Here is a 111471-nt window from a genome sequence, read left to right on the forward strand (position 1 = left end):
GTAGTAAGGGTTACTCTCCGCAGACGAAAACAACGTAGTTATCTCAGTCGGCTTATTTATTGCAATAGTAACGTTATTACAATTAAACTGATACGTATCGAAGCTAATGTAACCTCAGTAGGCGTTTCGACAGAGACACCGCACTGTTATTACAATAGTTCGCAGGATTAATGTTGGAAGGTGTTCAATGACTTGAATGCATCCAACCAAGCACTATTCCGCTCCTAGCGTTTGACATCGATCGGTAATTTGCATCTCGGAGGTCATGATTCTACGACGACACATCGTTAGCGCGTTCTATCTCGGAGGTGGCGCCATCTCTTGACGAGTTTGGGTACTACATTCCCCCCCATTTGTTTCCGAGATGCCCCAGCGAGGGTAACTCACTGTTTCTTCGGTCGGCCACGACCCCGTGTGGGACGATCTTGCTGGGTTGCCTTGCGTGGTCGTCCTCGTTTCCTCAAAGGTTGAGCGGGAGTAGGTAAGTCATTGGCTGGGCCCGTGTAGGGTGTCAGCGCATTCTCCGCACTCACTTTATCCGCTAACATCTTCTCGATTTCAGCTTTCAAAATTTGCTTCCTTTGTTCGGACAGCCTATCTGGAGGGACAGATATGGGCAAATGATTAGGCGTATCGATTGTGTGTTCCACATCATTCACTGGATTGCCATTTGATTCTAATATGTCTTTGAACTCTTGAAGCAAACCGTCGGGTTGTGCTGCTTGTACTTCATCCATAGTGGTAGATACATCTATAGCGCATAGGCCCACATCATAAAAGAGCGTGGCCGTGTGCGGAGATAAGTTGTATTCAGCTTCCTCAATATTCTTTATGGCATCTCGCATCATGTATTCCATTCTTGGTGAATATCCATCGAAAAGAAGTTTATCTTCAGAGCAGTTAATTTTCGAAGGCAATGCGGCTTCTCCAGCCTTTGTAGACACTGCTTCGTCAGCAGCAATTGCTTGCCTTAACTGTCTCTTTCCTCGTTCCATATCAACAGGAGCAACTGCGATTTTAGGAGCATCTGTGATTTTGGAAGAAAATGCGATTTTAGGAGCAACTGTAGCTTTAGGAGCAGTCGCGTCTGGTTGCGTGAACATGATAAATCTCTCTTGGTATAGTTCAAACTCCTGGTGCGGTTGGTCTATGTAGCTCCACGTGAACTGTGCGATATTCAAAATCATGCCAGCCTTTTGCATAAGGTCGATTCCTAACAACGTACGGTTGTCATGGGACTGTTGTAGGACGATGAAAGGGGCGTGTAAACGACGACCACCAAGGTCAACTTCAGCCTCAAAAACTAGTACTCTTTGCAGTCTTGGAAGCCCATCCGCCAAGGTCACTGTAGCCATTTCTTCATAGAAAATCTGTCCACGCGCTTTTAGTAATCCATATAGTTCCAATGATGCAACGCTAATCTTAGCTCCAGTATCTACGTAGGCTTTACCTTTAACGCCATTGACCTCCAGAAACACCATTGGACGAGACCGCATCTCTAACTGTATATTTATAGCACAAAATCCTAAAGTGCCCTTCTTCTCAAGCGAATCACTGGGCTTGTTAGAGCATATCTTGCAGTTACTGCGATAGACCCCTGGTGCACCGCACCCATAACAGGAAAACTTCACATCGCTTGATGTTGGCAGAACAGTATCCGCTTGTCCATTACCCGCTTCCATTGTCTTTTTGCGTTTTCTACACTCTTCTATGACGTGGCCTAGCTTCTTGCAGAAATTACATCGAGATGCTTTCTTCGCACGTGTCGAGACCGAAGTGTCTGATTTGGAGGCTTCAGCAGTTTTATCGCTGGTTTCTTTCTTCCCTTCCCCCAGTGCTTTCTCTTTCAGTAAAGCTTCAGCGCTGCGTGCCTGCTTGAGAAGGTCATCAAAGTCTTTAACTTTCTCTATAGGGACTTTCTCCCTAATTTTAAGATTTAACAGCCCATAAGTTATGTTAAGCTGCTGCTTCTGATTAAGGGCTTCATCGCTGGGAAGTTCGGAGAACAGCATTCTCTTTTTTGTGACGAAATCATCGGTAGAGACTCCTGGGCCTTGCTTGGTCCCGCAAGCTTCCAAATAAATTTCATATACGGGTTTCTTTGGAGCGAACGTGTTTCTTAGTGCTTCTTCAAATTTAGCCCATGTAGTGATGATGTTCTTGGTACCTTGCCACCATACTGCAGCCTCGTCTCGCAGGATTAAAGGTAGACCAGCTAGTGCGTCGCTGTCGGTTATATTTTCAAGCTTCTTGAAAACTTGCACCGCCGTAAGAAAAGCTTCAACTGTCTCTCTGTCCTTTTTACCGTTATAAGTAGCTTTGCATGACGTCATACTGCCTTTCCGATTACTTCCTATGCTGGCCAATAATTGCTGGAATTGCTCCTGAGTTAGGTTGACAGACATCTTGTCTTCAATTTTCCCTCGGAGAGCTTTCACTGGATAAGTTGTTTTCCTTCCGAGTCGTGTAACCACGTATCTGGGTTCGTTCGAGCCCGAGTTGGACGCCACTGTAGTAAGGGTTACTCTCCGCAGACGAAAACAACGTAGTTATCTCAGTCGGCTTATTTATTGCAATAGTAACGTTATTACAATTAAACTGATACGTATCGAAGCTAATGTAACCTCAGTAGGCGTTTCGACAGAGACACCGCACTGTTATTACAATAGTTCGCAGGATTAATGTTGGAAGGTGTTCAATGACTTGAATGCAGCCAACCAAGCACTATTCCGCTCCTAGCGTTTGACATCGATCGGTAATTTGCATCTCGGAGGTCATGATTCTACGACGACACATCGTTAGCGCGTTCTATCTCGGAGGTGGCGCCATCTCTTGACGAGTTTGGGTACTACACATATTTAAATATTATTGCATACTCCTCCAAAAATAAACTATCATTTGCAAGGCGGAATAATCCTGAAGATCAATATTATGAAAGCTGCATGTTCTCAATACTAGGCCGGCGCCGGCGCGACCTTGCTTCTTTTATTTACACGATTTATCGCACTTTTATGCGCGCGCGCTGAAAATATAATGGCAAGTAATATTGCAGCCGGACTTGCTAGAAAACCAAACAAATATTTTCTTGTGGCTATATTATGACAGCTAAGATCAAATTTATTCAAAGCGAACATACATAATTACATATACAAGTACAAGGTATACATACACAATGAATACAAGTATGGTGGTGGACATCAAAAAAGTTAACAGACTTTAGGTAAAGCAAAATTTTCGTACTTTATCCATATGAACATGTAAAAACCTATTTCTTAAAATTTGTGTGGTAAAAATCTTGGAAAAAGGTAACAGAATTTTCATTGAATAGACCCCGGTTTCCCCGAACGTTTTCACCCAGTTATGCGTAATAGCAACAAATATCCAAATACAAATATACAAATACTATACAAAGTATAGGAGGATAAACAAAAAGTTAGTTAACTATTGTAGGTAATTTTATGTACCTGTTTGCTAAATCTATGATGTCATAAGTCAGGTTAGTTATAATTAGGTACCGTAAAACGGGGTGAGTAGGTTTCGCGGGGAGAGGTGGGTTATGAATGGGGAGAGAAAGTTTGAGAGGGGGGTGAGAAGGGATTTTAAGGCTACTGATACAAAAATAATGTATTCCAATTTAAAATGGAGCTATAGTAATACGCATAATAAAAAAAAATCGATCCAACAATCTACCAAAATCACCTTTGTATGAAAACCCCTCTCACCCCAAATACGAGGCACTACGGGGTGAGGTGGGTTTTCCTCTTTATCGTCAAAGTTATGAAATGAAACTACCCAAAATAAAATAAAAATTAGAATACAAACGTCCGGAACCCTTATTATATACACCATTCAGTTTTCATATGTAAAAATAAAATTTCAGTTTTGACCCTACTCACCCCATTTTACGGTACGCAGGTCACTCTTACAAACTTCGTAAAAAACAAATTACCAATAATTAAAATTATTTAATTATTTTTTGAGCAATATTTCTTCTTCTTCCTATTGTTGTCCCGGCTTATTGCCTTTTTGCGGCCCTTTTTGAAGCAATACACGAAACGCAATATACAGGCGGGGCGTAAGCACTCTCAGTTAGGTTTAAAGTGGTAACATTACACCATAATGTACTCGGCTCGTAGCGTCGTAGCGTACGCGTAGCAGGCATATCGGTATATACCGCTACGTATAACCTGCGACCTCTCTGCTACGGATGCTAGCACAATGTTTGGAGCGAAAAATGTACAAAGTTTTTCAGGTAGTTCGCTTTCGCTATTGTTTTTTGTATGGAAAGCGAACCACCTTAAGTAAGCAACCTTTTCAAAATTCTAAAATTCCATATACAGTGGAACCTCGCTAACTCGCACCACGATAAGACGAAATCCTAGTTAACACGAAATAAAATGCTATTCCCTTCAGAGCCCAATACCTCCATAACGAAAAATGAAATTTGACCTGTACAACTCGAAGAAATAGTATTGTTTTACCACCTCTATAACTCAAAATTATTTACTAACAATCCTCTGTAACTCGAAACAGACAATAAAGACTGTACTTTCTGCGTTTCTATAATTACCTCTATAACACGAATTTTTCAAGCGTTTTACCTCTGTAACTCGAAACCTCTTTAAGACGAACAAAAACCTACAAGAACTTCCCTAAGTCGATGCCCTCGATAACACGAAACCTCGTTAACACAAAGTTTTTGGCGTTTCACTTGAGATCCGTGCTATCGAGGTTCCAATGTATTTTTAATTTGGGTACTTTTAACGAATTTGTTTGGTCAGATTATACGTGCATTATGAACACTTAAGTCCTTTAACCTGGTTCCCAACATCCCCTAAGTAAAATATAATAAAACCTGCGTGCGGGGTATATTTATGGAGAAGGATTAACTTTCAGTAATATGTGTTAGATAGGTAAGTGTCAGTCCGTATATTTTGTCGCTGACTTATACGAACTTCACAGGTATGTAATTGATCACACTGAATCCGCTCAACGCGTGAAATTCACTGATTGTTCTATTAGATTAATTAATTAGCAGCTAATTGTAAGCCTTTATTAGGCTGCTCTCTAACTAACTAACCAATAATACACGCATGTTCATGGAGGCACATTCAGAATTAAAGTATAATAACATTTCAACCTGCGTGCAAGAAAGAGGCGCTGAAATATATTACTTATCATATTTTATAATCATACCCTGGATTTTTGTGTGCAGGAATGTTTTACACTAGCCAAAAAATAGGTTTAAACTGTAAAAACAGAAACTATTTTAATATTTCTAAGTACATTTGCAGCTAACTACTTATTTTTAATTCATTTTACAATAAACAAAGTTATAAATACTCAAATTTATTTCCACACAAAAAAAAACCGTGGTATGTTTATAATCTGTATGTCCCTTGCGCTCAGAAGAATAAAAAGAATACTTGAAGATTTTTTATATGACTTTCTCGTAAGTGACATCAACGAAAAATGTATTTTATAGGGAACGCAAGGATATTAATAACGGAAGGAAGTTTGTATGTCAGCGCAGAAATATAAAGTAAAATATAACATAAAACGCACGTAAAAACAGTACTTTCTCTTACTGTTTATTATATGCTTCAACAAAAGTAGCAACATTGTTCGTGTCAATAAACAAACTCTTAAGTTAAACAATTTTTAACAAACACTTTGAAAGTAATAAAGCATCATGGTCCCGATGTCTCCAGACTCCGCGGATTCCCCTCTCAGCAATATCTTAAGTGTGTCACCATCTCATATACATAGGCCGTTCTATACCAGCCCGGCAGAGTTGACTATAAAACCGCCAAGTTTCATTAAAGTCGGATTAGGCGATTTACGTCGACTCGAAAGTTTATACAATGTTTCCTCATTTGCCCGTGATCTTCGTAGACAAATAGAGCATTCGTGTTTAATATAAGACTACGCTTCGAGTGTGGGGTAGAATTTAATTCTGTTTTAACCGGGAGATGCGTTATGAAGCGTGCTGCGATGTGGCATTAACTGGGGAGACGGGAGTAAGCTTTCTCCCACACATATTTAGCACTTTCATTAACGAGCAGTGCATCTTGTGCTATGTTGTTCCCCGTAGTAGTGTTTTACGCTAGGAAGAATAAAACGCATAATTATAGACTTTGGCCGCTCCAGCGAATCAATGTTAATCTGAAAATTATAGTAGATGATATTGTAGTAGAGATGTTTGAATATCTGATTGATTATTCTGTACAGTTTTTCCCGAAATAGAATAATTGACCACCAATGCACCAATGGTTGGTAAAAGAATAGCTTTTTGACGTAAACCATCCTAGTGTTAGATAGACTAATTCCAATAATTAACGCCTGTTTTTCAAATGTAAATTAATCGAATCAATAAGAAGTCAGGTAAGAATATTAACGTTAATATTAACCTTTATTTATTGTTGAAAAACTAAATAAAAACATCTTAAAAAATTAAAACCAATAGCCGCGCTAATCTGTTTCCCCAGCAGCGCCGCATCTTACAAACCTGGCTGTATTTTACCCGCGCGCGTAGCTTTATGCTAGACAAAATTGTTGAGATATTTGCCTATCCTCTGCTTAAGCCAGGTTACTATGCTGCAGGCGTCTTGCAACGTTGAAAATTTCATAAAATTCCTCTCGAGTTTACTTTATACACTTTTCGGAAAGCATAACTTAAGCAGTTCTATTATTTTCAATTTCTTTGGGACACTCGCTTATTTACCTTCAGTAGGGTAGGTACTGAGCAGCACAGACAAGACATCCTCTAGACTGAGCATAGTAACGCTACCCATTCTGCCACTTATACGGTAGTTTTACTCCATCTTCGAGTCAATTCCGTGCCGTGATTGGTCCGTGTCTATGAAATAATTGCTCTAAACTCCGTCTAGAGGATTCCTAGTCTATGCTAAGCAGTTACTCTCATTCAATTGTTTATACAAAGTGCCACTTTGAAGGGTCTTTCTCTGAGAATATGTCTACGGTTACGTCTAATAGGCTACATGACTAATTTTCATTTATGGTATCAATCGATCGGGTTTGTTTTTAGGATCAAATGTCTATATGGGACCCATTGCATTAAAGTAACACAAAAGTCAGAAATTGTAGTCAAAGGCCGACAGTCGCACTCCACTCGCGAAACGCCCTAAACAAAACGACAAGGGAACGTGACGTCAAGGTCTCTGGGAGCAGTGGGAGCCCATCTTGTAGTATGGACAAAACAAGAAAATAGCGTTTTTGTCGGTGAAATATTGCGTTTATGTATATAGTTGCTATACAATATTTTATTGGATGAAATGTAAGGAATCGAATGGTACCCTTACTTTTATCGTTTTTGGAAGTTAAAAAAAACTTAAATTTTGAAACTTTCAGGTCCTGTATTTTTGTAATTTTTCAATATTTTATTTTAATATCCACATTATTGTGATAAATTGCTCGTTTGCTATCTATTTTACTAGATTTTGTTATAAAATTCAACATGTGTCATCATCCCTATTGCCACGACTCTTTCCATATATTTTGTATGGGTCACGGCAATTAGACTGCAGACATATTTTCTGTATTTTGAGCCTAATAAAACCGTTGATGTTCTACAGCAAATATTGAGCAGCAAATCCCTCGAGCAGAACGGCTCTAAGGTAAAATTTTAATAGGTAGGTACTGAGCTCGTTTTCAAATACTTAATTACTTACTGCTGTGGGAAGACGACCCGAAGTGAGCCATGCTTTTCTCTGTCCAAAGCCGTTGTATGTATGTATGTATGTATGTCACTTTATTGCACATAAACAAGTTTACATAAAACGGACAAAACAAAACAAAAATAAAAATGTTATGTACAAAGGCGAACTTATCCCTAAAAGGGATCTCTTAATTCCAGCTAACTTTTGAGAAAATGCGAAAGGATCAAACTCTAACAGGTGAAAGACAATTTAATATGGACAAAATCCGCTTCTATACAATCGATGGCGCCGAGTTCGCTAAAGGTACACGTATAAGGACCTTACTTTACTCACAGTGTGAGACACACATGGTATAATAATATACATATCATTATAAAGGTGTGGAAAGTTTTGATGTTGAATGCAGTAGCAGTAATGTCGAATGCAGTTGCAGTTGACATCCGAACGTCACCTTAATGCTGGTTTCAGGTAACTCGTTAAAACCTAATTGCACTAGTCATACCTACCTGCCACTAAAACTTGTATCAGCAGTAAAACGACGGAAACATAAAATGATATCTCTCACAAAGACGGTTGTTTCGCTGGCGCTAATAAAATACTTTAATAACAGATTCTACCTGTATATCTTTGGCTGTACATTTTTGAATAGAAATTACTCGCAGCCGCAACTACAAGTATTTATTTAAGCAAGGGCAGTATTTATAAAAATGCCATTTCAAATATCATGAAAAGCTATTTCAAACGAAACGATACGAACAGAAATACCATTTTAATATGCATACGCCTCCATAAATTTCATTTCACATTCAAACGGTACGGAAGACTTTATACTAGGTACCCTAAAACCATCATCAGCATCATTATTGGCCTCTAACATCAACCTACTTATGATGAATTAAGCAGCGAATAAGAAAGAAGCAGCCTTAACCTTTAGCCGCCCAGAGACCTATAAAAAGGTCTCCTGTTCCATTCTAATTTGAACTTTGTGTCGACAAAATAAAATTTAATTTTGCTTGGCAAGGTTTGACGTATGGGCGGCTTGAGGATAAGAGTGCAGCACGTAGGCAAATGACTAATGCAAGAGCGGCCACCTAACTATATTCCAATGGTAAAACTAAGGTTTATAATTTCAATACGTAATAAAATATGAATAACAATGTCCTTTATCTAAATATTTTGCCTGATAACTGCGTTACCTATTCAAATATAATTATTTGAATATCTTCCAGATAGTTTTGGACAATAGTTGGTTGGGAGATTTAGGAGTACAGTTGGGTGGCTTACGATACGTCAGTGGTAAACAAGCCTGCGGCCCGTTGGATGAAAAAACGGCAGCCGTTGCAAGTTGTTTTAATTTATATTTGTCAACGTAGGGTAACGGCACCAGTGGCCAGCCGGGTACCAGTGGTCAGCCTTTTGAGCCGTTTATTGGTCATAAATATCTGGTATATTCGTTTAAACAAATCGCGAGTACTCAAATAGGAGCTTTGATTCCTTATTGGTTAATACGTCACACGACAAGTGCGGTGAGGGAACGGGGGGAAGAAATATACTCGTTCATACAGGTGCTGTTTGTCGACGAGTGCAATAGTGTCATGTCGGCCATATTTTTTACTGCACGTGGGGTTCTCTTAACAGGCAAGAAAAACTATGTTTTAATGTTAAAAGTTATTGTTTTTGTTAATGATTGGTTTATTTATTAGTTTATCTATTAAATTGCATTATATTTGAATGAAAATATCAATATTTCACTTATAAATTGAGGGGGCTGGCCACTGGATAACACTTTTTTCCAGAAAATCCAGTGCCCAGCCCCCCACGGCTGACCTTTGGGTTATTCGTTTATTTTATTATTTTCCAGCCAATGCGACCGTTAGGACCGTTAAATTTACATTTTCAAATTTAGTTAGGCATGCCCTAGTCAATTTAAAGTAAAACCCAGTAGTCAGCCGCATTTGAAATAACGTTTTAATGCGGCTGAGCACTGGGTTTCGCGGATCCAGTACTCAGCCATTGACCTTGCTTGGTACGTCGTCGCCAAAAATATGTCCACATTTTTAAACCCTATCTCATTGAAATAAGGTTCAAAAGTGTATACATATTTTTGACGTTACTATACATAACTATCATTTTGCTGTTTCCTGGTCGGTATATGACTTTGTTTATTAATGATAATTAGATCTGCATAGACTCGATTAATTATTTTTTACCGAATACCTACTAGGAACATAATTATATATTACCTGATTTACCTCATTAATTTTTGACGGATTAATTATTAGAAAATAAATATTGCGATTCTTAGTTTGCAAGAATAATGTTAGTTAATTAAGTACCTATGGCCAACAAATTTCGTGTCATAAGAATTGTATGTACCTATAAGATTTTTTATTTATTAAATAAGTAAACAAGTAGGTAAATAATACATATGTATATGCAAAAAAATTATAAACTAAAATTAAAAACTACAACTACAATAACAATAACTAAAATAGTTCTACATGACATAAAAGCTCTCCAAGGGGACTCTACGTGTTGAATCTGTGTCCCCACGCAAACCTATCAAAAAACCGGGATTATAGGCCCGTGATATCCAAGGAGATACAAATAAACTAAAATAGTAATAAAAAATAGATATTTGTATAACATCGTTGATTTTGATATATGCAAAAAATTATAAACTAAAATTAAAAACTACAACTAACTACAATAACGATAACAAAAATTATAAAGAAAAAATAAATATTATAATATCGTTGATTTTGATATAAATATTAGTGATTTTGACCTAATTATTATGAATAGTTTATATAGGCTGAGTACTGGGTACACAGAGGCTGCTTACTGGATTTTGGAGGCTGACTACTGGAGAAAAGTGCCATTTTTTGTTTAAACTTAATTAGAGATATTATAAAGAGGATTGTTATTTTTTTAAATATTTTGTTTTAAAACTATGATAAACAATTGATCTAACCATGTCATTTGTTTAATTATCCGACTAATCCTGTAGAAATGCCGAACGTTCAAACTTAAAAAAGTCGTTATAAGGCTGACTACTGGTGCCTTTACCCTATGGGAGTTAAGTAATGACGATGTGCATTATGAGATTGGTTTCACTCTACGCAAAATTGACATTAAAATGAACATGCGAATATTGAAACTCAAATACGAGTAAACTACAAGTACCATAAAAATGATAAATGACAAACACTGCGTCTTAAAATTCAAAAGAACCGCAGTATTTTAATGCCCTTAATAAATCACCACTAACAGATAGCGGTGAATAGAAATATTGCATTAAATTGTTTTATAGTTTCGCTGTGGTGTCGAAAATACCAACAAAGCAATTTTAATAGTAAAATAAACGTGGAAGATTGCGCGGTTTGTGTGATTGAATTGCTATTCACAGCCATATTCGAACTTTAAGATACGTCAAATATTAGATATAGAAACGATATGGAGCGGATATGTCAGTGTCAAACAAGTGTCAAAAGTGACGTTTTTGTTTAAAGAAAATATATCATATCCATATCGTTTCTATATCTAATATTTGACGTATCTTAAAGTTCGAATATGGGTGTTAATCGCAATATTGCAACTCGTTAAAGTGTCATATCGATATCTAATGTTTTTATTTTTCCTCGTGTTAGGGTCGGTTGCACCAAACCGTCGGTCACCATTAAAGCGTTCGCTAAATTTTATTGTATGGGAAATTTCATAGATCTCTGCTGCGTGACGTTGATCAGTCTGTTAAATGTGGTTGGTGCAACTGGCTCTTAGTCGCGCTGTGACGACGACGCCGACGATCTATCAGCGTCTTCATCAAGGTCGGTTGTGGCACGACAACTCGACACTAAAATGTGTTAAAACGTCATTCTATTAACGACCGTAACGCATCTAAGATAAAACTCAATTCCGCGTTAACGGCGCTTAGCATCGCGCTCTTTTGTTTCAAACGAGCGACGTATTTTCGGCGCCGATTACGTAACCGATGCTCTTTTTCGAAATTCGAATTGTTTTGTTTTTTCATCTAATTAGCAACAAGTTTCCGTCTGTGTTGCCAGTGTCCGGAAGAGGAACATTGGTCGTCCATTTCGACTGACGGGAACAGTTGGCTCGTGTTTGTCGTACTTTCTGATTGTTTAAAATGAATACTTGCGTAAGAAACTTATAGCGGAAATATATAGCGAAGTTGTCGGTTTTCGTAAAACATGGCTATCATTTGGCACCTAGTCGCTCCATGCATGACTGTGGCACTGCCCTTGTGGGCGTGGGACGTATTGTTAATTTGACAGTTGGCAGCTGCCAAATAGTATGAAGATGTCGTCCCATGAAAGTTCATATTTTCACCACTTCTTTCGTTAGCCTCGCTTGTATTGCCCCCATCACCAACTTCGCACATAGCCAAGAGCGGCCGCTCCACTCGCTCTACCCTAGGGCCCGCCCTACCTGTGTATAGCTGGTCAACCAAATCTTGTCAGTAAATAAAGGCGCGAAGGCGACGATATCCCTTCGCGCCTACATTTTTCAAATTTGCCGCCTTTTTCTACTGTCAAGATCTGGTTGACCAAGTATATATGTAGGTTTCAATTGACTTTTTCTATACATGAAGCTCGTGCCCCGGGAGTATAAAGAATAAGAATATTGTAAAAAATATTAAGAAAATATATTTGACTGTTTGACATTGTCTCTAGAGGAACTGTGTAACACGCAATGACGTACAATTAACGGCATGTTCTCGTTCGCCCACAACTTTATAGTGTATTCCCGGTCTACATAGTTGCGTCGTGAAAAATAGCTGTTGCGATTCTTATCTAGGTTACAGCTTTATCAATATATTATACGCTTCATGGCTTATAAAAAAAAACAAGCGCAGTTTTACGCTTAATTTATTTATCCGAGGACTAGAGAATATAATTTTTACTGAGCCCCGGCCTCCGCTTGGCCACCTAATGCGGCCAAGTGTTGCTCCGACAAATTTATGCAATTTAACCTTTGCAAGAGCTTTGGTTTGTAGTCGGTTGTCTTATTCCAAGATTTTCCAAGGTTTTTAAACATGCCACGCTTTGTCAGCCATGTAACATTTCTTCTTGCTGTTTATTGTCACCTAAAAGCTGTAAGGTATGGTGGTAGGTATCTTATCATAATATTATATTTCATATAATACATGTAGTGAGCATGAAAAGAAGAACGAGTAGTACTAGTAGTAGTACGCACGATTTCCAGATTTCCCGTCAATATACCAATCGTAAAAGAACGACGATGTTTCTACCGGGAATATTTTTATTACTCTCTGTTTCTCTTTCCCATCTATTTTTTAATGTAATCTCATAAAGTCGCATCAAATAATTTGTTGCACCTTACAGTAAGGTTGCAGAAACGACAACACAACCAAATTTCATGCTAGCGAAGCGCCAGCAAGATGTAATTATTCTGCTTCTTTCCACAACTTTGTTTGCATAAAATTTACATGCCAATATTTACAAATACGCAAGGATTTTCTCCTAAATTAAAAAAAAATCCGGCCAAGTGCGAGTCGGACTCGCGCACGGAGGGTTCCGCACCATCAAAAAAATAGATCAAAAAAATCGTGTTTGTTGTATGGGAGCCCTCCTTAAATATTTATTTTAATTTATGCGGCAACAGAGATACATCACTATCGCGGTTCATGAGATACAGCCTGGTGACAGACGGATGGACGGACGGACGGACGGACAGACGGACGGACAGCGAAGTCTTAGTAATAGGGTCCCGTTTTTTACCCTTTGGGTACGGAACCCTAAAAAAATTGAAAATCGTAACGATTTGTGGGAATTTGATGGTAGTGAATTTCTTTGCCAATAGGCTATTATAAACTTAAATCAAATAAGAAGTATCTATTCGTAACAACGTTTAGAGTCTAAATATTCGGAAAGAGAAGAGTTGTGGAATGTATTGGGCCCACATTCCATGACTCTTCTCTTTCCGCACAAACTCTATCAGAAACTCACTATCGATACGAGACAACTCATGTCTAAAATTGGCACACCTGAAACTTTCTGCTGCCGTTATAAACCAAGCAAGTAACTTTAACAACTACCAAACTTGCTTAATGCACTGCCACTTATCTGTTCCTTGAGCGTTCTTGTCAGTCAGTCGTTAAATCGAGCACATAACTTTTTTATTAGTGTTCAAAGTTTTGCGGTTCTTAACTTCACGAAGTTTAAATAACACTTAAAAAATTGTCCGAACAACAGGGCAAACTGCAAACTACTTGACGATACTAAGTTGTGCATAATATTACTAATAGCACTGGAGCCCTATTCAGATTAACTCACATTTATACACATACACACACACATTAATACATTTTTCGTCGGGTAGCTGCACAAATCTCTGTTTTGAAATTTTGCTGGGACATCAGTTAGCCGCGACCACGACCAATGAAACCTGTGTCGAAACGTCGGTAAATAAAGGTAATAAAATAAATTTCGCGATAGACCCGTCTATGAATGTGAGTTAATATGTGTTCAAACCGCGAAAGTTTTAAATATTCTATTCAGATTAAACAATCTATTATGGTTTTGTACGGGTTCTGATACGACCTTGACAATCGTCTTGATTGGCACGTATCTCACGTAGGTAGGACTTGCTCTTCATTTCGCATTCACCAATCAGCGTGAGCAATATTCAAGGTGGTATCAAAACCAGTTCAAAACCATGACAAATTACTAAATCTGAATCGGGCAACAGGAGTTTAATTTCTCATACTTAAAAGGTGAGTCCTATTTTCGATTAGATTTTCTAATGAACATGTAGCAGCATGTTTTTTAAATAGCTCTACGGTTGTTGCTAGTAAAGCGGACAAACTGGTGATCAAAAGAACCGAGGCCAGGGCTGTTATTCAAAATGCTTACAGCTCACGGTCGCACATATTATAAGATTGAGCTTTCATCTCCAAAATAAATTATTAACTAAGTAATACCTAACTAAAACTTACGCTAAAAATATAATAAACACATCACGCAAACGCCGCTCCATGTCTCTGACCAACTTTTTTGTTTTTTTGCAACCGTTTCTACGGCGCCCGGAACAAAGTCATTTAAGCTGGTTGCAGGTTGGCGTATTTTGAGTGCTTGAACCTTGTGGCATTTTCAGCGGCCGCGCCTTTTTGGGCTGCTGGCTGGCCCATGGATCCAGTCAGGCTGTCCGGGCACTCGCTGTCTGCGTTCGCCGAAACCATATTAGGAAGTATTAATTCATTGATCGCATGGTGTCGTGAGAACGGCCCCTCAGACTGTAGCAGCTCAGGTTGTGATGCCCATTCGCTTTTCCACATATACAGCGATGGCGCTTTCATCACTCAGATAATAAATATTACCAATCTCAAGCGCCCGCTTAGACGAAGTTCAGAGACGATGCGCACGGATAGCGATGTGAATGTGTAGAACGGGTTTAAAGATCGGGGAAATACGATCATCCGAGCTTTTGTTATATATGGGTATATTCATATATCTAGAATAAGTGGGTAGGCAGTCGCGGAATAAATACTTGCCAAGCAACACGTCTTTTATTTAACAGTGGCGGCGAATGGTAAAATTATTGTGTAATTAAGTGTTTGATCGGTAAAAATGGCTGGCAAAGGTAAATTTTCGGAGTTTGATGTGAAAACGGGGAATTGGACCTTATATTGCGATAGGTTGGACATGTACTTTTTAGCTAATGGCGTTACGGACGATTTGAAACTACCAACCTTGATTGCGAACGTAGGTGAAAGTGCATATGAATTGATAGTGAATTTATGTAGTCCGGACAAACCATCTACATTAACGTACACTAAAGTGGTGAAATTAGTGAAAGATCACTTGGAACCCGTGCCATCGGCGTTAGCAGAACGTTATAAGTTTCGGCAATGCAGACAACAAACTGGGCAATCCATTGCCGAGTACGTGGCCACGTTAAAACAAATGGCGAGGTTTTGTGACTTCGGTAGCGTGACTAACGGGCTAGAAGAGAACCTCCGGGATCAACTAGTATGCGGGATTACCAGTGACGCAATTCGACAGAGGTTATTTGCAGATAAAAAAATCGACTACAGTAAAGCGGTACTGATAGCGACTACAATGGAGTCGGCGGAGAAAGATTCTAGTGCGGTGGAATCTACGGCGATAGGAATGCACTACAATGCCAGCCAAAGTGGAAAAAAACAATGTACAGCGTGCGGCGACACTAGACATGAGCGTTCCGCGTGCAAATTTAAGGATTACGTGTGCGACACGTGTTCACGTGTCGGTCATTTACGGCGTGTGTGTCCCGAAAAGGAGGGGCACGGAGCTAGGGCAAGACCGGGAGCGACAAAGAGTTGGGGAACCGCTCAGGAGTACGCAAGTGGCTTCGGAGGCCGCGGCTATAACGAGAGGGCAATGACCGGCCGGGGAGGCAGCACGGCCGGCAGGAGGCGGCGAGGCGCGCGCTCGGGCGCGGCGCCCGCGCGCCAGCACTGCATCCGGGAGCACCCCGGGCCGGCCGAGGAGGCGAGCTGGCGGGGCATCGGCGGCGACGGCGCGGGCCCTAGCCAACGCACGGACAGCGACGACGAATGGCCGATATATCAAATGGGACTGAGTCAATACCCACCGGTATGTATGGAGATACTTGTACAAAATATGCCATTAATTATGGAAATTGATACCGGATCTCCCCTTTCGTGTATAAATAATGACACTTACAAGAACAATTTCAGTCAACTAGAATTAAAGGCGTGCCGTATACGATTATTTGCTTATAATGGTTCCCGCATTTATCCGTTAGGCTACGTTGAAGTGAAAGTGTCGTATAACAACTGTGTTAAGACGTTAGATTTATATGTGATAGATAATGGAACCACTAATATATTAGGACGGCAATGGCTTGCCGAGTTAGATATTCAGGTTCCGCGATTAAAGGTATCAAGTGTCAATAAACTGGAGAAGGATTATGGAAACCCGTCTCTTACTATGAATGATATCCTTTCCAGGTTTAAAGATGTGTTCGACGGAACCCTGGGTTGCTTCACCGGCGGGCGGGCCACGCTGCAGCTGCGCGAGGGGGCGGTGCCTGTGTATTGCCGGGCGCGACCTTTGCCCTACGCGCTACGTCAGCGCGTGGACGCCGAATTGGACGCCATGCTGACGGCGGGCGTCATCACACCGGTCGACCACTCGGACTGGGCTACACCGCTGGTGGTGGCGCACAAGGCGGACGGCGCCATCAGACTGTGTGCGGACTACAAGGTTACGCTAAACAAGGTACTAATGGTAGATAGATATCCCGTGCCCAGGATTGATGACCTGTTAAGTAATATTAGTGGCTACAAATATTTTTCCAAGCTTGATCTATCACAGGCCTATAACCAGATTCTTTTGGATGATACGGCAAGATATACGGTGGTCAACACACATAGAGGTTTATTTCAATATAACCGTCTCGTTTATGGTTTGTCCTCGAGTCCCGGCATATTTCAGAGGATCATGTTAAATTTGTTCAAAAATATGCCCCATGTTATTGTCTTTCTTGACGATATATTGATCACTAGTAAAACGATACAAGAACATAATGAACAGATACAGGAGGTCTTGCAAATATTGCAAGGTAACGGGTTAAAAGTAAGAAAGGATAAATGCGAGTTTTTTGTAGATGAGGTTAAATATTTAGGGTTTATTATAAACAAAGACGGCGTGAGGGTTGACACGGATAAGGTGGCACCTATTATTAAAATGTCGCCTCCCACCAATGTTTCCGAATTAAGGTCATTTTTGGGTATGGTTAACTTTTACGGGAAATTTATTAAGCATTTGAGCGATATTCTGGCTCCTCTATACGAGTTACTTCGGAAAGGTAAACATTGGGTGTGGGGTGGCAGGCAGAACGACAGTTTTATCAAAGTTAAGAAGGCCTTGTGCAGTGTGGAGGCCCTGGTACATTATGATATGCGCTTGCCTTGCCTGGTGACATGTGATGCGAGTGGACACGGCATTGCAGCGGTGCTGGCTCAAAGCGGCGGCGACGGTGTTGAGCGCGCCGTGGCGTATGCATCGCGCGCGTTGACGGCAGCGGAAATGCATTATAGTCAGGTGCATAAGGAGGCGCTGGCCATAGTCTTTGCCATAAAAAAATTCCACCAGTATTTATACGGCCGTAAATTTGTTCTTCGCACCGATCACAAACCACTGGTTACGATTTTTGGACCAAACTGTGGTGTTCCAACAGCCGCCGCGAGTCGATTACAACGGTGGGCTATACTATTATCAGCATATGATTTTACTATTGAATATGTTCGTACTGATCAAAATACCGCGGATGCCTTATCTCGCATGATACAGGGCCATCGCGACAACGGCGTTCAGGAGCGCGACGAGGTCCCTGAACAGACGTATTTACATTTTGCATCTGACGCGATGTTGTTAGATTATAAGCTGCTACGTAACGAAACCTCGAAAGACATATTACTTAGTCGGGTGTTAAACTATTTAAAAGATGGTTGGCCGTTAGATGTGGAGGTTAGAGAGTTAAAACCGTTTTTAAATCGCAAAAGTGAACTATATGAAGAACTCGGGTGTATTATGTGGGGTCACCGGGTAGTTATACCAGAGGCATGTAAAGAAAAAGTGTTGCGAGAACTACATGAGCCACATATGGGTATGGTCAAGACTAAGGCTTTAGCCAGAAGCTACGTGTGGTGGCCCGGCATCGATGAGGCGGTGGAACGCGTTTGCCGCGCGTGCGCCGTATGTGCCGCGGTGGCGGACGCGCCGCCGGCTCACGAACCGCGCCTCTGGCCGTGGCCTGAACGTCCTTGGGTACGGTTGCATGCAGATTTCCTCGGTCCATTGGCAGGTACTAAATATTTAATAGTAGTAGATCCACATTCAAAATGGATAGAGGCAATTAAAATGTCAGGTACATCAGCGAGTTATGTAATAGACGTGTTTAGAGAAATGTGGGCGCGTTTCGGTTTACCAAAACAGCTGGTGACGGATAACGGTCCCCCATTTACGAGTACTGAATTTCAAGGTTTTCTAGCCAGTAATGGAGTGGAACATATTTTTACCGCACCCTACCACCCAGCATCGAACGGGGCTTGTGAGTCAGCGGTAAAGATATGTAAAAAGGTAATGAAAAAAAGTATGGAACAAGGGACTAATATGCATACGGCGTTATGTAGATTTTTGTTGAACTACCGGAACACACCCCATTACGCCACGGGTTACCCTCCAGCCAAACTGTTGCTAGGTAGGTCACTTCGAGCCAGATTAGACTGCTTAAAACCGGAGCTGGCGTCACGGGCGCACGAGCATCAGGATCGCATTAGGAAGCAGGTGAGGGGTGTACAAAGAAGTTTTCAAGTAGGGGATTTAATTTGGTATAGGAAATTCGGTACTAATAAAACTAAATGGTGCCCGGGGTGCATTGTAGAATGTCTTGGCGGTACAAACTATTCGGTTAAGGATGAATCTGGAACGGAGACGGTACATAGGCACGTGGATCAAATCAGGTCGAGAGTGATAGATCAAGCTGGGCAAAATAATCCGTTTAAAAATCCAAACGAGACACCACAACATCGAAGTTTAGCGTATCCTTTGCCCTCGCCCGGTCCGGCAGTGAATGATGATGATGATGACGCCGCGGCTGGCGACAATGGCAACACACAGGCAGCGCCGATTGAGACGCAGCCGAATATTACTATGAACCCGCCCGCGGCAGGTCAAGCAACTCCGGAGTTACTGGTGGCTAACCGCCCAAAAAGAACGCGATTCCCACCAATGAGATATGGACTCGAAATTGATTGAGTACCTTGTTTATGTAATGGCCTCTGTCGTTATTCATAATAGTCGGTCAAGGAGCACGTACCAGGAATAATCGCTTGTCCTTCCTAGTCAGTTTTTTTTAAGTGTACTCGACGGAAACAAAATAAACAGGCTTTATGAATAACGGACATGGCTCTCAGGACAGATTACCTAATATTGTATTAATTTTAAGTTACTATGTTTTTTTTTTTTTAAACGACTTCAGTAATATTTAAACGAAAAGAACATTCTGTTATATATGAGTTTAATAAACAAAAGTATAAAAACATAAAAAAAACATGATGGCCCTTCAGGCGAATACTAAACCTACCTAGGCTAGGTACCTACCTAATGGACCTATTAATACATGATCACTGATCAATATATCGTGATAATAAATAAATCTATAATAACTAATTTGTAAGAACAAATGTAATAAACTGGGCGAACAGGTAAACCTGTAGTTATGTACATAATGTAATCTTGGTCTAATCAGACCTACTCACAACATAAGTATGTACCCGTGTATCAGTCAATAAGACTAAATAGACGATTAATGATTGATTGCATCTTTTTGTAACTATCTTTAAAATCAACAATTGCATATTGTACTGGTTACGTTATTCCCAAGGAAATTATGGTAGTTTTAGGGTGAAGGTAATAGGTAAAATCATTTTCATAAATGTATACCTACTTATTTATAGTTTACTTTCTTTTTTAATTTACATTGTGCCTTAGGTAATCTTTTGAACACAATTATTGAATTATACCTAGCACATAAATGTAGCACACTATACTCAACTTTGAGGATTGTTTTAGAATAAGGGTGAAGGTGTTATATATGGGTATATTCATATATCTAGAATAAGTGGGTAGGCAGTCGCGGAATAAATACTTGCCAAGCAACACGTCTTTTATTTAACAAATAGCGTTTGTGGACGAAAAATCTCGGGTCGTTTATAAAATATGACAAGACAATTTTTATAAAACTTCTGTAAATACTAGGACTCACAGATATTTACAAAAAAAATCTACTGTACCTACCGCAAAGACTTAATTTTATAACTCGTAAATTGAAAACTTTACAACTACCCACCGATTTATTTCAGCAAAATTGTTTACCACCAAATTACTTTCGTTAAACAAACCAATTAACACAAGAGGCTTATATATTTCAATTTGAGCAACAGAAGCCATTCCTTAATAGACTTTATTATAATGTGCTAAGGGTAAAATTTTGCTTGATCAGGAGTATTGACTGTTCGACTTGATTGACCCGAACTGTGGTACAATCGTATCAGTGTGATTGTCTTTGCATCGATTCCAATTTTCTATTTGATCCTGTTGGCTATTGTGTCAAGTATTAACTGAAAGGGCGTAACTATGTATGCAGAATTGCAGATACAATGAAATACCTATTCCTCAGCCTTTTCACTGCCGAGCGTTTTCATTGCGAGCCGAATTATTTTGTATGGTTTATTTTAATTGTACCTATTTCTAACCAATTTCTTTCTGAATATACTTCTTAAGTCCAATGCTAACCATTGCACCGTTTAAATGTTCGTCAGTATTCGATTTACACACGATATACAGTGTGGAAAGATAAGTCGGGCCCTGGAGGGAAACTACCTTAAATCCTTAAGCTGGCTCATTTTACTTAATGGAGACATTCCTTTATTTTTAAAAAGAAACAAAACTGCATTCAAAGTATTTTTCTTTTTTTCTTCAATTTGGCTTGTCTAAAAAAATCTTGAGTACTAAATATTACATTTTATGGATTTTTTGTACGACAGACGAGTTTAAGACCTAATGTTTCTTGGAGAAATGTTATCATTAACATTAACTGTATCGACTAGTAGAATAAAATTGGGAGTTTTTATTTTTTGGAATTTTTAGTCGGTTCGAGTCCCAGGCGAGGCAAGCGAGTTTTAGAAAATCTTTGAATGCAGTTTTGTTTCTTTTTAAAAATAAAGGAATGTCTCCTTTCAGTAAAATGAGCCAGCTTAAGGATTTAAGGTAGTTTCCCTCCAGAGCCCGGCAGGGCGGCCGGGCAGGGCAGGGTGTATATTGTAGCATTAAGCTTTAGAGAACATAAAAATGCATTAAAACATCCCTTTTAATCTTATTGAAACTAGAAAAAAACCGGACAAACGCGAGTCGGACTCGCCCACCGAGGGCCTCACTTTTGAGTAAGTATTTATTGTTATAGCGGCAACAGAAATACATCATCTGTGAAAATGTCAACTGTCTAGCTATCACGGTTCATGAGACTGGTGACAGACAGACAGACGGACGGACAGACAGACGGACAGACGGACGGACAGCGGAGTCTTAGTAATAGGGTCCCGTTTTTACCCTTTGGGTACGGAACCCTAAAAACAAACTGTTTTAAAATATGACTTGCTGCATAAGTTACAAGTTTCGAACGTGTTTATGACAGATGTTCCAAAACAGTTGTCAACTAAAACGTCATCAATATCTCGTTGCTTTATAAATGTGTCCATTCATAATAAATCAGGCAGTTTAAAAAAAAAACCAACCATATTTCAACGCCATAAGATCTACTTTAGATTGACCAGGGAATGTTAAATTTAAAAGTTTGGAAATCGTCCGGAACTCAGTAATAAACAAGTGACGATTGGAAACTAAAATAAAATTACGAAGTGTGAAACCGGGACGTAATTGTGGCCTTGGATCTACAAATAGTTTAATACTTTGTGATGGGTATTTAGATATTACGCACAGACCATAGATGTTGTAAATGTAGCATAACTGTTTTAACTTTGTTTTGGCAACAACGGAGCACGATGAAGTCGTGTGTAATGCATTAATGCATTTTTAGTGCATTTTGGTACTGCGTCTAATTTAATATTTTACACCATCACCCATATTATATAGGCTACATGACTAATTTTCATTTAATATGGTATCAATCGATCGGGTTTGTTTTTAGGATCAAATGTCTATATGGGACCCATTGCGTTAAAGTAACACAAGAGTCAGAAATTGTAGTCAAAGGCCGACAGTCTCACTTCACTCGCGAAACGCCCTATACAAAACGGTAAGGAAGGAAGTTTTGGAAGTTAAAAAAAACTTAAATTTTGAAACTTTCAGGTCCTGTATTTTTGTTATTTTTCAATATTTTATTTTAATATCCACAATATTGTGATAAATTGCTCATTTGCAATCTATTTTACTAGATACACATACATCGCCGCATAAGATAAGGTTATAGGTTATTCATGGTAGGGTGATCTCATCTAATTGGGTGATAAAATTGAAATTTGAATAAAAGTCCATGTTATTATCAATCAATGTCTTTACTTTTAATAGGAACTGCAGACAGTCTTACTATTGGCATAATCAGACATTTAAATCTTAATTATAACAAATAATACTGTGCATAATCATCTTATTTTTATGCTGCCTGAACATCGCTAATTTGGTGACAATAACCTTAAGTCGGTGATACGTACTACTCTAATTAGACTATAACCAAATTACACAAGTTTTTATTTTTTTTTATCACATAATTAGGGATAATGAAATTTTATTAATATATATTTAGAAAACAATATTAATTATAAGGTATTAAAATAAATTGCTCGTTTAGATAAAACTTCTTGAGAATACAATCCACTACAAGAATGACACCTCCAGTCATCTTCAGGCTTTTCCTTCATTTTCTGCTTTTTTTTGTTTTTTTCTGCATTCGATCACTATTTGAGCTTTTTCTTCCTTTTTTTGGATCTGATGTTCTGAGAAATAAAAAATTACAATAATAAGTTAAAAAAAAAATAACTCATGTAATTTGGTGATACAGACCCCCAAAATAATATGCTAACGTTGCTTATGTATCGCAAATTTATTAATTATGGACTATTCAGTACAATACATGCATTAAATAATTAAAATACCGCATTGTAACTACATTTCACTCATTTATTTATTTCACACTTAACTTACCTTGTTTTATTCGGTGATACCGTTGCGGCGTCAAACGTTTGAAAATGATAAATTTTTGACCGGCTTTCACAACATACTGTGAAAAACCTATGCAAGTTGTGTTAAAAATAATAATGGATATACCAAAAATAATATCCTTTTACTACTCTGTCCACTTTTTGTACAAATTAAGGCACTTTTAGTATTTAAAAACGAATTATAAACGGAGAACCAGTTTGTACAGGTCCGCGCGGCGCCGAAATGAGGTCTAGCGCGAGAAATTTGGAAATATTAACTATCTCGCTCTCTCAATTTGACCCACAAGAATGCAAACGGAATTCTACCTTAATACTTTGCCGTAAGGTCGCATTTAAAAAGCCCTAAATCACTAGCTTTACTGGGTGTCATGCTTCAAAACTTGTATCACCGAATTAGGCGTGTCACCAAATAATGCGAGTTTACCCTACTTCTTACAATATTTCCTTCATTTCGAAAACATTACTTCACCTTTGATTATCCGTTTAATTAATCCCCGCAAGTTCTCGTTAATTTTAAAAATGATCTATACCACCTATACTAAAACAAATATATTTTACATTATTTGTAATATTAGTTTCGCGACATCAATCAAACTGTACACTGCACGTTACACAAACACATTATTGTTGTTCCGTTAATAGACTATACCTCTATTGTTCTGTCAGATGAAACCCCCAAAAGCCTTCAACAAAGTGCCCAAAATATCGTCACCTATAGTCGGTCCGTTAATTAACAATTTCATGAGTGAATGGCCCGGGATTATGAGACGGACAGTCAATGCGCTATTACCTGTATTTATGATAGCCTATTATACTATATAGTTACTCGTGAAATCAATAATTAGATTATTTCTGTACAAAAGAGGTCTAACTATTAGTTAAATTATTATTTTTTCATGGCACTATATAGAAATATACGCACACTAGCGCGAGCGAGATGCGAACCTAATGACACGACTCTGATTGCAAAAATTGTCCTTTACAAATTGTTACCATAAATCTAATAACTTTAAACTTATAAAATTCTTGTATATTTATTTATATGTGTATGTATATATTTTGGCGATCTCGAGAACGACTCTAACGATTTCGATGAAATTTGCTATTCGGGGGCAAAAATCGATCTATAGCTAGGTTTTATCACTGGGAAAACGCGCATTTTTGAGTTTTTATATGTATTCCGAGCAAAGCTCGGTCTCCCAGATTTTAAGAAATTATGACGTAATTTCGCCTTAAATATCATATAATTTAAAGATGCTTTTATATAGGTAGGTGCCTAGACGTTTATAGTGTCTTTATACCTTACTGCAACCTTACTGTATTATGTCATGTCATAGACAATTCAATAAATCCTTTTCATTTCTTTCAAATACAATGAAAATATTAATAGCCTTGGACAGTTTTTCTAGAAAACTTTGTTTTAGACCTAAAATAAAGAAACTCAGCAGAATGAAATAAAAAGAAATCGCCCACAGAATACAAATGAAGTATAACGAATTCATTGTCCTTATTAATGGCGTAATAAAACAAACACAGGGGTTCATTAAGCAAAATACGTGGCTACTTAAACGTAATGGCTTCGTTTGTGCTAATTAATTGAAAACAACGAACGAGTACTAAATAATATGATTGAGAATAAATGAATTAGGCCATGCGTTGTACTTATAAAAAGTATCGTTATTGTAAAGTAGATAGTTTATATACTTTAAGGCAATAATAAAGGGTCAGCACTTTGTGTAGATTTTTTCATATTAACAGTTATTGCGATATGAACAAAATCATCAAAATAACTTAAAATCCACGTATCAAAATCTTGAACACGAACTGTAACCTCGCGATTTTCACACGTTTCAAAAAAGTGTTAAAAACAAAGATACCTAATACAGAATACGAATAAATAATGTTGGTAAGTAAAAGTTTTATATTTAATTTAAGTATATAATCACACTATTTCACCGGGCTTTTAAGTACCAAGGAGGTGGAAAATGACAATTTTCATCCCGAGCTCATAAAACTGAACATTAACGTCTCGCATGAAGCCGTAAAGTGGTCCAGATCATAAAGTAGTTTTGGTCTTATAAGACGTAAGAATAAAACTGCTGCTTTTTATTCCCTGTTATATAAATAAAAGACTACTTAGGATATGGTGGGATTATTCGCTGTCAAAGGGTTACATTCTGTGGCTCAGTTGGTAGAGTGGTGGGCTGGTAACACACAGTCGCGAGTTCGAGTATCGCCCTAGACAGTGAATTTTTCCTTTAACTCAAAACATTACTTATAATAAAATAAGCTCAGTGTTTTTCAAAGCCTGTAATGTCAGGTGAGGTAGAAAAAACCCTAGTAGGGAAAATAAACAGTTACATAAAAATAATGTAGATTAAGGTACGACGAGCAGGTTACGTTTTAAAATGAGAGCATTACTTCGATTGTATGTGAGCGGCTTTTTGGTGGCGGATTCGTGTGACTTTTAAACGCGTCGAGACATTTAATACCTACGTGAGGGTGGATGGACATATGCTGCTGTTGTACAGTCGCCATCAGATATATCGGAGCGGTCAAGGTGTTCACAATATCTGAACACGCCTCTAACGCTCTGACAATAGAGGCGTGTTCAGATATTTGTGAGCGCCTTAGCCGCGCCGATATATCTGATGGCGACTGTACATAGTAGTTACGGGTCTCAAGATACACTGGTTTCCAAAGATCTCAACTCTCGCGCAACCAAAGCGGCCAATAGGAATCCAAGGCCAGATATCGTGGACCTACGTCAACGTCGACGGATGTTGACGCCTGTTAATGGACCAAGTGTTTGTCTGTTTGGATATCCATGGCCAAGCCTTGATGACTCTAATTTAATCAGTTTTCATTTCTGTCACCCCTATAAGTAATCGACATGACAACAATAATGAAATAATATAAGTACCACAAATCCTGTAAAATAGATATTTAAACATTGAAGAAAAAGTTTTGTAGCAGTATCGTTTATTTAACACGTCGAAGCCATAAAAGACGAATAGGAAATTTCAACTTTTAACGCGCTTAGCGGTAGAAATTCTACGGGTATCAGTATCAGTAAAATATCAAAAATACTTACTCAAAATGTTAACTTAAATATTTCATGATTTGTGCCGTTACGACAGACTTTATTTTCATCTAAAATAAAATAAAATAATAATGATTAATCCAATCTAAATCCGCACCTTGATAATTAACGCTCTTCGGCCAATGATCTCATAACCATTACTCAAAATCAGACGTAAACTAGGAAATCAACCAAGCATTCCGCTAATTTTCCATCTAATTTGATAATTCAAGAATAACTCATAAACAAACTTAGGAATGTAAAGGACGCGCATGCTTCTGGCATAGACAACATCTGACAAAATCAGTCTAACACGAGTAGGAGAGGATTCAGAATCGTAATATAAGAAAAAATATGATATTTTGATTTTAATAATAGGATGTTCGCGATTGACACACGCGTATGACAACATAATAGTGTGATTATCATTTTAGTTACAACCTCCATATCGTCCGGATGTTCAATTGTACACACAAACTGTATGTTTTATCTGAAAACTACCAATCTACCTATTTGTATTTTGTCCCACCTGTCATCACTCTGCCTGGCCACATGTCCCACCCAACTCCAATTTAATATGCTATTGGTGTGTATGTCGTAGTCAGATCGTATAATCCGCCGTAATACATTACGGCTAGCCGTTTTACAAAACAGGGGGTTTTACTTTGGTGTAGCATAGGATCTCGACATATGATGAGCGCGCTTCATGCCTTTATGTGTGCTACTTGTATTTTATACTAAGCCTCTTTAGCGACTGTGTATAGTCCTGGGGGCCAAGTCAAATTGACAATCGTACGTATTTTTTATTCGGAAATACTTCCCTTAAGTACTTTAAGACCACATGAGGCCTGCAAGTACTTAGCGGTGTGGGGACACGGACTAAGTCGTGGTCAGAAACTAGGTTTATAAACTTTATACAGGGTGGAACGCCACGAAAGACCTTCCCGGAAATATAGCGTCGTTTAAGTGATATAGAATCGATTAGTAAGGGCCAGAATAATTAATTAAATAAAAATTTAAAATAACAAATTCACTACTTTTTAACTGTGGTGATAACCCTATACCATAGTGTGGTTAAAGGAATCGCTGTCGGGAAAACTCGGCGATTATCAAAGTTTATTTCCGAGCGTTGACGTAATCACACTAATGCATGAATGACGCATAAATATGTCAAATACTTAAATTCATGAAATAAGTGCGAAAATATTAATATCAAATTAAGATCTTTATTCGTTTTAACCATATCTAACACTATGTTCACATTCACATACGGCGTTCAAATGTTCCTCCACCTCTTACAATGCATGATGCAGCCCGTGCCCGAGTATGAGATAGTGTATGCATTAACCTTTGGATTCCGTTCGAAATAGGTACCGCATTCGTTCTTCTAGTCTATCCGCCAGTTGATCAACACATCATCCACGTTCGTTGGTCATTCCGAGCTTGTTTGTAGTAGGTACAATGGGCTGATTGTCAGCAATCGAAATGTCGACCAAAAGCACGTAAAATCGTCCTACGCCCAGTCCGATGCATCCTACGCCCAGATATGTTTCTCTATTTATAAGAATCAGCCGCATTATAGTTGCATGTCGCGTATGATAAAAGCAAATTTAAACAATCAACAAAGGCATTTTTATTTAACGAATATGACATTAGGTAAGGTTAATGACAATTCCATTCTAACCATAGTGTTGATTTTCAACCACGCAAAGAGGTTCGTTAATTATAAGAAATACAATTATTATTAAGTATTTATTTCATATTTCTCATGCACATTTTAAACCAAAATAATAATCAAACTCAATTATTACATGAAAAAAAATCTTGTTCAACCTGGGTACGGTTTCAATTTATTCGAAAACAATTTTGTGAAACATGTCATACCTTTTTATTACTCCAGGTAAACATAGGGGTTTATGGTAAAAGAGGTTACGATGTCATTTTTTATTGTTTATGACGATTGAGTACTTTTGAGTGATTGTCAATGTCACCATTTGCACTGTTTATTGTCGTTAGTACTATTTAATATTGAGAAATTAGCTTAGAATCGCTTACATAAATCCTGCGATGATTCTTACCGAGTAGCCAGAAGACCTAAGAAAGGGTACCTACCTAAGGGGATAAATTTAACATACCTGTCGTCTAACGATTGTTTACAAGTAAGTTCATTGACCCTGTCACCTGTTAGGGTTAGAACAAAGTAGTTTTTTGCATGGATGTTTAAAAGGACATAATTTAGAAACGGTTGCCCATATTAACATAGTTTCTATGGAGAAAATATAGAGCTAAGGCTAAACTATCTCCCATTTCTGGAAAGGTCCGTCGTCAAATTCCACGCTGTATAATCAAGGCAAACAAGATTTTGAAAAAAACATTCAGTTGATATGTCGTGTGGCTTCTGACGTAGCAAAGTGCTTTTAGACAGTTTATTAGTTCGATATTTTTATAGTGTTCATTGAACTGACATTCCTTAGATTTGGCTTATGTTCTATAAACAATAAAGAATTTCGGGACGTCCTTTGACATCGTCAGCTAAAGCCGTTTAATTCTATTAATGTATCCGCTTTTTAACGATCTTGTACTAGAAAGAACTTTGTCAAGGTAACTTTGGTGAATAAACAAACAACGTGATAAAACCGCTGGGATGATTATAATGCATTGTATTTTATTACGTGCGTTATTTTATTGGCATATGCGCAGACAAGACGATAGTATAAAAATGATTTAATCTGATTATGAACATTAACTTTAGTTTTTATTCTATTTGTCCTTCGGGAACCATTATTAACTTTGAATTATATAGTCATGTTAGAAAACATGTTTTCCTAAATGATAAATTAGAAAATAGGCCAGATTATAAGCTTTCGAATTAAATTTACACTTTACAAAGCTTTAATAATGTGTTGATTCGAGACGTTCCTTACAAATTCTTTTAGCGACAATCATTTGGCAAATCTTCGAATGCAAATTGCCATGGAGATATACTTCGTAAACTAGCACATATCTGATTATGTAAAATGTTATTTGTTACACCGAAGATCAAGTTCGGAAAAACAATAGCATTAGGTATTATTGAAGCCAAGTTTTCGTTGGCAGTATTCCTGATTTCCTGCACAAACTTTAGATTTTGCATCTGATCTTGTAACTGCACTTTGTCATTGTGACTTGTAAAATTATTGATAAATGTTAGATTTTTCTCGGGCTTCGTAAGAAGGCAAAAATTGCTGAATGTATTAAGTTGAACTTACATGGACTGAAGCGCATTAATTGTCAAACGGTAGGTATAATAATAGGTATGACTTATATTATGGCTATTGAGAGTCCGCAAACCTACAATAGCAACATTTTAATATATTGTGAATAAATACTATCTTATCCGAAGAAGTTTAGATACAAAACGGAACCAATAACCAATACAACTAAAATAAATGTAAAATAACAAAACTAGAAATACAGAAGTAATCGGGAGACGATGGTGGCGTCACGGTCGCGTCGATGCCTATTTATTCTCCAGGCAACCGCTGCCAGGATGTGATTTCAGATTTATCGGCCGCTGCAAACGACTTTATTCACGTAATTTTACAAGTTTCTTTACATTTTATATTATTTTAATGTAGCTACATAGTACAGTCAAAGAATGTAATTTCCTACCCATTTTGTACTTTATGACAAGGTACGAAAGTGGTAGGAAATTAAATTCTTTGACTGTACATACTGTTAGGACGTTACCGGGTTGATGATGAGAACTAATCGTTTACCAGTATTTTAATTTTATATTCATTTGTTACAAACGTATAATAAGAAGCTGAAGCTTAAGTCTTCACAACAACTTGTCCATACTCGAATCGCCTGACCGTAGAGCTGTGTACCCGGCTTTTAAAGACAATTCAAAATGGCGGGAACTAGTGAAAAGTAAGAGTCAATTGATACTCTTTTATAAGATAAATAAAAGTATGTTTATAAAATTATAGTTTTTATAATAAATATTTCCACGCTTATAATCAAGGGCAAATATCATGAAAAAGTTCACGCGGAAAGTAGACTATATTTTGCGAGGGCAGACTCCAATCAAAACCTTAAAAGTTTAAAATTGGCTCGATAAAAAAAAATCACTAAAATATATCTAATTTTCATTTATTTTTAATCGTATATCGTGTTGGGCTGTAACGCATGCGGGGTGGTAACTTAAGACGTTGACGGGGAGTGGCAAAAGCCGGTGGTAAGGTAGAGACTCTTACGATTGTATTTTTGCCGCTTCTCTCTTTAATTATAATCCATTGTCTTGTAGCAAGTCGGACCATTAATCCAACGAGCCGACAAACATCCTTCCCACTACGTCGTAGGTCCGTCGCTTTATAGATCCGTAAATAAATCTCGCGCACTGTGTAATTAATGTGCTGTCGCGCATGTGAGGGTCGTGCGCGTGCCCATCGGTAAGAGAAATTACACAATAACTCTAAATTTAAGAGGGGGCTAAAAATACATAGGTATATGTATTCGTCTGGGATATACATCTGTCTGGGTTCATGATTATTTAATTACACTAAATAGCGCCATCTAGCGTGCTAGTACTAGTAGTCATTATACCAAGGAAAATCTTAATAGCATGATTCAGGATTTTTAGAACGTAGAACAGCGCCATCTGGCTTGTAATTCGTAAACTAACAATGTTTCATTATGGACATTATTCAGAATGTTTAGTACCTATACTGAATTGTGTAAGCTGTAAGTACATACTATGTACAAGCAAAACGGGATTTAGCAAAGGTCTTGTACCTTGCTAATTTAACTTTAGAAATACTGCATGAAAAAGTTGATGCAAATAAGTCCTATAAAAAGTAATATATATTCACCACACCAGCTCGTAAAGGCTCTCTTCATTCTGCAATAACTGATGAGAAAGTTGCATCTTATCTACAAGAGTGACAAAGTATTTAGTTTTATGCAAATTTGGAGTTGTTACCTCTTGTTGGCTAGAATTAACTTTTGTGATTATTTTCCTCGTTGATTTGGTAAATAAATTTTGTGTTTTACATTACGTTACGCAAGCAAATTTTGTTTTCTCCTTGTGCCTTGAAACCTTCGCAACGCTCTAGATTTTACTTTTAGATCTTTCTCTTGCTTGATTCTGTTGAAGATCCTTGGGTCTTATAAGCAGTGCGTCTGTACCGCGTGACACAGAGATGGGAGCGAGGGGCCGGCTGAAGGCGTTGGAATGATAACTCACGTTGAATTGAAGCGGTCCATTTATTACTTAGAATAACGTACAGCTTGCAATCGTCAAATGATAATAATATATATCAGAAAACTAATAAATCTAAAATTAGATCCTATCGCTATGGCTGACAGAAAGAGAGTTAAACCATAGACTACATGCATAGACAAAAAATGTACAGGCATAGTGTAAGGGCTCTACACATGATGCTACCAAATTATATGAGGACAATACCTACATTCTAACAGATTCCAGTTTTAGAATCTGTCTCCTGCTCAAGTATCAATATTAGCACGAGGGGTTAAACAACAACTTTGCACCCTTGTAAACCAAGTAACTATTACTCGTGACGTAGGTATCAAATAATAAAAGACCAATACATTTTTACCATTTTATTATGAATCAATTCGTATTGTCAGATAATTTAAATAAAGTATTAATTAAGCTAATTTAAATTATTCTAAATTATACTTATTACGCATATAAATATATTTAATACGTAAATACTTATATAAGATCACACTGACTAGAATGCCACACCCCTTGTCTGCTTTAAGATTTGGTTAATTTTCAAAACTTCTATCATTATGCTGATCGATATATTATTTCAAAGAACTTTCCCAAATATGTTAATTATTTTCGTACGAAACCGTTGTACAACAATTAAAATGCGGAAACAGCTATTTTGTACATGTTTGAATATCGATCAGTCTCTACATTGATAAAAAGCTTCCACCTTTATTTAAAAAGTTTCAGCCAAACGCCAAATTACCGTTTTATGCATCAGTATTTTTTTTGGCGAAGCTTTAATAATAAAAGCAAAATTCTTGTTAATCATTATGTGTCAATGTAACAAAACATGCGTTGGAATTTACGGAATTACTTTCGTTATTGTTGCATAGATCGAAAGCGTGTCAGTTAGTTATGAATAGATACATATATAAATAATATAATATGAAAAACAGATATAAAATATACAATAAAGCATACACACTAGGTATATAAATAAATAGGTACATATAACATTAATAAGCCAATATTATAAATACACACAATATGATATACGCAGCATAAATAAATAAACAAATAGGTACTAAATATAGTTTTATAATATTTTAGTATGATATGTGTAGGTATATAAATTGGCGGTTTCTTATGGTTAGTCGATATTAGAAAATTGTAACAACAAATACTATCTAATGGCTAATGGTAACTTACACCGACATATTTAATTATTTGACTATCTATATTTTTTAAGTATGATAATATTAATATATTATATAAGTGCATATTTATAATTTTAAGAATTATTTTATCATAGAAATGACTTTGTCAAGATTAAGTTACATATTTTCTCGTTTTTATTATGAGAATATCATTATAATGTACTTATTTAATTTGAAGCGAAAACCATTTATCTACTAATAAATAAACTTAACCATAAATAATAATACATATTTATTAAAATATTCTTTGGTAAGCTAGCCGTAGGCATTTTCACGAGCATAAGTAAAATCACATTAAAAGCTTTACATTTACATTAGATTTTTCGGCTTATTTACAATAAGAGTTACGAGGGGTGTTCAAAATATTCTCGGTATGAGAATGAAAACAAACAAGTACGAAAAGTTTGATATTTTTATTTTTCAATATACTCCCCCCCTATGTTCATACACTTAAAAGATCGATCAATTATTTTTTTTAATCCCTCGTAAAAATATTTTTTATCTTTCGTGTAAAAATGCTCCTCCACTGCCGCCTTCAATGCTTCATCGTCAGAAAATTAATTTCCACGCAGATCCTTTTTAAGATTGGGGAGCAAAAAGAAGTCGCTGGGGGCTAAGTCCGGACTATACGGTGGGTGAGTAACAGTTTTAAACCCACATTCAACAGTAGCTGCCTTGGCAATATGAGCAGTATGGACGGGGGCGTTGTCATGCAGAAGCAGAATACCTTTGGTTAACTTTCCTCGCCTCTTTTCTGTAATTACATCCTTTAATTGACGTAGAATGTTAGCGTAGTACTGTCCTGTGATATTTACACCTTTTTCTTTATAATCGATTAGTAATACTCCTTCACAATCCCAAAATATCGTGGCCATGACCTTGCCAGCTGAAGGGATGACCTTGAACTTCTTGGGATGAGCTGAACCCTTAATGTGCCACTGCATGGACTCTTGTTTACTCTCTGGGTCATAATGATGAACCCAGGTTTCATCTCCAGTAACTATTCTTTGCAGCACCTCATCAGGATTTTCACCGCACAGGTCAATAAAATCGGAACAACAAGCTACACGCATGTCTTTTTGAAGCCGAGTCAGCATTCGCGGAACCCATCTTGCACTTACTTTTGACATATTAAGATGGTCATGTATAATATCATGTACGGTACCAATAGAGAGATTGGTTACTTGTGCTATAGATTTTACCTTCACTCGACCATCTTCCAATATAAGTTTTTCCACTTTATCAATATTTTCTTGTGAAGTAGCTACTACAGGCCGGCCAGGTCTAGGGTCATCTTCAATACTCTCCCTTCCGCGTTTAAACTCGCTTGACCACTTTTGAATGGTAGATAAAGAAGGAGCAGACTCACGGTAAACACAATCCATTTCCTCTTTTATGGTTTTTGATTTTTACCCTGTTTTGTCAATAGTTTTATCACGCATCGATGTTCTAATTTAGTTAACATTGTCAATTCGCACAGGATGTTCATGTTTGTTCAGCAATTGCAGAAAAACAAAAGACTATCTCGGTTCGAATTATACTTTTTTTAATGTCAATGAATAAACCTTAGCGGCCAGTAACGAAAGAAATTTTAGAAGAGGTCGTAAGATATCAATACCGAGAATATTTTGAACGCCCCTCGTACGTTACAAAATAAATTATTAAAATATATTATATTTCCAGTTTCATACTTAGTCTAGTTTAACGAACCGTGCTTACATCATTTAGTAAGAATTACGTGTCTCAAATATTTATAAGGTATTAAAATTAAAGTAATGTTATGTAACAATTCCACAAGCAACATTTAATTATATATAAAATATAATAATAAGTATGCACAGACATGCGCAAATAGATTGGGCGCCCGAGCGACTAAATAAATAATATTTGTATATACGAGTATGCTAATATTATTGTATATACATTAAAACTATTTACGCGTGTTTGTGGAAAAGTAGAAAGCCTCTCAAATATTTAGTTTATATACAAATATAATTGTGTAACTTTACCATACTTAGGTATTAAATTAATAATGCAGTACTTATTCAATGGATACCTATTTTCACTTGTGTCGGTAAAAGAGAGGAAAATCACTGTGGGTAAATATGATGCGTTTTGGATTAAGGTCGATCCCCACATATTTGTTTATTATTTTATTTTACGTATTTCAGTTATATTTGTATAATTATAAATTAATGCATAATAGGTATTAAACGTGATTTCCAAAATATAACAGATATAAAAATATTGAAAACATTTTATAAATAAATTGGACCGTGAGGATCGGCCTTAAGCTTACATGGCTAGAGGTCAGTGAACCCGTGCCGGTTTTCCATGGTCTGTATGTGGTCGGAGTCCTCGGTGCCCGTGATCACCTGGAGCACCCGGAACGCCTTGGACTGCCGAGGAGGCGCCTCCTGCGTGAACTTGTGGTAGAACACCCTGGAATCACGGGGAACTTTGACATTGACACAACTTTAAGAAGTACGTAATGAAGTAGATCATCATCAGTAACGAGGTAAAAGTTAAAGCTATTTTTTGAGGGATTAAGGATGACTCACGTTAGACCGGGCCGACCGGGCCGTGTCCGGGCCGGAGCTTCCGGCGCTTACTTTTCTATGACAGATGACAGGTGATCACGTGACGCTTTCCATAGAAAACAGCTCCGGAAGCTCCGGCCCGGACACGGCCTGGTCTAACGTGAGTCATCCTTTATCATCTTATTTGAACAGGGGTCGGCAAACCGCATCTCGCGGCTCTGTGGACCTACAATTCAACGGCTTCCTAGCTTGGTCGGTAGTGATCCTGAGTCCGAAGCCGGAGGTCTCAGGTTTGAATCCTGGTATAATATTTGTTCCTGAGTTATGGATATTGTTTCTATGTATTTAAGTATTTACCTATCTATAAATAAATATTTATCTATTATAGGTATATAAATCACCGTCTAGTAAGTTACTAGTAGTAACCCACATAACTGTGGGACTAGGTCGATATGTGTAAGATTGTCGTGGTTGGCAATTCTCTTCAAAAATTTGCCGAGTTTTGTGCTTGATGATTGGGCTCCAGAATTGAATTTGATTTAATAAAAACACTTAAACACTTAAGAAGTTACTTGAACAATTTTATTCCGCAATACGAGGTTAATTAGATTTTGTATATGACCTGACTACGGTGACTGAAATAAATAACAACCAATTAAATTGTGTTTGCCAATATTGAACCGCTTAAACATATATTTAATATAAGACTTATATTTAGAAAAAATGGTAGGTACTTTGTTTTTTTTTTTTTCATTTTTCATGCTCTGAAAGAGGGTCATTGTTGTTCTAAGAAAAGGTGTGCAGAGAAGTGATAAGTAAGTTTTTTTTAAGATTAACATTTAAAATTTTGTTTTAAATGGATTTGTTATACAACTTCCATTCTGATTTTTAACTCCTCATTGCATAAATAACGATCCTTTTACTTAAATTGTTAATTGAAAGTACCCTCGAGAAACAGTATAAAAAATATACTTAGTCATGTTTTTTAAAATCACATGCATTTTACTTTTCTCGTATTAGAAATGAAAAGTAGAGTGTTTAACCCGGGTAAAAGGCATAATTTCAGCCTCGGACTATTGGCGCTCTCACTGCGTTCGAGCACCAAACTACTTCGGCAGCCCCTTGGTTAACAATATCTACTATTTTTATTGTTTTGCAGAAAAACACGGTTCTTTACATCGGCTACCGTATTCACTTAGTGGCTCTCAGTATTAACCTACTTTTCGTTTTTGTTAAAATTTAGTCTCCTCTTAATTCAAATAATGGGGCATAAAGCACTTAGGTACCTATAAAAAAATAAAAATCACAAAAACACCACATGTATAATGATTTGTTAAAATATGTTATATGAATTATATAATAATGTCAGCCCTAGTAGCACGGTCGAATTTTTATCGTTTATCACCATGCCTGTCACGTTCTAACAAGTATGTAAGTGCGAAAGTGACGGCCATAGTGATAGTCGATAAAAATGGAACCGTGCTGAGCCCGCAGATCTGTTTAAAAGACTGTAAAAGAGAAGGCGATACAAAATGTTTTTTTTTTTGTTTTTTTTTTATTATGTCACACCTTATATGGAAAAAAAGTAATGTAAATCTTATCTAATACACAAATGAAAGTAATGTAAAACTGTAAGAAGTACCAACAGTGTGTAATCGATAATTAGAACAAGCTATCAGCAGTTACAGCCAATTACGCGCCCAAGGAGAAACTTCATTAGTCCAGTAATTTTACAAAATTAGAGTTCGCAAGCGAGATGCTAAATATAAAGCAAGCGTAACACTGATTCATTGTACAGACGGAGTCATATACAGGATGCTTCCTGTAACAGGAGCAATAAATTAAACTAAAGGCTGTACTCCTCAAACCGACCAACATTTGTTCAGCAACTTTTAAAAATTATGAATCCTTTACACTTCCTCTTTTTTATACAATATAAATATTGCCTTCAATGTACGCTGACATCAGTGTGTTTGACGTTGCTTGTCACGCTTTAAACATAACAAAGTTTGCAATACATTGCGTCTTAGAATAAACTTAAAAGTGTAATAAAAATCAAACATGAGTTATTTTCAAAAGTTGCAGAACAAATGTTAGGGTCTCCCCAAACTTATCGACGCGGAATCGGCAATGCCAATAGAAATGAAACTTTATGTCCACGCAATAAGAGCGAAAAAGACGCCGACGCGTCGGCCGTCGACGGCCGAACGGAGCCGAACCGAACCTTACCTGTTTATGCTGTTTACTATCGGCTTTCGCCGAATCCGCGTCGATAAGTATGGGGAGACCCTTAGTCAGTTTGAGGAGTACAGCCTACAGTTTAATTTATTGCTCCTGTTACAGGAAGCACCCTGTATATCAAAGCTAGCAAGGACTGCCAAATGTCTATAAATATTTATAAAAAAAATAGAAGAAAACTTTGTACCTACCTATTTAAGTTAGGTATTCAAGAATAACATTTTTAAATTGAATATCAACCCTTTTAAATATTTCAAGTATCGCGTATTATTTTTGTCTCATTACTGAAGGATATCAAAAGATCTTTATTGAATTGCCTTTTCAAGTGGCATCTCATTATCATTTAAGATCTGAATCACAGGTTCGAAATTTTCAAATTGGACTAAACAACTAAGTTCATTGATTCCTACATTCAATACTACATAATACATAAGTATAGACATTTTAGCAGCCGCCCTCTATATACCCAATATAAGATCCCGACTGTACACAAGCGGTGCATAAAAATATTCCGTTTACTTTGGACGCGTGCAAACAGCTCTTCAGTACCGCCCACCGAAGCTGAAAAATGAGCACATAAATATTCTATAGCCGGAAAATATGTTCCTACTCACTTATGCTAAATTATAATACAGAAAGGAAAACTTGGAGAAATAACTTGACGTTAAAGTCAATATCTCGGCGAATGAGCGCATATGATTATCTTTGAAAACGGCTGAGCAAATTTCATGAGTATAAAATTTTAAATGTTATGTTTCCTGGTGTTCTCAAATGCAAGGGATAAGGATGCACAATGCTCAAGAATCAAGACTTTTTTGTTTAGCAAGTCAAAATCGGGTCAGGACAAAGAAATTGTTAAATTATTGCATTTAACAGTGATACTAAAAAGTCGGTTTCACTTCAAAATAGATGCGTTGGTTAACCAGAATGTTCAGGTAAAGGTTCACCAGTAAGTAAACAAATAAAATAATACCCATTCTGATTGAGTAAACTTACCTTTTGTTAGCTCCATTACTGCCACCTTCAATTTGAATGGGGATTATCCGCGTTTTCGGCTGGTCTTGATTGCTCGTCAAGTTCCGGCTTAGAGTCGGCAGTTCATGCTGTCCAGACTGTCCTTCGTCCATCCTCACCAGCTGCGGTGACAGGACTCGCATGATGCGCTGAGTGGGCTGCGAGAACGGCGCTGACTGCGGCTGGGCATTGGGACCATTCGGATTCATACCGATAGTGATCCTCAAGTGCGGAGCCTGACCCTGCCTCCCTTGGTCCCTTGTATCTGTACTTGATACCTCCATTTGAATCGGAATAACCTTGCTACCAGGGGATCCAGGTGAGTCCCTAGGCACGCTTTTTCTATTGTCTGACGGACGAGTCGACCACGACGGCTGCGCGGTCTGCTGGTATTTAGGCGGACTGATTACATCGCGGATACCTCTCTGCATTTCGTTGCTCTTTTTCACCCATTCTGGTTCCTGATTTGTTGTTTCCCTTGGTGGTGTCACCAAGTCCCTAGTTACGCTTCTTCTGTTGTCCAGCGGGCGCTGAACCCATTCGGGCGGAGGGGTTTTCGTCTTTTCTTTCTGTGTTTTGACCCAAGGTGGTATGGACTTCGGACTCTCTGGGCAGAAGTACACAGGCTCTTGGTTAACATACACGACTTCTTTTTGCGGGGGAGTGTTGTTGTAGTCTGCTGGGGGATTTTGCCGCCTTTGTGTCACAGGGATGGACACTGACGTCTGATAACGGGGTTGTTCTTGGGGTTGGGCAGGTTTTGGTGGAGATTGTACGGCTCTGTTGTTGTTATTGTCTGAAGACCTCAAGGGAGTTTTGTAGTTTTCTTGTACTCCATTGTTGTTAGAATCTTGTGGCGTGACCCATGGCGGTGTGTACTGCTGTTGATTCGCATTTTGATTCCGTGCCTGAAGCCACGGAGGAGTGTATGCGCTTTCATTGTTATTCGGTTCATTACTCTTCCATGGAGGACTGTGAGCCTGTTGATTTGCATTTTGGTTATTGTTATAAACATTTTTCTGGCTCTCTGGCTCTCTTGGATGTCTGTTAAGCGTATTGGTTCGCCATGGTGTGGCATCAGAATCGGCGTTTGAATGTTGGTATTGGTTGTTCTGTATATTGTTAACCTCTTGGTTCTTTTGGCCGACTCTAGGAAGAGTGTGATAAACGGGACTAGAATTAACTGGGGGACTTTGGTTTTGAAAATTAGGAGAGTATTGCTGATTTGGTGTGAAGGGACTGCGGTTTATATGTGGAGACTGGGGGCTGTTGCTCGCATTTTGTGCTGGAGATTCTCTTCTCTCCGGTTGCCTCCAATTATTATTAGGGCTAGGAGAATACGGAGAACCATTGCTAACAGGCGATTGTCCTCCGAAGGGTTGTGGGCTCTTATTAAACTGAGAATCCTGTCTTTGTAACAGTTCTATTGTAGGAGTTTTTACAATTGGAGAATTTGATTTCTGGTGAGCATACAATGCTTCTGGCCTGTGAAGCGGGCTTTCTGGTTGCTTGTTCTGGTTGTTGTATGAATAGTTTGTATTTTGAGATGGTGGCGTATACTGAGGTGCTTGGTTGGAGAACGAAGACGGAGGCATATTTACCGTCAAAGGGCTCGGGACCTTTTCTACAAACTTCGGCACGGGACCCATTCGCAGTTCATCTGCTTTTTCTGATTCCCAATGATACGGGCTGTTAGTTTTCCTAAGCATCCCAATTGGGTTTTCAGGGATAACGATTTCGGGACGTTCTCCTAATGGTACTGGTTTTGGGGATTTTGCGTTTGGTACTGCGATGACTAGAGGGGGAGGTGGGGGTGGAGCGGGGATACCGGGTGGTGGGGGAGGAGGAGCCTTCGGGGTCCCTTGAGGTTGGTAGCCACCGCCACCGCCGTTCGTTTGAGGGGCGTAGTTTTGCTGAGCGTAGGCCTGTTCGTGCTCCTCTTGTGACCGTTGCCTCGCCAGCCTTCTGGCCATGCTCGGAGTGCGTATCTGGGACAGGTCCAAGCCTCCTGGCGTGTACGTGAACGGCTTCTTATCTTTCGTCATCATCGCGTTCTGTATGCAGGCTGGGGGCTCAATGCTGCCCATGGGCTGAAATTGCGAAATAAGATAGTCAGTCCATTGAACGTAATTATTCAAACAGTTGTTCGTTACTTTATTAATATTTTTTATTTTTTATTCTCAAGAAATAAAATCAAGACACATTCCTCAGAGTAGTCACAATGTTGTAGGGTAGTGCAACTACAGACACACTGATTAAGTTCGTACCTTTGTGACATGTTTAACTACTTATTTATGTAGGTATACAAATTGTGTTTTTTAAAGATATTTATTTTATGTCAAATATGTACTGCTTTAATAATATTCTACTATAACTAACATCTAATGAATTCATCGACAAACAAAAAACGAACTAAGTAGGAACTTGTCCGTTTGAGAGATTGACCGAAAACAAGAGAGGTATCACTTACATTGACCTGAGTTTTCCCGAAGTTCGGTATCCTGCCGACGTGGCCGGCCATCGGTCCGTACCTGGAACACCGCCAGACGTTATTTATACCATGGACAGTGGGCAGCGCCGCTAGGACAATGTTCACATTCATGTTTATACAATAACCCTATTATTCAATCATTTTAAAATTTACATGTGTATTTAACTTAAAAGGCCTAATTTCTCCTCTGGGTTGGAAGGTCAGATGGCAGTCGCTTTCGTAAAAACTAGTGCCAACGTCAAATCATGGGATTAGTAACTTGTCAAGCGGACCCCAGGCTCCCATGAGCCGTGGCAAAAATGCCGGGATAACGCGAGAAAGAAGAGAGACATGTGTAACTGTAACTTAACATTTGATTTTCTGATACTTTGTAATTTAATATTTTTATCATCCGATATACAAAATCATAAATTGTAATGTTTGCATGCTTGCTTGCCGCTTGCTTTGTACTGTATGCCTATCATAAGGTAGAATAAGGACTACTTTTTATTTTAAGCCCTGTGATTGTATCAATCAAACACTATGTTCTCGCAATAAAGATATTTCATTTCATTTCATTAATTTTATTTCATAAAATGCACATAACAGTAGTTTATAGGTACGACTGCATAGATGTATAGACCTAGCCGCATTTTACTACCTACCTATTTCTGACGACTCCTATGAAATCTTAACGATTTTTTATAGAATCCAATGTTAGATAAACTCACGAAAAACAAAGAATAGAGATATACCAGCAACTTAAATAGAAAATAAACCAAAGTGAAGATAAATAGAAGAGATTAGTCTTACCCGTTCTCAGACATTTTGAGTCAGTTGTTTACCATGCAGTCACGGCACGGCTCAGACTTGAGATCACAGCGTATTCTTGCACTTCGGATCCGTGCGATGCTCAGCAAGGTGGCCTGCAAACATCGGTCATGGCAATAAGTTTATGGTCACATATGATATTACAAGATAATTTTTTGTAGACTTTTCGCTAAATTAGCAAGGATTTTAATCTATACGGGGTGTAATCGTTTAGGGGTCGTCCAAAAGATAGGTCGTTTATACATATACCTACTGTCTACTGTCACACATGGCATGAATGTTAACACAGAATTTGTTTCGCTTTTGTAATGTTAAGGGTCAAATGCCAAGTTTAAATATAATTTGCTCTTTTAAATTTGTATGAAACTTTCTTTTTATATCTAAAACTCGAATTGAATTTGTACGCGGAATGTGTTTATAAGTACGCGGGAACTTACGAGGTTATAATAACATTTACAGCCAAGTCCAGTTTACGCAGTCGCTGTGGCCGAAATCGGCTAGGACATCATCATCAGTAAATTGACAGATTTTGACCACGTGTAAGTCTCATCAGAAATTCAGGGCATGTTACTATCGCTGATTACAGGTATCTTGATATCTATCTAATACGATCTAAGTAGGTACACAACTGCATGTGTAATACTCATGACTTAGTCACTCGGACTAAATAGCAGCATGCCAGAGAAGGGATATATGGTACGGTAATAGATATTTGGCACTGGCAGTATAATAATATCCCATGGCCGGTCGCCAGGTATAATTTTAACACTAACTGCGACTTACCATTTCAGAGAGACATTATCCCACTTAGTTTTGGTCATAAATCGTTATGACAAACAATAAGGCTAGAGACGTAAGCTGGAATTAGGAGCTAGTTAAGCTATGTTTGGATACCTGCTTTTAGTTATTGCGCATTCTTAAGGGATTATTAGGAACGGCTTATTGTGTTTTAGTTTAGAATTTGTTCGAATAAAAAGTTAGCAAAAAAGTTCGTATTTGTAGTAAAAACCGGACAAGTGCGAGTCAGACTCGCCCACCGAGGGTTCCGTACTTACTTCCGTTGTTATAGCGGCAACAGAAATACATCATCTGTGAAAATTTCAACTGTCTAGCTGCATACAGCCTGGTGACAGACAGACGGACAGTTTAGTCTTAGTAATAGGGTCCCGTTTTTACCCTTTGGTACGGAACCCTAAAAAGTGTAGTCATCAAAATGGCCCACCCAAAGAATTTTCCAAAAATAATTGTTAAGCTAAAACAATATCACCAACTGTACCACGCAAAAAAAACAGTATTGTGTTATAAAATATTCAGCGTCCAAACCCTGGTCTGCAATCTGCATGTACAGAGAACTGCAAAATTTAATGTACACATTATCAATGAATTTATTCTTAAAGTGTCCATGTAATTTTGCAGCTGGATGTAGATCACATACACACATACATACATACACACCGCCGGTATACATGATGCCCATACTGCATACTACAATCCACACCTGATCGAAATTGGGTCAAGATCACTTAAGCAGCTTCGTTTCAAGTAGTAATTAATATCTTTCATCGAAGATTTATATATAGATTTAAGTTTACGCGGCCTATTTATTTCAGTAGGTGCTCCTATGTATTGCATTTAATAAGGATTTTTTTCTTCAATAAGTTTTTCTGCTTTATCTATCGTCAAATTATATAATAAACAGAACACTAGGGTCAAAATTCTGCAATTCCTTACGCATTTAATTACGTATTATCTTACACATAACACAAAGGGTTAACTTTCATGTAAATTGTTTCGTGCAACAATAGCCACTCATTTTGTATTCCATTTAGCACTGTAAAAGTAAACAACGCATTACAAATACTCGTGCTTCTAATCTTACATACATCTACCTATGTGTTACGGTATATATGTGTAACACTTTATTTTATTTGTCACACAAAGAAAGTTATGTCTCAGCCATCATACACGCCCGTAAAATATGAGGTGTGCAAGACGCTGGGCCACCGGGCGTGCGATCAATCCGCCCACGGCCACGTCTCCACACCTGCACCTGAGAAATGGGACGTAACGTAAACTATTTGCTCACGGCGCAACGCAACTAATACCTTGCTCGTAGGTACGCATGGGGTAAACAGGCGACTCGGCTTAAAGCGGGTTGAAGCCGTAGGATATTAAAATAGGGTCCAAAATGAAGATTTACTTTTTGCATTAGAGTATAAAACCCTACATCTGGAACATCGCCTTATACGCCTGCGAAACGTGGACACTGACATAAAGAGATAGAGAAAGATTGGAAAGCTTCGAAATGTGGTGTTGGCGGAGAATGGAAGGGATTAGTTGGACAGAAAAAAATGTCAAATGTTAGGGTTCTCGATACAATTAAAGAGAAAAGAAATATAATAAAAACAATAAAAAATAGAAGAGGAATACTAATTGGACATCTGCTAAAACACGACCTGTTCCTTAAGAACATCATAGAAGGAAAAATAGAGGGAAAGAGAAGGAGAGGAAGACCGAGGAAAAAATATTTCAACCAAATAAAATAAAAGGTTCAGGTCGTGTCATACCAGAAGCTTAAGGAGTTGGCAGAGGACCGGATGAGTTGGAGATTGCTCCACCGACAAGAGCACAGCTCTTAAATAAGAAGAAGATAAAACCCTACTTCATGAGGTGTACCTCCTCTCAGCCATGAAAAAAAGACATAAGTAACTAAACAACTTTCCCTGCATTTTTTTAATAAACGAAAATGCTTTCAAGTCATGTATATGTAGGTACGTAAGACCAGTAAATCCACGTCAGCGTCACCAACATGAAAGCAATGACTTGCTAGTTATTGTAAATAGGCTTGTCCCTACGATCGAAACCTAGGTTTTACAAATAAAAGGATTTAACTACTTTGTACTTTGCACATTGCTCAATGTTGACTGTCTCCGAAACATCCAGCAGACACACAAAGTACTGTTAAACACTCGTCATGTCGATACATTTGCACTGGTATAGCATTCGCCTAAATAAATCGCTGAATAATCAGCTAATAACCCAATTTATTATAATGAAGATATGCTAATAACTATATCCAGTTTCAGTCTATAAGCATCCCAGTGCACCTGACGCGTTAATAAGCAAAATATTGGGCAACGCATTCCTCACCTGGCCCAGATCCCGACGCTAACAATAGCCGGCAGCTTTTGCTAGCTCGTATTTATCTTTCAACGCGTCTTTAAACTGAACTTTACACGGTTAGTCCAAGGTCGGTTTTACTGTACACTTCAGTTATGCTCTATTTTATATGGTTCAAATGTAAAGTCAAATATTAACTGTCGCGCTCATTCAACGATAAAATGAATACACAGATTAATAACAGTTTGTTTCCTTGTCAAATTAACTAACAACGGAGAAACTAGCTGTTCATTTTATTGATTCATCTAATTTGTAGCAACTGGATTATTTATTATCGGCTTTATAACAATTATAACATGTCACTCGGCACTTGTTAAGTAAGAATTTGGTTTCAAGATGTACAGAAAGTTCATGCAATTTCCTCTATCCTGAGCTTGACAGCGCGTTCGTTGGAGATAGAGCTCGTCAGCGCCTAGAGTTCGTCGGTTGGTTGGTTCCATCGAATTAGTCTAATCGCATTACTGAACGCGTCCTAACAATTTGAACCTTTCCCATAACATTGCATTTTCAATATTATCATATAACTTGTCTAGATTACTTACCTACTCATTACAACTTTAAAAGCTCTGCACTCAATAAGCTACGCTCAACTTGCATTAAGCGAACGTGTCAAACTTTCAAACTTGACACGTTTATAAAGTGTTATATTATAATACAGGTGTATTGCATACCTAATTGTTTTCCATCGTATCCATGTATAATGATGCACTACATCTGTAACTCTTCTAGACAGCCGTGCTTCCGTTCGTCACGACTGTAGCCGTCACAACACTAATCATTCAATGTTAAAAATACTCTGACTAATGACGATATTTTATATTCTTATTATAAGTGCCAGATCGAATCGCAGCCAAAAATAACTGCGTATAAATAGTTAAGGATACTCGTAATGAGTGAATCTTTCAATTGATTTAAGATTTTATGATGAGTCATTTTTGTAGTTTGTAAAAATATTCTTTTTGTAATGCCTACTTTATTTATACTTTATATACCTATAGTTTTTGTCTGCCTGCTTAAGTTTACCAATTACCACCTGTATAACTATTTATTAGATACATATAATTGATATACTTAATCAAAAATTAATGGTTGGCGCACATTGAGCGACAATCAATTCAATTCGGATTTAAATAATTCAAAGTCACCTAAGTCACCAAACACCTAATAGAATGAACCCATTTTCACATCTTCTTTTTTATTCAATAAATAAATTTTATTATGTTACTTAAACCACACATGTCAAAAAATACAATAATAAAAATACCTTAAAAACTATTCTATTTTCACATTAATTTCTATCCACCATCCATTATTTCATCTATTTCAAAAGCACCATTCGATATTTTAGCGAGCAAAGTTCAAGAACGCCCAATAATAACAAAATATTTAGATGGAGTGCATGTTGCCAGCTATATATCTCCAGCACATTATTTGCTACATTTTAGCGGTCAGAGAGTCATGAAGTGCAGACGACGTCAGCGTGAGGCATCGCTGACTCAATCTCCGATTTAGTTGCACGCGCGTGAGTCTTATTACGTGGCACGTAAACAAAAATCACCGGTGCCATTATGAATGCTCGATCTGAATTTGATCGCTCAGAAAACCAATATAAAAGAGCTCTCTTTACCTACAATGGCTTAGAATCTTGGGGCTGCGTTACGCTGGTTGGTGAAAGGTTTAGATTTGCCCGCGCTTGCCCATGCAACGGGAGTAAACGGTATGTAGAGCTTTCAAGGGCGGGGTTTACACGAGTACCTATACTGGACGACAGCGGTTTGGGTTCGTAGAAGAAAAATAGGCTATGAGTTAGATTTTTGGTTCCGTATTCAACTATTAGTAACTCTTATAGTTTCGCCATGTCCGTCTGTCTGTTCGCACTGACTATTTATGCAAGATATCTGCAAGTTTGCATGATATGTTGATATGACACAGTGATAAAATACAAACTATTAAAAAAATGGGTACCACCCCTACCAATAGACCAATATTTACGTAAATTGGAGATTGGGGATGATTTTTATTTGCTTTAAACCCTATAGTGATCGTTGGATTCGTTGGATAGGTATTTCAAAACGAATAGGAGTCCACACGAACTTTATTAACAGGATAAAGTGTTTTTTTCGGAAATAATCGTTTTCTAAGGCAAAAATAATAATAGCCTAGTTAAGTTTTGTTAATATGACATAAAATGCACATTTACTGCTCTATCAAACTAAACAATATTCAAATAAAAAGTTATAGCTATAGCCTATTAAGTGCAAGTATATGACTTTGACAAAATTTTCAACGTTACATAAACACTGCTTTGGATGTTAAGTATACATTTAAAAAAAAGTCGTTTAGTACCACAAAGGATAATCCTCAGTTTTTATTTATTAATATCGTAGTTCATGGAGCACACTTTTTAATTCCGATTTGTTGAAATCATAAGGAATAGCCCGGATGGCATATACGAATCTAAAAGATATTAAGGTGTCCAGCCTCTGACGAGCGGCCTCTACTACGGCCATCTTGACAGTTTGGCTATATACACCTGCTATGTTATTGTATGATGCTATGCTGTCATCACTATTGGCTTGAGATAATACTGATGACTAATATGTTCGATTCACTATGTCTTTGGTCACTGTTTAATACATATTACCTAACTCATATTTATAGACGGGGTCTATCTCGAAATTTATTTTATTACCTTTCTGTGTCTGCAAGTTTTAACCTTTTCGACGCCGTGTCAAACACAAAAGCTGTCTCTCAGACGCCACGTCACCGAAGTGTCAAAACTGAAATTGAACTTTATGCATATGCACCTAGATTTATGTTGCTCTGTGGTCTATGACCGATTAATACGTCTTAAACTATTAAATTTAAAAAATCTTAATTTTCCTCAGTGATAGTGATAGTGTTGTGCATTTTGTTGTTGTAATAATAGCTACTTAGCTTAATTAAGATTATTAGTATTAAAGTTGATTGCAAAATCTGATACATCTTGAGCCGAAATTCATGTGAATAATATTTTTTATAACGTTTTTATCTACGTAGTCTGCCGAGCAAGACCCGTAGTGTTACGAGCAGTAAACGTGTTTCAGTTACATAACCAGTAAATTTTACACATACTCAAATTCAAACTTTTCATACGAGCGTAGGTATTTCCCTCAGTAAAATTAGACGTGGCCTCGGTTCGGCCTCGGTTCGATTCTCGGTCGAAACATTTAATTTACGTAAACTTAGCGATGAGTAATCAACTAATCAAGTGCGAATGTATGACATGAGAATAGTTCTGATTGTTTTAAATCAATTCGAATTATTTTTCTCTTGCGATAGGTATTTCTACGTGTCTGGGGGCCGATTTTTTAATTTCGACCGCTCGATTTCGTGTATTTCGTTCAGTAATATCTCCACTACTAGGCATATAAATTCTACAAATAGAATTGAAAACGAGTGGTCAATACCACTCGATTCCAAATTTCTATCACTCGTATTTCAAAAATTAGCATTTCGCCGTTTTCCACGGATTTTCGAGTGACGAAATCGAGCGATCGAAATTCAAAAATCGGCCCCAGGGCTCTAACCGCGAAAATCGAAGTTCGTGAATTGCGCGGGCATCTTTCTCTGTCACTCCAATGTCACTCTATACTTGGTCAACCAGATCTTGTCAGTAGAAAAAGGCGGCAAACTTGAAAAATGCAGGCGCGAAGGGATATCGTCCCATAGAAAATTTGAATTTCGCGCCTTTTTCTAGTGACAAGATTTGGAATAGCAAGGACACATAAATAATGTAAGTTCACTGTAGTACTAAAGATTGCATTAAGTGAATAAATAAGTATCAAATACATTCAAGAACCATTTAAAGTGACCCGATTCCATTGCTCTCGAATTTATGAAGCGTGTGGAATAATCACTAGGTACTTACTAGTACATATTATGATACAGGGTTGAGTTTAAGCCTATTAGATAGGCTTCATTTTCAATTTTAAGGACAGAGGTAAAGTGTGGATAATACTATAAAACAGGCTCTAAATACTTCAAAATATTAGTCATCAGCATCACGCCCAACCTCGTGTTTGTGAAGTTTGGTCAAAAGTAATTCAGTTTCAACTTTTTTTTAAATACGCGGCTAAAAGTATGTACCAGTTTATTTTAATCAAGATTTTACTATACAAGATAAAATGCAAATCCATGAAATTAATTTTGAATTTGCAAATAATGAAATAGATACTCAGGCTTTCATAACTATTGGAAAATAAAGTAGTAGTAGCTTATGTCTGCGTAAAAATAAGAGCACTTAACATCTCCTTCACATTAAAGTGTTTTTATAGCATCCGCAAATTATGAAACCAAACTCAAACGAAAGAATATCGCAACGGAACTCACCTTCAAATCACGAATAAATAATCCAAACTCGGGCACTGCACTAAAAATTCAAATTTGGAATAGCTCGTTCGGAATTTGAAAATGATAAAGGTGCGTTCGTAAACACGGTCGCGTGCGGTTAGCGTTCGTTCGTTCGGATGCGCCGCCGGGCGGCCGGGCAATACGCGCGGGACGACGCGGGAACAGTAGGGATGTCGCAGAAAAAATAAAGTTGTCGATGGTTTCGCGGGTTCGAATGATGGGTGGAAAGTATTATAACTTTCACCTTATGTGAGAACTTTTCGGTCGAAATATATATCATAAATAATTTTTGAACTAGAGCGAATTTTTGTTTCGCATATGTTTGAAGAGAAAATCTTTATCAGTAAGGTAATAAATCTTCTTTCAGGATGGGAGGGTTTGTGTGAGACACAAAGTTAAAAAGAGTAAAGATTAGCTAGTGGATACTCCACCACTGCTTGACAGCAACTTCTAGATTTTCTAGCATGATCCATCATGCGCTAACCTTATAATTTATCCTAGTAATTTTTAACACATCTTTGGTCAATTTCGTTATGGGCTTTCCTCGCAGTGTTTTGCGGTATACGGTCGATCCACCCAAGAATCTTATTGCCCCAGTAGCCTCCGACGATAAATACATATCTAGTATTTGTATCGAAAATGAAATAATCACAAAAACATTATCTAGTTCGTTTTTTTTAGCATTATAAATAAGGTAAACAATCTTGACATGTCTTTTTATTGAAAAAATAAATAATGGCAAATATGTAACAATTATGAATCTAATACGATCATTTACATTCTTCTGCTTTCATAAGTAATAGTTACTGATTTTTAAAAAGCATTTTTCAATTAAAATACATGTCATAATCGCTTACCTTCTTTCTAATGCTAAAAAAACGAACTATATAATTTCGCCTGAAACCAATACAAAATTTAACGATGCTGAAAGTTATATAGGTACCAATTAGCCATTATAAAAGGGCGTGATATTTAATTTTATTTTTAAGCTTTACCTTTAATGCCTGCATTTAATTTAAATTGCTTTGTCAGACTATAATTAATTAACTATCGACAACACCAATTCCGCACTATTCGCTAATAGTTTCATTCGGGGGCAAAGCCGCAAGCTTAGGAGCTCTCGCGATAGGTAATTGTCTCCCACTCTCTCCGCTGAAACGAGAAATGAACCCCTGCGATGCCTCTAATGGAGCAAAAATTAAGTGTTAGAGATAGTTTCACTGCTCATTGATATTGAGCACATTTTTGCGGTTGTTTCTAAATGAAAAGAATGTTTTTTATGACAAATATAGAATGTTCACCTATATGTAGGTATATAGTAGGTATATTGTAAATCAGGGTCGGCTCACCTGCCCGTTTGATGGATAGTTTCTATAGTTTGTCAAAGGACTGTCTCAATTCAAACATGGACAGAGAAAATCATACTATCTTTGTCTTACGCTAGTACTGGCGCCCAAAAGAAAAGGATGAGTATAGATTTTATTGTTCTTATTTACTGACCAACTGGTTTGACCAACTATAGGCACTTTTTTAAGTTACAATTTTACAGTAGTACTGTGACGTATGACAAAGATCCTGACCGAATTTTCAATCATCTTCCTGCATTTTTGTTAAAGTTTTTTTCTGCGCTGTACACATATAAAAGATTAAAGTCTGACAATATATCAAATGTTTGTCAGCAACCTTAATTGCATCGGAAATGCCAACGCCGGCCACCTCGCGTTCACCTTCGCACAAGAACATGATATTCAAGATGTTATGATTCATCTGCTTATTTAAGTGGGGGCATTACGAGTACGCCAGGAAATTAGAAGGGAATAAAAGATATAGCGTGCCGCGCGCCCGCGCGTGCGACGGAAGGAAAAACGTCGCGCGGGTTTTTATCTTTTATTTCAATTACTCTGAAAATATAATTCTGTTTCAAAGGGTCTAGCCGCAATCCCATAGTCAAACTGCCCCTGGCTAAAGTGTAAACCTTTCTTAGGTGCGTATATTTGTTTTATTATAAGATATCGTTTTACCAAATTTCAAGGCTAGAATCCCCTTGGTTTGGCTAAAAAAAAATTTTTTTTTTTAATCGTTTTTATTTTTTTGTAGCTAAACTAGTGGTTTGATTGTTTTTAAATTTGGATGTTAATTGAATCTAATATTAGTATATTTTCAAAAAAAAATCGAGGTTGTAACTTGTTTATAAAGGCTTAAAATTTTTTTTTTACCATCAATTAAATTTTCACCTCAGCAGCTCGAACAAGGGTACTTTGCTACTTAAAAACAGTGAGCAAAATCGCATTTTGCTCATTTTGTCTCACTCAGTGAGCAAAATGCGATTTTGCTCACTGTTTTTAAGTAGCAAAGTACCCTTGTTCGAGCTGCTGAGGTGAAAAATATATTTTATGCAATAGTATATTCTGCATTAAATAACAAAAAATTGAGGTTGTCGCTATCTCACAAGTATTAAAAAAAAAGTTTAAAAAATTAAAAATATTTTTTTAAGCCTTTATAAACAAGTTACAACCTTGATTTTTTTTGGAAATATACTAATATTAGATTCAATTAACATCCAAATTTCAAAACAATCGAGCCACTAGTTTAGCTACAAAAAAATAAAAACGATTTAAAAAAAAATTTTTTAGCCAAACCACCCCTTGGTTTGGCAAAAAAATTTTTTTTAGCCAAACCAAGGGGATTCTAGCCTTGAAATTTGGTAAAACGATATCTTATAATAAGACAAATAAACGCACCTAACAAAGGTATACACTTCAGCCAGGGGCAGTTTCACTATAGGAATGCGGCTAGACCCTTTAGCTAGTCTAATCCCACGGCAATATTAGGTATCATTAGCTATTTTGTACAAATAATTTACCGTTATGATATGCAGGGTAACCCTATAACTAAAAATAAATGAATATAAGATAATATATATTTTTGTGACTTTTTTCTATCTGACTCTACTTTAAATTTTTAAGGTTTTGGTTGGAGTCTGCCCTTGCCAGTATAGTCTATTTTCCGTGTAAATATTTCATGGCATCTTGCGTAAAAATTCAATATACGTACATAACAACTAAAATTTGGCAATAGCGCCCTTTTAAATTTCTATTTTTGCTGTCCTTATTTAATAATAAGGACAGTAATCTGTCTTAAATGTTTTGTTTCATATGGGTGGAATCACATCTGTCAGCATCGAGCCGCATTTTATATATGAGAAATCGCTCGTTAGTATGAAGATGCGTACGCATGCTTTCAGCTTTCCGATGCGTACGCATCTTCATACTAACGAGCGATTTCTCATATATAAAATGCGGCTCGATGCTGACAGATGTGATTCCACCCTATTAAGTACATTTAAAAGGTTTATAAAAAAGGTATAAGGCGTGCGGTTTCCACACCAGGGTGCCTAGCCAAGATGCCAATCGTTTGCGCCGTAGCGAACGAAACTGTATTTTCTCTGTATCATTCTAACATGTTTCATTGTCGTAGCGCAAACAATTGGCATCTTGGCTAGAATCGAAAATCGAAATCTGCCTCTCTACCGCCCTTGCATATTCGAGCGACAAAGAGGCAGAAAACGATTTTCAATTTTTCTATGTTGGCGGTCTATTAGACCCTATGGGACTGTCGGGACTGATCTATAAATGTCGCTAAATATTTACCGGTGGTTTTGCGGTGAAATGAATCATCCTGTGAAACCGATACATCTGCAAGGAAAAATAAAGGGGTGCGTGTATTATTTAATCCGCATTTTTCTAGCATGAGTACTATTTTACTCGTAGCTTAATCCCTCGATGTTAGCATGCTATCGTCTCGCTTTTATCACAGCACCTCCCGCCAAAGGAGCAAAGCTCATTCCCACTTCTTAGATACATGGCACACCAAGAACAAGCGGCCATCTCGCTCGTTTCTTCTCAGAAGGTGCGGAATGTGGAGTTAGTTACCTCCAGAGGTTCCTTTGCGCTACGACATGGGGTTCTTCAAGAAGCGGGTATTCAGGGTTCTCAAGGGTCGGCAACGCTTAAGTGGGTCCTCCGATGTTGCTTTGTTCATGGGAGACAGTGACCGCTTCCTATCAGGCGGCTCGTCTGCTTGTTTGCTGACTATCACATAAAAAATTAACAAGCGCAATTCAAGTGAACAATAACCAATTTATAGCTGATCAAGCAAATCTTGACAGTAAAATAAGGCTCGAAATTAAAATTTTCTATGGGACGATATTCCTTCGCGCCTACATTTTTCAAATTTGCCGCCTTTTTCTACTGACATTCAAGATCTGCTTGACCAAGTTTACGTACTGTGCTTGACTTTTATAAAGCTAGGCATGAAAATCGTACACAACATTATACTGGCAGTTTGGAATGCCCTCAGCCTATTCCCACACCTGTCTGCCAATTAGTCATACCTAGTCACTGGCATCCAGACAGTAGGTATATAATTATGTAGGTACAGGCATGTATAGGTGGTAATAGACCTGCGGTATAATGAGCAGCTAACTACACGAATTTGCTCAAAATGTTGTCGGCGGTTAGGACCCTAAATTGTATCCACAGTGCAATATTGTGAGAATCCTTTTATGGGCGTTTTTTTTTGTTGTCCCCTACACATTTTTTTCAAATTTGGGATTTTTTATGTTAACTATTTCTACTCAGAATCACGAGCTTTTTCTATCCTAATAGGAGAAAAAAGTGCTATGTTTTTATTTCCATTCCGTCACCATTTTTCATAGACTTTGTATGGCGGTTGCGTAATGGAAAGATCGAAAAATGTATGGAAATTTTGGGACACTTTTTTTCTCCTATTAGGATAGAAAGACCTCGTGATTCTGAGTAGAAATAATATAAAAAATCCCAAATTTGAAAAAAAAGTGTAGGGGACAACAAAAAAAAACGCCCTTATACTTTTACAGGTAGAGATCTCTCCAATTAGCGTTTAAGTCTTTATTTTCGTTTAATGTTTCTTTCGATTTGGCATAACTAATGACATGTTGTGTTTTAAACGACTGCAGCGTCATCTGCGTTAAGTTTTACGCGTTTATCCTTATTATAAAACGAATGGTAGCCTAGCGGCAAACGGTAAAGCTTAGATACGACCAAAGAACTAGAATAAGTACATATTCTGGCGCTGATGGGTATACGGCTCCCAATTATCCGTCCCAAAAAACAAAAAATATATTCAAATACAAGCGCGTGAACACAGATATATATTCCAATTATGAATCCCACGGATTCCAGCAAAATAACATCGGGTTAGACGTGAAATCACGCTCGTAACCGAAAACATGTAAACAGGGCCGGCCTCGCGCTAAAAATACGCGCTTTCGGAAAATTCCGCCGTTTCACCCGTTTTTATATTTGAGGCGAGGATTAGCGAAATGCGGTTGTTTATAATAGTTATGACTGTTTTGACCCTCGTTAGGATATAGTTTTATTACTAGTTCAATATGGATTTTAGGCATTAGTCATACCTATTTGCATATTTGCCCAGAGTTGATAGGTACGTTACGTTGAGTAGGTATTGTGTCCCAATGGTAATATCTTAAACTTGGTCGTTCAAATTTTCTCTCTCTGTAATTGTCTCTGTAAATCTATTGTAGCTCTTAGACATGTTTATAGCTGCTGGTTTTCCATATATGTAATAAAAATAAAATGAATAAACAATAAAAACAAAATCCTTATATCCTGGCCCCCTGGCATTTGTCAAGAAGTATAAAGTATAAGTTTATCTACTGTTATGAAGAAGGACAATTTAAGGACAATTTAACGACACAAAATCAAAACATAGGTTATTAGATCAAAGATTTGCCGCCTATGCTTAGGTAGGTATATTCAAAATAATTACGTAGATACTTATGAAATATAAAATCGTTAGTAGTACTTAATTTACCGGTTTAAAATTCATTTCGATAATTAAAAGCTTAAAGCTATTCACAGAAGTCCGGATGTTTCGAAAATAATTGAGGTTAGGCCTCGCTCACAACGGCGGCCTGCGGTTACGTTAAAACAAACATAGGTACCTAATGAATCGATGTTTAACAAAATATAAACGATTCTGATCGAATGACTAATACGAGTATAAATATAATAGGTAACAACAATATTAATGTGAAAGCAGAATAATTTTGGACACAAATAACGTCATCGGGATATGAAATTGGCGAAAAGGGAAGCTAGAATAGCTATTAAAATTACCCATCTGAGCGAACAAGGTGACATCACATCAGACATTGTTGTTAAATATATATTAGGATCGGTAATGATCTAATGATAATGACTTTGCATTTAACTAAAAGTGACAAGGGCGTGTCTGTGACGACTGTGGGCGATCGCTCAACGGTATATTCTTCAAAATCTTGTCCGTCTCGGACTATAAAAATCACGTTACCTATGCAGCAACCCCAAAATGGAAAGCGCTTGTAAATAATTTAATCAAAATTTGAATTCTCATTTTTTTAAATTAAGGCTTAGTTACCTCAACTCTTAGAATTCAATATTAGAGAACATAATTACCACTACTATTAGGATTCTAACAAGAAGTATTACGCAATGTAATGGGTTTAACACCACGTGATTGTATTGGTTACAATACATAACAGAAATAAATGCCAACCACCATCTTTCATAAATCTTCACGCAGCGCATCATAAAGATAAGCGGAGTAAGGACGCCGCCGAAATATGAATAGGACGCTACGGCCGGCCAGTGTCGTAGGAATAACGACGCACAGAAATAGCGCCGCTCAGCCGCGACACTATCTCGTGCTGTGTCTAGACGATTAACACGAAGAATGCTTTTATCTCTGCCATTGCTTACAACTTGGGATAATTTATTTGCCACGAAAGATCCAAATTTAGCAGTCGAAATGTTTAATGACGCAATATATGATATATTTAACACATGCATTCCAATGAAAATTCGAAAGCCTTCGTCGACTAGGGCATATCCCGTTTTTTATACTAAAGGAATAATTCACGACATTAAGCTAAAATATGAGTATCACCGTATGTGGAAAAAGAGTGGAAATAGTAAATATCTTGACCAGTTTAAATCTATGCGAACAAATTTGAAAAAAGATATTAAGATGGCCTATGAAACTTACGTCAGAAATATATCGAGTGAATTAAGTAGTCAACCTGCAAAATTTTGGCAATATGTCAATAGTTTACGTTGTCATGGAGGAATCGAGACCAAAATCTATCACGGCGAAAAAGAATGTCAAGGAGCGGATATGGCAACCGCTTTTGCAAAACATTTCCAGTCTGTGTTTCTCCCAGATCCACCAATTCTCGAAGCAACCGCAGCGGACGCATTGAGTACGGCACACTCGAGGCGTGTGGCAGTAGAAGCCTTCAGTTCAGAGGAAATAAGGGGAGCTGTTAAACGGTTAAGACCTAATACGAGCGCGGGACCCGATGCCATACCACCCTTCGTAATTAAGGCATGTGTAGATTGCATAGTTAAACCTATAACATATATATTTAATATAATACTCAAAGCTGGCGTATATCCTAAATCGTGGAAAGAATCTCGGGTAACCCCAATTCCTAAATCGGGTTCAAAACTCCAAGTAGAGAATTACAGACCGGTAGCGATATTATGCTCTTTAGCTAAGGTATTTGAAATAGCATTACATGCTCGCATATTACCGCAGTGTTTACCACATATTACATCCGCGCAACACGCCTTTTTACCCAAACGTTCTGTAACTACAAATCTAGTTTCACTTGTAAACCTAATGTCAAAAGAACTAGACAATAGGAAACAAGTTGACGTAGTGTATCTGGATTTCCAAAAAGCGTTCGATAGAGTAGACAACGACGTTCTTTTGATTAAACTGAGTAGTATGGGCTTTGTACCACAGCTGCTCAAGGTATTTGCTAGTTACTTATCGGAGAGGAGGCAGTTCGTAAAATACGGACCGTACCAATCAGAGCCGTACAACACACTCTCCGGCATAAGCCAAGGGTCGAACCTAGGGCCGTTGCTTTTTAATATTTTAATTAATGACCTGCCTAATCATGTAGAATGCTCTGAAATAATGATGTTTGCGGATGATGTCAAATTAGTAAAAGTTATAAGTTCCGAAAAAGACTGCATAGACCTTCAAAATGATATCAACTCGGTATATAGATGGAGTATACTAAACAAACTCAATTTTAATATTTCAAAATGCGAAATGATGAGCTTTACTCGGTCGTCTGTACCGCTTAATCACAGATATACCTTGGGCGGAGACGCAATAATGAGGGTCGCCACGGTTCGCGATCTAGGAGTTCTGTTCGACTCGCAACTTAGTTTCCGAGAACATACCCTGAGCGTGGCCAAAAGAGCAGCACAAAAGTTAGGATTTGTGTTACGCAATTCCCAACATATGACATCGGCGGCGGTTAGAGCCCTTTACGCGGCCTTGGTTCGGAGTGGGTTAGAATCAAATGCCACAGTCTGGAACCCACACGAAGCAAAATATAGCCTAGTATTGGAGAAAGTACAAAAAAAGTACTTGCGAAGTTTGTACAAGAAGCAATTCACGAATTACCCTTATCTATATCCTACGCTATTCCTCCTGGGCGTACTCGGGTACGAGTCTCTGGAAGTAAGGCGATATCTAGCGGTAGTTAAGTTTGCATTAGGTATCATACGCAACAAAATAGAGTGTACGGGTCTGGTCGAAGAAGTGGTTAGACTGTACGCTCCCAACGCGCGGTCCCGCCTGCGCTCAGCGCCTCTCCTGGCATGCCCGCCGGCGCGCACCGCGCTGCAGCGACACGCGCCGCTCTCGACCGCACTCTCTGTGCTCAACTCCGTACTCAATGAAGACCCGCAAGGAGATCTGTTTCACTCTACATGGTATTGTTTTATTGAAAAATGTAAGAGATTAATAGAAAAATCCTAATCCTAATGTGGCTACTGCTACTGCTATTACATGTTTGTTAGAGATAGTTTTATGTATAATGTTTGACATAGTATATTAATATTTGTGACGCTTTGGCTTGTTAGCTGTAAGTTACAGATGTATATTGAAATAAACAAATAAACAAATAAACAAATAATTGCTACGACAGTCAGGGCCGTCTTAAACTATGCTGGGGCCCATGGGCACATATGAATTTGGGGGGTGCGTATCATAATGAATACGCACTTTTGGTATAATTTCAGTTTACAAACGTTCAAAACGTATACTAATCTTATGTAAAATGCACTAAATCTATATTTTCAATTAGTATAACATAAAAATAATATAACATACAATATACATATCGCTGTTTGGTATAACATACAAATAAACGAATAACATTTAATGTAACTTTCATTACGCATAAAAATTAAAATAAAATAACATCTCATATAAGTACCTACCTACGCTTTTTCCCCGAGGTTTTCACGGAGGTCACACTAAATCAATAGGTAGGTTAGGTTCGTTAGGTAGCTTCAGATGCCCGAAGGGCAAACAGCCCAGAAATAGGAGCCCCGCGAAGCGGGGCTCCGTCTAGTTTCGTTGTGAAGGAAATGTTTTTTTTTAAACAGTGCGGTGAGACCCATGGTAGAAATAAGAAGAAACTGCTACCAGAAAAGTGGGTTAGGTTAGAACTGTAACCCCCCCCCCAAAGAAAAAGAAACTTCAATCTGAAATTTGTTTTGTATATTATTTCAACGTTATACCTTTTTATACTTATCATAAACGATATTATATGTAAAGTTCATTATACATAATAAAATTATAGAATTCATTGTTATACGTATCGCACGTTATACTTATTGCACGTTATGCCATTCAAAATTATACTAATTGAATTTATATATTCTGAGCAATATATTATAGGTTTGTATACGTTCTATTACTTACCCGAATTTGGGGCCCTTTTGGAAAGTGAAGAAAGCTAATTAAACTAACATTTTTCTACTACTAGCAAAAAGCAGAGCTTTGTAAGGGCTCGCGGAGTTTTCCTACCTAAACGTACCGGACCGCGACTTTGATCCAGTCCGAGGCTTGTTCCATGATCGATCGAGTGGGCCCGTTAAGAACGCAGCTATAAGTGAGAGCAAGAAAGAAATATACTAACCGGACCCCGGTTGCTGTCTGGTACGCCTGTCTGTTACAGCTTTCACTTTGTCCATTAAAAACGTGTCCAGACGACAAAATCAAATTGCCAATATCATCCACATATAATATACAATTTCATAAGCGCTTATTATTACATCCTACACGGTCGCCCAGTACTTTTTGTAAGGAAGCCAACTGGCATTCTTACATAATGTTGGGTCAGCGAGCCAATGTCCTTGAATTTAATTTTTGCGTCCACACCACACAGTTGAGCGAAAAACTATCCCGTCTGGACACCTACTGGCGGTAATCACGCTGCTCCGCACATAAACACACACACACAGTTCCACTAGGTACATCCAGGGTTCAGCATCAGCTCTATCTAAGTGCTCATTAAGACGTGTCAGATGACCAAAACAGCGTGTGCCTGTTGCACCAAACCTATCTTGGGTACTTAATCTCCTAAGTGCAACAAACCTGAGTTCCACTCTAGGTACTGCCAGGGTTCAGCATCAACTCTATCTTGGGTAGGTACTGCTCTCCGAAGTGCTCATCATGATGAGTTGGTTGTCCAAAACAGCGTGTGTCTATGTTGCACCAAACCTGAGTTGCAATAAGTACAGCCAGGGTTCAGCATCAGCTTTATCTTGGGTATTACTCTCCTAAGTGCTCATCGATACGAGTCGGATGGCCAAAACAGCGTGTGCCTATGTTGCAACAAACCTGAGTTCCACTAGGTAGTGCCAGGGTTCAGCATCAGCTCTATCTTGGGTACTGCTCTCCCAAGTGCTCATCATGACGAGTCGGATGTCCAAAACATCGTGTGTCTCTATGTTGCATCAAACCTGAGTTCCACTCGGTACAGCTAAGGTTCGGCATCAGCTCTATAAGTGCTCATCAAGACGTGTCGATTGATTAAGACAGCGTGTGCCTGTGTTGCACCAAATCTGAGTTCCACTAGGAACTGCCAGGGTTCTGGCCATTTTGTTGAACTGCACGCCGACGTTGCAATTGGCGTGCAGTTGGCGTGTAGTTCCCATACAAGTTGCAGTGGTGTATATCGGCCCTAAGCCGCTGAAGTGTGTATTATAATTTGATCTTTATTTATAATTTATAATTTTAGCTGTTCCAAGCAATAGTAACACTAAAGGCGCCATTCATTGATTACGTAAGACCATTTTGGCCAGTTTTTGACCCCCTTCCCTATATGTAAAAAAATAATAAAAATAGGCTGACCCCCCTCTCACTCCTATATTAGCATATATTACGTTAGAATCTTAAGGAAAACATGAGTACACGTTTGGTTTGTTTTAGTGTTTATTATTCAAAAAAAATATTTTTATGAATATTTATTTGTACGTACGTTTGTACAGGACAAAGGTACTTGAGCTCGTTTAAGCTAACTCTGCACCGTGTTTTATAGCATAGAGTGTGGAAGTATTATTATTATTTTAAACGTCATAATTTCGTAGAAATTAAAAAAAACGCATCTTTGTGATCTTACTTACGTAAGAACTATAAAAACCCTCTCCCTCCCCCTAGTAAGAAAAAATTGCGACCCCCCCTCCGCCCCAAAATCATCTTACGTAATAAATGAATGGCGCCAAAACTGTTTCTCGAACTAAAAATACCCGATTTACGTTTGTTAACTTAACATGACTGATCAGTTCATCAGCGTCACAAAACATATGAGTAAATTGACCTCCGCAGTGAATATACAGCAAGATTGATTGTTCTAGTAGGTATTCACAAAAACTTATAGAGTCTGTGCGAAAAGAGAAGAGTCGTGGAATGTATGGGGCCCAATACAATCCACGACTCTTCTCTTTCCGCACAAACTCTATGCTAAATTGGGAATCAAACCAAGCGAAGCGAGGTGGGTCTGATTCCAAAATTTTAACCCATTTTTGTATTCATCGTTGTTAATGGCGTATAAGCACCATCGACATGAAATTGAAAACACCACATAGGTATCGTTGTCCGAGTACCCACAACACAAACCTTCTTGAGCTTTTCTGGGGCTTAGTCAATTTGTATTACGACGTCCAATATTTTTTTTTTTACTACTAACGCCATCTGTTAGAGAAATAAATAATTAACATTAGCACGAATGTTAATTCATTATTTTGCCAACAGATGGCGCTAGTAGTAATACAAAGTGTTATTACATTATTTAATTTTTTTAGGTTTATAAAATGATATTTTTATGTTTGATAACACATCTAGACATGAATTTAAATTACTATGTTAAATCTCAAACCTAACAGTGCAGTAGTTTTTCCGTAAAGTGTACCACAAGAATGCATAGTTTGTCGAATAGTGATAGGGCTCGCTTCGCTCGCCCTAATTATTTTCTATTTATTATGGGTAATCAAATATACTGTTACTGTCTGTCCTTGGATGGGGGCCCTGGGCACGGGCCCCGTATGCCCTTATGGTAAAGACGGCACTGACGACAGTTGCCGGAGAGCGTCTTGGGCGACGACCGCGAATGAGGACGCAGTCAGAAGGCCCAGCTTACGAATCTGTCATTTTGGTGAAGTGAAAATTAAAACCTGAAAGTTAAGCTTTCAAATCAATCAAAATGGCAGAATGGTGTGTGGAAAGTAGCAGGCAGCACGGTCGGTCGTGTAAATCCTGAGGGTGGACATACGTATCCAGCTCTTTCGGATGATAAACACCTATTATATTGATTATAATTAACAAGATTTACTAGAAGCGACTTTAAATTTATCTATGAAGTAATATTGTAGGTATACAGTGGCTTGCCATCGTGATCCATCCCGAATAGCGTGAATTTTATAGTCAAGCGATAGCTCAATAATTATCTTCCAGACAATTAAGTGTCACTCAGCGCCGTAAAGATTGCTTTTCTTCGGGTGCGTTTTCGTGCTTTTCGGATCCACTCTTGGACTCGCCTTGAGATGTTATCAGAATCGTTTAGTGTGAGGACCCTCAAACTCTTTGGTTAGGCCTCAAAGGAAAGCACATTGTCGTAGTAATCAGGGAACTTGAAATCTCTCGCTCTTTTGAGCCGACCACTGAAACGGGCGCAGGTGACACAGTCGGCATCTGGAAAGCAGTGTCGAAATAAAGCCGCCAACGCTCGCCCGTCGGAATGGTGCCGTTCGGTGAATCGCCGGTATAAATAGCGGTGTTTAGGGTGCGGCCGTTTGATAGCGGAAACGTGCTGCGCGGCTACCACTACCTACTATGATCCTATTACCTTGCCGAAATATCGTTACAGTTAGACCAAGCTATCTCGGCAACAATTTTGATAGCTCACTGACCTCACTGTGTAAGTGTTATTTAAAACGTCAAACGTCTATAGGTTGTAGCTTTCTAGTAGAGCCCGAAGGTTTATCCTATTGTATATTGTTCAGTAAAACCGCACGTGCTACTTACCTGCAAAAAAGGGTCCTAATTATTCTATTTGGCACCTGAGCGCGGGCTAGTCCAACGCTCAAAAAACCAGTGTAGGTGCGCTCTCCAATAACGCGCCTTTGTTACGCATCTCGATGACACATTTTAGACTGGTTCTGTAGCGTTCGACTCGCCGGCACTCAGTAACCGAAGTACCGATTTTTTATGCAGGTGGTTGTGGCACGTGGCACGAGCGGTTTTACTTAACAATAGACAATAGGATTAGCCTTCGGACTCTATTAGAAAGCTACAAACTATACCAAAATCTTTTTTTTTCATTTATGCAATCTTTCTCATACGAGAACAGTTTCTCATACGTGATTCTATAACACAAAAAAAAATTGTGTTCAAAATGGTCTGTTTGCCGCAGTTATCTGGCAACGTAACGGTATCGTTTCTTTTAGCAACTTAACTTTTCACTAACGTTATCGTTTCTTTTGGCAACTTAACTTTTCACTATTTCCCGCTAGATGGCCGTGTAACATGCGCAAACTAGCTAACGGTGCGTCAACACAGGTTTATTTTGGGTACCGACTAACTTTAAACGACGGTTTTTATGTAATCTTTATGATTACTACTGATTTTTTGTAAGCTCTTGTCAGAATAGTCTGAATTGCAGAGCATAATTTGAAAACTGTATGAAGTGTGAACCTTGGACCCCAATGACCGATATATCCGCACCGCAGGTTCAACGCCAAAGACCGATAAATCGGTCACAGACCACAGAGCAACATAGACCTACGTGCATATGAATAAAGTTCAATTTCAGTTTTGACACTTGGGTGACGTGGCGTCCGAGTGACAGCTTTTGTGTTTGACACGGCGTCGAAAAGGTTAAAATGTAAGTTTTTATGTATTGTCATTGTTATCCAGACAGAGATGGATCGGGAATCCCCTTCATTCGATTATTTTTTTCGATAGGGTATCAAATGGCTAACCAGATGATAATGGTTACACTATTATTGTGTGTTGTCACATAGGATAAGGGTGTCGTACGAGGCGACTAAGTCCACAAACGAAGCAAGAAGGTATTTCGTTACAGGGGAGATGGTCGTCCTCTTAGCATTGGTTTGCGATCCATCTAGGAGAATGATACTCCAAATAAAACCCGGAATGGAGTTTCCGTAAGGCGCGAGTAGGGTCCAACCTGAAATAAGCGGCAGATTCCTGCAGCTGACCTGTCTCCACACGTATTGGCTCGCCTTTCCTGTGGGATAAGACAGTGAAGGTAATGCGGGTGCTGGGCATCCCTGCGTTTCCTTAATTTCGTCCCAGGCGGTGTAATAGGATATTTCTCCGGTTTTACGCCATAAATCGTCTGCATTAGACGCTAAGGCCAATGATGATCATTGTGTATGTGTAAGCCTATCGATAAGGAAACACTTGTGATGTGGTTTCCGTGTCGAATAGGGTATATTTACCATTTAATATTATTACCCTTTTCACGCAATGTAATTGTGTATTAAGGGTGTTTGATATGAAAGGCTTACTCAAAATTAACTCGCTTAGAATTAGAAAGAACAAATTACAGTTCGAGTTCTTTTCTTAACCGAAAGTACGTTCCGGCAGACAGCCCGAAAATTGGCATGCATACAGCTTATCCGGAGACAAAAAAAGAAAAGTAACAAGTCTCTCATAGACTATCAAAAAACACATATGAAAGGTTATAAATAAAACAGAAGATATCGTCAGTGACACGTAATTTTATTGTATTTCCGACCAGGTTGTCTTCAACAAGGCTTCGGTTCGCAGTATTTACAAAAGCGGCAAGTTACGTTCAAAATCTGAACAACATAATTATATTAGTTCACAACTTTGGCCAACTTTAGTATAACCCCAATAACTGCAGTCATGATTCTTAATAAATTGTACGACAGACTCCAAACACGGTAGCTCTCTTATAACTGTGGCTTGTAGAATTTGACATTATTCAAAACTTTAACATGATTAAAAAACTTACCACATACTTTTAATATCATCTAAAACCCTTTGAATCCTTTTGATCACTATAAAGAGGTATTTTCGATAAACGATTTTGTGTAAGCCTTCTAAGAGAACATTTAATGAATAATCGTAAATTCTAAGTAACGCCTGAGGACCTACCGTCAACATAAAAATTGAGAAACGATATCTACCTCTCTATCACTCTTGCACATTCGAGCGATAGAGAGGCTGATAAAGAAATTTATAATTTCCCTTTTCCCGGTAGGCCCTCTGTTCTCGCGTTAGTAAAAAATATTTTTTTATTTTTAGATTGTACTATATACAACTCGCGTACTCCGATTCTGTACAAATTCATTGGTAACAAACAAATGTAAAATTCCGAAGCGAAACGTAAACATGTCAATAGCAATAACAAAATAATAAACAATGTATGGTTATTCGTAGAAGTAAATCAATTCGATCAACGAATTAAACAGCTAATTAAACGTCGCGAGTAAACCATGTCGTAATTAATCAAAATTACAAAATATCAATAAAATGTAACTTTGTCATAGACAAAAAGCTCACAGTTTCCATATAATAATATTTACACAATTAATCCTAAAAAATGAAACCAAAACACTATACCAACAGTAACTAATAAAATCATTCAACACAAGATATCGTAAATCTGCCGAGTAAAAATAATTAAAGCAAAATCTTAAGCCAACTATGACAATCTCAAAATACTTAAAAAGTTTCAAAAACACGTTACATATAACTTAAGTCTATTACAAATCGTTTGCGATTCCGTACACAAAATATGTCATTTGTTAGTTGTATTTATTTGAAAATAGCATTATCGTCGCCGCGGGGCGCCCTACATATACTTTATTCGTTACAACATCACAGATCCATTTTCAACATCTTACGAGGGGTTGCGAGCGTTTCCATTGCACTAGCAAAACTAGCCTCCACAAAATTAGATAAAAGTATAACATTCAACTTTTACACTTCAAGTGAACTTAAATAATTTGAATGCATACTTTTTTCTTTACTTTCCATGCTTATTGCTTACGGGTCCAGCGAATCGACTAAATAAAAATGCATTTTTGTAAGGTTAACTGCCAATCTGTAGGGCTAAGATGGCCGACTCTTTATCATTTGTCACCATGGCTGTCACGGTCTAACAAATATGTAAGTGCGAAAGTGACGCATGGCGTGACAGATGATAAAAATGCGACCATGACAGCTGGTCTGGACTACTTTTGTTTCCATTCGCTGCATGACTGTGGCGCCGCCCTAGTGGGTGTGGGAACTGTGGGACATATTTATTGCTTATTTGACAGTTGTCAGCTGCCAAATAGTATGAAGATGTCCCACGAAAGTTCATATTTTCACCACGTCGTCCGTAGCCAATATGAATGCTAGATTTGTATTTATAACAATTTTCTGTTTAGTTTGAAACCCCTCCAGCAGGCACATTCTATCTCTATCCTAACCCGCGCCCCGCGCTACCTCTACGTATAAACATTTTAAAGTATAACTATCATAAATTACTGTGTAACTATAAACTATCTTACCTTACAACACTCTAACTTAGCCTATACAAAGCTAAGTCCCATTTGGCTTCTTTCAAGTTGAACCATAATTATGTCTTGTGATATTTAAACTTACACTAGTGTACTTTATATTTAAGAAAATGCCTTATTTTGGTATCGCTGTTAGTAAATTATTATAAACTCGACAAGTAACTTCACAGACTCGCTTGAGCAACCAGTTTCCGTCGAATCTTTATACTAATATCAGAGATGATAAAATAATAAGGACTTTCAACACTACAAAAAGTGTTCCTAACATAGAGCATAATAAAACACTTTTAACAAGTTCTCAGCCCTCACACATTTTATAGTAGCTTTCAGGTCACCATTTACAACGCCATCTAGTGAAACCTCTCCATTTGCAAGTCATTATTATCTACACGTCTCTGCTAATATCTACCTCATATAGGATTTGTGAAAAAATATTATACTGAGATCGCTTAGTGTTCTTTAGTATGTTCCGTCTCAATACTGTAAACGTAAAACCTATGTTAGCGTTTATCCTACGCGTAAATAAATACAAGACATAACTGATTAGTTCACCTTTCTTTAGACACGAGCGCTGCACATTCTCTTAAATGTGCAATGTTTGTTTCGCATAGATTAATTAGATATAAAATAAAATTTTGGAAGACAGGGGTCCTAAAGATTTGTTTTGTAGGAAAGTGAACTTAAATGCTATATGGCATAAGGTTTAAAGCTGGACCGTCACGGTTCACATCACTCGGAGAGCGTCCATCGCGGTTGTAACGGCCGCACTTTTATCGCGTATTCAGTTTCACGGTTAAGACATTCGCTGTTGCGTTCAGATGTTGGGATTCAGCCTTTGACCGCCAAAGACGTCAACTGACACGCGGGGCTACAGCCCAATATCAAACTTTGAGCATGACGCACCGTTTACCGCACCGTGTGGCTTTTAAAGGGTAAAGACTGCAAATAGCTCAATACGGAGGGTTTTAAAAGGGGCCTAGTTTGATAGATTATCTTTACCGCTGTTCTGCTTATATACCAGAATACAAGGCATTCTAAAGCGTCTAGAAGACTCCGTCTTTTTGTGCCCTCATTTTAGATGGTCCAATAACACAGCGGTTGTTTTTGTAATTCGAATCCTGACATTTAAAAATACCTTAGAAGCTATCGCAAACATTAGAAGATCTCCATTTTTAACCCTCATTTTTCGCTTGAGGCGGTTATATTGAGTTTTTAGTCTTAACTGTGAGAGTGACTTGACTGTCTTCTGAGCAATCTTTGTCACTTGACGAATATGTTATCCGCAGCGATAAGCGATAAAAGCGCGGGCCCGGTACGCCGGCGCGCTTGTGAAACAAACTTGCACATGTGTGGTGTCGTGAAGGCCTCAAAAGAAGCCGATCAACTCCTACTCGATGTTGTTCCGCGGCCCGTCGATCGGCATCGTGTGGAGCACCTCGTCGAGGAGCTGCAGGGCCCTGAAACACGAGGTTAGGGTTTACATTTTGTATGGATACATGGACTATGGACGCTGGGTCAGGAAATTTCGGACTACAGATGTGCAGGTTACGGAAATATTAAAAAAAAATGAAAAATTCTCGGAAATTTCAGGAAAATTTCATAAGAAACAAAGGAAACTTTAATTTTGTAAATACTTCGATGCCTAATACAAAAGTAGAAGTTTCTGAACATTTTCCAAGTGGAAATTACGCAATTTTGGAAACATTCCAAAGACACATCAGTAGTTCGATGATCTAGCCAACATGGTAGGGAACCGTTTGATTTGGGCAGCGCATGATTAGTTTTGTAGAATAACTTTTATAGAAAAAAAAACTTAACTTTTATAGATTAACTTTTGTAGTAAAAAAAGCCATGTGCAGCAACATTTAAAAAAGTTAAGGGTCAAAATTAAATCGTTATTATGGTATCGTAGTACTTAAAACTGATGATAGGAAAGAACAAGCGAAAAGCTATTCACTCGTATTTATCTGTCAATACGCATACCACTACTGCCATCTAGCGTGAAAATAAATATATCTAGCACGTTATAAAATAAACTTGTAAAAAATAGATTATAAAACGAGCTTTTTGCAGAGAGACAAACGCGACACCGGCAGTATTAAAACGACTGTGGTTCTTTGTGATTGTATCATTTGTATCGCTGCGAGTCGCAGTACTAGGCTAGAAGAGTACCTGTGGAGGTGGACCTCGACCCAGCAGGGGGTCTCCTTGATGGAGGTGCGCGGGTAGTCGGGCCCCCAGCCCTTGACGAAGGACAGGCGCACGATGCACAGCCGCCGCAAGTCGTCCACGCCGATACCCGCCGCTGCCGTTAGACCTGCAACATTACATCTACTTACAATACCAGTTCTAGATCTAACATCTGCTGTTAGACCTGCAACATTACATCTACTTACAATACCAGTTCTAGATCTAACATCTGCTGTTAGACCTGCAACATTACATCTACTTACAATACCAGTTCTAGATCTAACATCTGCTGTTAGACCTGCAACATTACATCTACTTACAATACCAGTTCTAGATCTAACATCATTTGAGTACTATAGTTCGTTTTTTTTAGCATTAGAAAGAAGTTGAAAGAAGGTAAGCGATTTTGACATGTCTTTTAATTGAAAAACACTTTTTAAAAATCAATAACTATTACTTATGAAAGCAGAAGACTATAAAAGATAGTATTAGATTCATAATTGTTACATATTTACCGTAACTTATTATTAAAATGTGTTTTTCAAATAAAAGACACATCAAGATTGTTTACCTTATTTCTAATGCTTAAAAAAACGAACTATAACATTACATTAAAATAAAAATACATTAAAATTAACTATAAACTAAATTAAAACTAAACTTAGCAAGGCCACAACTTAGTCAAACAACTCGCCCCGCGCCCTTCCAGACGCAAAGGTGCCCATCACGCTCGCCGCATTGTCACGCGGACAGACAGCCTCAGCACCAGGAAAGACCCGGAACGAGGGTCGTGGGTCACATTTGAGTACTTGTTCTAGATCATATTCAACACGACGGCGCTACAATTCTTTAGGTTCCATTTTTGTTACCTAACAAATATCTATAGCGTAAATTACTGAATTTCTTCCGTGCAATATTGAGCTAAGGAACTAGAGGGGTGGGCCGTGTGCCATGCATGCAGCGCGAAGGTATGGGGGGAGGCAAACAGGGCTTCCATCCCTCGGAACTCTTATATTACTCAAAGGCTCAGTTGCACCAAACCGTTTGTCACCGTTAAAACGTCTGCTTAATCTTATTTGATAGGAAGGTTTCATAGGAAGCGCTGGTGGCCTAGTAGCGGTAAGAGCGAGCGACTTTCAATCCGGAGGTCGCGGGTTCGAACCCCGGCTCGTACCAATGAGTTTTCGAAACTTATGTACGAAATATCATTTGATATTTACCAGTCGCTTTTCGGTGAAGGAAAACATCATGAGGAAACCGGACTAATCCCAATACGGGCCTAGTTTACCCTCTGGGTTGGAAGGTCAGATGGCAGTCGGTTTCGTAAAAACTAGTGTCCACGCCAATTACTGGGATTAGTTGCCAAGCGGACCCCAGGCTCCCATGAGCCGTGGCAAAATGCCGGGACAACGCGAGGAAGATGATGATAGGAAGGTTTCATAGTTTTCTGCTGAGCGACCCTGATCAGTCCGTCAATTCTAGTTGGTTTGGTGCAACTGGCCCTAAATGCTGCAACTACTTTTATCTAACGACGCCACCAGGAGTACTCGAACGGTATTAGGCTAATACTATTAGTCCACAAACTGTCAAATCGTATGGGTTACCATGACAACACACTAAGGACCACTTGCACCATCTCACTAACCCGGGTTAACCGGTTAAACCTGGAGCATAGAGAAATATAGTAAGACAAGAGTGCTCACTCCATACATCAGTTTTGGTACCAAAAATACTATTATTTAGTCTATTTTAGTCTTTATATAGTCTTTTTGGTACCAAAACTGATGTATGGAGCGAGCAATCTATGTATTTTTTTCTCTATGCCTGGAGTTACGATGGTTACCAGTACAATTTGAGTTACCGGGGTTAACGGTTTAACCGTTTAACCCTGGATTAGTGGGATGGTGCATCTGGCGCTAATAGTATTAGACTAATACCGTCCGAGAAATATGCCCCTGAGCTCTAAAGCTTTGGTTTCCTCCGAAAGCGGTGCCGTCATATAGCGGCCGTCTCCATACAAATACTACGACATCCATATTTAGCCGTATTATTTAGTATGGAGACGGCCGCTTTGCCATGATAGAAGCCATAGGACATAAGGTCCAGGTAGTAGGATTGCATGAACACGGAGTGCTTGGAGACCACAGTATACAGTCATCATCATCATCTCCTAGCCGTTTTCGGCCACAGCGACTGCTTTCTACCGCTGAGAGCGTCACTGAGCTCTCAGGTGACTGACATAGACAATCTTTGCAGCAAATGTGCGGCCACACTACTAACATAGGCTACAGTACTAACACTTGTTCATGCCTGGGTGCGCGGGCTGGATGTGACCGGCGACGGCGGCGGCCTGCGCGGCGGCCGCGGCCTGCGCTGTCGCGGCCTGGGACTGCATCTGCCTGTGGCACTGCCGTAGGTCGAACACCTGGAGGATGTACAATTGTAGACATTATGAGAATGGTGGATGTTTTCATACGACTTCAAATAGCCTCCTAAGGCCCAAGGTCCTACCCATAGTACTTATTAACTTTCTTATTCAGACCCAGCTCCTACAACGCTATTGGCGACATGTTTCGGGCCCTTCGGGGTTCCATCTTCAGGCGCTCGTGCTCGCGGCTCGTGCAACTCGTGCACTGATCGCGCCGCTCCCTGCGCGCGCTGACAGGGCGGGGGCGGGGGGCGCGGTGCACTCCGCATCCGGAGTTGTCACGTGAAGAGAGAGAGTTGTGAGTTGTGAGTGAGTTGTCCTACATATACAGTACCTTGATGCATGCGGAGGGGTATATCTTGTGCACCGCGTCGCCGGGCGCCCGGCCCGCCTCGCGGTCCAGATAGTAGGACTGCACGAACACGGAGTGCTCGGACAGGCAGCGCAGCCACACGTCGCCCTCGCCGCGCAAGTCCAGCTGCACGCCCTTGCCGATGTGCAGTCTGTGGTGACAGAAGTACGGACTTATGCAGAGTGAAATTGTTCTTTGACGACCGGTCTGGCCTAGTGGGTAGAGACCCTGCCTGCTAAGCCGATGGTCCTGGGTTCGAATCCCGGTAAGGGCATTTATTTGTGTGATGAACACTAATATTTGTTCCGGAGTCATGGATGTTTTCTATGTATATAAGTATGTATTTATCTATATAAGTATGTATATCGTCGCCTAGCACCCATAGTACAAGCTTTGCTTAGTTTGGGGCTAGGTTGATCTGTGTAAGATGTCCCCCAATATTTATTTATTTATTTATTTTTATTACGACGGCACGCGGATCAAGACAAGATAACGCAAACCCGGTACTATTCTACGAACTTATAAATTAGCTAGAGATAATATAATAAACAGGTAAAATAATGACAACCGATGCACAATAATTATAGGTTGCAAAATTAAGCCCGAGAGAGACGCCCCGTAAAATCCCTTGGTTTTTCAGGCCGTTGCTCGTCCGGCAACAAAGCAACTGTTGCAACAACAACAACAACAACAAATAGCAACAAAGACAGCCTTATGCTTGTCAAACTGTTACCTTTGCTATCGTCATTACATTAGCGTACCTTGCACGTTCGCTCTGCTCTGTTCTGTGAACGTTGCTCAAAGCGCCGAGGCAGAATCTGTTGCCTCCTGAAGGGTCTACGTAACCGTCAACCTGAAATAAAGAATGATTTTTAATGCAGGGATGTGTAAAGTGTCAATAAGATACCTTAACCTGGGAGAATTGAGACTAAATGGCCAGGAATTTATATCGTAAGAATTTAGGTTTTTACGCTTATTATATATTTCACGCTTATATAATATTTTAAACCCTGTTTAAAAGCATCGCTAGTAATTGCCGATTTATTTTGGACATGCATGGAAACATCCATTCGTGTGCACAAATACGGACTGTCGAGGCATTATACTGAGTGCGGATCCTAACACAGAATAAATATTAGTACTAGGTACAGAAGACTCACTCTCTAACTAACAAAACGCGTCTATTGCGACAGATGGCTAGGTGGCGCAAGCGCGAGCAGGCAGGCGTCCGTTCCGTAGCGCGGCAACTACTATATGGCTAGACACCAAAATTGGTGTGGGCCGCATGTACTTGTAGGTACCTACTGTAGCGACGCGACGAAATCGCGGAGTGAGCCACGCCTGATCTCACTTAAGTCTCCAATATTTACTGTTTGTATATCTCATTTTTTAGGGTTCCGTACCCAAAGGGTAAAAACGGGACCCTATTACTAAGACTCCGCTGTCCGTCCGTCCGTCCGTCTGTCACCAGGCTGTATCTCACGAACCGTGATAGTTAGACAGTTGAAATTTTCACAGATGATGTATTTCTGTTGCCGCTATAACAACAAATACTAAAAACAGAATAAAATAAAGATTTAAGTGGGGCTCCCATACAACAAACGTGATTTTTGACCGAAGTTAAGCAACGTCGGGCGGGGTCAATACTTGGATGGGTGACCGTTTTTTTGCTTGTTTTGCTCAATTATTTGTTGATGGTGCGGAACCCTCCGTGCGCGAGTCCGACTCGCACTTGGCCGCTTTATTTTTGTACGTTTAATGTATTTTCTTTTTACATATAAACACAGCCTCTCATCCAGCCGCATATACTGTCTTTCCGTCCGTAGTTATGTCGTGGCTAATAAAAGTGGACTCACAGTGACGTTGGGCCTGCTAGACGGCACTTTGAACGTCTCCCCGACCTGCGTGTCCAACTCGAAGTACGCCACCGAGCACCAGTACTCGGGCGCCGGGAGCTGCGACAACAACGGCTGCCCGCCCGGGTTACCGTTATCTGTATTCAAAAAATATAACATGTAACAACTTTTTAACAAGCAGATACGTCTGCGAGCGATACTCCAAATTTTATATTATAGGAAAATTTCCATTTTTTCCGCAAGCGCTTGCGGGTTCAAGTCCTGCCGGAAGCGTAACTTTTTCCATTTTTTCCTTTATTATAAAATTTGGAATATAAGCTGTAAACTACACAACAAGTTTTAAAAAAAACTTACAAGCCTGTCTATCACGGTCTCGAGTTTTTGGTACGATACTAAAATAATCCAAAATAAAATTCTAGCACGTTAAAAAAACACATACATAAAAGTCTGGGACATTTTATTTTTATGGCATCGAAAATGAAAAATATTTGAAGTCTAAAAATGTACACATCAGTGAGAACCAGGTTTTCGAAGTTTAAAAACCCCACACTTGTACACAACTAAAAAAAAACTAAATAGAAATCGGTTCGTTTAGAGCTACGACGGGAAAACATACAGATGCACACATAAAACTAATAACACTCCTCCGTTTTTGAGGATGTTACAAATTAACGGCGTTATTCATAAACTGCTAAGTTAATCAGTTGATGATCGTCGTTTGTCCCTATCTGTCGATATGCCATAGAGAGGGACAAACGACGATCAACAGCTGATTAACTTAGCAGACATTTATGAATAACGCCGTAAATAGCTAAACGAGTGCGCGAGTTTCGTGGCCTTCAGGTACGCCAGCCAGGCTATATTTGACTATAAACTAAGCAATGGGTGTGCCTTATGTCATGAGCATAAGGTCTGTTATCGATTGACGTACAGTAGTGATGGTGTTGCGGCGGCGCGTCTAGCGGCGCGGGCGCGGGCGGCGCGAGGCTCTGCGTGTACGTCAGCGTGTTGTTGCCCGTCCACGTGCCTACAACAACAACGCACAATTATTGTTTTAACTAATTAAGCCCAGCATTAAAAAAAAATATTTGACTATAATTTTATTTTTTAATTTGATTGACTTAAATGGCCCGCTACGTGGCCGGCTATGTGTCCTGTTATAGTTTGTCTCATCTCAAACATAGACAGAGAGAATCATACTTATAATCTTTGTCTTACACTAGTACTAGCACCCAAAAGAAAATGATGAGTTTTTTTGTTCCTATTTACTGACAAATTGGTTTGACCAACTATAAATATGACGATAATGGCATAATGAGAAGTCTATAATACGTTCACGAAGCCTCGGGGTCACCACACATAGAATGGCATATATTTTAGGTAATGACCGCGAGTTGTTTTATGCGGTTCAACAGATAGATCTGACTTTAGATAGGGCGTCTAGAAAAAGTGAAGTTCTCACGTATGTGCACGGACAAGAGAGTAGCTACTACGAGTATGGCTTGCGTAAAATAGACTATTAGCCAAACGCGTTATACTAACACACGAGTTGGTAACACTGTTCTTTCTGTTCTGTTCTTTGACTTAACCCTAATGTCTTAACTTTGAATGGCAACCGCGAAATCGCGAATCAAAGAAGGCAGGAAAAAAAGCCCCCATCAAAGAGACGCTGATCACTGAAGTTGTTAAGATCCTTGGGGCAGCCTATGTCTAGCAGTGGGCGTATTTCAGCTGATATGCTGATGATAATCTTGCGATTTTCGAGTATAACCACAGAATAAATAATAGTACTACCGTACAGAAAGGACACATACGCCAAAACCGAAGTTTGACAGCGATTCAGGGACGAATCATGCTATCCCTTTCGGCTATTTATGGTTGTCAAAATTCAAGTCATTATCTTATCTGTGGTCGTGCACGCAAATAGACGTCAAGTGGTGCCAACCTTAACAATTGCTCGGAGCAATGCTGAGCCGAATGGAGCCGAGTTTGGAGTGTCTCCCCACTGGCCCCTATTTCACCACGGTGACAGGTGCGACAATTGTCGACATCACTGTTACTGACGTCACAGGCACCCATGGGCTACGGTTACCGCTTACCATCGGGCGGGCCGTATTCCTGTTTGCCACCATCATTGTATTATTTAAAAGGTATAACATGTTATTAGGGTTCCGTAGCCAAATGGCAAAAATCGGAACCCTTATAGATTCATCATGTCTGTCTGTCTGTCCGTCCGTATGTCACAGCCACTTTTCTCCTAAACTATAAGAACTATACTGTTGAAACTTGGTAAGTAGATGTATTCTGTGAACCGCATTAAGATTTTCACACAAAAATAGAAAAAAAAATACATTTTGGTGGTTCCCCATACTTAGAACTGAAACACAAAAAATTTTTTTCCATCAAACCCATACATACATATGTGGGGTATCTATGGATAGGTCTTCCAAAATGATATTGAGGTTTCTAATATCATTTTTTTCTAAACTGAATAGTTTGCGCGGACACACATTTTACCACTTCCAAAGTGGTAAAATGTGTGTCCTGTAACTTCTAAAATAAGAGAATGATAAAACTAAAAAAAATATATGATGTACATTACCATGCAAACTTCCACCGAAAATTGGTTTGAACGAGATCTAGTAAGTAGTTTTTTTTTAATACGTCATAAATCGCCTAAATACGGAACCCTTCATGGGCGAGTCCGACTCGCACTTGGCCGCTTTCTACCTTGTTGGTGCTGCGTGCGCGGCAGGGGACTAGGTTGTGGCGCGGGACTGCCCGCCGAGGCGAACCCGTTCTGTTGGGAACTCTCGGCCGACCCTGATGACACCGACACAGGACCCGCTAGATTAAATAACGGAAATTAGTATTTGTGACAAGTGTGGAAAGTAGCATTTCCAAAGGAGCGTCCTACAATATATTGATTTAAACTAACACGATTTTCACTCATACTTTTATAAAACACCTTCTTTTTTTTTGTGATTAGCAAATGTAAGGATGAAAAAACATTGTCATTACGTTGATACAATAGGGATGTTGACAATTTTTTGGAACTGGTTTCATTTTGTAGATAGACACGTAATAATTACAGAAAAAAATATTAAAAAAATAATATATTCATTAATTTTGAATAAAAAAACATGTATAAGTTTCGTGTTTAAATTTCGCGCCTAAACGCTCCAAACTGTCACGTGACCTTGATGACGTAACGGCGTTTTAAACAAACTGCTGTCAGTCATTGTTTTTAGGGTTCCGTAGCCAAATGGCAAAAAACGGAACCCTTATAGATTCGTCATGTCTGTCTGTCTGTCCGTCTGTCCGTCTGTCCGTCCGTATGTCACAGCCACTTTTCTCCGAAACTATAAGAACTATACTGTTGAAACTTGGTAAGTAGATGTATTTTGTGAACCGCATTAAGATTTTCACACAAAAATAGAAAAAAAACAATAAATTTTTGGGGTTCCCCATACTTCGAACTGAAACTCAAAATTTTTTTTTTCATCAAACCCATACGTGTGGGGTATCTATGGATAGGCCTTCAAAAATGATATTGAGGTTTCTAATATCATTTTTTTCTAAACTGAATAGTTTGCGCGAGAGACACTTCCAAAGTGGTAAAATGTGTGTCCCCCCCCCTGTAACTTCTAAAATAAGAGAATGATAAAACTAAAAAAAATATATGATGTACATTACCATGTAAACTTCCACCGAAAATTGGTTTGAACGAGATCTAGCAAGTAGTTTTTTTTTAATACGTCATAAATCGCCTAAATACGGAACCCTTCATGGGCGATTCCGACTCGCACTTGGCCGCTTTTTTTAATTCTTTATATGGCAACTGACAATTTTTTTTAAAGCCTTAACGCACTACTGCATCGGACAGCGACCTTCTTTCTCGCTCTAACTTATAGCTGCGTCCTTAACGCACCACCTGACACACTATCGATTCGTGCGCCGCACCGCACCAAGATCGCGTTTCGGTACAGATTTCTGTAGACACTTAGGCAGGTTTTATAACTTTGGTGATTCCACTGTGATTACGTCACGCGCTCCGATTGGCGTTTGCGTCACGTGATACTGGGCATTATTTTAAATACTATTGATTATTTTTAATTAATTTATTACGCATATTTACACTTGCAAAATATGATTTTCCGCGTTCTAATATTCCCTATGGTAAAAACATAACATGTTATATATTCGCGATTCATGTCAACATCCCTATTACTCGCCAGTCTACCTGTGACCACGAACGTAATGTCACGTTCGAAACGTCAGGTCATAAATAAACGTAAGTCTTACGCGATTAAGTCCCGTGGTAGTTATAAAAGTATGAGCGTCCTACGTTCGTCTGTTTTAAAATATCGAACTCACTTTTCTGCATACTAAGTGTAAGGCCTGAGTGGACGCTCGAAGCGGAGCGTTCGGCGGGGCGTGCAGCGTGGCGTCGGGCTCACAAGTGATTTGAGCAGCGTGCACTAAGGCCGCTCCTATACGTGCGCATTTGTTTAACATGCACACCGCACGCCCCGCCCCGCTGCACGCCCAACAAGAGCGCCCACTCAGGCCTTGCATAACATGCTTATGCGGATCCACGTAAAGAAGCACTTTCAGAGCATACACATTGTGAAATATAATTCGAGACGTAGAACAGGCGAGGCCGATTTGCTCTACTCAGACTAAAATCCTAGTTTTAGCCTGAGTAAATTATGTTTAAAAATACTAAAAATAATAGTAAACTACTAGACCATATAACAATCTTTGAAATCAGAACAGAAACAAGTAAATATGATGCTAACCTGATATAGTCTGTGTCATTTGTGTTTCAGTAGTCGTCTGCTCGGACGTGAAGAACGTAGTGTTTTGTCCGTCAATGAGGGGCGTCGTCCCGCCGGGCGACATACTCACCGGCAGGGCAGCTGCAAACCACAACCATTATGCACCTTATCCGCAGTAACATAAGGCTCAAAATCAAGCAGAAGAATGCACGTTTTACAAGCGTGACAAAAGCAAAATAGGTGCAAAATAAAACAAAGCTTACAATGGTTCATTCTTTTCGGTAACCACATCGCTCTCGCGTCTATAGTGTCCGGGGGTTCCAGCTTCGGCGCTATCGTCCTCTGCTGGCTCATGACCATCTGTTGCGGGCTAGGTATCGACATCCCCTGGCTTATGTTGGGCATCTGCGGCGTCCCCGGAGACATCTGAGTCGGCGCGGGAGCCATGCGCGGCGACGGCATCTGCGGCGTGTTGGCCACCATCTGCGGCGTGCCCGGACCCATCTGAGGAGTCCCCGGGCACATCTGAGGAGTTCCCGGACACATTTGAGGCGTGCTCGGACCCATCTGAGGCGTTCCGGGGCACATTTGAGGCGTTCCCGGCCCCATTTGAGGCGTCCCCTGCCCCATCTGAGGCGTTCCTGGTCCTAATTGAGGCGGGCCGGGTGTCATTTGTCCGTGGTTTGAGATCATTTGAGGCCCAGGGGAGAGATGGGGCATCTGTGGAGGCTGCGCCATCTGCGGCGCCCCGGGCGGCCGGTGCGGCCGCGGCCCGTGCGTCGGCGAGAACATGTTCGGAACGCCCTCTGGCGCTAAAATAAAGTAAACGAAAATAATGCAAAATAAAATTCGCGAATCGCAAATAAAATACAATCACTTCAACTCATAAAAGGAAGTATCCAACTTTCGAACGAAATAAAAGACTGGAAGGAAAAACAAGTAAAACACGCCAATTTGTTTTTCACAACGAAAGTGGCTCACAATCAGGATGTGTCAAATAAAATGTTACACAAACAAGATTTTTTAATAGACCTACACGACAACTTTTGACTTCACCTTCACAACATCAACATACTCAACTCCACTCAACAGAATTGTTGTAACCGCCCAGTTACCTTGCGTTTGGTTTATGATGATGTTGGTCCCCTGGAACTGCTGGTGGTGGTGCGGCAGCGAGTGATGGTGCCGCGGGCTGGCGGCGGCGTGGTGCTGAATAATTCAACGTTAGTTATTCAACAGAAACAAATTGATTAATAAATCAGAGGCTGTTTTCAGGATCACAGTAAATGCAAGATGTCTAAAAAATGTACCTGTATTGTGACCAACTCGCCGGTGTCCATGTCCATGCCATTCCCGCTCAAGCCAGCTGTGTACTCGTCCTTCACTAGACGGCTTGGGCCAGATGTCAATGTCAGCCCGGAGAGATCTGGAATTATAAGGAGATTATTATTTGTTACATAGGTAATTTAATCTAGTTATTTTTCATCATGGACAAACTAAGGGCCAGTTGCACCAACCACATTTGACAGACTGATCAACGTCAGCCGGCGCGCCCCGGCGCTTTACTATGAAACTTTCCATACATAAAATATTAGCGAACTCTTTCACGATACGAACAGTTTGGTGCAACCGACCCTAAGCCTTCGGTCGAAGGCGTAATCACACGCGCGTCACGCGCGTCTACAGCGCAATATCAACCCTCGTGCATCCCGACAAGATCCATGATGACGCACCGAACACGATAGACGTGGCATTCGAAGGGTTTAAGGGTTTTTCTTGGCACTTGATTATGTTGGATGTAACTCATGTTGCCATTGCCGGACAAAAAGGTTCAGTAAAATCTTAATTCAAAGCATAAATTCTTAAGCATTCTCATTCTAACTGAAAGTTCTTGATATGGAAATTTCTTCAATTTCCTCTTGGCATTATTTAATACACATTCAGTGTTATAATGACACAGGCTCTGATCATAATCAGACCAAGATAAAGATATTTTTGGGTCGAGTTAAAAACTTAAAATGGAACACATACTCGTACAGACAGGTGTTGTATGGAAACAATAAGCCTTTACAGTGATTCCATGCTAAGACACTGCGTGTAACAAATACTAACCAATACCTGGTGATACCACCCGCTCATAGTGGTAAGGGTTGACGCACACCGAGTCGCACTTGAGGTCGAAGGCGAACTGGCAGAACTTGACGTGCTTCAGCTCATTCTTGTGCAGGTCCGGCCAGCGCCATATGCGGGCGTATATCACGTGTGGGAAGCCCTTGCGGCCTGCAACCTGCCATATTAAAATAATGAGTTTACATTGTATTTTAAAGTCTATCCAAATATGTAGGTATATCAGTTTGGTCAGTTGGTCGATGTCAGGTTACCACAGAGGTTACAAGCCCTGATACTGACTGAGGCCCTTTTCACACCTTAGGCATATCTAGAATTCTTTTTAAATACAGTTTGAAACATTAAGGCTTTTACCCTCAAGGGACAGTTTGAAACATTAAGGGGACGGTATATGACGTTTTCGATTTAGAGCTCACTTTGTGCAATCAATTTGTTCAAGATATGTTTAATAACTGCATTAAATTATACGTAAATTTGTTCACGAAGAAGCCGTGTACCGGCTCTTCACGGCATAATATTTTTTATTTGCTGTAATTCTCTACAAATCGACACTAAAAGTATCCAAAAATCAAAATATGGAGTTCCGTTTGAGCAACACGCATTACAGTTTTGCCTTTAACAGTAATTGAGTTGTTGTGTGATTTTGAAAGCTAGATAACTAAACTATCAAATTATTATCTACTTATATTTTTACTCACAAATACAACACAGAAATTCAATCCCAAATGTAAACTTTCGTACAATTTCCATACATTGACGACATCACTCAAAATTCTTCTTCGAGTCAGATGGCCGCTGGCCTTGGATCGAAGCAGACGTATACGTCGTCGTAGCTCGTTTTTGACATTATTTAGACATTTCATCATATACGCATACGAAAATGTATACCAGTAGATAAATTGTATTTCAAAAAATAGGGTAAATAAATTTATTTAAAATTTGATTTGTTGTTATTTACAGGTCGTAACGATCGAAAACAGCAGTAAACTATCCTAAAACAATACGATTACAATTGAATTTAAGTAACTTGTTCCTTCAAAACCCGCTTAAAATGAAAAAAGTTTAAAGACTCGTTTTACTGATTGGGATTGATTTTCATTATGCTGGTATCAATTTTGCGTCATTAAAAAAAAGTATATGACTTCTGTACGTCAATGACATTTGATGTCAATTGTAATCTTGTATTTACGTTAGAGAATATTATATATTCATTTAAATATTACTTAACTATTAATACGAAGCGTAATTCGTTTAATACCTGAAAGTCTTAGTGTCTACACCTACTTTGTTGCCGTTCGTTCCGTCTATATGTGTGCGATTACGTGCTGTTCTCAATAATCAAGAAACAAGCCATAATCTACAAGAATAAAATATCAGCAAGACCAGCATTTAGTACTAACTAGTTTTTGCGGATTTGGAGACAAGAGATGAAGCTTACAGGCTAATACCGCTGCGGTCTGGTTATTGTTATGTGTATATATCGAGTATTATATAAATTTACTATAAAATAACAATGTTTTATTTCAATGACATTATGTGCGTAGGTACATACATATGTTTCGGTGATTATAAGAATTTTGTCCACACAATAATTGTGCAAAGCAGAGACTGCATCATGCTTTCTTTACGGTATAAGCGGTATGGTACCGTTATTATTTATCAATACCGGTTCGTTTTGAAGGTAAAACTATACCGGTTGAAATACAAAGTACGGTACCGGTATAAAATTACAGCAGGGACAACCATTTTTATAGGTGTACAGTCAGCTGCAGAGAAAAGGTACGACCAGATAGATATTGTATGCAGGGGTGGTACCTTTTCTCTGCAGCTAGCTGTACCTAAACCATCATTGACCGAGCGTTGGCGAAGGTCTCCGTTTCTACTTGGGCAAAAATGCTTTCGTATGTCCGAATTCTTCTCCTTTGCATATCACATTTCTCAACTGATTCTCGTGAAAATTCGGTAGTCCGATATAATTATTCGGTTTCTTTTTTTTTGAACAATTTAAAATAGGCAGAAATTGTCATAAAGGACTTAAGCGCCAGTAGGGTCTGTGACACTTAAGACCACTGCGATTATTAGGTACTTACTGGCAGTGGCGGATTTCCCATAAGGCACAGTAGGCTCGAGCCTAGGGCGGCGAGATATTAGGGGCGGCAAATTGTGACAAAAAAATCGCTGATGATAACAAGAAATAACTTAAAATTAGGCCAGGCAACGAATTCTCAAAAAAAGGTATAGAGGGAAATGCTTGGAATACAATTTTTGACTTCGTAACTTTATTTGAACTGGTTAGGAGGTGAACATATCAAAAGTCCCCGGCCGTAGCCGGGGGAAGAGGGAGGTTTGGAGGTCCTATTTTTCGGTTTTTCGCTTATATCTCGGAAACTATGCGTTGTAACGACTGATCATTGTACAAAATGAAAGCTGATTAAATTTGCTACAAGTTTTATTTAGTACAGTTTTTCGATATCTTGAGGGCCCTCCACAGTTGTGCGCGAATCGCGGCGCGAAGCCGCGAACGCGAGTGTGGCGTCGATTTCACAGATTGTTCACGCCTTCGCGCCTTGTTTCCCGTTTTTTGTCGGTTTTTCGGCCAGCGTCAAAGGAGGCGCGAAGCGCGAACTTGCAAGACTCCACAATACACACTATTTTGGCTCATCAGTTGCATGATAAATATTAATTCTATTATATATAGCGGCTATATTTTACGGTTTTACAACAAAACAAAATGGAAAAATAGCTACAGCAAGCATGATGCCTTAGATAAATGACAGTTAAACTCGATCAGCTGATGCTTTTCAGCCATCTTGGCCCGAACTAAACTGCGAAATCACCGAGAAGTTTGAGAGTGTGGAGTCATACGTCAACGTCGCGATATGTTCGCTCGGCGAAGTAGCGCCGCGATTCACGCACAATAGTCTGGAGGGGGGCACAAATACAAATAGGGCCCTCCACATTCGTGCGTGAATCGCGGCACGAAGCCGCGAACGCGAGTGTGGAGTCGATTTCGCAGATCTGCTACACTGTTAAAATCTTTCGGGTTCCTTTCCTCGTGAGCACCGTGAATATTATTGATGGAAATTTAATGCAAAATTATAGACATTCAAGAGCGGATATCTCAAAAACTAAACAAGATACCTATCGAAAAACTCGACTGTATAAAACTTGTAGCAAATTTAATCAGCTTTCATTTTGTATAATGATCATGTCACAACGACGCATAGTTTCTAAGATATTATAAGCGAAAAACCGAAAAATGGAACCTTCAAATCAAACCCCCCTACCCCCGCTCAAGGGCTACGGCCGGGGACTTTTGATATTTTCACCTCCTAACGAGTCCAAAAAAAGGTACTAAGTTAAAAATGTGTCCCAAGCATTTCCCTCCATACCTTTTCGTTGCCTGACCTAAATGTAGTCAATATGATGGGTGCTGATGCTGAAGGGGCGGCTACAGGGTCTGAGCCTAGGGCGGCAAAGACTGCAAATCCGCCACTGCTTACTGGCCCCTATTTCACCACGACCACGGTGACAGGTGCGACAGTTGTCGACATCACTGTTGCTGACGTCACAGGCCTCCATAGGCTACGGTAACCGCTTACCATCGGACGGGCGATGTGCTTGTTTGCCACCAACATTTTAATAAATAAATAAACTCCATTATATTGCCACTAAAAAAATCTTATTTTGCGAAGCTAATGACAATTGTCACAAGAAACACGGCAACTATCGAAATTGCGACACAGAACTCATTTCCTGTCAAGACTTACCGAAAATTCTTTGAAAAATTTTTTCGCGAGAGAAATGTCTGTTTTATCCGATATAATAAAGTTTTTTTTAATAATAGGTACAATGACGGTGGCAAACACGAATACGGCCCGCCCGATGGTAAGCGGTAACTGTATTATTAAATTGTACAACGGGACTTAATCGCGTATCTAAGTTTTAAGATTTACCTCCGACGTTTCGAGGACGGCGTTGTCCCCGTGGTCTCGGAGAAGACTGGCTTAAGTTGACATCAGCATCTTCTAACCGCGCGAGTTTTTCGAACTACCCGCACTTGGTCTTGTTTATCCGCTTGAACGTTTTGCGGTTCCGTTGTACAATTTAATAATGTGTAAAAATCGTGAAAGTTTAAATCAGTGTTAGCGGTAACTGTAGTCCATGGATGCCTATGGCGTCAATAACAGTGATGTTTTTGTCGTACCTGTCACCGTGGTGAAATAGGGGCCAGATTACGCCGCGCCGCGTGGAACGTGAGGTGCATTGGGGTAAATGCATACCATTCACTCAAGGAAAATAATCTCCCTTATAAGATCACTCGTGTGTCTGCCATTTTGTTAAAGCCAATTTTCACCGTAACTACTGGACTAGTTCAATTGAAATTTAGTACACATATGTCAAGTAAGGAAGTAGTAAGTCGGTGATCCGAAGATGAGTAACATAAATAAATGAACTTTTAACTTTGCGGCGATTTTTGGTATCATGTGACATATCAGATATAAGACATAACTATAAGTAGGTGAGCAAAAATGTACCATAACCTAACTCAGAATTGTATTACATAAATACATATACAAAAAATAGTTCAACGCCAAAAGATTAATGGAAGACCTATGTCCTATAATAGGTGAGTTGGTCTTAAACAAAAAATATGCAATAAAAATGTGTAACTGTGGAACCCATAGTGAATCCTACTCGTACATGATCGGTTTTTATATTATGTACCTATAAGATATTTTCTACTTTATACGTGTACCTACATAATATTTACTTATAAGCAGTTGTCACGTAAAATATTTGTAGATTTTTTTGGAAGTATGTGTCACATCATCATCATCTTCCTCGCGTTGTCCCGGCATTTTGACACGGCTCATGGGAGCCTGGGGTCCGCTTGGCAATTAATCCCATAAATTGGCGTGGGCACTAATTTTTATGAAAGCGACTGCCATCTGACCTTCCAACCCATAGGGGGTAAACTAGGCTCTTATTGGGATTAGTCCGGTTTTCTCACGATGTTTTCCTTCACCGAAAAGCGACTGGTAAATATCAAATGATATTTCGTACATAAGTTCCGAAAAACTCATTGGTATGAGCCGGAATTGCAATTCGCACGCTCTTACCGCTAGGCCTCCAGCGATTTTTTTGAAGTATGTATAGCACAAAAAAAATATTTAGAAATGTAACATTTAAGGTAGGTAATTAAAATACGGTATAAACATTATTGGAGAAGACTTGGAGGAAGTGTCATAGGGATCTACATTCGATGCGTGGAAAACAAGTTCTTTTGTCTAATTATAATCCATCGGCAATCACGCGAGCGCATAAAACGAAAATCATTTTTTTTTCACTCCCTAAAACTCCCGTAACCTAATAACAGTAAAACAAAAAATAAAATATAGAGGGTTACCAACCAGCCAAAGAATTATAAGTAGATATATGCACTTATCCCAACGCACCTCACGTTCTACTCTGCACGGGGTTCATTGCCGCTCCTACCGCCGTAAGTAACTATCAACACCTACATTATCAAGGCTACGATCGAAGATAATCGCTTCAGCACTGAAATAATACCGGTGGAATACCGGTATAATATTTTTTATTTTAATTGTATTAATTTAATAGTGAAACAAAAGGCGAATATACCACATAAAAGTAAATCGGTAAAGATATTAGGGGTACATTAGCCAACACTGTTTCCATATATTTTCAAATTTTATTTTGTCCGCCTTAATTAAATTTTGCACCCTGCCGGAACTTTATTTATTTAAATTCTCATTTAATTGATTTTGAGCCTTATGAAAAGTCGTATAGAGTAGTAAATAAAATTTTACATCTGACTTAATGACATCTGGTTTTATTCGGTTTAACTTTAGAAAACGCGTATCTCGACAAAGCCATAATGTAGAAAATTGTCAACAACCAAATGAATTATTAGAATTTAAATACGTCACGTGTGACATGAACAGACAAGGAAAGCAAGATTAAATGTATTGTTTCTCTTTCTTCTTTCAATGGAACGCTTTTCCTAAAAGGAGGCCACTAAACTCAAAACGCTATCTTAAAAAAAAACTTGATGGGTCAGTGACCTGTCCCAGTAAAGTGAGGTAGTGTGCGTGAAGTGCGCTTGTGTGTGAAATGGGGTAAATTGACAGAATCTGAAAATTTACCCACCTCTACCGTCACCTTAAGGCTTTTACCCACATAGTACGAGATCTTAGATCCCGTTTTCTAAGGGGACCTTGCATTTTGGAGACAAAGCAAACCGCTTGGAACAGGTGTTCCTGGGGGTGATCTGAGCTGATTTCGCCCGGTTGCCGAGATGTCCCCCAATAAGGAATTCATTTCTGTGACTAAATTTTCACTCACCCATACAAAAAATACGAGAAATTCAAAATTCAAAAAAAATCTTTACACTTTTTTTTGAAAATCCTCTACAGAATTATAAGTATGAGGATTTGCTCTAGAAAAAAAATACCTGTGAATAGCCCAGTTATCCTTCTATATAGCATAATAAACTTTCTTTTATAACTCTCGTTAAAATAAATGTTTTGTGTCGCGCGTACCTGCATTGTAAGAATGGTATGCAGCTTTAGGATTTTTAAGTAGGTTCAGCTCAGATCACCCCCCAGGAACACCTGTTCCAAGCGGTTTGCTTTGTCTCCAAAATGCAAGGTGGTGGACCTAAGATCTCGTGCTAACATCGGGAAAATATAACAAAGGAAAAGTCAATTTTATAATGGATGTGCGAGAAATAAAGCTTAAATAATAATAATAAAAGCCACCCCAGCAGGGGGCACAGGATGGAAAGAAGAATAATAATAAAATTTCAGATATACCTGTAATCTGCCATCCAAAGTCCTCTGTATTGTAACACATTTGCTTGGGTGCGCCCCATTTGTGGTGATGGCTGTGATCAGCGAGTCTAACTCATCCCGTTTCTCCTTGAGCTTCTTGACAAGAGATTCTATGGCACGTTTGGAGAAGCCCTCACTCTCTCCGCCCTGCCGGTGACACATGAGAGAGTGCACAATACTCAGGCAGGCGTCTGCCGACGTGGGAGCTGTGGTGTTCATGGCTGGAAAGTAATTTAACAGTGGTGTATCTGGATAGAGCTTATATCAAAATATAATGAATAAATAATTAATGGATTGCATGTATTTAACAAATGACTTGTTCAGAGAACTAACTGGTAGTAAAGCCAATTTATGATTATGCATATTTATGCCCATTTAGCGATGTAATTTAAAAAAGGGGTTTGTAAAAAAACATACAATCTATATTAAAATTATGAATAGGTACCTAATACTTTGGTCAATGGTGTTCTAAAATTTAATTAAAAAAAAGAATGTTTTTTATCAAGTTTAGAATGCTCAAATCTAAAATAGAGTTAAGGAATATTTTAAGCGAATTCTAACCATCAAACTAAATATACAGGAATAAATATAACAATCAAAATACAGCACAAAATATAACTAGCTATCAATACATATATTACCATAAAAGTAATAACTAGTTAACTCACATTTATAGACGGGTCTATCGCGAAATTTATTTAATTACCTTTATTTACCGACGTTTTGACACAGGTTTCACTGGTCGTGGTAGCGGCTAACTGATATCCCAGCAGAATGTCAAAACAACGATTTGTGTGTTTTGCGTCTACAAATGCGAGTTAATATGTGTTCAAAACGCGAAAGTTTTAAATGTTATAATAACTAGTTGTCAATAATGGGTGTCTTTTTGTGTGCACCTGAATCATTTTTGGTAGTTGCAAATTAATGCATAACATAAGTATTCAACAACTTGTGGTGCAGTTTATTCTGCCATAAAAGTGGAGAATCTAGTTCCATCATTAATTTACATTAAAAACTGTATTTTCAAGTAGCACAAATAAATGATCATTGAAATAAAGTATGCCATATTACCAAATTGCTAAAAATAACAATTAAAAATTGTTCTGCCTAATAGAGCCTAATGAAATCAAGCGGCCTTTAAAACTACGCTCGTTGTAAACATGTTATGACATAATTGCACAATTGTTTAACGAACACAAGGCTTTTTAGTGGTTCAAGTTCATGATTATAATCTAGGAAGAGATAAAATAATACAAAATAGAGAAAATAGTCATTCAGCAAAATGCTGTGTTCAGTGATGCAATAACGGGCGATATAATAATTTACCTGCGAGCTTTCAATCAATCACACTGGAATTCGGTGTTTGTTTTGCGTTAAGAATTATCACTAAAGTCATCGATAAGTTATGAAAATTGATTTCCTTTATTGTGAGATGATACCAAAACAGAAAGCGACATTATGGCGGCGCATAGACTATTGTCTATTGTAGAACTGTGACGGTATTGCTACATTTAATGAATTATATCACGGCTGTTGTACATATACTTCACAAAAGTGTCGCTATTTTTTTAATAAAATATAATTCAATGTATAATTATTTGTATCTCATGAATATAATATAAAACATTTTTGTTATTACGACAATTTGTTGTATTTGTGATGATAATGGTGGAAACGAAACGTCACTGTCGTGTTGGGTGGCTGTCAAGTCAGAGCGACAGATTTTGACAGCCAAAAGCCAAAATCCAGTTTTTAATCGTAAAAAAAATCAAAACGAGTAGAAAATATTGAAATTTCCCTCAATATTAACAGTTTATATTTATCTACCGCAGAAAAAGTTTAATATTCATAAGGGTTGTGGTTATTATTTGCTTATAGTAAAGTGGGTGGATTCTTACTCGTATGTAATTAGGCGGAATTTAGAATTTGTGTCATGACCGCACAACCGAGGGATTTCACTGATAATGAAAAATGAAGGGGGTCGATAATTCGCCAGCTAATCGCGAAGGAATGACCAGTAAACCTATTGTAACATGTAAGTTTATCGAAACCAATTCTTGTGTGAGAGATGTTTTGCACAGATGCTTCCATATTTACATATTTGTTTATTTTTTAGGCGCTGGGGATTGGAACTTGTTTTGCACGTTAGAAGCTCCGCTAGTGGCTGCGATTCCGCAGGATTCGTGTGAGTGGAGGAGGTCCTATGGCCGGGTCACAAAGTCTGTTTACTTGGAAGCTTCGTTTATTAAATATAATCCAGATAAAGTGCAATCTGAGCTCAACTTATTAAACCGCCCGATTCTGCATATTTATTGGACTGACTGTGTGGTAAGTAAATTATTTACTCAGTCTGCATACTTCACAATCACTTATAAGTGGATATTATGGATACCTACCATCCCTCTCTTTTGTCTAAAATTTTTTTTTCTTATATAATATGTGCAATCAATCGCAAGACTATAATCAGATTGGTTCAGGGAAGTATGACGTTTCCAGAATGATAGGCCCATTGCCATCTACAAAAAAATTGCTGATAATTTCATAAATAATTTAATTTTTCTAGCAACTCTTTTATGACATTGTTTTCTCTATAGGATATAGAATATTACAAGACCGCACTCAGAGAAGATATAGAAATATGGCTCAAGCAATTAGAAAAGAAAGGCATCACTGACTGGATGATAATTCTAGTAGAAACTTATGATATTAGGAAAACCAACAAGTTGCTACCCAGAACTACAGTTTTGGATAAAATAAAAGGGGAATTTGCCATAAAACAGACGGAAGATAGGTTTTTGTCTGTAATTAATCCTATTAAGTCTGAAGCGAGGAGTGCAGAGTCATGGAGGGCACTGGTGGCGAAGATGAGGCATTTTGTGCTGGTGGCATACAACAAGGCATTGATAAAGTTCGAAGAGCACATGAGGGAGCAGAGAGAGAAAAGAAATGACCCGGAGTGGGATTTTTGTAAATATTTTATTCTACAGGTAAGAACTCGCATTCACTTACAATAACAAAACTTCAGAACTCTAATAATTTAGTAATGTATTTCAGTTTTACAATTTAAAAAAAAAATGTGCACGTCTGAAACTTGATTTATTAAGCCTGGCTTTTTACTTCATTTTAAATGGGACTAAATATTATACCTATCCATGATATAGAAATCATTGGGGCAAACCTCGTAATTCCGAAAGAGGGATTTACAACTTTAGGTATTGTTCATTAAATAATAACAATAATTAAATGTCCTTGAAATGGAGTAAGGAGTTTGGTGAATTTGGCTGACGAAATTTATTGAGAATTGTTTGAGGCATTAAAATATATTTTTTGTTTCAGGAACAACTAGCATTTGTATTAGAAATGTTAGGTTTGTATGAAGAAGCATTAGTCCAATATGACGAATTGGATGCATTGTTCTCCCAATTTGTGCTCAATTCCAATGTGACGGAGGGTCCAAAATGGCTTGACACGTTCAAGCAGCCCATCACGTCTTGGCAGGCGGTCAGACTGACGGCTCGGGTGCCGCAGCATCTGAGAGAGCTTATTATTAAGAAAAAAGCTACCCTCTTAGACTTTAGGAGCTATTTGTTTCAACGTCAAAGTGCCATGTTACTGCTTATGAATAAACCTTGTGAGGTAAGTGTCTTTACTTATTAATACTACTATTAAATACCTAAGTAACTTGAAAATAAATCTCCCCAGACTAAAGAAAATATCATTATTCTCTTTGAAGACAAGTTTTATGCAAATTTATTTATTATTATTTGTAACTCCATTTTGGGTTTCACGGGCCTATAAATCCCGGTCTTTTGATAGGCTTGCGTGGGGATATAGATCCAACACGTAGAGGCTCCCCTTTGGAGAGCTTTAATGTTATGTATATTATTAATATCTGGGTGACCGAGCTTCGCACGGAAAACATATAAAAACTCGAAAATGCGCGTTTTCCCAGAGATAAGACCTAGCTAGATCGATTTCTCGCCCCCGAAAACCCCCATATAGTAAATTTCATCGGAAATCGTTAGAGCCGTTTCCGAGATCCCCGATATATATACATAAACAAGAATTGCTCGTTTAAAGGTATTAGATTAGATTTGTAAAGCAGGCAGACAGTTGAAATAACTGATAATGCCTGTATGTAAAATTGAACCCTATTACTTTACGGTAAAGTTCAAAATCATGTGGGAAATATATTTCCTCTGCCTTAAAGTTTCTTTCCCAAAGTTGTACTTAATAATGTCGAGTAATTGCGAAAATCACCCGCAATTCCAACATATTAATTCTTACATTCCCTAACTCAAATACGCTACCAAAATATTACGAAGTTTCTGACGTGCAATCATAAAGAAATCATGTCATATAGCACAATCTACTATTTCTGCCAATAACCTAGACATTGGCGATCATTCCCGTTGGGCAGCCACCTGTGACGCATCATTACCAGTCAATTATCGTGTGTAATCGCGTTGACATACGCACGACGTATGTACTTTCGATCATCGGAATTAGCAGTAAATCTAGATTGACGGCTGCTTGGGCGATTTGCGAAAAAATGTACGTAAATATTAAATGGTTGGAGATATGAGTCATGTTGCGTTGCGTGTGGTAGATTGATAGAGACATTTTATGGATAGGTATAAATACTATTGAACTGCTGATATAATATCACGTTTTTCCCCGGAACTCAAACACAAACGGTCCGGTCCTATAGGTACACTATTAAAATCCGCGCCCCTGGCAGGCTTAAACAAATCCGGGGAAAGCCACACAGATGAGATTATTTCTTTTCTTTATTATGTTTTCACATAGGTATTAGCGACACATTCCGCGCTGCCTGACATTTTTTTTTACTTGCACATAAAACATTTCTTATAAAATTTCATTATTATTTTACTTACACATCTGTGCGTAAATTGTACAATTTACAGTGCTTATTAATATTGCACTATTCTTGTCAGGATTTATAAATAGGCCTAGTACAGTTGTCTTAAATTATGAAGTCCAGTTAGGTACATCGCGTCCGTTTGAAATTAGGGCACAGCAATTATATTAGAGTTGTTTTCCGCTCCAATATAATTGGAGTTAAATTTGAATTAAAACGTTACGCAAAATTAGAGGAGTTAAGAAATGCTTGAAATAAAAACCCAACAGATTTTTGCAAACTTTTATTTACATTTGTCTGCGTCCGTGTGTCTGTAATATTTAACCAAATCCTTGAATTTTACTCATTTCCTGATTTCCCACTTAGATCTGATAGGAATTCTGTAGTAGGTACACGCAACCCCCTAGAGTTTAGGCTCGTGAGTTTAATTAATTAACGTTTCAGGACTGTTCATACCCCGCTGATTTATAGATTGAAATAGAGCATTTAATGTACAAAAAGGCAGTTAATTACCTACTTTAATTAACGCATACGGTTTTAGTAGGATTAACAGTAGCGTTTGAGTATTCGGTCGCATGTCGTTTAATCGGTTTTATAACTGACACTGATCGCTTTACTACTACACGAAGCGTAGATATGTCGTAGTCAGATCGTATAATCCGCCGTATTACATTACGGCTAGCCGTTTTACAAAACAGGGGCGTTTTGAAATGCGGCGGTTCGACGATTAGCCGGATTGTCATTGCGATACGTTCTTCAATAAGGCGGCCTACGTTTAGCCGCATCGTATCTCCTATTTAGATTGTAGAGTGACCAGTTCTTTCGGTCGCCTATGTAACCAGAGTTTGACAATGTTTGCAATTTAATTTATTTTTACCATGGTCCCACCGCACTACATGTGTTTCTTTTCCAAAACATTTTCTTCACAACTTAAATAGACGGAGCTCCGCAAGCGGGGCTCCTATTTCTGGGCGGTTTGCCCTTCGGGGATCTGAAGCTACCTAACGAACCTAACCTACTTACCTACCTACGCTTTTTTCCCCAAAGTGTAATGTTTTCACGGACGTCTCACTAAATCAATAGGTAGGTAGGTTAGGTTTGTTAGGTAGCTTCAGATGCCCGAAGGGCAAACCGCTCAGAAATAGGAGCCCCGCTTGCGGGGCTCCGTCTAGTTAAGTTGCGAAGGAAATGTTTTTTGAAAAGAAACAGTCCGACGAACTCCAGATTTGATGGACACCCCAGCGATTTTTATAGTTTGTTGTTGTTATGTCAGGCAGCGCCACGAGTGTTAAAAATGGGAGCTAAAAACTGTCAAATGGCGGCTAATGACTCGCTGTATTACATTACGGCTAGCCGTATTGAAGAACGTATGGCGCCGAATACATTCCGGCGGATTTTCATTCAGCCGCATTCAATCCGGCTAATCGTCGAACCGCCGCATTTCATAAACGCCCCTGTTTTGTAAAACGACTAGCCGTAATGTAATACGGCGGATTATACGATCCGGCTGCGACAGGTATACGACGACTCGCGGTCACCACATGTTGACGTTCCCTTACTATGTAATTTAGAATGAGAGCACGACCACTTCTTATATTAAGTACAAAAAAGTCCATATCACCAATGACCAAACCCTGTAAAAGAAGCGGATGTTACTTGGGTAATAAAAATCGTTAAATAGAGTTAGACCAAGATACTTATCTTCAGACTTCTGCAACGATTTTGAAAGCACACACAGTGCAAGTGTTATTTATAATAGGTACGTCATAATTTCATAGAAGTTTGACGTTGATGAATTGTACGTGTGCAGAGTCCATGTGAGGCAGTCTATGATCTCTGAACACTGCCAATGACACATGTGTCCGACTGTGAGAGTGCGAGTTATCGTTTTCACGCAACGCTAGACGCATAAGGCCTGCAGTTGCGTTTTGCACTGCAATTTACAGATCGTGTAGTATTTATTAATTAGACGTGAGTGTAGAGTTATTTTGATTAATGGATAAAATGAATAGAATTTAAAGAAATAAATCATTTATAGGGCGCAAATAAGCAATTCGTTTTTCAAACGATTGAAACTATTTAAAGTAGCGTTTACTACAATTACTACTGATTGTATTAAGTGAGAGCACCTCACGCTCTGGTCTTGATAAAAAAACTAGGTAAATATGCTTTTGTTATGGAATTGTTCACAAATTAGACACCGAAAAAAAACTTGTAACCGTGATATAATGGATAGCACCCTAGGTTGCCTTAGGCAACCGTTTCTATAAGTCGGTCGTTAAAACCTCACACTACTCTATATAATGTTCAGGGTCGGTTGCACCGAACCCACTGTCTCCGTTAAAGCGTTGGCTAAATTGTATTGTATGGAAAGTAACATAGTTCACTTCTGCTGAGTGAAGTTAATCAGTCCGATATTTGTGGTTGGTGCAACTGGCCCCCTACTCTAGTAAACTCTTCTATAACCCTTTGACCGCCAAAGACGTCAACTGACGCGCGCGGCTACAGCCCAATATCAACCTTCGTGCATTCCGACAAGGGTCACGATGACGTTCCGCGCGCACTATAGGCGTGTTGTTCAAAGGGTATACTTTTTTATCACTTCCAGATCGCCTCCCGCTGCCTCAGCACCGTCCACAACACGTTAGTCGAGCTCTCGCTACTGGGCTGCGCGGGTGTGGACGGCGCGGCGGCCTGCTGGGCGCAGCTCGCCTGCGCGGAGACCCTGCGCGCCTGCGAGCGGCTCTCGCAGGCCAACAGGGAGGAGTGCGCCGCCATGCAGGCGCCGCTACACGACACTGCTAAAGACAAGGTATATCCCGCCTCATGGCCTTACCTCTCGCTGTCAGCACCGTCCACAACACGTTAGTCGAGCTCTCGCTACTGGGCTGCGCGGGTGTGGACGGCGCGGCGGCCTGCTGGGCGCAGCTCGCCTGTGCGGAGACCCTGCGCGCCTGCGAGCGGCTCTCGCAGGCCAACAGGGAGGAGTGCGCCGCCATGCAGGCGCCGCTACACGACACTGCTAAAGACAAGGTATATCCCGCCTCATGGCCTTACCTCTCGCTGTCTCGGCACCGTCCACAGCGTGACAGTGTGAAATGAAATAGGTAATCCATCCATACAACAATAAAAATAGCAAAAAAAATGAAGGGATGTTTACAAAAACAACATAACTGCTTAGAGCGGTTGACACTTTTTTAAGAACATTGTTAATCGTTTCAGGTGTCAACCAGTGTAGTCAGTTATGTTGTTCTTATAAACATCCCTTCAATTAACAAAAGAAAAAAAAATATTAGTCCAAAACTCACTAGAGTCTGTGCGGAAAGAGAAGAGTCGTGTAATGTACATTTCACTTCTCTCATTCCGCACTGACACTTATTGCATCAAAATAATTCAACAAATATCAACCATTTTTGTTCACTATGCCTCTGAATTTGTGGTACTATTTACAGAGTTTGTGTTGTTACCTGATGAATCGATGATTTGTTCTTTAAGCGTCAAACGGTCTTCAAATGTTACATAACACCCCTTATTTAACTTATTCACAGCTCCACGAACTAGGCAAGCTCTGCGGCCTCCTCCCAGGCTCCCCTGAACCAACATCCGAGCAACTCCACCTGGTGGTGATGCTGTCCGCCGGCATGGGAGACGGCGAGCCCAACAACCAGCACCCGACGCCCACGGACCGGCTGAAGGAGGCGTTGTGCAGCAAAACGAGCTTCCAGCAGTATTACTTGGAGCTGGCCGAGTTGGCTATGGGGACGTATAAACATATAGGACGGTTAAGGTATGTCCTGTTACTTAGGTACTTTATGCGAGCAACCATAGGAGTAGTCTATTGTTCTTTTATTTTTAAAAGCCACTGTGGAATACTAGTGATCATGCTATAAGAAGGCATGGGAGACAGCGAGCCCAACAACCAGCACCCGACGCCCACGGACCGGCTGAAGGAGGCGTTGTGCAGCAAAACTAGCTTCCAGCAGTATTACTTGGAGCTGGCCGAGTTGGCTATGGGGACGTATAAACATATAGGACGGTTAAGGTATGTCCTGTTACTTAGGTACTTTATGCGAGCAACCATAGGAGTAGTCTATTGTTCTTTTATTTTTAAAAGCCACTGTGGAATACTAGTAATCATGCTATAAGAAGGCATGGGAGACAGCGAGCCCAACAACCAGCACCCGACGCCCACGGACCGGCTGAAGGAGGCATTGTGCAGCAAAACGAGCTTCCAGCAGTATTACTTGGAGCTGGCCGAGTTGGCTATGGGGACGTATAAACATATAGGACGGTTAAGGTATGTCCAGTTACTTAGGTACTTTATGCGAGCAGCCATAGGAGTAGTCTATTGTTCTTTTATTTTTAAAAGCAACTGTAGAATACTAGTGATCATGCTATAAGAAGGCATGGGAGACAACGAACCCAACAATCAGTACCAGACGCCAACGGACCGGCTGAAGGAGGCGTTGTGCAGCAAAACGAGCTTCCAGCAGTATTACTTGGAGCTGGCCGAGTTGGCTATGGGGACGTATAAGCATATAGGACGGTTAAAGTATGTCCTGTTACTTGAGTACTTTATGCGAGCAACCATAGAAGTAGTCTATTGTTCTTTTATTTTTAAAAGCCACTGTGGAATACTAGTGATTATGCTATAAGAAGGCATGGGAGACAGCGAACCCAACAATCAGTACCAGACGCCAACGGACCGGCTGAAGGAGGCGTTGTGCAGCAAGACGAGCTTCCAGCAGTATTACTTGGAGCTGGCCGAGTTGGCTATGGGGACGTATAAGCATATAGGACGGTTAAGGTATGTCCTGTTACTTAGGTACTTTATGCGAGCAACCATAGGAGTAGTCTATTGTTCTTTTATTTTTAAAAGCCACTGTGAAATACTAGTGATCATGCTATAAGAAGGCATGGGAGACAGCGAGCCCAACAATCAGTACCAGACGCCAACGGACCGGCTGAAGGAGGCGTTGTGCAGCAAGACGAGCTTCCAGCAGTATTACTTGGAGCTGGCCGAGTTGGCTATGGGGACGTATAAGCATATTGGACGGTTAAGGTATGTCCTGTTACTTAGGTACTTTATGCGAGCAACCATAGGAGTAGTCTATTGTTCTTTTATTTTTAAAAGCCACTGTGGAATACTAGTGATCATGCTATAAGAAGGCATGGGAGACAACGAACCCAACAATCAGTACCAGACGGCAACGGACCGGCTGAAGGAAGCGTTTTGCAGCAAAAAGATAAAAATATTGATAGAAGGAGGAGCTGACGGGAAAAACTTGATATTCGAAAAGTTTTTAGTACCTTATTTTTTTTTGACACTGAATATGGTAAGAATAATTTCTTTTGTTGCTAATGACGCAGGTTTTTTGATAATTGACTTTCGTAAACTTAAACAAACATGTGTTTTTGCCATGACTTTAAATTTATCTTCGATTCATTTTTGTCATTGATTTTTGTAGATTCGCGCGCCTCATTGGCCGGGACCTAGCCGCGTTTTACTCGGAACTCGGCGAGACTCAGAAAGCGGTGGTTTTCCTGATGGATGCCCTCCGGTCTTACGAGGAGCAGGGGTGGCGAGACCTGGCCGCGCAGACCCGGCTAGAGCTGGTGGCGGCGGCTAAGAAGATGGACGACGTCGACAGGTAGGGAAAAACACACACAGACAACGCAACTTGATGAAAACAATAGGGAATTATACTCAGAACTCGGTGAGACTCAGAAAGCGGTGGTTTTCCTGATGGATGCCCTCCGGTCTTACGAGGAGCAGGGGTGGCGAGACCTGGCCGCGCAGACCCGGCTAGAGCTGGTGGCGGCGGCTAAGAAGATGGACGACGTCGACAGGTAGGGAAAAACACACACACAGACAACGCAACTTGATGAAAACAATAGGGAATTTTAATCGAAAAGATTGGGAAATCGGTAGTTATTCGGAATTTTTAAACTTCAACTTTTGACAATCAGAGTTACCACGTAATAGACGCCATACAGCGATATCAATGATTCTTTGACTAAAGGCCAGAGCACACCGGCTGCGTGTGCGTAAACGTGCATTTTATGTTGCAGTTGTGCATGCACACGTAACGCAAGCGGTGCGCTGTCTCTCTTACTTAAGGATCTATATTCTAACACTGATTTAAACTTTCACAATTTTTACACATTATTAAATTGTACAACGCGACGCGTACGCGATTAAGTCCCGTTGTACAATTTAATAATCTATATTCTATATATTAAAACGCGCAAGTGTACGTGCATTTTTAAGCACACGCATACGGTGTGCACTGTGTGCACAGGTCGTAAAGATGTATCCACAAATGTTTTCATCATACACTTTAACTTTTCAGATACACAAAGCTCTCTGCAACAATAGCATGCACTGCCGAATTAGAAATCCTAGTCAGAAACTTCTACTTCGAGGAAATGATGAAATCAATCAGAGATCTCTCCCAAAAACCCGAACCAGTGCTAACTGAGCTCAACGAGTGCTTCAAAATAGTCTCAGTAACGCTACTGCCGTCCAACCGTGATATCTATATCACTGACAATAAAGTCCAATGTCGCTTGGTCGTAGAAAGCAATATGCCTAAAGATATTACTTGTACGCGCGCAGCGATTAGTATAGAGGAGTTTAAAGTGGATAAACAGATAGAGAAAAGGACGCCGGCGAAAAGTTATAAGACTGAGTTAAGTGTTAATAATAATGTAGGATCGCAGAATAATTCGCCGAGGAAGAGTGCGCCAGAGGGCGATAACGAATTAACTAATTTAATTACAAGGTAAGTTTACATATCGTCACGTGACAAGCAAACTCACTAATTACTAAAAGATATTTAAACAAAAATCAACCTTCTTTTAGTACTAATATGGTTCACTATGGCTATGAACTTGTGGTGGTAATTAGTGAGTTTTGCTTGTCACCTAACGATATATCATCTTCTTTTGAATTTGTTAATTAAGTAACTGTAGGTTCTAAGAGTTTGATTTACTTACATTATAAGTTCCTATATGTATAATTCATTTTTTTCTTTCAGTATAAGACTGGACGATTTAAAACCTAAGAATCCTCTGCTAAACCCGTTACACATAACCTCCCAGCTTCACTACAAAGAAGACAACTCCTTACAAAAAGCCACAGTAGAGTGCATCAACCCTAAAGTTACTCTCAAGCGCTCAGACAGCAGCAAATACAGAAAACCGTCCGCCACTTTAAGAAGTAACTACGAACATTCATTCACATGCGAAAATTTCACTCTAAAACCGGGCACGAATGAGATTACCTTAGAATGTATATCGAAAACACCGGGTACATTTAAACTCGGCCAAATATCTTTGCTGGTTGAAGAGAAATTAGAGTTTTTGTCAAATGTGCTGACGAGTTTGAAAGTGGGGTATGATGTGGTGACACAAGGGGTGAATGTGTACTTGAATAAGGTGGAGCCTAAGAAGGATTTGGTGGCTGGGTTAGAGCATGCTATGGAGCTGGTTGTGACTAGTGGCAGTTCGCATATAGAGGTGAGTTTTTGGGGATATCTATACCGTATAAATAAATATAAATAAAAAGTTGCTTCAAACTCTGCGTAGGTGGCGTCACTCCCACAATAAGTCACAATCTAAGGGTCTACCGCAAACGAAGAGAGTCAAATTTTTGTTATCTAACCTCTCTATCACTCTTGCATATTCGAGTGATAAAGAGGCAGGTAGCCGAGTTTCGATTTCGCGTTTCCCGGTAGGCCCTTTGTAAACAAACTGCCTTGATGTATCAATTTCATCTTTGATCTTCTGTGAAAACTTGTCAAAAAACAGTTTAAGGTACAGTATGCATAAGTTACTCTATGGTATACTTAAGTCACTAGTGTTGCACTCTGGCGGCAAAACATTGCAGTAATACTCCCTATTACACTGGAAATGGTCGGACCAGATCACATTATAATTAACGTATACGTCATTCACAGATGCAAACGCAGACTGTTATAACACAGTGATCCAACCACCACTATAGTATATTCCATTCGGATCGTAGAACAATGTCAAAGATCACGTAATTCGCTCGTTCGAACAATGATATAATTCCATAGATAAAAAATATTGCATTATATTGGCTGAATGATGCAATCCTAAAAGCAACTCTTCCAATACTCGGATAAAAACAGAAATACAAGAGTTATGCGTCCTAACGCCATGCACGCACTTTTTCAACTATACATATAGCTAGTCCACCAAATCTAGTCAGTAAAAAAAGGCGCGAAATTCAAATTTTCTATGGGACGATATCCCGTTCGCGCCTACATTTTTCAAATTTGCCGCCTTTTTCTACTGTCAAGATCTGGTTGACCAAGTATATTTACATCAATAATTTTTTTTCCATCCAGAACGCAACAATACTCCTAAAAACTTCGTTGGGCCTGGTGATCCGCCTCGCGGATGAGGACGCTGGCACGGCGCGGGAGCTCTCCATTCCGGTGCCGGCGAGCCAGCCGTTCGAGACCACGCGGGTGCCGCTCAGGCTGCTCGCGAACCTGCAGCCCAGGAAGGAAAAAAGCCTGGAGCATACTGTGAGTTACAGTCCTGTGAAATACTCCTAAAAACCTCTTTGGGTCTGGTGATCCGGGTCGGTGACGGAGACGCTGGCACGGCGCGGGAGCTCTCCATACCGGTGCCGGCGAGCAAGCCGTTCGAGACCACGCGGGTGCCGCTCAGGCTGCTCGCGAACCTGCAGCCCAGGAAGGAAAAAAGCCTGGAGCATACTGTGAGTTACAGTCCTGTGAAATACTCCTAAAAACCTCTTTGGGTCTGGTGATCCGGGTCGGTGACGGAGACGCTGGCACGGCGCGGGAGCTCTCCATACCGGTGCCGGCGAGCAAGCCGTTCGAGACCACGCGGGTGCCGCTCAGGCTGCTCGCGAACCTGCAGCCCAGGAAGGAAAAAAGCCTGGAGCATACTGTGAGTTACAGTCCTGTGAAATACTCCTAAAAACCTCTTTGGGTCTGGTGATCCGGGTCGGTGACGGAGACGCTGGCACGGCGCGGGAGCTCTCCATACCGGTGCCGGCGAGCAAGCCGTTCGAGACCACGCGGGTGCCGCTCAGGCTGCTCGCGAACCTGCAGCCCAGGAAGGAAAAAAGCCTGGAGCATACTGTGAGTTACAGTCCTGTGAAATACTCCTAAAAACCTCTTTGGGTCTGGTGATCCGGGTCGGTGACGGAGACGCTGGCACGGCGCGGGAGCTCTCCATACCGGTGCCGGCGAGCAAGCCGTTCGAGACCACGCGGGTGCCGCTCAGGCTGCTCGCGAACCTGCAGCCCAGGAAAGAAAACAGCCTGGAGCATACTGTGAGTTGCAGTCCTGTGAAATACTCCTAAAATCCTCGGGTCTGGTGATCCGCCTCGCCGGCGACGACGCTGGCCATTCACCATACTATCCAGAAATGCAGGAATGGAGTCTTGGCAGGCATCCCGAAGTTACTTTGGACCCAGGCCCCAAATGCCTAAATGTTTCCTGTAAATGAGAGGATTTCAAGCAAAATATTGTTCTATTGTGTGTGACCAGTATACCATCCAGGCATCCAAAGGTCTACACAGCATTATCATCTAATATGTGGTACACCCGGCCTAATTCCGTCGAAAATAGCATAATACTTGTGTCTCTGCAAGTGTAGTATCTACTAATCTAGAATTATTGTACAATTATGACTTGATTTGTGGACTATGGTACTAATTACAACCAATTTTTCCCCGTAGTTAGTATGTACTACCAAGGAGAAAAGAGTGTTTAGAGAGTTACTGACATGGTAAATTTGGTAGCCACAGTACATTTACTGAATCTTTCGACAGAAGATTAAAACTGTTAGAATAGAATATAATTTACTTTGACAATTTGCCTCTATTTCGACTTTATTTGATTTGACGTGACATTGGCTCATTTGTCCTATTTCAGGTCTGGCTCAACTGTCCCTGGTGGGAAGCGGCTATGGAAGTGCCCCTCCACTTCTCCCCGCCCATGGTGACGTCCTGGCGCCTCCTAACATCGAACACGAGGAAATTTGTACACGTCACCCTCAAGTCCACGGTCGCCCATCTCGTGCAATTCGAATTGACAGACCCTAAGTTGGAGTGCGACGGCAATACGACCGTGTCGGACATGAATCCGAAGAATGCCAAAGATATGGTGAGTCATAAATAACTTAATTGAACGCCACGTCTATAGTGCGCGGCGCGCCATAGTGAACCTTCTCGGAACGCACGAAGGTTGATATTGGGCTGTACCCGCGTGCGTCAGTTGACGTCTTTTGCGATCAAAGGGTTAAAATACCAGATGTTACCCAGAATGCTCCTATAAGGTTTTAAATGGACCGGTCGTCCTTAAAAACCGAACACACCGGAACTTGATGCTCCGTATACGCAGTGATATGTCTTATGCGGTGTGTTTTTGCCGTGCACTTTGCAGCGTGTGGCCGATGCTTTACTCGTCAAATGGATCACTTTTTAACCCCCGACGCAAAGAGAGGGGTGTTATAAGTTTAACGTGTCTGTCTGTGTTATCGTAGCTCCCAAACGGATGAACCGATTTTGGTTTAGTTTTTTTTTTTGTGTCATAGATAACTTTATCCTGAGTGTTCTTAGCCATTTTTCATGAAAATCTCTTCAGCCGTTTGAAGATCACCAGCTCTTATAACCTTATAGTCGGGGGTTTTTTAAATTTTATATTTTGGTTAGGTTATCTCAAAACCGTTCACTAGCCACAATCACAGATTTCATCAATTATTAAATAACTCTTAAAAATTGCTTCAAAATCTGTAATATGTAGCCTCGTGAACGTCAGCTGCGACTCCGTCGGTGGTTTGTGAGCCGTGGCACATTTTCTAAACTAACATAACATACCTCTACATTTCAGACGGTAGCCTCAGACGGCACAACGGCGTCCTTCATGTGGGAGCTCCTCAAAGATCCCCTAGTGAAGGCCGGTCCCATGAAAGCCTTATTCACCGTGCAATACCGCCCTGTTGACGTGGACGGGCCTGCTAGAATGTTCACGTGCCCGTTCGACGTACAGGACTGTACGACCCTGTTCGTTATTAGGACTAAGCTGGAGCCGAGCAAGGGGTCGGACTTCTGTAGGGCGTCGCAGGTGTGCTGCCTGCAGCTTAGTGTGCAAAGGGTAAGGTCTATTAGGGTTCCGTACCCAAAGGGTAAAAACGGGACCCTATTACTAAGACTCCGCTGTCCGTCCGTCCGTCTGTCACCAGGCTGCATCTCACGAACCGTGATAGCTAGACAGTTGAAATTTTCACAGGTGATGTATTTCTGTTGCCGCTATAACAACAAATACTAAAAACAGAATTAAATAACGATTTAAGTGGGGCTCCCATACAACAAACGTGATTTTTGAGCGAAGTTAAGCAACGTCGGGCGGGGTCAGTACTTGGATGGGTGACCGTTTTTTTGCTTGTTTTGCTTTATTTTTTGTTGATGGTGCGGAACCCTCCGTGCGCGAGTCCGACTCGCACTTGGCCGGTTTTTTCTAATATTGTCTTTGGTTACCGCGATAGTTACTCATGAGTACCTAGTACTCACAGTGTAGTTTTTCCTTCCACCCGTTGACCACGAACGCTGTAAAGCAGTGGTTCCTAACCTGGGGGTAATTACCCCCGTGGGGGTAAAACTGGTATTTTACGGGGATAATAAGCTAACCTAATATAGCAATACAACAAACGTACACGTTTTATTTTTTATTACCATTTTGGGAGGAGGGGTAAAATCAGGTTCCCTAGTTAGTCATAGGGGTGACCGGACTGAAAAGGTTAGGAACCACTGCTGTAAAGGGTTCGAAACGTCGGGATGTAGTATAAAATCAATATACGCGATATAATCCGTTTTAATAGTTTTATTTCAAGATCTATTCTGTTAAATTAAAATTGACTACGAAATATAATTTCAACTTTCTAGCTTTTTAAAAGCTTATATGTTCGGGTCAAATCTTGCAAACTTAATTAGATCCACTTCCCATTTATTATGTTGTGCTGAAACTTCACATACGTAATGTAAGTTGAGTGACAATGCAGTATTATGGTACCATCGAGCTGATCTGATGATAGGCAAAGGACGTAACCATAGGAACTCTGTGATAAAACAACCTAATTGTGTTTGGGTTTGTTAGAATTGTCTTAATGTCCGTACAGGCAGCGATAAAAGCTTGTATCAAATATGAAGTTTTTTACTAAAAAACGTACATAGTTTTTATTTTGCGTTGAAAAGTCATGCTTTGAGTGATCGACGGTACATGGTAACATAACTGCTATTAATTTTCAGGTCAACGAAACGGAATACACATCTCTCATGTACGAGGTTTTAGCTGATCAGACTATGTGGGCTGTATTAGGAAGAACTGCAGGTAAGGTTCTTTTGTTTCTAAGCATTGTGGTATAGTTTTTATTTTGTCTTATCCACTTGAACTTAAGATTGTTGGAATTGTTACTTTAAAACACGGTTTACTGCAAAAGCTATCTTGAAGGTCCAACGGATTATCGACCCTATCTTCATGAACAATAGATTACAAGTTCAACAATAGATAAAGGACCACCCCTCGCTTAAACCTGACGTTGGGCAGGTTAGGTAAATAGTTGTATTTACCTACCTGACGACCAGGCCCCGTAGACATCATGCCAATTTGCTGACGCTCCGTAGCGAACGACACGCAAGAGTCACTGTCACACTAATATGTAAGTGTGATAGAGAGACACAAAGCGATTCGATGGTGAAGCGCAAGCGATTGTCACCTTGGCTAGGCCGCCTGATCAGCTTTCCGGCCTCTGCAATAATGTATGTACACCACAGACAATCCAACCTCTAGACATAGCATAGTCGCGCTACCCCCTCTGCCACACATACGGTAGCGTTACTCCATCTTCGAGTCAATCCCGTGCCGTGATTGGTCCGTGTCTTTGAACGGACCAATCACGGCACGGGATTCGCTCACCTCGTCCCCCCACACCCCCGTATTTTTGGCAGCATCGGTTTCATGAAAGAATTGGCCTAAGCTCAGTCTAGAGGTTGGATTGTCAGTGTACACTATTAAATTTAAAAATAAAAACAGATATAGCGAGTAAAAGCGTGTATAGTTTGTAGCTTTCTAGTAGAGCCCGAAGGCTTATCCTATTGTCTATTGTTCAGTAAAACCGCACGTGCTACTTACCTGCAAAAAAGGGTCCTAATTATTCTATTTGGCACCTGAGCGCGGGCTAGTCCAACGCTCAAAAAACCAGTGTAAGTGCGCTCTCCGATAACGCGCCTTTGTTACGCATCTCGATGACACATTTTAGACTGGTTCTGTAGCGTTCGACTCGCCGGCACTCAGTAACCGAAGTACCGATTTTTTATGCAGGTGGTTGTGGCACGTAGCACGAGCGGTTTTTCTTAACAATAGACAATAGGATTAGCCTTCGGAGTCTATTAGAAAGCTACAAACTATAACAAGTAGTATTATTGCAGGCGTGATATCATTGGAGACGAGTGCGGAGGCGAGCGTGACGTTGGATGTGATGCCGCTAGTCGCCGGCTACCTGCCGCTGCCCGCTGTGCGGCTCTCTAAATACATCGCACAGAACACCAAAGGTACTTATAACTGTTAAAAACATACAAATATAGCATTGAATAATTTTACAGTTTAGACTCACTTGTTTTTAGTCACTCGCGCGACATGTTGCGGAGAGCCTAGGTCTCCTTTCTCAAGCACAATGTTAGTAGTCTCACAACAGTTTAAATTCGAATACAAAACGCTAACGCTATCGTTTTGGTGGCATTCTTGACAAGCAGAACTATAAAAAAAGAAACTTAATTAGAGCAATCAAACTGACTCAGTTTCGTGTACGTAACATTAATTTTTAATCTACAGATTAGTGTCCTGAAACTCGTAGTTCAGTGAACGTTTAATATGGTAGTGGTACCTACCAGTGTTGGCCGAAAGTTAATGCGAATTGAAAATGTTGGCCATTAACCATTATAAATTGAACCTTAAACCGTATCGGACGATTATAGTTTACGAATCAATTTATAATGGTTAATGGCCAGCATTTTCAATTTGCATTAACTTTCGGCCAACACTGGTACCTACTGCGTGACTACTAAGAAGACAATATATAAAACTAAATTAGCTTACCTTGCGAAGCCAACCCGGTTACTCTATAATAATAATTATTAAATGCTTTCAGCAAAATAAACCTAATCTATAACCCGTTATTTTTTCAGATCCGAAAAAAGACATAACAGCGCACCCTCGCCTCGAGCCCTTCAGTCCCGGACAAGTGTACCACGCGGGCAAGGCCAAGCAAGTGCACGTGCTGCCCTCTATGCCTAAGGAACATCTCGAACCAGCCGTCTGAACTCCTGATTTTACACATCTATTAGAAAGAGAATAAAATAAATATCTTAACCCTTTATCAGGCTACGGGATATATTATAATATATTTCTCACATACGGCACTTCAAACATGTGTTCTATTTTCGATCAGTTAGACTGACATTCGATTGTCAGTTTTGAAATGTCAGCCTGGGAAAGGCTTATCACGCCTCTACTATGCTAGCCTCTGGAGTCTCTGCAGCTTGTCTCATACAGTAAGCTGCAGAGATAATTGACCCCGCAAACAAGGTATGTATGCAACGTCGCACGGGTTAACAAATTATACATAAACCATCCTCGTGAATCACTCTATCTATTAAAAAAAACGCATCAAAATTCGTTGCGTAGTTTAAAGATCTAAGTTGATCTAAGTATACATAGGGACAGACAGACAGCGGGAAGCGACTTTGTTTTGTACTACTAGTGTAGGTGCCTAGGTGGACCGTTGTGAGTCGTCACTCGAAACACTACACTTAACCCTTTACCGCAGAAGAGGCCATATTATGGCGAATATGATAACGAATTCTGTTGACAACTATTAAAGTTCAAATTTCAATACAAAAAAATTACACGCAGTAAGGGGTTAAGTAAAAAAACTGTTGCTACTTTTCATTATGAGGATGAGATGTGATGAATGAAAAATGCCTCATTGGAAATAACAGGACTGAAAACATGTTGTGGTGTCCTTAAAGTCCAATTTTTTGTTCTATACAATGCTTGGAGTTCTGCTGTATATTTGGTTATGTATTGTGAATATTAGGATTTTCTTACTGTACCTGAATACTGCTGGTTTCATTTTACATATTACTTTTTGGTAAATGTACTTTTTATGTGCAATATAACACGCAATCTTTCTAAAAACATATATACTAGACTAGAGTATCAACTAAACTAACATGAATGTATCTGTATTTATTGTTAGAAGTAAATGTAATTGAAAAGTAATAATTTAGATATGAGGACATGTAGGAACTGTTGGCTTCCTTGCTATTTCTCGCGCTTCTAGTCGCTCAAAATGACGAAGCGGTGAAATGTGCATTAAATATTAGTGTCGTAATCTACGATACACAAAGTGGAGTTTCGGAAATCAAATGTAATCATTGGTATAATGGGTAATAGCAATTTTCTCAGCAGTGGCGAACTAATCTAGCCGTCGGCGAAATTGCATCTGCGGGGCCCTTTCACTATGCCCGAAGGGGCCTCGCGCGAGGCCGTGCCACTTTGCCCACGCCTAGCTACGCCGCTGTTTCTCAGAATATGTAAGTAATTGGACCATGGAATCGATGTGATAATTCAAAGTTTCATGTAACTATAATGTGTGTTTATACTCATAAAAATGTACTTTTATAAGCTTCCAAATAAATCTAATACCTTTAAACGAGCAATTCTTGTTATACTTAAATTGTCATATTTGCTTGTAAAACTCAATGCAATGAGTCCTGTGAACGCATCACTCTTCCATAAATCACTTCTTACCTTGAAGACATCAACACCCCATATACTTCTAATCTAAGTCCCGTGGTCTTCTTTAGGTAATCCAGTGGACATCATTAATCCTGCATCCATATTCTATAAATATTATTATAGATATTTTCTCACACGGGATATGGTTGACAGGGTTTAGTATACGGTTCTCACACCTGCAATTATTTAAAAATGAGCTTTATCGTCGTGCATAAGAGTTGATATTAGAAGTTATGTGCTAGATGTGTATTTGATGTTGTTGGGAGTAGTTGCCGTAGTTGGAGTATTTAGTACATTAACAAAGACACAATAAGGTATACAAATGCTCATATTTAGTGTCTTTTTTGATGGTACTAAAATGACAATAGCTGTATTCTACTCAAACTAGACTAACTGAATGAAATAAAATACATGCTTAGCTAAAGCTAAAAATAATGCGAAAACGGCTTCCACCATTTTTTTTTACCCGTTCGTGCGCGGCGCGTCATCGTAAACCTTGTCGGTAGGCACGAATGTTTCTATTGGTTGACCTAATAATTATGCACTAAATGATTATCTTATCTTGGGCTGTAAGCGCGCGCGACAGGTGTCCATCTTTGGCAGTCAAAGGGTTGAGAGGATAGTTATTTTATTATTAGTGAATTATTCTAAAACAATGTTTGGGCAAAATTGATCTATTTATTTTTTGTACAGACAAGTCGACTTCACTATTAATTTAAATGTCGTCTTCTCATTTATTCAACAAGTTAATGCAATCGTTTTAAGCACATTTCTTAGTGTAATTTTTAATACTTTTATAGTCAAAAAATATGTCTTGACTGGTCCCCCACATAAGATATGTTACATAAATATTCATGCCAAGTTTCGTGTAATTTAAGCATGTTGTTTTAAAATGAGAGTGTTAATTTCGATTGTATGTGCGAAGCGGCTTTTTGGTGGCGGGTTCGTGTGACCGGTGCGTGACTCAAAAGTTTTTTTCGTAACTCTACCTTTTATCTCAACGAAATGCCATTTTATTTGACAACGACTATTATTTTACCTAGTCCCAGGTTCTCGTCTTTTCTTATTTAAAATTTAGGTTGTACATAGTTAATTAGATGCTGCTTATTTGCTGTATGAATCACCACAAATTCATGGCATGTTTATTAAAAAAAAATAGGTAGGTAGGATATTTTATTTTCTTTTGTTATATAACTTTTGAAAAAGTGTTATTATAAAAATAACCTTATAGTGTACTAATAAGAGCTGTAATCCTGTAATGACAACTCCTGGATGGTGTTATTCAATATGTGCAAAACCTTATTTAATTTTATATTCTTATTTTCAGGCAGGTTAATGTTAGGTTTTCGGTTAGGTAGTTTTTTTGTATATCTTGTTGTGTTTAGTTTACGCAGATTTTTTTTGGTTTATAAAAAAGATTCTGAATATACTCGTATTGTACCATTTTTAGTTCATCTAGAAAAGTGTATTATTTCATACTAATTAAACTTATATCAAAACCATGTACAGTGCACTCGCTTTTATTTATAATTATTAGATTCATTATAACACAGATAATAAATAACATGTTTATACGTCGTGGTAATATGAATACTCATTATGTTTAAATTGCCCTCCTTATTCAAATAGGAAATATTGAATTTATTAAGGTAATGCTATCTGCTATGGATGTCAAACATTTTTTTTATCTAATTCAATTGTAATAGTGGTGCATCCTTATATTGAGTGCTTTATGTGGTGGAATGTATTATATTATAATTAAAACAGTGTATGTATTATTCATATGAGTAGGCTAAGAGTCGCTTTAAACATAGTAACGGACATTGTTTTTGTGCTTTTCTTAAACTATCCAAAGAATAACTGTTGAAAAATGCAAACAACTGGATAAATAAATGCAAAATCTCTACCTACTAAATTTTATATACCTAATATAATCGCTTTTTTTACAGAAATCTACTGGACGAAAGGAATGTATATAGACGTATAATGTGTAACTGGAGATGTATTTATGTTTCATACTATGTATAATAACTTAGGAATATCAATATAATGTTTATTGTTAAAAATTTGTTTCAATTTACTTGGACCCTTACTGTTTTTATCAATGGCACATTAAAGCTTGGTGGGCAATAATGCCAATAATTAATCCGACAAAATTATATAGGTCGTTTTTGGTTGTTGTCATTGTCAGTATCAGTAATCCTATTCAGTAGGTATCTTAATTTATTTAGGTAAGTAATATAAGATGTTACATTTTATTTAGTTCAGATATGAAACCCTGTAGGGCACTGCAATACGACTTAAAATCTGACTTACCTACGGCTTAAGGCTATTCTCTTACATTCATTGACGTATATATGTATCTCGGACTGGCCTTGCGGACAATATGAACGGGGCCAGTACAGCGGTGTGACACCGCTACAACGCGATTGGTTGATGAGTTCGCATCACGCGCGCGATTGGTCCCAACTAGTTGCATTAGACTGCACAATTGGCTCGAATTCGTGAGTGACACCGCTGAACTAGGCTAGATTATTTTTCAAGTGATTTTATTAGGCAATTCAAAATCACTCTATATTTATACTATACTATTTATACTGTTTTTATTAGTATTTAACTCTAACAAAATTTTGCTGATTCCCAGTAGTTACCAGTGGTAAAAGGTGGGGAAAAAAATCCCAGTAGTTACCACTGGTAACAACTTGGTGGTAACTAGTGGGAATAACCCGCATTTTTCTGTCACTCTAATTACGCCTTCATTGAAGTAGCCCCCAAGGAATGTTAAAACGTATTACATTTTTAATTTCGTCGTATTGCGTAGGTATGTTATGTTATGTTTTATATTATGTTATGTTTTACCTGTACGCGTGCGCCCATGTGATTATATTTTAATAGTTGAGATTTCCTCAAATCAAAGTTCTCATGCTTGGATCCTCGGATTTATTAGCGGTTCCGGTAATTATTACCTACTGTATAGGCGCTTTGGTTGTATCATAAAGTAATTTAACGTAGAAAGTCCGACAAAATGAGGGCAGCACCAGTCGTGTACCTAGTGAATAAGGGTGGTATTCCATCTGTCCAATGTCAATCTCATGGCGTCCCACTCTCTCTCAAGCATAATGTGAGACAAAACACACATTGGACAAAGAAATTGGGCAGGTGGAATACCACCCTAATTAGGTACTTGCTCTTCTAGCATGAAAACTTTTTAGTGTAGTTAGTATAGCCGGTCAATCAAGTTTGTCAGTAGCAAAATTCAAATGTTATGTGAGACGATTACCCTTCGCGCCATTTTTTTTTAATTTGTCGTCTATCTATTGACGGAAATGGCTTAACAGACTATACTTGGTCAACCAGATCTTGACAGTAGAAAAAGGCGGCAAATTTGAAAAATGTAGGCGCGAAGGGATATCGTCCCATAGAAAATTTGAATTTCGCGCCTTTTTTTACTCACAAGATTTGGTTGACCAGCTATATATGCATAATTGTTTTTTTCTCTGTTTAATCCAACTGC

The 111471-nt window shown here is 39.1% G+C and overlaps 4 protein-coding genes across 8 annotated transcripts; 2 read left to right on the forward strand and 2 right to left on the reverse strand.

Moving 5' to 3' along the window:
* The first annotated feature begins 15289 nt into the window (after positions 1-15289).
* Positions 15290-19486, forward strand: LOC134654961 (uncharacterized protein K02A2.6-like). The gene has a single exon (XM_063510414.1). It carries the CDS (start codon positions 15290-15292, stop codon positions 19484-19486), a length of 4197 nt encoding a protein of 1398 aa, XP_063366484.1.
* A 15751-nt stretch (positions 19487-35237) lies between these two features.
* On the reverse strand, positions 35238-66919 carry LOC134661616 (uncharacterized). 3 transcript variants are annotated; one of them, XM_063517939.1, is made up of 5 exons: positions 42065-42138; positions 41252-41312; positions 38764-40871; positions 38287-38328; positions 35330-35431 (listed from the first exon to the last, which is right to left on the reverse strand). In XM_063517939.1, exons 1-4 carry the CDS (start codon positions 42076-42078, stop codon positions 38310-38312), a joined length of 2202 nt encoding a protein of 733 aa, XP_063374009.1. In that variant the 5' UTR covers positions 42079-42138; the 3' UTR covers positions 35330-35431; positions 38287-38309. The 3 variants fall into 3 exon arrangements, with proteins under 3 accessions (XP_063373934.1, XP_063373859.1, XP_063374009.1); XM_063517864.1 differs by lacking the exons at positions 38287-38328; positions 42065-42138 and adding an exon at positions 66914-66919 and having other exon boundaries at positions 35238-35431; XM_063517789.1 differs by lacking the exon at positions 38287-38328 and having other exon boundaries at positions 35238-35431; positions 42065-42139.
* Positions 66920-67891: 972 nt separating this feature from the next.
* On the reverse strand, positions 67892-88730 carry LOC134661818 (mothers against decapentaplegic homolog 4). 3 transcript variants are annotated; one of them, XM_063518127.1, is made up of 15 exons: positions 88539-88730; positions 87195-87433; positions 80347-80515; positions 79539-79654; positions 79344-79437; positions 78492-79040; positions 78250-78369; positions 76178-76294; positions 74379-74474; positions 73448-73584; positions 72353-72444; positions 71574-71742; positions 71110-71236; positions 68794-68938; positions 67892-68078 (listed from the first exon to the last, which is right to left on the reverse strand). In XM_063518127.1, exons 2-15 carry the CDS (start codon positions 87429-87431, stop codon positions 68009-68011), a joined length of 2238 nt encoding a protein of 745 aa, XP_063374197.1. In that variant the 5' UTR covers positions 87432-87433; positions 88539-88730; the 3' UTR covers positions 67892-68008. The 3 variants fall into 3 exon arrangements, with proteins under 3 accessions (XP_063374197.1, XP_063374122.1, XP_063374275.1); XM_063518052.1 differs by having other exon boundaries at positions 80341-80515; XM_063518205.1 differs by lacking the exon at positions 78492-79040 and having other exon boundaries at positions 80341-80515.
* A 205-nt stretch (positions 88731-88935) lies between these two features.
* On the forward strand, positions 88936-106483 carry LOC134662146 (trafficking protein particle complex subunit 10). Its single transcript, XM_063518417.1, has 15 exons — positions 88936-89247; positions 89329-89540; positions 89807-90199; positions 90549-90848; positions 94703-94906; positions 95643-95881; positions 97563-97745; positions 98448-98879; positions 99135-99615; positions 100473-100655; positions 102036-102266; positions 102993-103256; positions 104408-104489; positions 105587-105709; positions 106343-106483. Exons 1-15 carry the CDS (start codon positions 89184-89186, stop codon positions 106474-106476), a joined length of 3525 nt encoding a protein of 1174 aa, XP_063374487.1. The 5' UTR covers positions 88936-89183; the 3' UTR covers positions 106477-106483.
* Positions 106484-111471: the final 4988 nt, after the last annotated feature.

Source organism: Cydia amplana, chromosome 1 (assembly GCF_948474715.1).
Source record: "Cydia amplana chromosome 1, ilCydAmpl1.1, whole genome shotgun sequence".
Classification (NCBI taxonomy): Eukaryota; Metazoa; Arthropoda; class Insecta; order Lepidoptera; family Tortricidae; genus Cydia; species Cydia amplana.

Bases quoted from the DNA above. Each gene is read 5' to 3' on its own strand.
- LOC134661818 (XM_063518052.1), bottom strand. From the start codon at position 87,431: ATGAACACCACAGCTCCCACGTCGGCAGACGCCTGCCTGAGTATTGTG. The intron at 73,585-74,378 runs GTACGTCAATCG...TTTTGAATACAG, and splicing joins GCCGCAACACCATCACTACT to ATAACGGTAACCCGGGCGGG. The intron at 71,743-72,352 runs GTACGCTAATGT...CTGTCACCACAG, and splicing joins GAGCAGAGCGAACGTGCAAG to ACTGCACATCGGCAAGGGCG.
- LOC134662146 (XM_063518417.1), top strand. From the start codon at position 89,184: ATGAAGGGGGTCGATAATTCGCCAGCTAATCGCGAAGGAATGACCAGT. The intron at 89,248-89,328 runs GTAAGTTTATCG...TTTATTTTTTAG, and splicing joins CAGTAAACCTATTGTAACAT to GCGCTGGGGATTGGAACTTG. The intron at 98,880-99,134 runs GTAAGTTTACAT...TTTTTCTTTCAG, and splicing joins TTAACTAATTTAATTACAAG to TATAAGACTGGACGATTTAA.
- LOC134654961 (XM_063510414.1), top strand. From the start codon at position 15,290: ATGGCTGGCAAAGGTAAATTTTCGGAGTTTGATGTGAAAACGGGGAAT.
- LOC134661616 (XM_063517789.1), bottom strand. The intron at 40,872-41,251 runs GTAAGTGATACC...TCGCAATTTCAG, and splicing joins TCGGGAAAACTCAGGTCAAT to CCCATGGGCAGCATTGAGCC. The intron at 35,432-38,763 runs GTAAGTTTACTC...CCGTGATTCCAG, and splicing joins AGTAATGGAGCTAACAAAAG to GGTGTTCTACCACAAGTTCA.